The sequence below is a fragment of the Zeugodacus cucurbitae genome, chromosome 4, assembly GCF_028554725.1.
Source record: "Zeugodacus cucurbitae isolate PBARC_wt_2022May chromosome 4, idZeuCucr1.2, whole genome shotgun sequence".
In the NCBI taxonomy this organism is placed as follows: domain Eukaryota; kingdom Metazoa; phylum Arthropoda; class Insecta; order Diptera; family Tephritidae; genus Zeugodacus; species Zeugodacus cucurbitae.
The window spans coordinates 22,046,228-22,190,406 of NC_071669.1; the positions used below are offsets into that span (position 1 = coordinate 22,046,228).

A 144,179-nucleotide genomic window follows, 5' to 3' on the forward strand; every position below is an offset into this window, starting at 1 on the left:
CAAAAAAGTGTAGAGACCTTAGAAGTTTTTTCCTGTTTCACTAGCATTTTGCACAGCATATGGAAAACTACATAATTTCAGTTAACATATTTTTCGGCTGTATGATACCGAGAATTAATAAAAAAATGCTAAATTCGCCAAAAAGTATGCAATCATAACGAACGTGGATATAACTTTGCATTTAATTGTTTAAAGGTCTCGGCGATTTAGCAAAAATAATAAAAAAAATAAATCGCTACTTCTAAAAATATTAGATTTTCTATAATTCTTTTGTTAGTTAAAAAATATTTATTTTCTTTCAAGGCAACTCGTAAGAGTTCATTAAAAGCTAAGTACATTGCTGAAAATAAAATACTGTTGCAAATTACAGAAAACTTAATCCTGAATGCTTATAAAACTGCGATATTTCATAAATACCAACAATCGCTTCAGAGCGGTCATCATCGCAACAACCATCAAAGCGTTATAAATTTTAATATATTGAAAATCATGTTTAATAAAAATAGCAGCAGATCTCTATGTGGATATCGAAAGCGACTTTGCATTTCATATGAACCAGGATATGGATATCGATTTTTATGAGGACATGATATGCGATGAAGAAACGACATATGAAAAAGAGCTTGCGAAAACGCACAGATAGACAGGCCTCGGAAGGCTTCTTCTGTAATATAACTTGTTTGTTTATCGCTAGGAGTTAAGACGGAGTAAAAGGAACTATTGCAACTTATGAAGACAAAAATCCATCTTACCGGGGACTCATTTTGAATTGCCAGAACAGGATATGCGATTTTTCGCTTCAAAATATTGAGCCGTTTACGCGGCAGGTGGATTTTAAAAATAAATTAGTGAGACAACATTAATCAAGTATGACGATATAGACGAGGAAGTGGAGGAGGATCTGGGCGGTAAAATGGTTGCTAAATGTAACCTAACAAGAGAGTTAGCAACTGAGATCCCTGATTTTTTTGTTATGTTATGTACCATATTGTAGGTATCTTTTATGTAAGAAACTTCTGTTTTAAACCAGAAAATTGGTGATGATTTTCTGAATATCTAATTCCGATCATCAATCTGTTGAACATTTCGTACACATCTAATGTTATTGTCGAACTAACAGCGCGAGCAATAGCTCTAGCAATTGAGGGCTTTAGGAGAAGAGAAATAAGTAGTAGATTGCGGCATTATTCCTTTTTCGCGTAGAACTTTTCCAGGCTTCGCCTACTTTTAGGAGCGCTACACAAAATTGTTTATGAATAAATAGAATTTAATAAAAATGAAGTGGTTTCTTAAAGCAAATTCAAATAAAACTAATATAAAATGAATACCTTATGTAGAAACAATGTAGTGTGGGTTTATGTTCGAAAAGTACGCAGAATAAGTGCAAAATTCATTATAAATTACGAGTAATTACAGATTACAAATTGTTAATTTTTAAACTTTAAATTAAATTATTTTTATTTAAAGTTTTTTTTTTTAATTTCAATTTTTTATGGCTTCAATTAGTTTAAGAAACGCATTCTTATGTTTATTTGCAATATTTTCCTTTCAAATGTACTCTGCTACCATGTCTGCGAAATTTTCTGGGTTATTTTAATTGTCTTTACAAAAAAACGTTTTATTACTCGCCACTGGGCCTCATTCGGGTATCTACTATCCTTTGCCACAAATGGGTTGTCTGGATCACTATGATTTATTCGATGGTGCTCATACCCGTGACTCGATAGCAATCGTATGCTTTCCAAGTATATGGCATCTCAAGTTACCTTACATTATCAAGGCACACTTCCAACCACAGGTCGTCGCTCCTGTCCTCGATCATTCCCAACACCCAGTGGTCTTCCGTTCTTGTGCGTGAAATAACTTATTTATTTTTATTATTTCCTTTATTAAATCTCCTCTTGTCAAATTTGTTCTCATCACTTTGATCATTTTTACCTGGATTAAAAATTTAACAAACCGCCTCCACAGCTTTACCGCAGTAGTTGAACCAATCACAAATGGTTGCGCTGGATAACATTTGTTTCCTGACAACGCTGTTCCTTTGCATCTTCGAATGCGACAAATGAGATGCGTAAAGAAATTTTAAGTATTTGCGTCTGCGGAATCTTGGCGTTTTCAAACCCAGTTCCCGTGGTCCTTGATCTCGTCGTTCGGACATCAAAGCGCTGCTATTGTACTATGGTATACAAAATTTTAAATAAGTGTGGCTCCGCCTACTTATGGGTTAAAAACTATATCTCTGAAACTACTCGACCAATTTCAATGAAATATCGAATATGAAGACCTCAGTGCTTATAATAAATTTTTTACCGAAAATATAAGTAAGCCTCTCAGATATTTTAAAGATAATCAGAGGGAATATGTATCCTTACCAAAAATGAGTGAAATCGGGTCATAACTTCACTCTCATTTACATAATATTAGGGTTACCAACTCTCAATGGATTTTATACCATATACATACTAATATGTTGGTCAAATTGTATGTTATATAATATAATTAAATTAAATAAATAAATTGCGAGAGTATGAAATGTTCGGTTACACTTTCTTACTTGTTTTTTGTAACGTTTGACAAAACGGTTACAAATGTGTAAGATTTAATTCGTTTTTTTCTTTTTGTATAACATGTATGTATATTAGACTGGTCTTTTTTTGTATGGGAAAAATTTTTTTTGCAAAAAGAGTGTACCGCCCCCGCAAATTTTTCCTTTTTATGCCAATAACGAAATTCCAAAATCTTAAACTGATTGCCCTAGGTTTAGGCGTGGCCATGCCCACTAAAGTGGCTAAAATCGGTTTATATGGACTTTTCAAGAGACAAGGCACGAAAATATAAGTAAAATGTTTCATATATGTTAATGATTAATATTCTTTATAATCATTTAAACTTAAGCGCAACGGTCTGATTTATTAATGCTACCGTATTTTTTCCTATATTCAGTTACTGTTTGCAAGATATATTGTTTCTCTTCTTCGTTTTTTGTTAGAGCTGCATTATATTCTTCCATTAGTTTTACAAAACGCTCTGCGGTATCATTAACAACATGTAAGTTTTTCACAATATTCATTCCTTTTTGAAATTCGGATTAATTGTGCCACTTGGATGGGTCAAGTTTTGGAAAATTAGTTTGAATATTAAATCTTCCGAAAAAGCTGTTTTTTGTTAACAAAATCAGAAATATTGTTTTGGTTTAATTCATTCATGTTTGTTACTATTCTTTTATTCTCATTATTTTGTTCTTTTTTGAGATTTTCAACCATTTTTCTCTTTTCTCCAAGGTCTACAGCATTATCAAAAAATGAAAGACCTGCTGCTTCTGGTGTCAAATTTAATAATCCATATTAATATTATAAATGCGAAAGTAACTCTGTCTGTCTGTTACTCTTTCACGCCTAAACGGCTGAACAGATTTTGATGAAATTTGGTGTGGTGATAGATGATAAACTAGAAATGGTCATAGGCTATAAATAATCACGCCATCGTTCTTAAGGGGTAGGCAGTAGGCAGATAACTAAATTGAGTTTGTTAATTTTAGTCGTTTTGTTGGTACTTTTCCTCTTTCACGTCTAAACGGCTGAACGGATTTTGATGAAATTTAGTAAGGTAATAGATGGTTACCTAAAAACGGATATAAGATCAACATGATCACGTCATCGTACTTAGGTGGTAGGAAGTAGGCAGAAAACTGAATTGAGTTCTTGATTTTTTATGGTTTTTGCTGAGAGTTTTGCTCTATCATGTTCCGGACGAAGTCGCGGGTAAAAGCTAGTATTTTTAATAAAATTTAAATCATTTAAGGGTGCTTTCGCGGCAATAGGCACTTCAATCCACGGTGTCAAATAAATTATCAAAATGAACACACTAATATCTTGTGTAGCGTTTGCCTCATCTGACGACATTAAGAATTGGTGGCGGAAAAGAAAAATCTTTATTGTATATATCGCCTCACACATCCATCGGGCATGAATAACTCCTTGTAGTCTGCCCTGGGATATGGTTTAGTGATATAGTTATGAGCAAATCGAGCTAATTGGTCTTGTTCAGCTTTGTTTAGCGCTAGATTTATTTTTTATCCACCATTCCACTTGCAAATTTCTGCTGATTGATTTTGGGCCAATTTTTTTAAAACGCTGGAAAATATCTAATGATGGACCACTTAATTTGAAATCATATTTCGCGAAAGCACTTTTCAGCAAGAGCTCATATATGTGATGACGGCAAGGGAGATATAACACTTCTCTATTGAGGTGTTGTTCTAATAAAATGCAAGTACCTTGTAATCTACCTGTATTTGTCGCGGTAGTATCAAAACATAAAACTTCTACCTTGTTTGGAAAGAATGTTGTTAATATTTACTATTTAATTAAAATTACTTTTAAATACCTTTTCTGTTAGATTCCATTCCTTTAATAGTTCGAGTATGGCGTCTGTCTGTTCTTTGCCAGTACCAGCTGACAGGGCAGGTACTCCAAGTAGATGTTCAATGCCATCTGTTGTTATCACAACTGGTAATCTGTCAAATTTTGCGTTTCCTGTGATTGAAATTTTTCAATCCCAATGTACCGTAATTTGATTTATATTGCTGTTTTTAAAATCCGTCATCAGTTTTGCAGCAGTTTCCGAACGAATTTGTTTACGGCAAAGCCGAATCGATGTCTTGCTGATTACCAATGTACTGATATCATGTTCCAATGCTTCAGCCGCAGCTATCAGAATACGTACTGCGTCCCAATCACTGACTTTGCATTTGTCTAAGGTCTCAACAAGCTTTGAAGTGATAAAATGTTTCATTCCTCGTTTTCTGTTTTTTTGTTGAAAGCTACAGTTAGCAGTTAGATCAGTATTATCATCACTACTTGGAATTGTTCTTCACTCTGCTTTCCTTTCCTTTACCTTTCCTTACCTCTTTCTCAATACGAGTATTTCTTCGCTTTTCTTTTTCAAATAATGAACGCTCGCATCCCACCATTGCACCAGGTCTACCTTCTTTACGTTGATTCTTCAAAAACTCTTTATCTTCTTCTATTTTAATTAAATCTAACGCATTTCCGTGCGCAATGTCAAATAAGTTATTCATATTTTCAATAAACTGATCTTCCCGCATTTTTTGAAGTGGTGTGCTGCGTTTGCAAGTTTTTTGCAGATTTTTCCATTCTTTATATAAAGCTTCAACTTTTTGAACACTTCTATCAATTTTGCGCGCTGGAATACGGGCTTTATTCTAAAGAATTTCGGCCTCTTTGATAACCAGATACGCACTTGAACGAAGATCCAATTTCACTTTACGCATGTTATAAAACAATACTTTCAAAACTTGCTCATTGGAACGCAGCTTAGATCGAACAATTTGGCTTTCGTCATATTCTAATAAATAAATTTTTTCACCAGCTCTTGTGTCCATTTCGCAAATACAATCAATATCAATTCTCTTTAAAGCAATAATGTTTCTATGATTCAAAGTTCAAAACAAACACACTTCACTTTTTACACACTTTTAATTGCCACGTGGCTCAAAACTAACGGTATTGACCAGATGTTGACTTTTCTCTGTTGTTGCCAAAATTTTATTTTACGATTTAAATATATGTTTACAGAGTTGCCTTTTGCGACTTTTTTAAAGGCTTATGTTTTAAAACTTTTATGCAAACAGTAACTGAGTATAGGAAAAAATACGGTAGCATTAATAAATTAGACCTTTGCGCTTAAGTTTAAATGATTATAAAGAATATTGATCATTAAACGTATGTTAATTTCAATATAATAATATACTAAAGACATATATGAAACATTTTACTTATATTTTCGTGCCCTGTCTCTTGGAAAGTCCATATAAACCGGTTTTAGCCACTTTAGTGGGCATGTGCCACGCCTTATCCTAGGGCAGTTTAAGATTTTGGAATTTCGTTATTGGCATAAAAAGGAAAAATTTGCGGGGGCGGTACACTCTTTTTGCAAAAAAAAAAAATTAAGTCCGGTCTAATGAATATACTTTATATTTCTTTTGTTTGACTAGAACTTTAGATTTTCTTTTATGAGACTCACGCGACTTTTTTTATACATATTTCTTTATTTATTGAATCTGCTTTGTTTAAAGCCTAACAATAAGTAATAAAATCTTAATTTATGGTAAACGTGTTTATTTGCAAAAATGTACCAAGGCATTAGCCAATGGGTTTGGATGTTCACGAAGTTTAGAAATATTTTTCTTTCTGCTGTCCTTTATCTCCTTCTTTACCACAGGAATATCAAGATCTTTATGGATATTTTCGTTACGCATGTAGCATGGTGAACCAGTGATTGATCTAAGCATTTTAGATTGGAATCTCTGAATTATATCAATGTTGGTTGCACAGGTCGTACCCTACAGTTGAATACCATATATCCAAATCGGTTTTATGATTGCATTTTATAACAGGACTTTATTGTCTAGGCTAAGTTTAGAATTTTTGTTTAAAAACCAATTTAAATTTGCTGCTTTAACTTCATGCATGTTATTTTACTCGCTATATGTTTCCGCCACGTGAACCTTCGATCCAGGTGAATCCAATGATAAGTTACTTTATTCGCTTGGGGTACTAGCACATTGTTTATTTTAACTTTTCGGCATGTTTCCGATCTTAGCGAGAATATAACATGCTTGCATTTTTGATCATTAATATTTATACGCCAGATGGCTAGCCATTCTCTGATAAGGCATTTGTTACGGCTTACTAGAGCTGTGTCATCGGCAAAAGGGGATGTCAATACGTTATTAGCAGTTGGATTGTCTGCAGTATATATTATGTGCAGAGTTGGGCCTGCCCTGAGGTACACCAGCCCTTATTGCTCGTTCATCTGATACGAAATCTGCTACTTTAACTGTAAATTTCCTGTTTCTTAAATATGATTCCAAAGTTTTATGCAATTCTTACCTTACGATTGATTTTCCATAAGAGGCCTTCATGCCAGATCTTATCGAACGCCTGAGCTACATCTAGAAAAATAGTTGAACAGTACTCTCTGTGCTCGAATGCCTTCCTGATTTCGTTAGTAATTCTATTTACTTGCTCTCTAGTGCCATGCTTAGTACGAAACCCGAATTGGTGGATTGTTATTATATTATTTTCGTGGAGGAAAGTAGTCATTTTTGATAGTAAAACTTTTTCGAATATTTTGGAAATACAGGGTAAGCAACTTATTGGTCTGTAGGAATACGGCTGTGTTAAGTCTCTCCCAGGTTTACCTATCATAATGACCTGCAACTTTTTCAACGAAATTGGATAGTACCTGAAACCAAGAATTGCATTAAAGAGCAAGGAGAGCACTGCTATAGCAATATTAGGTAACTCAATTAAAATTTTTGGAGGCGAGTGCATATCTTTGTTGCTACTAGATAATGGTCCGAGTCAATATTTGGTCCTCGGAGCGTACGCACGTCTAAAACACAGGAGACATGTCTTCCGTCTATCATCCGTGATCGATTTGATTGCGCGTGTTTCGATCAGGGGACAGCCACGTTGCTTGATGCATTTTCTTGTGCTGGAATCTGGTACTACAGACAACCATATTTCGGGTCCCAGCAAAGTCGATCAGCCTCAGGCCGTTTGGCGATGTTTCGTCATGGAGGCTGAATTTTTCGACTGTTGTACCAAAGACACCTTCTTTACCCACCCTTTCGTTAAAATCGCCAAACACGATTTTGACATCGTGGCGGGGGCAGCGCTCATAGGTGCGTTCTAGGCGCTCATATAAGGTATCTTTGGTCACATCGTCCTTCTCTTCCATTGGGGCGTGTGCGCAAATCAGCGATATGTTGAAGAACCTCGCTCTTATGCGGATTGTGGCTAGACGTTCATCCACCAGGGTGAATGCCAGGACTCGTCGACGGGGTCTCTCTCCCACCACAAATCCAACACCAAATTTGCGCTCCTTTATATGGCCGCTGTAGTAGATGTCACAAGGACCCACCTTCGTCCGTCCTTGTCCCGTCCATCGCACTTCTTGGACGGCGGTGATGTCAGCCTTTAGTTGTATGAGGACATCAACCAGCTGGGCAGAGGCACCTTCCCAATTAAGTGTCCGGACATTCCAGGTGCATGCCCTCAAATCGTGATCCTTAAAACGTTTGCAGGGGTCGTCATCAAAAGTGAAGTTTCTCTTCCAAGGCTCTGATTATTTTTTCATTGGGGAGGATTTTTTTATGTGGTAGGTCCCAAACCCTACGCACAACCGCAGAAGCGAAATTCGCCTTCTCACTTAGCACGCCTCCAAACGGATGTCTGTTAGCTACCCAGGGGATACTTGGTCTAAAACCGGAAGTCGTGAGCTGCATATGCAAAAGAATCGTTCCTGGCCACTCCCAAGTGAATGGCAATCAGAGACTTTCCTCACTTGCGTAAACTTCTATATATGACCCCCTTTGGGTTTAAGCGCTTTTTTTAACTTACGTACAGCAGATTTCAGTTGAAGCTGAGTAGAAGGAGAGCGATGTATCTGCCATTCGCGTCTAGCTCGCCTTTTTTCGTTCACAAGCTTTTCTATATTCTTGACTTTTCTAAAAACCTTAGTATTGCCAAGACAGCTGCATTAGTTACTACGCGACTGCGATGCGTATTCTCTTCTACTTGCAAGACGATTTTTAGTTTCTGATAATGTTTCTTCAACACGTTTGACACTCTCGCCTGTTGACTATTTCTAAAAAGTTGAGATCTAGATCTTTTGGGCATTTTAAATGAAAATAAATTCAACCGCTGTATTAATTTTGTACTAAATTAATTTCTATAAAAATGTAATTGAAAAATTGTTGTTTTGGTAGTTGAAAATTATAATGTATTAATTATTGAATGGAAATTATTTTAGTTTTGAAAAGAACTTTTTTATTTTGAAAAAAAAAAAATTCATTTTGGGTGAATTGCCCGTTCAATATATTTGATCATACATGTTTAAGAGAAGTGGAATGTATATACATATTTCTTCAAATAACTTCAAAATTAAATGAGATACGTCGTGTATTCATAATCGTTAGTCATTTCGCACATGGCACTTTGCCTAGCGGTACACACTTCTTCAGTTTTGCGTGTGACTTTACTTAAGCGACTTAAGTCATTCGAATGTACTCTTCGCGTTGTTTGTTTGTGTGAGTCATTTCGGTTTAACATGAATTACATTCATGAGCCCGTCTCACAATTCATACTAAATGTGTTTTAGCGGATATTAGTGGTTGATGTTTGTTTTACTTATGTATATCAATAAATACTCTTTCTTATTTTACTCAAGTAATAACTTATAAAGCACAATATTCGCAGATCTCTGAACAGTACGGTCAACTTCGTAACAATAACCAAATCGTTATAAATTTTATTATATTGTAATTAATATTAAAAAAATGGCAGCTCTCTATATGGATTGTGAAACTATGGCATACAAAGATTTTGATAGAGATTTAGCGTTCCACATGAAACAGAACATAGATATGGACATAAATTTTGATGTGGACCTTTATGAGCAACTGCTAGGTGAGGCAGAAACGACAACGGAAAGAGAGCGTGCGCAGAACACACAAATGGACATGAGACACAGTTCATCAAGACATCTGCTTCAATACAACTTGTTTATTTATCACAAGCAGCTAAGGCGACGTAAGAAGAATCGCTGTCTACTTATGAAGACGAAGATCGGTCTCACGGGTGGGCTACTTTTGAATTGCGAGGACAGGATTTGCGATTTTTCGCTTCAAGATATTGAGGCGTTTACGCGGCAAGTGGAGCTAAAGGATCGCTTAGTGAGACAGCATGAATCACTATACGGCGATATAGACGAGGAAGTGGATTGGGATCTGGACGGTAAAATTATCGTCAAATGTAACCTATAATGAGAGTTAACAACTTAGAGGCTTGATTTATTTTGTTATGTTATGTATTATATAATAAATATTTTTTTATATAAAAATAAAGAAAAAACTCAAATTAAAATTTCCGACTGACAAACTCTTCAACGTCTTTCTTTTTCAACGTTACTGTGTAAACAGTTCTGGTAGCTGACAACAAAATATGAACTAACCGCTTCACATATTGTAGCGAAACTCGATCTCTCCATTAAATAGCGTCAGCTCAGAAAATTTAAACGCAACACTAAACGTTGTTTGTAGAAAACAAGCAAAGAGATGCCTGTGATGAAAGGCAAAATTCACAAAAACACATCTGAAGTGGAATTCAGAATAGAGGAATGGAATTTTTTCCGACGAGAAAATGTTTAATCTAGACGAAAAACTCTTGAGCCTTCTGGCTAGAGATGTTTACAAAAATAGACGCCAGTATAGTAATGTATTGAGCTCAAGAAGGCAACTAAAGAGAGCTGCGTAAAAATCAGAGAAGACGTCTTAAAAATACCAACAGGAACTATGCCAAATGGTATTTTACATTTTAATTTTTTAATTTGAAATCAAATTAGCTTAAAAATTTTCGCGATGAATTTGTTGATTTTGTTGTCCCTTATCTGATGCGAAACTGAGTTCGGTGTTTTTTGCGCTTTTCCTTCGTTTCTTGATTGTTTTTCTTCTTTCTTCCTTCTTATAGTTCTTATAAAATTCGGATATTCGCCAGCACTAGTGGCGCTGTTGAGAATTTTGCAATGTGCTCTAATTCATATTTAGACGAGTTTCAATTGGTATTAACATCCCCGTCGTTATGCAGGGTCTGCGAATAAAATTGTTATTAGGGAGTGTTCGATATATCTGGGTAATGAATTTTACTAAAGATGTGTTCAGTTTATGTTTTTTTGTTGCCACATTTTGGAATCAATCGAGGATCAGAGTTAGTTATTTATATACACATCTTATTTATTAAAATATTTCAATCAATGTTCTCAAATGTTCTCTTACATTCCAAAAAATTGTTAAAATTTGGCCCACTTGTCTCCTATTCGTCAATAATATAATTTATTGCTGTTTCACATCAGTGATCCATCCAAATATTCCATCGTCTGTTGTTGAACTACGAGTTTTTATTTGTTTGTGGGTATATTATTTTCTGATTTTTATTTTTATTGATTCTTTTAAAGATTGCAGAAAACCCACCAAACGATTTATTAAGGTATAGCCCTATAGTGGGATATTGTCATGTTTTCGTTATACCACATGAGTTTACCTATAAACACTATTTCTCCTTTAATTTAGGTAATTCCACTTACTTCATATACCTGGACGGTAGAAACAACAACTTTTTAAGGTTTCGGAAATGCCCAAATTGACCTTAACCATTACAAATTATCACGGCATAACTCAGTAATTAACAGGTAGGTATAAATTCTACCTGAAAATCTTCTCGGATCTACTATTATATAAAGACCTCATTGCGAAACGAAGAAACACTTACATTTTCCTCGAACATTAATAAAGTTATTCTGTACCACTACCACTAGCAAAAAAAAAAAAATATGGAGTGGAATTCTAACCAATCTCATCTACTTTATCATTTGTACACATTTCGTGAGGAACTTAGACGTCGTCGCCGACATGAAAGTGTCTTGAAAGCGACGAAGACTGCCATAACCGATAATATTATTATGAATAATATTGAATTCTTCAAATTCGAACAAGTGGAGCCCGTTCAAATCGCTGAAATGGATGCAACCATGGAGCTGGAGGACAACACTGAAGACAATAGTGAAAAGATTTGTGCCAATTTGGATTGCATTCTAAACGACAACGAATATTATGGAAAGACGAATGTTGCCAATAGGTTCAGTAATATTGCAAATATAAATTGGGGGAATGGAGAGGTGATGAAAGAAAATAGTGATGAAGATACGAATGGTTATTATTAGTATTTTATTATTATTTAATAATAATATGAAGAATAATGATCACATTATCCATTATAATTATACATACGCAATTTGTAACGATGTCCATATTAATCTGGAAGAATTTAATTATTGTAATAACTTATAAGCTTGTATAGATTGTATTTGTATGTAAATGTTTTCATATTACATTTGTAGATTAAGAAGTGGTATATTAGGGGGATGGGGTCATATGTAGAAGTTCACGCAAGTGAGGAAAGTTTCTGATTGCCATTCACTTGGGAGTGGCCAGGAACGATTCTTTTGCATATGACTCAAGCAGCTCACGACTTCCGGTTTTAGACCAAGTATCCTCTGGGTAGCTAACAGACATCCGTTTGGAGGCGAGCTAAAGTGAGAAGGCGAAGCCCGCTTCTGCGGTTGTGCGTAGGGCTTGGGACCCACCACATAAAAAAATCTCCCCAATGAAAACAAACACCGAGCCTCGGATGAGAAACCCTCCTTTTGATGACGACCCCTGCAAACGTTTTAAGGATAATGATTTGAGGGCATGCACCTGGAATGTCCGGACTCTTAATTGGGAAGGTGCCTCTGCCCAGCTGGTTGATGTCCTCATACAACTCAAGGCTGACATCACCGCCGTTCAAGAAGTGCGATGGACGGGACAAGGACGGAAGAAGGTGGGTCCTTGTGACATCTACTACAGCGGCCATATAAAGGAGCGCAAATTTGGTGTTGGATTTGTGGTGGGAGAGAGACTACGTCGCCGAGTCCTGGCATTCACCCCGGTGGATGAACGTCTTGCCACAATCCGCATCAAAGCGAGGTTCTTCAACATATCGCTGATTTGCGCCCACGCCCCAACGGAAGAGAAGGACGATGTGACCAAATATGCTTTCTATGAGCGCCTAGAATGCACCTATGAGCGCTGCCCCCGCCACGATGTCAAAATCGTGCTTGGCGATTTTAACGCCAGGGTGGGTAAAGAAGGTGTCTTTGTCACAACAGTCGGAAAATTCAGCCTCCATGACGAAACACCGCCAAACGGCCTCAGGCTGATCGACTTCGCTGGGGCCCGAAATATGATTGTCTGTAGTACCAGATTCCAGCATAAAAAAATTCATCAAGCAACGTGGCTGTCCCCTGATCGAAACACGCGCAATCAAATCGAACACGTTGTGATAGACGGAAGACATGTCTCCAGTGTTTTAGACATGCGTACGCTCCGAGGACAAAACATTGACTCGGGCCATTATCTAGTAGCAGCAAAGATACGCACTCGCCTCTGTGCAGCAAAGAACGCCCGTCAACAAACACAAGGAAGGTTCGACGTCGAAAAGCTGCAATCACAACCGACAGCCGAACGATTTTCTACTCGACTTGTACTCCTGCTCTCTGAGAGCACTCATCAGCATCTCGATATAAGAGAGCTGTGGAACGGCATCTCAAACTCATTGCATACCGCTGCAGCCGAAACAATTGGTCTCCGGCAACGCCAAAAAAACAGTTGGTACGATGAGAATTGTCGTTCCGCAGTGGAGAGAAAACAGACTGCCTACCTCGCAACGTTGCGATCGACCACAACACGTTCGGGGTGGGATAAATATCGAGAACTGAAGAGGGAAGCGAGATGCATTTGCAGACGTAAAAAGAAAGAGGCCGAAATGCGTGAGTATGAAAAGCTTGAAAAGCTGGCCAACATGGGTAATGCTCGAAAATTTTATGAAAAGATGAGCCGATTTACAGAAGGTTTCAAGACCGGAGCATTATCATGTAGGAACCGAGGAGGTAATCTGGGATTATGGAGGGAACACTTCTCTGACCTGCTGAATGGCAGTGAAAGTACAACACCAGGAGTTGGCGAACCCGATTCCCCAATCGATGACAATGGAATAGATGTTACCGCTTGAAGAACAACAAAGCAGCGGGGGCCGATGGATTACCGGCCGAACTATTCAAATACGGCGGTGAAGAACTGATAAGGTGCATGCATCAGCTTCTTTGTAGAATATGGTCGGAAGAAAGCATACCTGACAATTGGAATCTTAGTGTGTTCTGCCCAATCCATAAGAAGGGAGACTCCACCATCTGCGGCAACTACCGTGGTATAAGTCTCCTCAATATCGCATATAAGGTTTTGTCGAGCGTATAGTGTGAAAGACTAAAGCCCACCGTCAACGAACTGATTGGACCTTATCAGTGTGGCTTTAGACCTGGAAAATTTACAATGGACCAGATATTCACCATGCGCCAAATCTTGGAAAAGACCCGAGAGAGAAGAATCGATACTCACCATCTTTTCATCGATTTCAAAGCTGCCTCCGATAGCACGAAAAGGAGCTGCCTTTATGCCGCGATGTCTGAATTTGGTATCCCCAAAACTAATACGGCTATGTAAGCTGACGTTGAGCAACACCAAAAGCTCCGTCAGGATCGGGAAGGACCTCAGGGTGATTCACTATCGTGCGACTTCTTCAATCTATTGCTGGAAAAAATAATACGAGCTGCAGAACTAAATAGAGAGGGTACAATCTTCTACAATAGTGTACAGCTCCTGGCGTATGCCGATGATATTGATATCATCGGAAGCAACAACCGCGCCGTTTGTTCTGCGTTTTCCAGACTAGATAAAGAAGCGAAGCGTATGGGTCTGGTGGTGAATGAGGACAAGACGAAATATCTCCTGTCATCAAACAAACAGTCAGCGCACTCGCGTCTTGGCTCCCACGTCACTGTTGACAGTCATAACTTTGAAGTTGTAGATAATTTCGTTTATCTGGGAACCAGCATTAACAACACCAACAATGTCAGCCTTGAAATCCAACGCAGAATCACTCTTGCCAACAGGTGCTACTTTGGACTGAGTAGGCAATTGAAAAGTAAAGTCCTCTCTCGACGAACCAAAATCAAACTCTATAAGTCGCTCATTATTCCCGTCCTGATGTATGGCGCTGAAGCGTGGACGATGACAACATCCGATGAGACGACTCTTGGGGTTTTCGAGAGAAAGGTTTTGCGCAAGATTTATGGTCCTCTAAACATTGGCAACGGCGAATACCGCAGACGATGGAACGATGAGCTGTACGATTTATACGACGACATTGACATAGTTCAGCGAATAAAAAGACAGAGGCTACGCTGGCTAGGCAAACTCTTACTTGCAATATGTTCTCTTCAGATATCGTGAGAAAATCAACAGACGTCGACGCCACACAAAAGCCACATACAGAACGAAGATAGCTATAACGCAAATACTCATAGAAGACTATAGCGACAAGATGTTTAGTTGCAGTGAGAAAGATTTCAAAGCATTTCGAAAACTCAGTCAGAATCAACCGAGTTCAAATAAAAGCTCGAGCATGAAATAAAAGCGGTATCTGGAGACTGTGGACCTACAAGGATTGTATAGATTGTATATAATTGTAAATTATTTGTTATTTAATTTATATAAATTCTAGTTTTAAACAATAACATATTATTTTTTGTGGCACAAACCACAATCTCTTACAATATTAAATTGTTATAAATCTTTATATTATATTTATCGATTTGGCAACATCATTCCAGTAAGTCAGCAATTCATGCGCACTTCCAGGAATGCTGACACGAACATAGCATAAAAGGAAATAACTAATAAATAAGTAACAGTTAGGTATGCAAGCACCTGCTGGTATAAAACTTAGTGCATAAGCCTAATTATGTCCCCTAAGCGACTACGTGCGCATCGGCGCTTAAAATATATTATTAAACTAATTCTAGTTAACGCGTTTTATTTCGGGAACCACAATAATCACCACATTGGTGACCCCGACGTGATTTACGGTATAAAAGTTATTCCGCGTTTTTAAGTAAAATTTAAAATTCGAAAACTCGTCCGTAAATTTCTTAACTAAAGTGCTTTTTCAATTCGTGCACTTGGTGACGTGATTTTTGTGGTTAACCGCGCACGTGGTCGCTCGCCCTACAAATTGGAGCCTTTTTGGTGTTTTCTTGCACGGTGACTATCTCGAAGTGGGAGTAAAGCACACAAATTTTGCAAAAAATTTGATATCATCCATTCGACATGCCAGACAACGCTAGTGTTCAAGCCGCCGACAGCATCACGCCGCTTCAACGTGTGTCTATACGATGTCCGCTTTTCAATTCGGAAAGGCCAGCCTTATGGTTCGCTCAGCTAGAAGGACAATTCCACCTGGCCGGGATCTCAGACGAAATCACACAGTACCATTACGCTTCTTCGCACCTTGACCCGAAGGTTGCCGCAGAGGTGGAAGATCTCCTCTTGAAGATTCCAACAGAAGCACCATACACTCGTCTCAAAGGTACACTTGTCGAACGTCTCACGCTCTCTCGAGACGCTCGATTACAACAACTTCTCGAACGAGAAACTTTAAGGGACAGAAAGCCGTCGCAATTTCTGCGCCATCTTAGAAGCCTCGACAATACCGTTCCTGACAATATTCTACGCACAAAGTGGCTGAGCAGACTTCCGATGACAACGCAATCCATACTTGCATCCCATGCAGACATTAACCTCGACAAGCTCGCATCTTTGGCAGATAAAATACATGACATCGCATTGCCCACAGCACAAAACAATTCCGTTCAAGAGCCAACAACAACACCAACATTCGAATCACGCATTTCTCGTCTCGAAGCTTCAATCAACGAGCTAACCTCGATGTTTAAAGGCAGAGGTACTACCCGCTCTCGCCAGCGCTCTCGTTCACGTCGGTTTTCACCAGCACCCAACAACAATATGTGCTGGTACCATCAAACTTTCGGCAATAAAGCAAACCGTTGCAAATCACCATGCACGTACCAGGGAAACTTTCCGTCGGACCGTTAGTGGCGGTTAACGGCTCGTCACTCGATTCCAAACGCCTTTTCGTAACAGATCGCGCCACCAAAATCCAATTTTTAGTAGATACTGGAGCTGATCTCTGCACTTTTCCCAAATCTCTCGCATGTTGGTCAACGGAACGAGCAAATTATAATCTCACAGCGGCAAACGGATCTACAATCAACACTTACGGCTGCATAACTTTATCATTAAATTTAGGACTTAGACGAAATTTCACATGGCGCTTCGTAGTGGCGGACATATCCAAAGCTATTATTGGCGCAGACTTTTTGGCACATTTCGGCATCTTACCCGATCTTAAGAACAGCTGTCTTATTGATTCGATAACCGGATTAAAAGTAGCATGTAAGTTATCAGTATCCAATATCATTTCAGAAGTCAAAGTACTGCCTGTCGATTCTACATGCTATCTACGCTGCTTTACGAAAATTTCGCTATATTTTCGAAGCACGACATGTCACAATCTTCACGGATCATAAGCCTTTACTTCACGCTTTTTCCCAGGATCCCGATCGAGCGACACCTTGGCAATTTCATCGCTTAGATTTTATCAGCCAGTTTACCACAGATATTCAATACATATCTGGTAAGGACAACATCGTCGCAGATGCCCTTTCACGTATCGAAGAAATATCCATCGCAGTATCTACAAACGAACTTGGACAAGCACAAAGCGAAGACGAGGAACTTCAGCAACGTTTACGGAGAGAACACGACGATTAATTAAATTTGCGACCAGTCAACATTCCAGGCTGCGATAAACCAATTTATTGCGACATAACTGGCGACCTTATTCGCCCATATGTCCCCGCATCGTTAAGAAAGCGAATATTCGACTCTCTCCATAGTATTAGTCATCCTGGATCACGAGCTTCTGCTAAATTATTAACACAACGTTACATCTGGCCTAGCATCAACCGAGACTGCCGCTTATGGGCCCGTACTTGTCTAGCTTGCCAACGAAACAAAGTATCTCGCCACGTTTTATCACCAATTCAAAATTTTTCAGGCCGCACAAGACGTTTTGAACACATCCACGTAGACATTATTGGACCATACGTACCATCAAGAGGGTACCGCAACTGCTTGGCTATCATCGATCGGTTTACAAGATTTCCAGAAGCATTTCCTATTGAGAGTATTGGTGCCGATTGCGTCGCACGCACGCTTTTTGCAGGGTGGATATGCCGCTATGGCGTTCCCCTACGTATTACGACCAACCAGGGAACTCAATTCGAGAGTCAACTTTTTAACGCTCTCGTCCGTCTCATCGGCAGCAAACATATACATACTACCACTTTCCATCCGCAATCGAACGGAATGGTAGAACATCGTCATTTGAAGGATGCGATCCGCTGTCATGAAAACAGCTCGTGGGTAGACATGCTACCTATTGTGTTACTCGGAATTCGTGCCGCCTGGAAGGAGGATCTTGGTGCCACTCCAGCCGATCTCGTATACGGAGAACCGATTCGTTTGCCAGGCGAATTCCTCGCACCTTCACCACGACATTCGTTGCCGCCGTCTAATGTTGCAGAAAGCTTAAGGAAATACTTCGACGAGCTCGCACCGCAACCCGTAGCCCGACATGGTCAAAAGAAAACATTCATCTTTAAAGAACTAGCGACTTGTTCTCATGTTTTTGTTCGTCGTGACGCTCCACATCACTCATTTACTTCTCCGTACGAAGGACCGCATCGAGTGATTTCAAGGCATGATAAATATTTCATCGTAGACGTCAGAGGCGAAAATTCTACTATTTCAATCGACCGACTTAAGCCGGTATATTTACTTCCCGACGATACTGAACAGAACAACTATAACGACAACAACACAACGTTCATTTCATCAAATTCACCAGAGTCATCCGAACCTGGGACATCACGACTTTCATCGTCATATCGTCCAGACACGGACTTAAGCTTTTCTACGCCGTCTCCTAAAAGACGCGTCAAATTTCGCTAAACATTGTTACATTTCTTTTCTATTTAGTTATTGCTAACTTTCTCCAACAATGGGAGTATTTGTGGCACAAACCACAATCTCTTACAATATTAAATTGTTATAAATCTTTATATTATATTTATCGATTTGGTAACATCATTCCAGTAAGTCAGCAATTCATGCGCACTTCCAGGAATGCTGACACGAACATAGCATAAAAGGAAATAACTAATAAATAAGTAACAGTAAGGTATGCAAGCACCTGCTGGTATAAAACTTAGTGCATAAGCCTAATTATGTCCCCTTTTTAATCTAGCAGCGACTACGTGCGCATCGGCGCTTAAAATATATTATTAAACTAATTCTAGTTAACGCGTTTTATTTCGGGAACCACAATAATCACCACATTTTTTCATAAATAAATATATAAGAAACAGTAAATCTATACTAATATTATAAAGAGGAAATGTTTGTTTTTTTGTTTGTTTGTCTCGAATAGGCTCCGAAACTACTGAACCGATTTGAAAAATTTTTTCACCGTTGGAAAGCTTTACTATCACTGAGTGACATAGGCTATATTTACTTAAAAAACAAATAGGGTTCCTTACCAAAAATCCGATAATGTAAAAAACATACCAAAAAACTTTCTGTGCAGCTTTCATCTGCCATTTCTTATGTGAAATTTAGTGTTTCTGACATTTTTCATTAATGAGTTAACGCACTTTTAGTAATTTTCAACCTAACTTTTGTATGGGATGTGGGAGTGGTTATGATCCGATTTCTTTCATTTTTGGACTGTATTAGGAAGTGGCTAAGAAAAGCGACTGCAGAAAGTTTGGTTTATATAGCTCTATTGGTTTGAGGGATATGTACAAAAAACTTAGTGGGGAGCGGGGCCACGCCCACTTCCCCAAAAAAATTACATCCAAATATGCCCCTTCATAGTGCGATTATTCATGCCAAATTTTATTTCCATAGCTTTATTTATGGCTTAGTTATGGCACTTTATGTGTTTTCGGTTTTCGCCAATTTGTGGGCGTGGCAGTGGTCCGATTTTGCATTTTCGAAAGCAACCTTCCAATGGTGCCAAGAAATAAGTATGCCAAGTTTCATCAAGATATCTTAATTTTTACTCAAGTTACAGCTTGCACAGACGGACGGACGGACAGACAGACATTCGGATTTGAACTCCACTCTTCACCCTGATCACTTTGGTATATATAACCCTATATCTAACTCGTTTAGTTTTGGGTGTTACAAACAACCGTTATGTGAACAAAACTATAATACTCTCCTTAGCAACATTTGTTGCGAAAGTATAAAAATGAAACCCGTTTTCCATTGTCACGACATAGCACTAAAACGGCTTGACCGATTTGGCTGATTCTTTTTGTGTGTATTCCAGGGGGTTTGAGAATGGTTCTTACGGAGAGAAAATTTTAGAAAAATTGCCTGAAAATGTCTAAAATTCACACTTTTCTAATCTCCCATACAAACAATTTGTTATAGGTATTCATTTTTATATGGAGGATATTATAGATTCCAGTTCAAATTGAATAGATACGCATACATAAAATAGGTCAGCTATACAAAATAAAGTAGTGCATCAAATTTACACTAAGGCGGTACGAAGTTCGCCAGGCCTGCTAGTCACAAATACTTTTAAATTCATAAAATTTCTGTAAAATTTAATATACTACTACTCGTATGTCGAATTGCTGCAAATCATTATTTGAAATTTAAATACTGGAACAGATCTGCACCAACATTTATCATATACTCACATATTGCTTGGGAATCGATATCAATAATATAAGTTCAGTAAATTCCGAAATATATAATATCAAGTTTGGTGTATGCAAAACTCAATTATTAGACATGCTACTAGACCAGGCTATCTTGTGCTTTCAATAAATGTTCAAAAGGAAGGCATTAGGTATTTGGGTTACTTTGGATCGCGTTCGGTCTATTTAGTGTTTGTTTGGAATTAACTCTTTGTTTCAAATATGCACGAAAACATTCACGTTTAATAAAATTCCAAATCTATAAACAAGTCGTCTAACAATTGAATTAACAATTCAATTGACGCAGAACACTCTCAGAATTCGCTCAGAACAGAGTTTTAGAAATATGGTAAGGATTAATGTAATTAATTTTCCTAATTAAAAAGTGATTCTTATCCCAGTAAAAAACAAAAACTCATTTCACCATGGAGGCATCCTCAAGACATATTCTGTTTATTCTAAATTTTCTTACAAAATGTTGAGCAATCAAGCAGGTACTTGTCATGAGTTATCCATCCCATCCTTTCGCTAAATATTGTTTCTCATCAAAGCTTGATCTGACCGTTGGATTGATTTTAGATTAGTTTATAAAACAAGTGAAGTTCAAAATATTATAAGATATATAGCGTTAATGATTACGCGTTTGCCTAAAGTAAGCGACAATTTGGTCATGATATTTGTCAGAAAGTTCTCTAAAAGAACGGAAATCATTGTAGTTAATAGTTTGGTGCTAAGAAAATTCACGGATGAATTATACATATTGAACGATACATACGGTATAAATTAACCAATTTATTATGCTTTCCAGAAATACTACCTGCAAATCACTCCTTTTTGTTGGCATAGCTTAAAAACTGTGTATTTCCTTTCAAGGTAACTGTTACTTGTTCAATAAAAGGTAATTAAATATCTGTAATGAAATATTACCTAACTACCTGTTTATGACCAGAAACTTAATCCTGAATGCGTATAAAACTGCGATATTTTTCATAAATATCAACATTCACTTCTTTGCGGTCACCAACGACACAACAACAAAATCGTTAAACATTTGAAGATATTAAAGTCAGAATGACAGAAATAGCAGAAGATCTATATCTGGATTTCGAAAACGATTATGCATTCCATATGAATCAAGATATGGATATGCTTATGGATATTAACTTATTGGACTCATACGATGAAGAAACGACAACGGAAAGAGAGCGTGCGGAGAACACACAGATGGATAGGCAGCACAGTTCTGGAAGGACTCTTATGCAATATAATTTATTTGTTTATCGAAAGGAGCTAAGGCGTCGTAAGATGAATCGCTGTCTTCTTATGAATACTAAGATCAGTCTCACGGGGGGACTACTTTTGAACTGCGAGGGTAGGATAACAGATTTTTCGCCTCAAGATATTGAGGCGTTTACACGGCAGGTGGAGCTTAAGGATCGCTTAGTGCGGCAACATTCCGCAATATACGGCGATATTGATGAGGAAATCGATAAAGATGTAGACGGTAAAGTGGTGGTCAATTGTAACCTGACTTAGCAACTTAGAGGCTGGTTTTGTTATGTTATGTTATAAGTAATTTTTTTTTGTAAGAATAAAATAGAAAAAATAAAATTTAATTAATCTTATGTTTTAAAAGAAAAAAATGGTGATGCTTGTTTCGTTCGCTTCATTTAAAATTTTCAAAATATCTGTTTGTGTAAGTAAATGCGTTCGGTGTCTGCTTGACCGGTCATTTGTAGTTATTGTAAGGCAAAGAACACAAAAGAAGGAGCTTAGCCGCATATTTAGCAACAGTGTAATCATCAATTCTGTGTTAAGGTATCCAGCTTGCTCATGTGAGAAAATTACTTCTCTTTAAAATGAACTCCAATAAAATGTCTATTTTACTTCGAGTAATGAATGCGGTTGCGCTACATACGAATTTTTAATTACGTCCGAATAACCCTGCAGCAATGTAAACACATTTAATTGCTCATCTCTTACTGCATTTAATTTCCATATCTACGCTTCGTATTTGTGTTTGTCTTAAAAACTCATTTCGTAGCAGTTCCTGACACAAGCACACGCATACACGGACACAACGAAGCGGTCAAATGGACTGCTTTTGTACAAGTGTTTGTGTGTGTGTTACACATGGTTACCATCATGGTGGTATTGAAAACAATTTGTGCTAAATTGCGATAAATGTGAAGGAAATTATAATTTAAAAGCGAGTTTGATAGTGTAATCCCTTCTTTCTCCACTCGTTGCTGCATTTGTAACGAGTGCTTGGTTACACGAAGTTTCCTCATTCTCACTCTCTCACGCTCCTCCCGATTTGAGTCGAAAGTCAACTGCAATAATTTTAAAGTCCGATGCAGTACGAGGTAAAGGTCACACTCGCACACACATACACTTGTTAAACTAACACATATTACTGTGCAACCACACACACACATGGAAAGTTCTCCCTTCTCTTGACTGCACTGTTGCAAATGGTGCTAGCTTGCAGCTGTGCTGTTGAAAACACTTGACTTTTATGCGCAAATACTTTCGGAGATTTGAAAAGATTAGTGAATTTAATTTTGAAAATTTTATGAGTCAGTGCTTTTTGTTGGAACTAAGAATGTGTGATAAGGCCGGCAAAGTATGTGGCGAGAGTTCCAAAATGTATATGAAAAAAAAATATAAATATGTAAAATTTTAAAGTATAAATTTAAAAATGTACTTTTTGTTAATTTTGGGTTACTATTTTTAACATGGATATTCTCCAATCACATCAACTAGTTAACTCGTCAATGAACAAGCGGAATATACATAGATATGTTCTGAGAGATGACAATAAAGTCCATATTTTTCAATTAGTATGACATTTGACAATTATCATTATACTTTATTTTACTTAAAAAATATTATACTTTATTTTACTTAATTTAATTTAATTTAATTTAATTTAATTTATTATTATTTTATTTTATTTATTTATTTTTTTTTTTTCTCAAACTGCGGAACCTCTATCGATCGATTATCATTTTTTCTTCCATATGGAGATCTTCTATAACTGTTTTAAACCCATTGTAAAAATTGGGTTTCCTTGCTATGAGTCCGATGGTTTCTGCTTTTCCTATGAATCGAAGATGATTAACTTCCTTGCTCAGCGAAATCGGACCATTGCCACGCCCACAAAATGGCGAAAACCAAAAACACATAAAGTGTCATAACTAAGCCATACATGAAGTTATAGAAGTAAAATTTGGAACAAGGGATCGCACTAGGAAGGGCATATTTGGGTGTAGTTTTTTTGGGGAAGTGGGTGTGGCCCCGCCCACAAATCGGTTATTTATATATAACTCGCAAACCAATAAAGAAATAATAGTTGAAGGAAGCTGTACTGAGATTCTTTTACAAAATGAAAAATGGGCGTGGCATCACCCACTTAAGGGTCAAAAACCATATCTCAGGAACTACTCGACAGATTTAAATAAAATTTGATATATAACACTTTCTTGACACCCTGATGACACGGGTGGAATATGGGCGAAATCGGTTCACAAGCACGACTACTTCCCATATAACTCAATTTTTAATTCCATCTGAATCCTTCACTTTATCATGTATATGTACATAAGGAACCAATGAAGATAGCGGAATAAAACTTTACACAAATAGTACATATCATCTCTGACTTCACCTTTGAAAAATTGTCGAAAACGGACTATAACTTTTCAAGGCCCCAGATATCGAATATGTTTAACTCAGCGCCTAAGCGTAAATTTTAACCGAAAATTTGATTAAATCTCTCAGATAATTTAATGTAATTCAGAGGAAATTGTTTTCTTTTAATAGTTTTCTGTTAAAAAAATTATTAAAATCCTAGCTCCCATATAGCTAATTATAGATTTTTCAAAAATACGGTGGGTTTTATTCCGCATATATGTATTGGTGTATATGTGAGATATCTTAGCCAAATTAAGTGAGCGTATAGTCTTGGATATAGTGTACCCTGCTGGTGAAAATGATTAATTATATTCTATATATTACGATTTTCGTTTAATAGAATAAACTTTATGTTGAAAATTTACCCATTTGTATGTTTGTAAGTTTCTTCAATAAATTGCGAGAGTATAAAATGTTCGGTTGCACCCGAACTTAGCCTTTCCTTACTTGTTTTAAACAACTATTATACAGAAACTGCGCAAACAGAACACAAAAATGTCAAATTTCGTTGACTTTCTACTTTTGTCTTCATTATTTATTTTGCATCTTTTCTGCTAAAAAAATACAAACATTCAGTTAATAAAGCCTTATGTCACTAAGAAAGTGCTATTATTTCAATGTCAACCGAAAACAAGTGAAGTAACAGCTTAAGTGCGGCGACGTTTACTTTATTTCTTCGGTTAAATTTATTTCTACCCGCTTCTCATTAAATATGAATAAGCGTTTTAGCTTGAGTATTCCTTTGCCATACAAATGCGTCAAGATGCCTCTCCCTTCCTCCCTCGCTCTTAATTATGGCACTCTTCGCCTATTTAATCAGTCGTTTAGCTAGGTAAATATTCTTAGCATTTTTCTACGAATTCGGGCTGAATCCTAATTAGCGTATTTGATTTTGCATAATTAAGGCAACACCCTGGAGGCTTAACAAGTTACTTTAAATGTCAAGAACGCGAATATTCTTCAAGTTAACTAGAAAAGGCCGGAATAATTTGTTGAAGGTAAGCTTGCTAGTATTTTGGGTTTTACAGTGGCTTAAAGCAATTTGGGCGTTTGTAACACAAATTAGAATTATTGGAGTGCTCTTTTGAGGTAAAACTATCATATCATAGACAAGGAATTATCACTAGTTTCATTAAAGTACAACCACTACATTTGAATCGGTAGTGTAAACGGAATATATTTTGTTGAACAATTCCTGACACAAATAGGTGGAGATAATTTTCATGGAATGGGTGAAGATTTAGATCATTATCAAATCTTCAAATTATTTGATGGTTCTTTCATTTATTGCAGAACTTTAGCATGCTAATCAAAATTAGTAATCATTGGGATGCCTCAACCTCATTGTAGTAATCATTGAGAACCTCAAATGTGGACTTCTGAAGCTCATATACATTAACTTTCTAGTATTCTGAAAGAAAAATTAATATACTGAAAGGAAGAGTCCACCTTCCGGAGTTTTCTAATTGTTATCTTCGAATTCGATAATAACAATTTAACAAAGTTATCTGTTTTGACGGTGTTTGGAGAATAGAGTGGATAAGTTTATGTACACAGAAGACATTTTTCAGGAGTAGAAGGGGAGTGTATCCGTAGAGTAGGTAGTCTGTAAAAATAAGATTTTACCTAGAACAATATCTTTGAAGTTGGTTGGTGAATAAAGTTATTGAAACCGGATATCGAAGAGACTTGACTGCAAAGGATCATGCTAATTATACTCCCAAGGCAAACCCAACTAAATAGAATACAACAACTTAATAGATTTGAGTATACGTATATGACTGGGTACCCAAATGACGGATTTTCCCACTCGTGGTATATTACAATGGGCGATTAGGTATTACCATGCACAGGAAAATTAATGAGTTTTGTTTTTATATGCTAAAATCTGTTATGATGCCTGGTCCGTAGTAGCACTGCCCTTGATAGTATTTCTAGGATTGATGTACTATGATATGATATTGCATTCAATGGAAGCTGTGTACGAAGTCGTATCGAAAACTCCTCTAATGGTTCCAAATAGTCAGTTTTAAGTATTATAACAACAAAAATTGCTACGAGAGTATTATAGTTTTGTTCACATAACGGTTGTTTGTAAGTCATAAAACTAAAAGAGTTAGATATAAGGTTATGTACGTATGTATATCAAAATGATCGGGGTGACGAGAATTGTGATATCTTGATGAAATCCGAATGTCTGTCTGTCCGCCCGTCCTATATCCTAATGAAACATATGTTCCTTGGGACCGTGAGAGGGTTGCTTTCGAAAATGGGCAAAATCTGGCCAATGCCACGCCCACAAAATGGTGTAAACCGAGTACACATAAAGAGTCATAACTAAGCCATAAATAAAGTTATAAAAGTAAAATTTGATACAAAGGATAGTAAGGGCCATATTTGGATGTATTTTTTTGGGAATGTGGGCGTGGCCCCGCCCCCAAATAAGTTTATTATATATATTGCGCAAACCAATAAAGCTATATAAACCAAACTTTCTGCAGTCAGTTCTCTTAAGTACCTCACCATACGCCATGAAAATAGTTAAAATCGAATAATAACCACGCCCACCTCCCATACAAACGTTAGGTTGAAAATTACTAAAAGTGTGTTAACTCACTAATGAAAAACGTTAGAAACAAGAAATTTTACAGAAGAAATAGCAGAAAGCTGCACTCAGATTTTTTTACAAAATGAAAGATGGGCGTGACATCGCCCACTTATGGGTCAAAAACCATATCTCGGGAAGTACTCGACAGATTTCAATGAAATTCGGTATATAAGATTTTTTAACACCCTGCTGACACGTGTGAATGGATGGAATCGGTTCACAACCACGACAACTTCCCATATAACTCAATTTTGAATTCCATCTTATTCGTTCACTTTATAAGATATACATAAAGAAGATAGCGGAATAAACTTTACACAAATACTGTATTTGAGCTGTGACATCACTTGTGGAAAAATTGTCGAAATCGGACTGTAACTTTTCAATGCCCCGGATATCGAATATGAAGAACTCAGTGCCCCATGGTAATTTTAACCGAAAATACGGGTAAATCTTTCAGATAATTTAATGTAATTCAGAGGAAATATTTTTCTTCTAATAGGGTGTCTCTGTACCAGAAATGGTACGATGGGCGTAATAGCTTATAAATCGGTTAATATGTGAAATATCTTAGCCAAATTAAATGAACATATAATCTTAGATATAATTTATGTTGGTGACGAAAATGAGAGAAATCGCTTCAGGAATCACTTCAGCAAGATAATTGCAAGAATTGTACAAAATCTTCCAACTAATGTTATAAAAGCGCTTCAAATGCTAAATTGCATGCAACTTCACTCTTACGCTCGCTCAACGCACATAAAATACGAAGTGCCTATTCCGACTTCCGCTGCACCTTTGTCGTATGCATACGTGTCCTAACATGTCATCGCTGTAGCATGGGGTGAAAAAAAACTAATTTGCATAAAAAATCAGCGCGCCTTCTACTTTCTAAATATATTGCCTACTTTGGAGCGCGCATACAGGCATTTACGCTGAAGAGTCGCATAAACGCTGCATAATTGACAATCGCGTGTGCTGAGGCGGCTTTCCGACGGGCGCATTATTTTCTTTTTTACCGTTCCACTGGAATATGCAGAGTGCACTTAACCCATTGATTGCCATTCGCACAGTGCGCTTTAATGTTCTACTTACGTCTAATTATGTTAATTACTTTTGTAGTGCGAGTAAACAGCATGCAAGGGCATGCTAATACCAAAACAAAAACAACTAAATGACATTGATATTTCCTTTAAACTGCACGTTTTTATTGTTCAATAGTAACCCCTTTTCTACGCATATTTGCATTTAAGCGTTTTATTAAACTAACGGCATTTCAAATTTGCAAATTTATTCGTGAAAATAATAAATAAATCCGCATAAATTGTCGCGTGTTGTTTAAATTTGAGCTCAATACTATTTATTTAAATAATCCTGCGAAATTATTATTTGTTTTTCAATGAAATTTTAAAGCATTTTTGACATTGTAACAATAATTTTTTTTTCAGAAATCAGGCTTATATTGTAAATTGAAAATCGCATTAGCAATTATACCGTTTAGCAATTTTTTTGTTCCAAATTGCTTATGTGGATTTGGATTAAAAAATAAATAAAATATTCGCGTGTGGGCGGTCCGATAAGCACTTGGCCTGCAAAAGAAGAACGAAAAATTCTGAAAAATTTCGATTTATTTCTCAACATAGTCCTCTAACTATCTAACTCCATGTACTTGATGATGTCCTACATTCTTTAACCAGTCTGACAGATACATTTTATTGAAATCTACAAAGTATGTACGAGGTCAAATCTGTCATAGTAGAAAAGTAATTTTGTCTTCGCCAAATGGTGTGTTTTTTCTTTTACTCGGCATCAGATTGGACTAAAATACGGCATAGAGAATCACTATGACCGTCTCGGCTATCTGCAGATAGTGGCTACGGAGACAATGCCTTTGCCTTTTTTGCTGAAGGTACGCCATTAGAGAGTCGCTTGTCGCGCCAACAGCTTTCTTACGCCCAATATGGCATCTCAGCTATCTCACGAACCTTCAACCGACTGTCGAAGTTATGTTAATTTAGCTTCCACTTGCTTTCGGATCTCCCGTCTTCTACGGCTCTTTGGCCATCAGCAGCTTCTTCCTGTCTTCAGATTGCCAGATAATGCTCACTAGAAAGAAATTTAACGACCATAAATAAGATTGAAAGCATTATTGAATAAAAAAAAATTGTTCCAAGATATTGAAAAACAATTAAGGAAGGGCTATGTTCGGGTGTCACCGAACATTTTATACTCTCGCAATTTATTTAATTAATTTTATTAATCGTCATATATATGATAAAGAGTCCATTGAAAGTTGGAAACCCTAATATTAGTTATATGGGAGATAGGGAAATTATGTCCCGATTTCACTAATTTTTGGCACGGAGACATATTATTAGAAGAAACACATTCCCTCTGAATTTCTTCAAAATATCTGAGAGACTTATCTATATTTTCGGTAAAAATTTGTTAGAAGCACTGGAGTCCTCATATTCGATTTATAGGGACGTATTCCAGTCCATTCATTTCGACGATTTTTAGAATAGCGATGCCACTCTTGAAATGCAGAATTTTTGGAAAGTTCTGTTTCGATATCTTCACTAGTGCTTACTTTATATTGTAAAGTAAACGATTCAGATCGACTTCAAAGTTCTGGTATATAGGAAGTAAGCGTATCCCAAAAAATTTGCATAGACATATGGCCGTCATAGTGCGATCCTTCATACCAAATTTTAGTTGAATAGCTCAATTTAACTAAAACTGTTATAGTTCTTTATATGTTTTCGGTTATTGCCACTTTGTTAGCGTGGCAGTGGTCCGACCATCTTCGAACTTAGTCTTCTTATGGTGCCAAGAAATACGTCGTCCAAGTTTCATCAAATTATCTCAATTTTTACTCAAGCTACAACTTTGCACGGACGGACGGACAGGCAGACATTCGGATTTTGACTCGTCTCGTCACCCTGATAATGTGGATATATATAACCCTATATCTAACTCGTTTAGTTTTATGACTTACAAACAACCGTTATGTGAACAAAACTATAATACTCTCTTAGCAACTTTGTTGCAAGAGTATAAAAATATTGATAGGATATGACAAGAAAGTATCGGTTGAACTTTCGATAGGGTCATATGTAGACTTTGGTCACATGCGCACAGTACCTTTTCTGAAGAAATAATCCTTACGACAATTTATAGAAAGGAGAAACTGAGAAAAGTGAGTTAGATTAAGAATTAAAGAAAAATCCAAAAAATAAAATAAAACTATTAGAATTCATGCAAATACATCTGTCTGTTATAGCACAAATTTTAACTGTTAGCATTGGTCTAATATTGCTTTCTTAAATAAAATTAATATTCTAGCCTCAAATCAAACAAATCTCGACAGCATTTTTTCCGGGCAAGCAATTAAAACATAGTTTGCTCTTACGTATATTTAAAGTACAATTTCTGAAAGGTTTAGCAACAAAAAATGTTGCGCAACTTTGTTGACCTTAAGCTTTTCATTTTAAAGTTTTGAGAAACAACTTTTTTCAAACACACTGCTCTACCAGCTTTTACTAACATGTTATTCTACAGTTTTAACTAAAATTGTGGTGTCTTCACTATGCAACTGACAACACTCATACGCCACGGTGCACCACGCGCGCTATACACATACAACAAAGCAAGTCAGCAAGTTAAACTGCAAAATGCGTGTGCAAAAAGCTGCTAAATAGATAGTCATAAGACGTTGTATGAGTATGGCGCACATTTGTTGTTGTTGTTGCTTTTGCTGTCATGTTTTTTGTTGTAAGAAAGCGTGTTTTGCAGCTTTACTGTAATGTTGGGCGAGTTGTTTATAAATTAAGCCAGCTGCCAATAAGGCGTGCCTCAACCAGCATTCCAGCCAATTTGTTAGCGTCCAAAAAAGCACGAAATTGAGCAGCAAGCGAGAGCGAGGGCAAGGAGCGTGGCAATATGCTATGGCAGCAGCTATCAATTTTAATTAAAATTATATTTTGAAAGCAACCGACAAGGCGTGCAGCGAGCGGATAGTAAAATACGAGCGATTTTATAGAAAAAGCAAAGCGAAAATTTTTGTTTCACTTTTCAATTTCATTTTTTGTTGTTGTATTGAAGTTGAAAAAATAATCTAAAAAAAAACGAACACGTCATGTGCAGCAACATGCGCGCTTACTTGGTTTCAATGCGGAAAATGTGCTTTGCGCGTCATGCCGTTGAAGAAAAGTGACTTGTAATCAACGAACATGCAAGGATAACGAAGGACACGCCATTTATACAAACACACAGGCGGGTAAGAAAAACGAAGAAAAACGCGCCGAAATTGCCAATGAAACGCATGAAACTATGATATTTATTACATTTGCGAGCATTTCAAATAGATAGTGGCCAATAGAATGTTCACATTTCATGGCAGGCGTGTGAAAGGACATGCGTTGAAATAATATTAATGTTCGGCATACCGCTGCTGGCATGACGCTGCAAATCGTATCGCAACGAGTCGCTTTAATCAGTCGAAATAAATTTAAGATTGGAATGTGCACACACAGAATCACATATATTACACACACAAACCCATACATAGCGGCAAGTCCTTCGCAGCAGCGTGCGAAACGAAAAGTTCGCATTCGTTTCGTGCAGCCTTAGAAATGTGTGTCATAATCATTATGTCCAAGTTGGCTCAGCAAAGCAGAAATACAGAAGATTTTTATGAAATCAGCAATTTGTACAAGAAAAATACTTGCATTTACTCAGTGACAGGATATTAGAATTGCGCTCGGCGTGTTAGCAGCGTGAAATGCTTGGACAAATAGCGGGAAATTGCATGCGCCAGCAAATTGCATGTGCTACCGAAAAATCGTTTGTGCAGAATAAGAAGTTTTCGAACAAAAAAAATTAAAATAAAAGTGCCTGTGAAAGAATAGCTTGCAGAATTAGTTATAAAAGGAGGACGTATAATAAAAATTGTGAAGTAAAATATTTCTGGCCTTTTTTGCTAACACTTCATATTAAATACATGTCAGGAAGAACGATTTTAAACTTTTTAAATATATTAGTAATTTTTATAACATTTCGAAAACCCTAATCTGGTAGTTGCTGATATCTTAATCCAAAAGTGTTAGAGTTCTCTCTACTAATTGGTTCGAGTAAGTTGAGAAGAGAAAACAGACTGCCTACCTTGCAACGTTGCAAACGACCACAAAACGTGCGGGATGGGATAGATACCGAGAGCTGAAGAGGGACGAGAGGCGCATTTGCAGACAAAAAAGAAAGAGGCCGAAATGCGTGAGTATGAAGAGGTTAAGAATCTTGCCGACAGAGGTAATGCTCGAAAATTTTATGAAAACATGAAGCGACTTAGCGAAGGTTTTAAGTCTGGAGCATCCTCATGTAGATACCAAGGTAGTAATCTCGTAACCGATGTCCTGGGCATACTGGGACTATGGAGGGAATACTTCTCCGACCTGCTGAATGGCAGTGAAAGTATAACACCAGGAGATGGCGAACCCGATTCCCCAATCGATGACGATGGAGCAAATGTTCCAATGCCCGACCCTGAAGAAATTCGAATAGCAATTACCCGCTTGAAGAACAATAAGGCGGCGGGGGCCGATGGATTACCGGCCGAGCTATTCAAATACGGCGGCGAAGAGCTGATAAGGTGCATGCATCAGCTTCTTTGCAGAATATGGTCGGAAGAAAGCATGCCTGACGATTGGAATCTCAGTGTACTCTGCCCAATACACAAAAAGGGAGACTCCACAATTTGCGCCAATTACCGTGGGATAAGCCTCCTCAACATCGCGTATAAGGTTCTGTCGAGCGTATTGTGTAAAAGACTAAAGCCCACCGTCAACAAACTGATTGGACCTTATCAGTATGGCTTTAGACCTGGAAAATCTACAATGGACCAGATATTCACCATGCGCCGAATCTTGGAAAAGACCCGTGATAATAGGATCGACATACATCACCTTTTTGTCGATTTTAAAGCTGCTTTCGACAGCACGAAAAGGAGTTGCCTTTATGCCGCGATGTCTGAATTTGGTATCCCCGCAAAAGTAATACGGCTGTGTAAGCTGACGTTGAGCAACACCAAAAGCTCCGTCAGGATCGGGAAGGACCTCTCCGAGCCGTTCGATACCAAACGAGGTTTCAGACAAAGTGACTAACTATCGTGCTACTTCTTTAACCTGATGCTGGAAAAAATTATACGAGCTGCAAAGCTAAATAGAGAAGGTACAATATTCTACAAGAGTGTACAGCTCTTGGCGTACGCCGATGATATTGATATCATCGGAAGCAACAACCGCGCCGTTTGTTCTGCTATTTCCCGCATGAATAAGGAGGCGAAGCGAATGGGTCTGGAGGTGAATGAGGACAAGACGAAATATCTCCTGTCATCAAGCAAACAGTCGGCGCATTCGCGTCTTGGCGACGTAACTGTTGACACTCATAACTTTGAAGTTGTAGATAATTTCGTATACCTGGGAACCAGCATCAACAACACCAACAATGTCAGCCTCGAAATCCAGCGCAGAATAACTCTTGCCAACAGGTGCTACTTTGGACTGAGTAGGCAATTGAACAGTAAAGTCCTCTCTCGACGAACCAAAATCAAACTCTACAAGTCGCTTATCATTCCCGTCCTGCTTTACGGTGCAGAAGCTTGGACGATGTCAACATCAGATGAGACGACACTAGGAGTATTCGGGAGGAAAATTTTGCGCAAGATTTATGGTCCTCAGAACATTGGCAACGGCGAATACCGCAGACGATGGAACGATGAGCTGTACGAGTTATACGACGACATTGACATAGTTCAGTGAATAAAAAGACAGCGGCTACGCTGGCTAGGTCATGTTGTCCGAATGGACGAAAACACTCCAACCCTGAAAGTGTTCGATGCAGTACCCGCCGGAGGAAGCCGGGGAAGCGGAAGGCCTCCACTCCGTTGAAGGGACCAGGTGGAGAGCGACCTGGTTACACTCGGGATCTCCAACGGGCGCCGAACTGCGAAGGAAAGAGGGAAGTTTCACCGCCAATCAAATACATACATACATACTTTATTTTTGGCAAAGGTCTTAGTCCTGCCATGGTTTATCTCCATAACTACAACTTAAAGCCGCTAAAAGTTGATTTAGTAGCGTATATTCACATTACTGCGAGGTTTTAGTTATGTTATAAAATTATATGTTATGTGTTGCGTTAATGTTACTTAAAAACCAACAGTGCTTGCCTTTTCATCCGTTCATCTTTTATAAACTTCCTTTTAGATGTGTCTTTCAGCTGTCTAACTGTATTTCACCGGCAACACAAAATCCACTACATGTTCTCCCTCTACTCTCTCTCTCTCTCGTTCGCATTCAAGTAATAATTTTTCGCCTTTCTTTGCATTTGGCATTTCCATTTTGTTAATTTAACGAAATGACCACTGTCACTAGATACCATCGTGTCATTGCTAACGGTGCACTTTCCTCCATTACACTATTACTCCGCAGTCATCGCCTCAGTTGTATTCTGCTGTAGCCTTTGTGGGTTGCCGAAATTTGTTGCTGCAATATGTTTTTCCTCTGCTGAACCTTGGAGTCATGCCACAGCTCGTTTACTTTGAAATTTATTTGCTCAAACATACTCGCTTGTAACTTTCCGCTGCTTTAAAAATATTTTTCCTTTTCAATCAGAGAGTTGCGAGGAGCATTTCGGTATGAATTTTTCAATTTCACATTAGAGTTTTGTTTGTCAAATAGTACTTTTTGTTAAGGAAAATGTTAAAATATTGCAATACTTGTCAACAAAAGTTTTTTCATTAAATAATCATTTGAAAAGGATGTTACTCATACGCCATGTAGCACGAATGGTCAGTTGAGCGGTAAGGAGTCTAGGAAGGCAAACAAAGTTGTGTGAATAGATATAGATATAGATATAGATATAGATATAGATATAGATATAGATATAGATATAGATATAGATATAAATATAGATATAGATATAGATATAGATATAGATATAGATATAGATATAGATATAGATATAGATATAGATATAGATATAGATATAGATATAGATATAGATATAGATATAGATATAGATATAGATATAGATATAGATATAGATATAGATATAGATATAGATATAGATATAGATATAGATATAGATATAGATATAGATATAGATATAGATATAGATATAGATATAGATATAGATATAGATATAGATATAGATATAGATATAGATATAGATATAGATATAGATATAGATATAGATATAGATATAGATATAGATATAGATATAGATATAGATATAGATATAGATATAGATATAGATATAGATATAGATATAGATATAGATATAGATATAGATATAGATATAGATATAGATATAGATATAGATATAGATATAGATATAGATATAGATATAGATATAGATATAGATATAGATATAGATATAGATATAGATATAGATATAGATATAGATATAGATATAGATATAGATATAGATATAGATATAGATATAGATATAGATATAGATATAGATATAGATATAGATATAGATATAGATATAGATATAGATATAGATATAGATATATATATAGATATAGATATAGATATAGATCATACGCCATGTAGCACGAATGGTCAGTTGAGCGGTAAGGAGTCTAGGAAGGCAAACAAAGTTGTGTGAATAGATATAGATATAGATATAGATATAGATATAGATATAGATATAAATATAGATATAGATATATATATAGATATAGATATAGATATAGATATAGATATAGATATAGATATAGATATAGATATAGATATAGATATAGATATAGATATAGATATAGATATAGATATAGATATAGATATAGATATAGATATAGATATAGATATAGATATAGATATAGATATAGATATAGATATAGATATAGATATAGATATAGATATAGATATAGATATAGATATAGATATAGATATAGATATAGATATAGATATAGATATAGATATAGATATAGATATAGATATAGATATAGATATAGATATAGATATAGATATAGATATAGATATAGATATAGATATAGATATAGATATAGATATAGATATAGATATAGATATAGATATAGATATAGATATAGATATAGATATAGATATAGATATAGATATAGATATAGATATAGATATGATAGATAGTAGTATCACTTTAAAGTTCAATATGTATATGTGGAATTGAAAGAAGTTCCTTTTAACAGTTCCACTCTCTCATGAGATCATGTTAAATCACTATTTTAAAAACCAAGTACTCCATAGAAACCGATACTCTTTCAAACTGTAATATTGTGTGCAGACTCAAGCCATATATAATTTCGTTGCACAGCTTGCTTGCCATATTAGCTGTGTTTACAGCTACTCAAGCACAATTTCGCTGAAACAAATGTTTTTTGGCGTTTCACCATTTATCAAGGCCCCACAAATCAGTGACACAAATGGCAAATTGAAATGTTTAATTGTATTTCGGCTTAAATCAAATCCTGGCCAGTAATATGATTGTGCATTCATCAATCGCCTACACAACAAAAACAGTTAACGGCAGAAAAAATGCAATAAAATGATGCGATACAGTATGGTCTATGTATCATCTTTAATGCCTATCATGAAAAAATGTGATTTCCATGCACAATTGGTGTATGTGAAATTGAACCAGTAAACCAAATATGAGTTGTTTCGAACAAAAGTATGTGAATGATATAATATAGCTTAAATGAACATGTGTTTTTTAAATTTCATTTTATAACATTAATTATTACTAATACTCATTTTTTGAGCTTTTAAAAATGAAAGCTCATAATTAAAAGTTTGGAGTATTATCCCTTGAGCTTTTTCAGATGAAAGCTCGTCATTAAAATTTTGTATGAATTAGCATATGAGCTTATTATGATGAAAGCTTCTTATTCATTAATGAACCTTTTCAGATGAAAGCTCTTTATTGTGCAACCCATCTCTTGAATTTTTTCGGATGAAATCTCGTCATAAAAGGCTTGAAAGTTGCTCAATCCCTTGACCTTTTATGGACGAAAGCTCTAAGCTCTAACCTACGACTACTTCTCCTCTCTTGGTCTATAAAAGCTTTTCATGTAAAGCTAGATACTTTGCAGAAAATTCCAGAGAAATATCAGAAAATCTTTAAGCTCAGCAGAAATTGGTTTTATGGGTTATCGCCTCTACATACATATATGCGCGTATATCCGAAGACCAAAAAACTGTATGTACGCCAAAAAAGTGAACGGCAATAAAAACACGCATGCACGGGGTCACTATAGGCAGGTCTATAAGCCGCTTATGTGCTATAATTCGACAAAAAATCATATGAACCTTAAATAAACGCAAAGGATCGTCGCGTAAATAGCTCCGAGTATATCCACATACATTTACACATCAGCATGGCGACGATAAAGTGCGCTCAACAGACATTACCACACATCATGATCCACACTATACGTTCCATGCGCACACACGCGCCCCCGGCCACACGGTCAGGTCGTTGTAATAAAAATAAATCTTTGCGCTGTGATAATTCAGTGCCTGAAAAAGTGGCCAAGAGGCTGTAATAATAATGCATAGGCCGACGCGTACTCACTTGGAACACTAACAGCTACAAAAACAACAACAACAGCGTACACGCACTAACATACGCGCGAACAGCAAAGACAAGCGTGCGAGCATTTTACAAAATGCCACCGAAAGGCAGCCGACCTCATGTGTGCGTTGCAATAAATAATGTTTTACGCGCTTTACCGTTGTGTGGGTTGCCGAATAGGGTGTATGTGTGTGCAGGAGACTAACTAAATTATAGCTCTATGGACGTATGTGTGGGTAGCGAGAGCGGCTACGAATGACAGATGATCGCTGAGTTCAATACAGCAACAATAAAAATACATAAAATAACAAAAAAATATTTTACAAAAAAAAGTTCCGCATTCTTGTAACAAACGAAACCATTAAGGCAGAGCATATTCAGGTGTTGTTATCAGCCCAAAATATTTTATTTTAAATAGGCTCTTATTCTATAAGATATCTACGAAAGCAGCTCGAAAACATTTGCGCCTAGAATTATTTTTCAACTGTTAAGGTGGTTTAGTCCAAGCAGAGAATGTATATATTATCTATACGTGCTCTGGTAGTGGTGACAGAGGCAAAACTCGAACTACTTTAATGCTGTTAGATTTTAGGAAATATTATCTATAGCGTTGTACTGCAATAATGTATTAAACAAGCTTGAGTGCAAATGAAAACATTATGAGAGAGAGAGAGAGAGAGAGAGGGGAGAGTGTAAATAATGAATGTGTTGAGTAATTAGAATTCAAGTTCGCTCTCAATTGTGAGTGATCAAGCGACCGACAAAAGTCCCTCGTTTGAGGGACTATACCAGTGTGATATTTAAAAAAAATCGGATTTTTTTTATTTTTTGCTTATTCGATAGTTTATACTTTCAAAAATTTCCTGTGAAAGCGGTAAGACCGTATCTTGAATAGTTTTTGAATAGCAGCGCACTAAAGAGCGACCGCTCGTAGCTGCTATAGTCGAAATTTGAAACGCCTTTTTTTGATGATTATTTTTGATTAGATGGAAATTGTGAATTTCGCATTAAAAACAATAATTTTTTTACTCAAAAATACGAAATTTTTCAGAACTACTCCATTTTATTAATTTTTGATATTTTTAAAAAGTCGTAAGCAATATCTTCAGGAAATATCTTCAACTTTAATAACATTTTTGAATTCTTTTGTAGCCCATAACTTTGTTATATTTAAATATTAGGAAAAAAATTCTTAAATTTCTAGTTCGACAAACAATTTGCGAATAATACGGAGAACAACCTCACATTCAAAACTAAAGAACATAAGGAGGCAGTTCAATATAATAAATACACAATACTGCACTGAATTTAAATTAATAAAAATAAAAATACATACAAATAAATATAATATACAGACGTGTTCGAAATAATAAGAACCAAATCAAGTAGGCGGTTTATCTCGACATTGGATTCTTGGAATTTGGTTACACAAATTTTAATAACTATCTAATAAACTTATCAAAGTGCGAATTTGACCATGTTTACAGTTAAAATTTTTATTAAACCTTTAAAAATGGAAAGAGTTCGCCATTTTTCTATTGAGCTAAGGGAAGTTATAAAAATTTATTGTGGAAATGAAGAAGATTGGCTATATAACATAGCTTATAAAAATTTCATACAGAATAATATTAAACTACAAAAATTAGTTGCCGAGAGTTTAATAAAGGGAAACGCACAAAAAACTTATCCGAAGAAGAAAAGATGAACTCATCGCAAGAATCATTAAAATGTGCTGGTCTAGGGCACTTTAACGAAATAGTATGCACATAACGGCGGCTTGAATTTGCTAGAAATTTTTATAAAGGAACCTGTGTTAATTTAACGTAATATTCTATGGACCGATGAGAAAAATGTTGTCTACTTCGACTATAGTGAGGAAAAAATAATACTACAACAATATTATACGATCCTATAATCAGAAATTAAATTCTAAATATACACTGAATACTATAAAACATGGAGACCTTAAGCTGATGTTATGAAGATGCTCTAATGGAGTGGCCTACAACTCTGGTAAGTATCATAGGGAATATGACCACCACTTATTGTGTTAGTAACAATCTGGAAACTATTGCCTTACCTTTTGCCGAAGAAAATGTGCCGTTGTTGTGAGTCTATCATCAAGATAATAACCAAAAACATGCCTCGAATAGATTTAAGAAGGGTTTTCGTAGCAAGAATACTGTCGTTGCAGTACCAGGATTTTATTGCAATTTGATGGATGTGACAAAAAATGTAAAAAAAGTCGAAACCAAAAAATTTCCAAGAATTATAGAGAGTACCAAAAAAATACCATGGAAAAAAATACTTCTCTCAACATGCCGCGCTTTTGTGGATTCTATTCACTCCAGATGTGCCGAAGCAATTAAAAATCGTGAAAGAACAACTTAATATTAAATGCAAAGGCATCCGTGAACATTTTAACACAGTAAAAATATCGTAATGCAACTTTAATGTATTACTCTTATTTTTTCGAACCACCTATTTCGTGCTCAAAGCAACAAAAAAAATTAAATGTGTATATTAACCAAGTTTTGCATTTTATAAAAACACCATCCTTATACAAATGTTTGTCAAAAACAAGTAAAGAACGGCTAAGTTCAGGTGTCACCGAAAATTTTATACTCTCGCAATTTATTTATTTAATTTTATTAATATAAGAAACAATTTGATCCACATATTGGGCATATAAGTATATGGTATAAACTCCATTGAAAGTTGAAAACCCTAATATTAGTTATATGGGAGATAGGGAAGTTGTGACCCGATTTCACTCATTGCACGTATACATATTATTAGGGAAACATATTCCCTCTGAATTTCTTCAAAATATATGTGAGAATTACCTATATTTTCGGTAAAATATTTGTTAGAAGTGCTGAGATCCTAATATTCGATTTATAGGATCTTGAAAACTCATGGACCGATATCGACGACTTTAGAATTGCGATGCCACTCTTTAAATGCAGTATTTATGCAAAGTTCTGTTCCGATATCTTCACTAGTGCTTACTTTATATATTTGTAAAGTAAACGATTCAGACCGACTTTAAAGTTATGGTATTATGGGAAATAGACGTTGTTGTGAACCGATTTGAACTATTTTCACAACATATCATTGGGAAGCTAGGAAGAAATTATGAACCGAATTTCATTAAAATTGGTCGAGTAGTTTCGGAGATATGGTGGTACCACACCCATTTAAAATTTTGTGTACCATTTTGAGTGCAGCACTTGTGTACCACCTTTATAATTCAACTTAAGTCTTACGGTGGTTTTCCTTGAACTGAATTAAATAATTTTAAGGAGTTTTTAACATAAGCTTTGTATGGGAGGTGGGTGTGGTTATAATCCGATTTCCTAAACTTGTGGACTGTATAAGCGAATGTCTAAAATAAACGACTTTAGTGAGTTTGGTTGATACAGCTTTGGTAGTTGACGAGATATGTACAATAAATTTGGTAGGGGGCGGGGTCACGCCCAAATAATATGCAAATATGCCCCTTCTTATTGTGATCCTTTGTATCAAATTTTACCTTCAAAGCTTTATTTATGGCTTAGTTATTGCACATTAAGTGTTTTTGGATTCTCCATTTTGTGGGCGTCCGATTTCGCCCGTTTTTAGTGTCAACCGTCTCATGTTGCCAAGGAACATGTGTACCAAAACGAAACCCTAAATTTCTCTAATTATTTTTTACAAAACCACAATACAAAATAATATAAAAAACAACCTTGGAAGAACCCGGTCGTTAAACCAGCGTTTTTCTAAGTGAGCAAGTAAAATCAACAGGGAAAAAATTAAATGAAATCTAACGCAGTACTCAGTTGATGCAGGAAAATAAATCACAAAAACACACAAACTTGTTACATTAGAAGTAGAAACAGTGAGAACAATAAATTGGCCAATAATACGGAGGACTTTTTCCACAATCACAATATTCAACAATAAATAACTTAAGAAGTAGAAATCACACGCGGAACAGTTCAATATAATAAATACACTGAAAACACTAAACACTGAATTTAAATTAATTGTATATAAACCCATTAACGACTATTGTTCACACACATCCATAAAAATAAATTTAATGTACTTTTACAATACACATTGTTTAATATATATATTGAATTATTATCACGTTACAATCAAAACCACTAACCACATCATTTAAACAGAATCGGCCACATTCGTCGTTACATCCCGAAAATAGTTTTTTTTACTTTTTCGCAAGTAAATCCACACTGCGATCACTTCGAGGTCACCAGCTGTTGAGTTACCGAGCTGTTTTTTGCCAGCTGTGAGTAGAAAAAATCAAACGACTTATATATTTAATGAAAGTGTATATATGTATAACAACAAATGTATGTATATTGCTGCGACTAGACACGTCTGCAAATAATGAATGTTAAAAACGATCTAATTTGGAATTTCATGTTTAAGCACAGCTAAAGCCAAATTATTCCCATATTTCAGTATATACATATGTATATATGTATATATGTATATATATCAACGAACTTAAGTATATTCACGATGCGTGAATAATAAACGCCTGTTATGAACCACCTTGTGTATAAGTATAAGTAAATATATAAACAATACAATTTTATATGAACTAATGTTATATCCGGTGCAAACTAAGAAGTTGAAAAATTTTAAATCAGAAAATAATAATAAGGCAACGTTTATGCAAAATTATACAAATTTTTATCGCGAAAAAATTTACCGCAATAATAACAAAGTATGCGTTTTGCTTTCGCCGCTGAGAGCTTATCTCTACTCGCTAAAACGTTCGGAGTTTCGTATGTGGGAAATTATCAGAATTTTTCGGTAGTGCTTTGACTGCTTCGCCTTGTTGTTGTGCTTAGTTTAACGTTTTAAATACTAGTGTCAGAGAGCGTATATAATTTTAATACAATATGATAAATATATAATATTATATATATATATATAAATAATTATTTTTATTTTAAATTTAATTATTCCGAACATTTTTTTATTATCCGCATAAACCAAAATTGAGTGCTCAATTTTAGATATTACATTATACATTACTAATTTAAATAGAGTCCAGTGCTCACTTTTTAACTCTTCTTCTGTATATCAAGCGCACCTCTAGGTACTCACATAAAAGTAGCTCACGCAAATACCACTTTAAGTTAAGCATATCAATGCAAAATGCTTTGTTAAATATTCAATTGTCACACATACAAGCACACAGACACACACACACATAGTGAGTTCAATAAGGAGCAGGTTCAGTTTAAAGTGCTTATTGTCCTTAATGTCGCACAACTTCCAATGAAAGCTTTCGAAACCTACTCGATTAAACTGGTTTCTATTATGCGCCAGCATTTACATACTCATACACACGACGGTGTTTGTGTTGAGACGAGCATTGCATTTGATTGCATTGCACACGCACTTGTATATGACAGTTTTATTCCACTCTTCTACTCTTTACATCTTTCACAAACGTTTAACGACACGTTTCATTGCATTTATTTCAATCACTTTGCAGTGATTTGCATAAATGCGCATTTGCATGTGTGTGCGTATGGGTGTGTTTATATAGCGTGCCTTGCACTATAATAAATGCAAATGATAAAGTGCGCCACTTCATCACAACGTTTTACCTGCACATAAGCCACATTCGTCCCTGTACTTATAGACAAAGCAACGAAGTAATGCGAAATGAAGTGAATGGGGAGCATGAGCATGGCTTAATGCCAGCGGCGCATAACAAGCAACACTTGATGCACTTGGCTGATATGTGAAGGAGAAATAATGGTTCACTTTAGGTGAATGGCAAAAGAATATGCGTACATACATATATAAAGTATAAAATATAATGTATATACCTTGTATAAAAAATAGAAGATAACTATATACATATAAAGTGTGTTTTTTAGACTTGTGGTTTGTAAGACAAAATAAAACGCATATAATCGGAAGACGACGGTATCTTCGACTAAACATCTCAACACTAACGTTGATTTCTCACAGCAAACTTGGTAAACAGGAACTCGAGCATATAGGCTCAAAACCTTTAAGTTTCACCAAGTATGGCTTTAAACAATGGACATTAGAGGAGAATCACAAATCTTGGAAGACCTGCTACAAATAATAAATATTATTTTTGTGGTAATGTTTATAGAGAATAGACCAAATAGATCAAGAGACTTCAACTTTTAGCAGAGGAAGAATTATGTGATATTATAGGTGTCAATACATGACACTTACCTTTAAGATCACAACTTCAGAAACTTGGCGGAGTTGAGTCGGCAGAATGTAGATCATGTGCGATGTTTTAAGGGAGCTACAGCATTATACAGTCTTCAGCGGATGAGTAAGTACACTTGTAACAACACTTAGTATTTCAATCCAGAAATATCATCAAATCAGTCATACCTTATGATGATATATTGATATGCTCTTCTTAGATCGAATCGAATTCCAATTGTATATAGTTTTAGATCACAAATATTATATTATGAGTCTTCAATTTGCCAAGTGTTAGAGTGTAGAGAAACGATGAAACTAATTCAGTCGTTTGTTTCAGGCTTAAGTCAAGTGAATGAGAACAAGACGTCATCAAACAAACAGTCAGAGTTTTCGCGTCTTGGCGCCCATGTCGACGATGTCAACATCCGATGAGACAACACTAGGAGCTTTCGGGTGAACATGACATACACTTGGGATTTCCAATTGGCGCCGAATTTCGAGGAAAGATAGGTATGGCGCGCTATTATCTATTCGGCTACAATCGGATAAACGGTTCCTAAGGAATAGTAAGCCGGTGAAACTAATTCAGTAATTTCACTCAAAACTTTAGTTTTTAGAAGCAATAATTATTGCCTATAATGATATCAAATCTGGTAAAACGCGATTGTAGTGCAGTCGATGGCAACACCAATTAAGGGACAGTTGAGAACTTTGAGGGTATAGCGAGAGATTTATGTACCTTCATATATTAGGTAACGTGTATAGGGATGTAATATTGGTAACCTTGGTAATGCGTTCATATGGGGTTCGAGAAGAATCACTTAAACGTTTGCGGAGCTTCTGGAGAAATTTATCAAAAATATGAATTATCTTGTATTACTATCTACTGGGAGTTATATCGGCTTCAAAACAAAAAATTTAAATATTAAAATAATATTGGGTGACTTTGTTAAAACTCATTGATTGCTTATGACAGCTAAAAGAAAAGTTGAAACAAAATAAAATAAACTATGCAACAAGTTTATATCAATAAGAGAATGCATTTAAATTTAACAACAAGAAAATAAGAGTGTGAAAATTCGAAACAATGTAAACCATATACACTGCCTTATATCATTATGCATGCGCTGAAGTATTTCTCTATATATTCTCTATGTATTTGTAAATATATATGTGTGTTGAGGTTTCCAGCAGCTTTACTAAAACACCTGTGATCCGACGCTTGTGCTAGTCTAATCCGCTTAGCATAGTAACAGTCATTGATACCACGGCACCCTCACCAGGCTTTCAAATGCTTTCGGTTATTGCTACCATTGTTGCGGGTAAATACACATAAATATTATATATACATGTAGTACATACTCATGTACGCAAATGTAGGTATGTGTGCGTGTTCACAAATTCCTGCTAGAATTGTTCTGGATCTCAGACTTTTTTCCATTGGCGAATTACTATTGATATGAGCATATGCAACTACACACACATACTTTGACAGCTTCTAAAATATTCTCATGAAATATTTAACCATAAAAAATATTCTCAGTATAATAAATAAGTTACAACTCGAAAATATCTCTGTCAGATACACAATTTCTCAGAAGAGACTTGAGCAGTGTTCTGCGACGTTTCACCTAATATCTTTAAATTTCCATATTTTGGATTAAAATTTTGCTATACCCCAATTCTGTGAAATGGGAGTTAAAAAAAAAAATATTTAGAAACAAAAACGATTACACCAAATTTGCTATAAAACGTGGATAACTGTAAGTTAGTAATTGTTTGAATCACATCACTGAGGTCGGGTTGTGGTGCAATCTGAGAGCAAATTTTCGAGCAGACCCGGCCACACGTTGTTGTGGCTAAGGTATACATTAAATTAAGTTGGCCCAATCTTGGTAGTGCAGGCAATTTTAAATAGTGTAAATAGTAGTAAATAATTTAATATTTGGGATAATTGACTACGTCATCCTGGTTTGTAGCTGTGTCAACTCTCCTGAAGCGAAATTCTAAATTGTTGCATTAAGATCATCGATATCTTTGTTTTTTTACCACCAATATAGGTCATTCAATCAATCATTTATGGTTATCATATTGAGGTTTCATGTCAGGAAAACTTCTCTTTCGAGTCAATGAAGTGACAGAAATCTGTTGGAAATGCTATTAATCCATCGAGGTGTCAACTGCGACCCTACCATTTCCAACTGCTTCTACAATCGCAATTTAATATTGTTGCAAAAACACTCATATGTTAGTTGTTAATTGGCGATACTTTATGTGTCGCCACAAATTAAGTGGCTTTAGGCATGCGATTAGCCCGTCAGTAACAGTTGATCCAGGAATAATTGGAAGAGTCTGGCGTAAATCACAGAATCCTGGCTCCACCAAAAACGTTTATCGACAATCAAGATCTTTTAAAGTCCTGTGTAGTACCTCCAACGACTTCTTGAATATTTGGAAAATCTTCGTTATAGCGCTATTTTTGGCGATTTTGCCGACTGGTGTTTCGTTCATTTGCAATTTAGGAGTAATTTCAAGGCCGAATGTGCCGTTTGTTTGCCTACTAACAGGTGCCAAGTTACCCCTATTCCCGTTAACCTTGGTGGTGAAAATGAGTGAAATTGGTTCTGGAATCACATCAGCCCTTATATACTATATGTTATGATTTTCTATGGGACTTTATGCCGAATATATAGGTCATATTGTGTGTTATCTTAATAAAATTACATCAATAAATTGCGAGAGTGTAAAATGTTCGGTTGGACGTGAACTCAGCGTTTCCTTATTTTTTACAAATTGTTTGTCGATAGCCCAAGACAACCTTATACAATTGAACAATAATAAAAATATTTTAACAAAGCAACAATGATAACCTTCAAAATATTACTTTTTTGTTTTCTCTTTTTATATTTTTCTTGTCAACTCGAATAAAATTCTCTTATTGATATCTTCCTAGCAATTTTTCCATAATTACTCACTTTCTAATCCTTTTCTGGCCTTCCACGAATATTTCAAGACTAAAATTAGCCAGATCGGTTTGAACTTCAACAACCAATAACTTCCCGATTTTAGAAAATTTTTAATTTTCTTCGCGGAAAGTTAAAAAAATTTAGGGGTGGACCACCCTTAACATTTAGGAGGATGAAAAATAAATGTTGTCCGATTCTCCACCCTAGCCGATATGCACGCTAAGATTCACGAAAATCGGTCGAGCGGTTTCAGAGGAGTTCAATAACGTACACCGTGACACGAGAATTTTATATATTAGATATATATATACATATATATTCACACATGTAAATTAAATAAATCACGCGGCGAAACACTAATTACGTATTAATGTCAACACTAAGGCATAGATAACAAAAACATATCCGCTTGTATTTATAATGTTAAACTAAGAACAACAACAGTCTTAGTGAATATGTACAACTTTTGCTTTTTGTATCGTTGTTGTTGTTCTTTTTTTTAGTGAGTGTACCGGAAGTTAATTAGTTAAAATGTTAAAATAGCAGCAAAGGAATGCATGAAATAAATAGAAAGCAAAGAAGAAGGAGGCGAAGAAGGCGAAGCATAACCGAAATGTCTGATATTTGGCAACAGACGAAACTCTAAACGTTTTAACACGAAGAGATAAGCTCACATCTGCGAAAGCAAAGCGAATATTGTTGTTGCGGAAACATTTTTGGTGATACGAAAGCGAAATGCTAAAACATGTCTTTATTTTCTTGTTTACTTTTTCTACAACTTAAGGGTATTTTGAATCTAGTGAAAGTGAAAGATTTATATTCGTAGTGTAGGCTTTCATTAGAGGTCTGAAATGTTTCTAAAGTTAAATATGTTTATGTTACAGGTTTTCAGTTAGCGCAGCATATTGTTCGCTGTCTGTAGGTACACTTGTGAGGCCGGCAACGTTCTGGACGTCCTGTCCACTGCCAAATGTTTCAAACCATGAGAGCTGTTTTCAACCAATACCGTCATTTCCTTCGACTTTTCCTTGGATTAATAATTGCTGTAACCCGTATTTGGTGTTCCTTAGTATATGCCCCAGATGAGCTACTTTCCCTCTCTTTATGGTCTTTCGCAACTCGACATCGCTGTTCATTCTTATCAAAGCTTCACTGTGTCTTGTGTTCATGAAATTTTTAAATAAATTTATTTTTAAGTCTTAAAAATATAAAGAATCTTTTATCACGCCTAATGATTGCCGAAAGCTTTCTTATTGTCGATAAAGCATAAACATCTATATTATATTTTTGGACATCTTTCCAGTTTATAGCAGAACTTGTATACAGAACAATGCTTCGCGTATTCCAAGACGTTCTCACCGTTGCCTTATTTGTTGATAGGAGCTGGTTTCACAGGCTCGACATAGCTAAATTAGGTATTCAGAGCTGATCATGGACTCTCTCAACAAGCAAATGAGAAGAGTTTCATATCATGCTATCCATGTTCATTGAGTTTGGCGTCACTTTTTACATACATAAATACTTCTAAAACGAATAAAAGAAAAATCCTTAAGATTGATTCACTATATTCCTTCATATTCATTCATAAAATAAATCTTTGTTAATAAATATTTGTTTACAAAAATATTAAAAAGCTTAAAAAGAAACTTGTTCATCTTAGTTCTATAAGCCCAAAATTCCGGAAGTGTGTAATTTTTCCGCTGGCAAATCTCTTGCAACCGCCAAGAAATCGGGCACTGAACAGGCATAACAGTAACCCTTCTGTATATTATCTCTATCCCAGTTAATCCAAGTAATATGGTCCGATATATCTTTTGCGACCACATACGCACCGGTTCTCACATCTTTAATTGTTAGGTAAGGATTAATAACGCCAACAATTACGATTCCTTTACGCGACTTTGAATCGATAAGAATACGAAAGAAGATTTTTGGCACTGGTATCGAATTATTGTTGTTCTTATCAATATGTAGATATAACTTTCGTTTTACACCATTAACGTCTGGCAAAGTGCATATACCCCTGGTACAGGTCCAACAAAGCAGAATCGTCTCATTATTATTCGCAAACTCACGAACAGCATCCTCCAATGCGAAATCAATTCCCTGTGTTAAATGACTTCCATTGCGGCGCCACATTTATGTAATGAAATGTGGATTTTTATTGTCCCCAGAATATTTGATCGGCTTTGGGCACCAAGTGTCCACGTTGCAAGTAGTTTCTTGTTTTTACGTAATTCGCCGCATCTATGCCAACTATTCGGCTGAGTTTTTCAATTTGAGTCTGCCGTTGATAACAATGATGAAGGTTTACGTCAGGAAAGAAATTTCCCTGAATGAACTAATCGCGTGGCACACCACGTTTACTGTGCTTAGTGCCAGGATAAATAGTATGCTCGGCATAAAAAGTTTTTTGATTAATTTCTTCGAAACACACTTTCAATGTAGGCAGTACTCCACTTCAGTGCCACCGCACTGACCTTGATGTGCTGCTGCAGCTCATGTCGTCGTATTTCACCACCTTATCGTTTTTGCGAAAATTTCGGCCGCCTCGCCACGCGATCACTTGCAATTGGGAGCGAACATGTATGCTTATTACTCAACATGAACATTACTCTCTTAGTATCTCATTCAATTTCTCTGTTTTTTTTTTAGAATATTTGTATTTCAATATTGCATACATGTCACATTATATAATGGAGGAATCAGGGAGGTTATTATGATGTAAATTTAATGCATTTAATAATGTATAGAGTTTCTTCTCTTTTGCATCAATATTATGCCACCCGGGGTAAATCTTATGGCTATTGGTATATACATTCCGAAAATATAAATATCATAAAACTAACGTGTAGTACGTTGCCCATAGTAAAAACCAAGAAGGTACCAAATATGCAATATCTTGTAATAGAGTTATATGGGGAGTGTCATCAGGGTGTTAAGAAAATATTATATACCGAATTTCATTGAAACCTGTCGAGTAGTTCCTGAGATATGGTTTTTGACCCATAAGTGGTCCATTTGGTAAAAAAATCTGAGTGCAGCTGCTTTCTGCTATTTCTTCTGTAAAATTTAGTGTTGCTGACGTTTTTCGTTAGTGAGTTTACGCACTTTTAGTAATTTTCAACCTAACATTTGTATGGGAGGTGGTTATAATCCTATTTCAATTATTTACATGGTGTGTGGTGGGGTACGTAAGAGAACCGACTGCAGAAAGTTGGGTATATATAGCTTTATTAGTTTGCGAGATATATACAAAAAACCTATTTGGGGGCGGGGCCACGCTTACTCCTTAAAAAAATTTCATACAAATATCCCTTTCCTAAAATGATCCTTTGTACCAAATTTCACTTTCATAGCTTAATTTATGGCATAGTTATGACACTTTATGTTTTTTTGGTTTTCGCCATTTGGTGGGCGTGGCAGTGGTCCGATTTCGCCCATAGTACCAATATGTGTACCAAGTTTCATTAGGATATCTCCATTTTTACACAAGTTATCGCTTGCACAGACGTGAATATTTGCATGGCGCCATTTGTTACTGACAGTGGGCACCTTACTGTGGGGACTTTCTTGCCTTCTTTTATATGTTGTGCTCAAATATTTGGTAAAGATTTGAAGGGATCACAATTGTAAATATTCAAAATTATTTTTTCAACTCTCTCCATATTGCGATCTGGCTTTTATTAAAACTTTCGGCAATTCATCACTGCGTGAACCTTTTTTAAGTGAATATGTCCGAACGCATCTAATTCGTTAATTGCTTAAACTTTACCATTTTTAATAATTATTTTTTGATTTACCGTAAAAAATCCCCTTCCCTTGAGAACTTCGAGAGTATAGCGAGAGGTTTATGTACCTTCACATATTAGCTAACGCGTAAAATGATGGAATATTGGTAAACAATGAAGTAATGCGTTTATATAGTCATTAAGGCACAATATGATCGGTTAAAAACCCAGGTGTTTTCGAGAAGAATCACTTAAACGGTTGAGGAGCTTGTGAAGAATAAAGGGAAAAAATATGAATTGTCTTGAATTATTACAGGAAGTTACTTCGGATTAAGCTTCGAAACAAAAAAATCAAAATATTCAAATTGTGCTACATTGTTAAAACTCATTGATTGCTTAAGTCAACTTAAAACAAAAAGTAGAAACAAAATAAAAGACACTTGTGGCATGTTTATATCAATAAAATAATGCATTTAAGCCTAACAATAAAAAGTAAGAGTATGAAAATTCGAAACAATGCAAACCATATACACTGCCTTATATCATTATGCATGCGCTGAAGTATTTCTCTATATATTCTCTATGTATTTGTAAATATATATGCGTGTTGAGGTTTCCAGCAGCTTTACTAAAACACCTGTGATCCGACACTTGTGCTAGTCTAATCGGCTTAGCATAGTAACAGTCATTGATACCACGACACACTCACCGGGCTTTATTGCTGCCATTGTTGCGGGTAAATACATATAAATATCATATATAGTACATATATACTTGTGTATGTAAATGTGGGTATGTGTGCGTGTTCACAAATGTCTGCTGAAATTGTTCTGGATCTCAGACTTTTTTCCACGGGTAAATCAATAAACGTGTTTTTATGGTTAAATAATGCATGAGAATTCTTTAGAAGCTGTCTATGTATGTGTGTGTAGTTGCACATGCTCATATGGTTGATATACCAATATATATGTGTACGCGTGTGCCTATGTGTTAGTTCTCACCTCCTATGATAGCCATTCAATGAAAGTGGATACAATTCGTATTGCAAGCAACATTTTGCTGTAAAGCATTGTCTGCTTACATATGTACATAAGGACCCAACCACGGATAAATGTAAATTGAGCGTCGTATAACGGTACCTGTAACACACGATTATGCGCGACAGACTATAAGTTGGCACTAAATTATCGAAGATATGTGCTCAAATGCTTACATTTATATAAACCTATGTACGTACATTAATGATGGCGTCCGCCTTACGTGCAACGGTTTTTAAAAACCACGCCGTTATATTTACAACTGCTGGCGCATATATTCGAATGCACAAATGAAGTAAAAAACAAGTAAGGAAGAGCTAAGTTTGGGTGTAACCGAACATTTTATACTCTCACAATTTATTTATTTAACTTTATTTATATTATATAATACACAATTTGACCCGCATATTCGTCATATATAGTGTATAAAGTCCATTGAAAGTTGGAAACCATAATATTAGGATAGAAGCACCGAAGTCCTCATGTTCGATACATGGGGCCTTGAAAACCTATGGTCCGATTTTGGCGATTTTTAGAATGGGGCTGCCACACTATTAACATAGTATTTGTGCATAGTATTTCTGCACCGATACCTCACTAGTGCTTACTTTATATATTGTAAAGTAAACGATTCAGATCGTCTTCAAAGTTCTGGTATATGGGAAGTAGGCGTGGTTGTGAAGCGATTTGGCCTATTTTCACAACATATCATTGGGATGTAAGAAAACTATTACTAACCAAGTTTCATTGAAATCGGTCCAGTAGTTCCTGAGATATGGTTTTTTACCCATAAGTGGGCGACGCCACGCCATTTTCTATTTTGTAAAAAAACCTGAGTGCATCTTCCATCTGTCATTACTTATGTGAAATTTAGTGTTTCTGACGTTTTTCGTTAGTGAGTTAACCCAATTTTAGTAATTTTCAACCTAACCTTTGTATGGGAAGTGGGCGTGGTTATTATCCGATTTCTTTAATTTTTGGACTGTATAAGGAAATGGGAAAAAGAAACGACTGCAGAAGGTTTGGTTTATATAGCTTTATTGGTTTGCGAGTTATATGCATAAAACCTATTTGGGGGCGGGGTCACGCCCACTTAAAAAAAAATTACATCCAAATGTGCTCCTCCCTATTGCGATCCTATGTTTCAAATTTTATTTTCATAACTTTATTTATGGCTTAGTTATGACGCTGTATAGGTTTTCGGTTTTCGCCATTTCGTGGGCGTGGCAGTGGACCGATTTTGCCCATTTTCGAAGGCAACCTCCTCAGGGTGCCAAGGAATATGTGTTCCAAGTTTCATTAAGATATCTTCATTTTTACTCAAGTTATCGCTTGCACGGACAGACGGACAGACAGACAGACGGACAGACATCCGGATTTCTAATCCACTCGTCATCCTGATCATTTATATATATATAACCCCATATCTAACTCTTTTATTTCTTGGTGACACAAACAACCGTTATGTGAACAAAACTATAATACTCTGTGCAACATGTGGCGGGAGTATACCATTTCAAGTGATATTTGTATAAAATGATTCGTCAAATTCCCTACAGAAATTTTAAGAGTCTCAAGTATTAAGAGTATTAAACTTAATTTGGATAAGCTGGCAACACAATGTACCACCTTACACAATCAAGGCAAAAGCTTGAAAAGAGGAAAAAGCTTATCCGCAAACGGAAAATGAGAGAACAAATATTGTACATGTCGCTCAACATTGTAGAGTTTTCAACATTTAATTTGGTCTCAATTGTGAGTTATGGTGCGGCTAATCAAAGAGAGGCTAAAGATCGGGGAATCCCCATTGTTAGTGATAAAGGTGTATCCTACGTGTGTCAGTGTGAGAGCGACTCAAAGTTACCATTTTTATAATAATTCACATTGTTACCAGATCATACAAAAAGCAGGTTATGAATTTCAACTAAGACACACGACATCATTGATAAATAAAGTGAACTAGTACAAATAATAATTGGTTTTATAATTTTCCTTGAAAAATGAAGATAAGTTCTTCACATTCATTGAAATTTTTTATTGTTTTCAATTTTTATTTGTTTGAATGGCGGTTTCAAATGTTTCTGCTATAATATTGTTTGCCTCTTAATAGGCGATCTTCGAATCCAATCCTATCAACTTGTATATTACTTTAAATGATATTTAAAAGAATATACAATAAACCCCTGTTTGAGCTTTTCATTCAATACTTACAATTTACCGAAAGTTTTAATTCGGATTTCCATTGAATTTACTAAGGTATCAAAATAACATCCCTGACTACTCAATAATGTAATATGACACACTAGTATGGCACTTCAATTAGTAACCAACCTATATGAACACAGAAATATAATGAGAGAACTATGTGCAATGTAAGTAATCAGCTTTTAAGCACGCCCTCAATTGTGGGTGATCGTGCCGGTAACAAAAGGCTATATAAGGAACAACACTTCAAAACAAGCTAACAGAGGAGGAGAGTTAGTGAAAGAAAATGGATGGAAGAAAAAAAATTACTAATAGTGGCGATTCACGAGGCCAAAATACAATCAAGGACGAACTAGGGTGTTCATCTTGTAATATCAACATAAATAAGGACATGAAGATGACTTCACCGATAGTTACACCACTCGACAAAATGGAGTACATAGAGCCTACTGCAAGCGGTAACATTGTAATACCTCATGGGCGCGAGGTGTATCTGCGCTGTGCCGAAAAGTTTGCCAAACCATTCGACGGACAAACACTGAAGGCGAAATGTGTCGGCGACAAAAATTTTATTATAGACGGCAAAGTGGTGAAATACGAAAATATCAAATGCAACAGCATGCAAAGACCATTCCCAATGCGCACAGGAATGCTCTGTAGCGGTGGTACTGAATTGCTGAAGGTCGCCCATCAATTTCCTGATGGAGTTTTGCCCACAATTAATGTATGTTTCGACGAAAATTACCAAAAAACTTCTTATGCCGAGCATACTATTTACCCTGGAACCAAGAACTGTAAACATAATGTACCACGCGAAAATTACATTACTGGAGAATTCTTTCGTGGCGTAAACGTTGATGAGTGTTATATATATATATATTTGGCGTAGGAACCGCTTTAAGCGATTATAGCCGAATCCACCAGAGCGCGCCACTCATTCCTCCCTTTTGCTTTTTGGCGCCAACTGGAAACACCAAGTGAAGCCAGGTCACTTTGCACTTGGTCTTTCCACCGGTGTGGAGGTCGTCCTCTTCCGCGGCTTCCTCCAGCGGGTACTGCATCGAATACTTTCAGAGCTGGAGTGTTTTCTTCCATCCGTACAACATGACCTAGCCAGCGTAGCCGCTGTCTTTTTATTCGCTGAACTATGTCAATGTCGTCGTATAAATTGTACAGCTCATCGTTCCATCGTCTGCGGTATTCGCCGTTGCCAATGTTTAGAGGACCATTAATCTTGCACAAAACCTTTCTTTCGAAAACCCCAAGAGTCGTCTCATCGGATGTTGTCATCGTCCACGCTTCAGCGCCATACATCAGGACGGGAATAATGAGCGACTTATAGAGTTTGATTTTGGTTCGTCGAGAGAGGATTTTACTTTTCAATTGCCTACTCAGTCCAAAGTAGCCCCTGTTGGCAAGAGTGATTCTGCGTTGGATTTCAAGGCTGACATTGTTGGTGTTGTTAATGCTGGTTCCCAGATAAACGAAATTATCTACAACTTCAAAGTTATGACTGTCAACAGTGACGTGGGAGCCAAGACGCAAGTGCGCTGACTGTTTGTTTGATGACAGGAGATATTTCGTCTTGTCCTCATTCACCACCAGACCCATACGCTTCGCTTCTTTATCTAGTCTGGAAAACGCAGAACAAACGGCGCGGTTGTTGCTTCCGATGATATCAATATCATCGGCATACGCCAGGAGCTGTACACTCTTGTAGAAGATTGTACCCTCTCTATTTAGCTCTGCAGCTCGTATTATTTTTTCCAGCTATAGATTGAAGAAGTCGCACGATAGTGAGTCACCCTGTCTGAAGCCTCATTTGGTATCGAACGGCTCGGAGAGGTCCTTCCCGATCCTGACGGAGCTTTTGGTATTGCTCAACGTCAGCTTACATAGCCGTATTAGTTTTGCAGGGATACCAAATTCAGACATCGCGGCATAAAGGCAGCTCCTTTTCGTGCTATCGAAGCCAGCTTTAAAATCGATAAAAAGATGGTGAGTATCGATTCTTCTCTCTCGGGTCTTTTCCAAGATTTGGCGCTTGGTGAATATCTGGTCCATTGTAGATTTTCCAGGTCTAAAGCCACACTGATAAGGTCCAATCAGTTCGTTGACGGTGGGCTTTAGTCTTTCACACTATACGCTCGACAAAACCTTATATGCGATATTGAGGAGACTTATACCACGGTAGTTGCCGCAGATGGTGGGGTCTCCCTTCTTATGGATTGGGCAGAGCACACTAAGATTCCAATTGTCAGGTATGCCGACCATATTCTACAAAGAAGCTGATGCATGCACCTTATCAGTTCTTCGCCGCCGTATGTGAATAGCTCGGCCGGTAATCCATCGGCCCCCGCTGCTTTGTTGTTCTTCAAGCGGTAACATCTATTCCATTGTCATCGATTGGGGAATCGGGTTCGCCAACTCCTGGTGTTGTACTTTCACTGCCATTCAGCAGGTCAGAGAAGTGTTCCCTCCATAATCCCAGTATGCTCTGGACATCCTTTACCAGATTACCTCCTCGGTCCCTACATGATAATGCTCCGGTCTTGAAACCTTCTGTAAATCGCCTCATCTTTTCATAAAATTTTCGAGCATTACCCATGTCGGCCAGCTTTTCAAGCTTTTCATACTCACGCATTTTGGCCTCTTTCTTTTTACGTCTGCAAATGCGTCTCGCTTCCCTCTTCAGTTCTCGATATCTATCCCACCCCGAACGTGTTGTGTGCAACGTTGCGATGTAGGCAGTCTGTTTTCTCTCCACTGCGGAACGACAATTCTCATCGTACCAACTGGTTTTTTGGCGTTGCCGGTTGATGAGTGTTACACACAGAAAAAACAAATTCAAACTTTCACCCGAATACTTGGCATGAATGCGTCGGATTACGTAACAACAAAAAAGTACTTGCAACGTGGACATTTGGTCGACCAAAGTCGACCAAATATATTGGGATCAACAAATAGGCACCTGCCATTTCGTGAATGTGGCGCCACAATGGAATTCATTTAAGCATGGGAACTGGTTCCTTCTTGCGAATTGTATACGCGAGTTTGCGAACAACTATGAAACGACACTGCTTTGCTGGACCGGTGTCTGTGGCATATGCACTTTGCCAGACATTAATGGTGTACAACGAGAATTATATCTAAACCTTGATGAGCAAAACAATCGTACGATACCAGTGCCGAAACTTTTCTTTCGTATTCTTATCGATTCAAAGTCGCGTGAAGGAATCGTAATTGTTGGTGTTAATAATCCTTATTTAACAATTGAAAAAGTGAGGACCGGTGGGTATGTTGTCGCAAAAGATATATCGAACGACATTAATTGTATAAACTGGGACAAAGCAAATATTGAAAAAGGTTACTGTTATGCCTGTTCAGTGCCTGACTTCATAGCGGTTGTGAAAGATTTGTCATTGGAAAAACTAGAGACTACAGGAGTTTTGAACTTGAAGAAATGAAGAGATGAAGAGCTAATAACTAATAATAATAATTCTTTCTTTGAATCATTACTCTTTTATATTTTTAATGCTTTTGTAACCCAAACATTTATAAATAAATATCAATTTTATATTACACTTTGTAATGGAGGGGAACAAGCTCACTATTTTTTTTAATAAATTTAGAAAAATGTGAAAACCGATGACGAACCAAAGAGGAATGTTGCACCGGACATAAAAAATGTCAATGTTGGAATATATCAAGGACTCAGATATCGAATATGACCTTAACGCCAAGGGCTAATTATTTTAGTTATTTTAGTTAAAGGTTACCCTTTTCTTATAATAATATGCGGTCTAATCTTGTGTTATCTTTTCTTTAAAATTCCGTCGAAACCGGATTTAAGCATACACCCTCCCCTAACCCTTCGTTAAACTGGTTAACCTCGCTCTTGTGGCTCCATCCCTCTGACTGGCTGTATATAACACATATTTGTTTCAAAGTAATCGTCATATTTTTAACTGATAATGTTGTGATTATTATGATGGCTATCGGTATTGGTATATACAGTGCTAGCATGAAGAATATATTGATTTGTATTCCTCAGCTTTATTTTGCTATATCTGTTATCGTTCGATTAAGACAACTATATTAATTTTTTTTTATAATTTCGCAACGTGTTGTAACACTCATGTTTCTACAACTGCCAAAACAGTCAAGCTAAGCGGTATTTTTATAACAAATGTAAGTTCTTATCTTTTCAAATACATATGCAATTATAAACTCAATGCACATACTATGTATCTAACGTACATTCGAATAATTTATGGGTCATGAGTCATGGCTGAGTGCAATCATGGTCTCTGGCCGATAACTGCCGTATACAAACAGCGCAGCCGTCTTGAACAATCAGAAAGCAGCAAACCTGCCGTCGTCGTCGTCGCCAGAATTGTTTTATTTTTTTCGCATATTTCGTTATCGCTTAAATACAATGTAGTGTAGAAATAACAAAAAGTATTTGCACTCGCATATTTACAGCAATGTAGAAAAATAATTTGCTTAACTTTTTATTATATTATTTATTGTATATATACGTTTTGTATATTTGTACATTTATTACATGTACTTATACACTTTTTATAGTTCTTATCGCTTCAAAATAATTATACACCGGACGCACATTTGGGCACGTATATCGAATATAAATATATATATTCAAACAAATATTACTGCACATTAAAGGTTTGCTGCACCTTCCTTTGGAATTCCCAAAATTTCTAAAAGTAATACTAACAAGTAAGGAAGGGCTAAGTTCGGGTGTCACCGAACATTTTATACTATTTTTTTATTTATTTAATTTTATTAATATAACACACAATTAGGAGGATTGGATCATGTGTAGAAGTTCACGTAAATGAGGAAAGTTTTTGATTGTCATTCACTTGGGAGTGACCAGAAACGATTCTTCTCCACATGGTTCAAGCAGCTCACGACTTCCGGTTTTAGACCAAGTATCCTCTGGGTAGCCAACAGACATCCGTTTGAAGGCGAGCTAAAGTGAGAAGGCGAAACCCGCTTATGCGGTTGTACGTAGAGTTTGGGACCCACCACATAAAAACACCCCCCAATGAAAAGAACAAAACAGCCTCGGATTAGAGACCCCAATTTTGATGACGACCACTGCAAACGTTTAACGGACTACGATTTAAGGGCATGCACCTGGAATGTCCGGACCCTTAATTGGGAAGGTGCCTCTGCCCAGCTGGTTGATGTCCTCGTAAGAGTAAAGGCTGACATCACCGCTATCCAAGAAATGCGATGGACGGTACAAGGACGGAAGAAGGTGGGTCCTTGTGACATCTACTACAGGGGCCATATAAAGGAGCGCTAATTCGGTGTGGGATTCGTGGTGGGAGAGAGACTCCGTCGTCGAGTCCTGGCATTCACTCCGGTGGATGAACGTCTAGCCACAATCCGCATCAAAGCGAGGTTCTTCAACATATCGCTGATTTGCGCCCACGCCCCAACGGAAGAGAAGGACGATGTGACCAACGATGCTTTCTATGAGCGCCTAGAACGCACCTATGAGCGCTGCCCCCGCCACGATGTCAAAATCGTGCTTGGCGATTTTAACGCCAGGGTGGGTAAAGAAGGTGTCTTTGGTGCGAACCCGATCCCCCAATCCATGACGATGGAACAGATTTCCATTACCCGACCATGAAGAAATTCGAATAGCAATTACCCGCTTGAAGAACAACAAAGCAGCGGGGGCCGATAGATTACCGGCAGAACTATTCAAATACGGCGGCGAAGAACTGATAAGGTGCATGCATCAGCTTCTTTGCAGAATATGGTCGGAAGAAAGCATGCCTGACGATTGGAATCTCAGTGTGCTCTGCCCAATCCATAAAAAGGGAGGTCCCACAATCTGCGCCAATTACCATGGGATCAGCCTCCTAAATATCGCATACAAGGTTCTATCGAGCGTACTGTGTGAAAGACTAAAGCCCACCGTCAACAAACTGATTGGACCTTATCAGTGTGGCTTTAGACCTGGAAAATCGACAACTGACCAGATATTCACCATGCGCCAAATCTTGGAGAAGACCCGTGAAAAGAGGAGCGACACACACCACCCTTTTGTCGATTTTAAAGCTGCTTTCGACAGCACGAAAAGGAGCTGCCTTTACGCCGCGATGTCTGAATTTGGTATCCCCGCAAAACTAATACGGCTGTGTAAGCTGACGTTGAGCAAGACCAAAAGCTCCGTCAGGATTGGGAAGGACCTCTCCGAGCCGTTCGATACCAGACGAGGTTTCAGACAAGGTGACTCACTATCGTGCGACTTCTTTAACTTGATGCTAGAGAAAATTATAAGATGATATCGATATCATTGGCAACAACACCCGCGCCGTTTGTTCTGCTTTTTCTCGCCTGGATAAGGAGGCGAAGCGAATGGGTCTGGAGGTGAATGAGGACAAGACGAAATATCTCCTGTCATCAAGCAAACAGTCGGCGCATTCGCGTCTTGGCTCCCACGTCACTGTTGACAGTCACAACTTCGAGGTCGTAGATAATTTCGTATACCTGGGAACCAGCGTTAACAGCAATAACAATGTCAGCCTTGAAATCCAAAGCAGAATCACTCTTGCCAACAGGTGCTACTATGGACTAAGTAGCAAATTGAAAAGTAAAGTCCTCTCTCGGCGAACAAAAACCAAACTCTACAAGTCGCTTATCATTCCCGTCCTGCTTTACGGTGCAGAAGCTTGGACGATGTCAACATCCGATGAGACGGCACTAGGAGGGTAGTTTTCGAGAGAAAGGTTTTGCGGAAGATTTATGGTCTCTTAAACATTGGCAACGGCGAATACCGCAGACGATGGAACGATGAGCTGTACGAGTTATACGACGACATTGACATAGTTCAGCGAATAAAAAGACAGCGGCTACGCTGGCTAGGTCATGTTGTCCGAATGGACGAAAACACTCCAGCCCTGAAAGTGTTCGATGCAGTACCCGCCGGAGGAAGCCGAGGAAGGGGAAGGCCTCCACTCCGTTGGAGGGACCAGGTAGAGAGCGACCTGGTTACACTTGGGATCTCCAACTGGCTTCGAACTGCGAAGGAGAGAGAGAGGTGGCGCACTATCGTCGATTCGGCTATAACCGGCTAAACGGTTGCAACGCCAATCACATACATATTGAGTATATTGAGGTTAGCGCAAGCTCTATACTCCAAAACCTGCTTCCACATAATTTTATCAAGAAAACTCAGGATTTGACCATAAATAACGCATAGAGTGGCTAGAATATTATGTAGCTTGGTGGCGAAAATTAGTATGTATAATCGGTCCAGCCCCATTTAATAAATATAATGATTTGTGTTATTCTAGAAAATTTAATGCCGAATATATGGAGCTAATTGTCTATTGTCGCAATATATTCCCTTAATTGTGGAAGTTGACTAGAAGTTTAATACGCTTTTAGTAGCTTCACTTCATCCTAAGTATGTATGCAAGTGGCGACTGAAACTTGGAATATTTGAGTGACATACTCAATCAAGACATTTCTATTTCAAAACATCTCGTATGACAATATTTTTTGGCTACTGCCAAGGATCGTATGCAAAATTTTCATTATTGAAATGCTTTTCACATTACTATAAGTACTTACGAAAACGAAATGTGAAGCTCATAACTGTGCTAATAAAAGTTTAACAGTTGCGGCCACACTGCATGCAGGTGGCAAACATAATCGCTAATGTGCCGCATTACGTGCGCTGCGTTCTCATTGTGGTGCGTCATGGCGTATACGTGCCCGCAGAATGTTAACATTTGAATTTGTATTTTGCCATTTCTTTAATATGAAATTTGATTATTTTTTAACGGTTTTATTATTATGCGTATTTAGAGATTTTGCTATGCCTCAACCTTTGGCCATTGCAAACTTCGTTTGTGTTGCATATTTCATTGTTATTACAGTTTAATATTTTTATGCGCATTGCAGGCGTTATAAAATTTAATTTCCACGCACTTATTGCACGCATTGCTGCAATTATTATTCTACAATTTTTTTGGTGAATATTAGTCGCTTGCTTTTGTGTTATCTTTATATATGTTTTTCGGGTTGTGTTTTGTCTTGTCGCTGCCTTGTGCACCATTTTTATTAATTTTAACAATTTCTTTAAACTTATTATAGAAAAAGACGCTCAGTGAATTTCATGAAGATAGCTCAGAGATATCTTATGTAAAGACATAGACACTGAGGTAAACGAATCATAGAATAATGTAGTGAATGGCTTGCTAGCTAACTGACATTATGAATGAGTAGAAAAGATCAATTAAGTACTAAGCTGTAAGTTGAGAAGCTTTAAAAATTCAATGATTGCTAATAAGCGATCTCGAAGAAAGTTTTTGATAAAATTTTCTAATATTCATTATCAACCTAAAAATAATCTAGAATTATTTATTTTCTCTTAAGGGTTTAGGTAGGTTTCAGAGGTTGAAAACAAGAGACGTTTTACAATTGTTTTTAAAGGTATGCAATCATATATTTCATTTAAACATCAAAGATACATACATATTTAAGGGGTTAGAGGTAGTCAGAGACACAAAAAAATGAAAATTTTCAGTATTTTTTTTTTGCTATTATTAATTTTAATGTTATTTTACAAAAACAATAATATGGCATTATTATACAATGTTTTGAGTTAAAGTCACGAAAATTTGAAAAAAAATTATAATTTCCAAAGTTATAGCTGTCGGTGTTGACCCAGTTTCAAAATAAGTTCCTTGCGGTGACAATCATAGTCCTTGGAGATTCATCTAAAATCAATCTGATAAAAAAAATTAGTTTTATAAATACAATAGTTTTCCGAAATAACGAACACATTAATTGTCAGGTCTATTCGTTAAATCGAATTTTTCGTTAATTCGAGTACTCACTTGAGGTATGTTTTCAATAAAAATTAGTTAAATATCCGTACATTGCAGTTTAATAAATTGTTTTATATATTATTTGTTAAAAAATTAAAAAACCATAATAGAATAATTCAAATCAGCTAAATTCTTCCAAAATGGACCAATTCTGACTCTTATTCTACTATTTGGTACTGATCAATAATTTTAAGTTTTTTTATCAAATTCAAGATTTTTTCAAATCACACATTTCTTTTGATTTTTTCAAGTTATATTTTTAATTCTGGTTCGATATTATTCGATTTTTTCTCTTTCTTCATATGTCTTCATCATGTTGTTCGTTAAACCGAGTACTTACAAATCCCCGATATTCACTATTTAAGGTACTCAATGTAACAAATTTGCTTGTTCGTTATAAGCGGTATACGGTAAAACGAATATTCGTTATATCGGAAAATTACTGTAGATAATCATGGGCCTGGAAAAAATCAACAGTTAATTTGTCTTAAAAAATTGAAATTTTTAAAAACCAAAAAAAAAAATCAGGACCAGGATTATTATGTATTATAAAATCTGTATAAATTTCATTAAAATCTACTAAACGGTTTTCGAGTTACAGTTGTCACCAGTTCAAAAAACATAGTTTCGAGAAAAACGCATTTAAAGTTTCACACTAGCGTGTTGGAGTGGAGGGCTCTACTTCAAATTTCAGAGAATATTTTTAAGATTACACTTAACGCAAATGCAAAAAAAAGACTACTACCCCTAATCCCTTAAGGGGTTATATACAGTTAGACGGCCGAAAAAAAGTGAATTTTCCAGAATTTTTTCCGAGAAAACTTTTTAATTCATTGATCCAAAAATTTATACACATATTATGGTATCTTTTAACTGTATTTTAAGACTTAGTACTAGTAAAAATATTTATTTGAAACAGACTTACAGCTGATCTCCAGGAGCTCCTCTCAAAAAAGACGTTTTGTGGTGACCACTATATCTCGGAACTGGATCATCCGAAATTAAAAAACCAAACAGATTTCGTTAAAATAATTTCAAATCTAGTAATTAATCGAAGGAATAAGCAAAATAAAATATTGGGACAAAATGGTGGTTTCTCAAAAAAAAAAACATCGATTCTACACCGAAATTTCGGCCTTAAATTGTTTATAAAAAAAAAAATATTTATCGGAGAGAAAAAATCTACGATTAATTACTAAAAAATATATATAAGAAGGTCGTGTTAAAATTTGAGACTAATCGGTCTAGCCGTTTTCGAGTAATGTTGGTCACCGACTTTGAAAACACCATTTTGAGAAAAACGCGTTTAAAGTTTGGACCTTGTACTTATAAGCACTCTGAAACGTCTTTTCCAATTTTTCATTTGCTTGTAACTTTGAAAATATTCACCGGAACGATATGAAATTTTCTGTGTGTATTCTTAAATATATGTACATTAAGAAAATGAAATAAAAAAAAATCGATTTTTTGAAAATTCTAACTGTATATAACCCATTAATAAAATTTGCGTACTCTTGCAACATGTTGCACAGAGTATTATAGTTTTTTCACCTAATGGTTGTTTGTTTAACGGATTACAGTTCCGCATTCCGGCTTTCGATGCTTCCCCATACAATTAAAAAAAAGAAGGAGAAGGTTGGTATTGGGTGAAATCGGACCACTTCCACGCCCACAAAATTGCGAAAATCAAAAACACATAAGGTGCTATAACTAAGCCATAAATTAAGATATAAAAGAAAAAAGTATATAGTCTTAGATTTCATTGGTGGTGAAAATAAGTGAAATCGGTTCAGGAATTATCACAGCCCATATATACTATATTCACGATATTTTAGTGGACTTTATGCCAAATATATGGGTCGAATTATGTGTTATTTTAATAATAAATTGCGAAAGTATAAAATGTTCGTTTATATCCTTTCTTACTTATATTTTACAAATTCCGAAAACTCAGCCGTTGGTACCTCATCTCCCATGACGTGTCCTAAAAAAGCTCTTGTCGTGGACAGCATGACTCATTATTGGTTCATCCAAAATTATTAGTTCATCCAAAATATATAAACCAAAAATATTTCGATAGTACATGGATAAATCTAGTTAATGACCGAAGAAAAAATGAAAATATTAAAATTTTTGTTTTTGACAAAAATTAACAATAAAAAATTACTTTTTTGGTCAGATTTTCGCTATTTATTGTCGTGGTTAAATTTTGAATTTTAAAATCCACCTTAACCTCTTTCAATATCATTTTATTACATTCTCTCTCTCTCTTATAACATAATTAATATGTATATTTGATAAGGGTGTCTGCTTACGAGCTTTTCGCTTTTTAGCTGTCACTTCGTCAGCATTTTGTGTGCTGACTTTTGTCACCTACTGCGTAGTTATAGTGGTCAGTATGCCTGTGCTCGACACATAATACACTGCTAAAAATTATATTAACATTGAAAATGGGAATGACGTTTATGCTGAGTGTCGAGCGGAGACGGCATTAAAGCCGCGCTACTGTGTGGAAATTAAAAAAAAAAAAACTGCGGCTTAAAGCTTATTCGCTCGTAAATTCCGCGTATAATCGTCACTAACACGCACTCAGAAGTGTTCATTATAAACTGCTTAGTCGGCTTTAAATGAATTAGGGGCGGCGCATAGCATAGAGCACGACAGCAAAAACCACAGGCAACTACGGCGGCTTTTTTTGTATCTTTGCATTCGCCATGTGAAAAAAAAAAACAAAAACAGGTAAGGAAGGGCTAAGTTCGGGTGTAACCGAACATTTTATACTCTCAAAATATATTAATATAACACACAATTTTACTCACATACTCGGCATATATATAGTATAAAATCCATTGAAAGTTTCAAACTCCTAACATTAGGTATATGGGAGCTAGGGGAAGTTATGACCCGATTTCACTCATTACACGGATACATATTATTAGAAGAAAAATATTCCCTCTGAATTTATTCAAAATATCTGAGAGACTTACCTATATTTCGGCAAAAAGACGTTTTGTGGTGACCACTATATCTCGGAACTGGATCATCCGAAATTAAAAAACCAAACAGATTTCGTTAAAATAATTTCAAATCTAGTAATTAATCGAAGGAATAAGCAAAATAAAATATTGGGACAAAATGGTGGTTTCTCAAAAAAAAAAACATCGATTCTACACCGAAATTTCGGCCTTAAATTGTTTATAAAAAAAAATATTTATCGGAGAGAAAAAATCTACGATTAATTACTAAAAAATATATATAAGAAGGTCGTGTTAAAATTTGAGACTAATCGGTCTAGCCGTTTTCGAGTAATGTTGGTCACCGACTTTGAAAACACCATTTTGAGAAAAACGCGTTTAAAGTTTGGACCTTGTACTTATAAGCACTCTGAAACGTCTTTTCCAATTTTTCATTTGCTTGTAACTTTGAAAATATTCACCGGAACGATATGAAATTTTCTGTGTGTATTCTTAAATATATGTACATTAAGAAAATGAAATAAAAAAAAAATCGATTTTTTGAAAATTCTAACTGTATATAACCCATTAATAAAATTTGCGTACTCTTGCAACATGTTGCACAGAGTATTATAGTTTTTTCACCTAATGGTTGTTTGTTTAACGGATTACAGTTCCGCATTCCGGCTTTCGATGCTTCCCCATACAATTAAAAAAAAGAAGGAGAAGGTTGGTATTGGGTGAAATCGGACCACTTCCACGCCCACAAAATTGCGAAAATCAAAAACACATAAGGTGCTATAACTAAGCCATAAATTAAGATATAAAAGAAAAAAGTATATAGTCTTAGATTTCATTGGTGGTGAAAATAAGTGAAATCGGTTCAGGAATTATCACAGCCCATATATACTATATTCACGATATTTTAGTGGACTTTATGCCAAATATATGGGTCGAATTATGTGTTATTTTAATAATAAATTGCGAAAGTATAAAATGTTCGTTTATATCCTTTCTTACTTATATTTTACAAATTCCGAAAACTCAGCCGTTGGTACCTCATCTCCCATGACGTGTCCTAAAAAAGCTCTTGTCGTGGACAGCATGACTCATTATTGGTTCATCCAAAATTATTAGTTCATCCAAAATATATAAACCAAAAATATTTCGATAGTACATGGATAAATCTAGTTAATGACCGAAGAAAAAATGAAAATATTAAAATTTTTGTTTTTGACAAAAATTAACAATAAAAAATTACTTTTTTGGTCAGATTTTCGCTATTTATTGTCGTGGTTAAATTTTGAATTTTAAAATCCACCTTAACCTCTTTCAATATCATTTTATTACATTCTCTCTCTCTCTTATAACATAATTAATATGTATATTTGATAAGGGTGTCTGCTTACGAGCTTTTCGCTTTTTAGCTGTCACTTCGTCAGCATTTTGTGTGCTGACTTTTGTCACCTACTGCGTAGTTATAGTGGTCAGTATGCCTGTGCTCGACACATAATACACTGCTAAAAATTATATTAACATTGAAAATGGGAATGACGTTTATGCTGAGTGTCGAGCGGAGACGGCATTAAAGCCGCGCTACTGTGTGGAAATTAAAAAAAAAAAAACTGCGGCTTAAAGCTTATTCGCTCGTAAATTCCGCGTATAATCGTCACTAACACGCACTCAGAAGTGTTCATTATAAACTGCTTAGTCGGCTTTAAATGAATTAGGGGCGGCGCATAGCATAGAGCACGACAGCAAAAACCACAGGCAACTACGGCGGCTTTTTTTGTATCTTTGCATTCGCCATGTGAAAAAAAAAAACAAAAACAGGTAAGGAAGGGCTAAGTTCGGGTGTAACCGAACATTTTATACTCTCAAAATATATTAATATAACACACAATTTTACTCACATACTCGGCATATATATAGTATAAAATCCATTGAAAGTTTCAAACTCCTAACATTAGGTATATGGGAGCTAGGGGAAGTTATGACCCGATTTCACTCATTACACGGATACATATTATTAGAAGAAAAATATTCCCTCTGAATTTATTCAAAATATCTGAGAGACTTACCTATATTTTCGGCAAAATATTTGTTAGAAGCGCTGAGGTCCTCATATTCGCTTTATAGGGTCTTGAAAACACATAGACCGATATCCGACGATTTTTAGAATTGCGATGCCACTCTTTAAATGCATTATTTTTGCAAAGTTCTGTTCCGATATCTTCACTAGTGTTTACTTTATATATTCTAAAGAAAACGATTCAGATCGACTTCCAAGACCTTATATATAGGAAATAGGCGTTGTTGTGAACCGATTTGGACTATTTTCACAGCATATTATTGGGATGAAAGGAAAATATTACAAACCGAATTTCATTGAAATTGGTCGAGTAGTTTCGAAGATATGGTTTTTGACCCATTAGTGGGCGGAACCACCATTTTGAGTGCAGCTCGTCTGTACCTTCTTTATTATGAAATCTTGGTTTTCCTTACTGAATTAAAGCAGTAGTCTTCAACGTAATCTTTTTACGGAACGTGGGCGTAGTTATAAACCGTTATCCTCCATTTTTGGACTGTATAAGGTAGTACCTAAAAGAAAGTTTGGTTGATATAGCACGTGTACTAAGTTTTATTAAGGTATCTCAACTTTTGCTCAAGTTACAGCTTGCGCGGACGGACAGACGGACGGACAGACAGACATCCGGATTTGAACTTTACTCGTCACCCTGATCACTTTGGTATATATAACTCTATATCTAACTCGTTTAGTTTTATGACTCACAAACAACCGTTATGTGAACAAAACTCTCTTTAGCTACTTTGTTGCGAGAGTATAAAAATCAAAACATAAATGCGGCGGCTTGCACCCTACTTATTTTTCAGGCAACTGGCCACACGCTCTTAATTGTACGCATAAAAAGAACTGCCAACAAATGTGAGTATACTCTCATCTCAATGTCAACATATACAATCACAACTCAATTGCTTAGTCCCATTGATAGTCGCTCACTCCACTAGTTTCAAGCATAATTTGCCTCTTTGTTGTACAGTGGTGGACATAAACGTAGGGACATAATATGAATACATATATGTTTGGCGAAAATAGCTGTTCACAAAAAGGGTGGAAAGTGTCCAAACGAAGAAACAAACTATTAGTCTAAATAGATCATACTAACATATAAAAGAAGAAGGGCGTAAGCAAAACAATATAATGAGGTAGAGAGACATAAAGAGTTTTTCAAAAGGGACGCTACAAAAGTAGATAGGGAATCAAACGACGCCATATCTTTTTCCCGTTCTTTTGACATTTCTCTTCAGTGAGGTTTGTCATTTCATACTCTTGGGTCACTATTGCATCCCGTTAAAATTAGGTTTGTTGCGGTTTATTGGCCGGCGACGTCATTGGGCCGTACTTCTTTCGTGATGATCAAGACCGGCACGTTACTGTGAATGAGAATCGCTGCCGCTCAATGATAACCGAATATTGGATAATATGGCCTTGAACAATAGGATGGCGTCACAAGCCAAACAGCGAATGTCACAATCGATATGTTGAAAATCAAGTTGGTTAACGTATTATCTCACGAAATGGCTCAGTCAATTGGCCGTGCTTTTTGCGCCGTTAGACTATTTCCTGTGGGACTACGTCAAGCGAAGATTGATGAACTTCGTACGAATATCTAATGTGAATTTGCAGCAGTATCAGCCAATTTGTGCTTTTAAAGTTTCGAAAAATGGGTTCAGCGTCTGGACATGAAAAAGAAATCGAGTTTCATACATAATGACATCGAATGTATTTTCACAGGAATAATGACATTCATTGATATCCAGTTTTTTTTTATAAAACATGGAGTCCCTACACGCGGAAGAAGTTATACTTCTTAGTGATATTCCAAGAAATGCATATCATTTTGTATAAAAGAAAACTAGCGAGAGGGAGAGGATAAAAATATGGTGGAGTGACCAACACTTTCTTAAATTCACATTTTATAAATTTATTATGCACATTTTATAAAGCAAAGTCCAAATCAATTATCATTTCTGGGTTCTTACGGATTAATATCTATAATATTTACAATTGGATTATTATAACTAAAATACGATATGAAATGTCTTACATCTATTTTATCTATATTTCTCGCGAATACAGCATCAATAGTCGTACCTCCTTTTGTCGTAGGATCATTTCATCCATTGATCATTTCTCTCTGAGGAATGCCAGTAATGGCTCAGCTTCTGGCAATGAGAAATTTACTTTAAAATCTCCCGCAAGTAGTACCGGTTGTTCGCTATACTCCACTGGTTCTCCGATAATATCTGCAAAAGCTTGCGAACCAGCATTTGACAACGGTAATAAAGCTTTATCGATGAACAATTTTATATCTCCCATCGATGAATTTGGTGATATAGTATAAATGGCAATTAAATTCAATTTTTTATACTCTCGCAACAAAGTTGCTAAGAGAGTATTATAGTTTTGTTCACATAACGGTTGTTTGTAACACCCAAAACTAAACGAGTTAGACACAGGGTTATATATACCAAAGTGATCAGGGTGAAGAGTGGAGTTCAAATCCGAATGTCTGTCTGTCCGTCCGTCCATCCGTACGTCCGTCCATCCGTCCGTCTGTGCAAGCTGTAACTTGAGTAAAAATTAAGATATCTTGATGAAACTTGGCATACTTATTTCTTGGCACCATAGGAAGGTTGCTTTCGAATGAGCAAAATCGGACCACTGCCACGCCCACAAAATGGCGAAAACCGAAAACACATAAAGTGCCATAACTAAGCCATAAATAAAGCTATGTAAATAAAATTTGTTATGAAGGATCGCACTATGAAGGGGCATATTTGGATGTAATTTTTTTGGGGAAGTGGGCGTGGCCCCGCCCCCTACTTAGTTTTTTGTACATATCTCGCAAACCAATAGAGCTATATAAACCAAATTTTCTGCAGTCATTTTGTTTAGCCACTTCTTAGTACAGTACAAAAATGAAAGAAATCGGATAATAACCACGCCCACCTCCCAAAAGTTTGGTTGAAAATTACTAAAAGTGGGTTAACTCACTAACGAAAAACGTCAGAAACACTAAATTTCACATAAGAAATGGCAGATGGAAGCTGCACTCAGATTTTTTTACAAAATGGAAAATGGGCGTGGCGTCGCCCACTTATGGGTGAAAAACCATATCTCAGGAACTACTTGACCGATTTCAATGAAACTTGGTTTGTAATAGTTTCCTTACATCCAAATGATATGTTGTGAAAATAGGCCAAATCGCTTCACAACCACGCCTACTTCCCATATACCAGAATCTGAATCGTTTACTTTACAATATATAAAGTAAGTACTAGTGAGGTATCGGTGCAGAACTTTGCACAAATACTATGTTTATAGTGTGGCAGCCCCATTTTAAAAATCGCCGAAATCGGACCATAGGTTTTTAAGGCCCATATATCGAACACGAGGACCTCGGTGCTTCTAACCTAATATTATGGTTTCCAACTTTCAATAGATTTTATACAATATATATGACGAATATGTGGGTCAAATTGTGTATTATATAATATAAATAAAGTTAAATAAATAAATTGCGAGAGTATAAAATGTTCGGTTACACCCGAACTTAGCCCTCCTTACTTGTTACTATTAAGATTATCGCTAGGGTTCATTTTGCATTCTATCGCACACAAATCGCCAATTCTTGTTGACATTGATATCGTCACATCAGCATCACTCGCGTACGGAGCCTTTATATCTAAATGAGGAGTGAGAATATGACATTTGTCTTGCTCATTGTGATAAATAGCAACGTCTGAATTTCTTGTTTCATTTCGATGAAATCGAATTTGCAATTGCAAATATGCAAGACCATTTGCACCAGATTGTGAATTGCCCTACTGTACTTATGGACTGCGTTATCCGTTGTAACCGAGCGGTCATCGACAAGACAAAATTAGAAATGAAGTTCACAAACTTCACGCTGCTAGATAAAATGATATATCTCCTCATCGCGTTTGCTAATACTTTCGATTTGCAAAGAAAGTAATTGAAGATGACTACAGAAATGATCCTGTGATGTATAGTCTTAACTTTTCAACGGCCAACGCAGAGTATTTCAACCAAAAGTCACACAAAATAGTTGAGAATTCGCAGAAATGAAACAGAAACGAAAGAAAAATAATGCGCAAGCATACAATCATACATATGCGTACACATGTGAATATGTCACCAACCAAAAATTTAAACATTGTTCTACAAAAACAAGAATTGCTCAAATAGCATAAGCATGGCAAGTGCTTTAAGTTCTCTGCTTTACTCTCATTCACTCTCTCTCTCGCGTTAATTGTACAAATGCTTCCCTCTCCACTGAAGCGTTAAACAATTATCGCAACCTTTTCCGAAGTCGTATAAGAAGTATAACTTCAAAAACGTTTGTAGGGCTTTATTGACAAATATTTTTGTTCGAGAACACATGATTTGTGACGTTTGCGATTTTCGTTTTAAATTTTTTATTGAAAATCTTTTAATGCATGCCGCTGTAATCGTTTGCCCTTGGCATTGCCTGTACTTTTGTCATACGCGAGAATAGTCTCACTTAGTACTTATCTCATTTGCATATAATGTAAAATGTTTGCGTTGGAGTAATAAAATCAGCTCTCTCATATTATATATGTACGCAGGACTTAAATAATTCACGAGGGGAAATGCTTTGCGCCTAATTGTATAAAAATGTCAACACTAAGGCATAGACAACAAAAAATATCCGCTTGTATTTATAATGTTAAACAAAGAACAACAACAGTCTTAGTGAATATGCACAACTTTTGCTCTATGTTTTGTTGTTGATGTTCTGTTTTTTTAGTGGTTGTGCCGGAAGTTAATTAGTTAAAAGGTTAAAATAGCAGCAAACGAATGAATGAAACAAACAGAAAACAGAGAGGAAGAAGAAGGCGCAGCTTAGCCGACAAATATGATATTTGGCAACAGACGAAACCCTCAACATTTTAACACGAAAAAATAAGCTCACAGCTGCGACAGCAAAGCGAATATTGTTGTAGCGGAAACATTTTTGGTGATACGAAAGCGACATGCTAAAACAAAATACTTTTGTACGGACCCAACCTTATCATTATTTTCTTGTTTACTTTTTCTACAACTTCTTAGTTTGCACCCAGTGAAGCATTATTTCATAGCGGTATTTTGAATCTGGTGGTCAGAGCTTTATCGACTTTTTATACATCTCTGTTTCGACTCTTCATTGAAGGTTTTTTTCATGATCTGTTTGATCGTCGGGGTTCAGTGCTATTAAAATCCAATACCCTGTCGACGACGATTTAAAACATGTTGCACTCTATTTCAAAAGTCCCCAGCAGATTTAAAAGCGAGATCTCCTGAAAGGAGGAATGAAGGAGTCCTCCTATTGACCTTTTTTAGGAACAGCGGATTATTGACATATTTCCACCGATGAAGATTGAATTAATGATATTTCCTATTAAAAACATGAATGATTTAGCATCTACAGAATCCTTGCTTTTGAATAAGCCTGAGGCAGAAATGGTGAGTATGATAAAATACATTTGATAAGAAGTTACTAAACAGTTTGAGTTTGTTATAGGTGGCGTATCTGAAGCAAAAAATTTCAAAGAGACCCCTATCAAAAATTTTGGATGAAGTGATTGCGGAGACCCAGCTCTTAAAAATGAATTGGGATGGAGCCAAAAAAAAAAGTTGCATTGAAGAATTATGCACTTTTCAATAAATTTCTTTACGGTAATATATCATTTCAATTCATGTCATCTATTTTTTTAATAAGTTTAATTTTTTGAGGCCTTAAAAGATGATTACTCATACCCTGATTTTGAGGCAATGATCAAAAAGGCGTTTTTCAAATGTTAGGCTCAGTTCTACAGAAACACTTATAATATAAAAAAATAATAGATTTCATGTACATTTATTTAATTAAAAAACTTTAATAAAAAGTAAAATTATAAAAATTTGTTTTTGTTAAAATAATTGCAGGTTGAAAATAATATAGGATTTATCATAGAGATCTCCTATAGTAGTAATCATAGAGATCTCCTTTAAGATTAATCATAGAGATAGCCTATAGTAGTAATCATAGAGATCTCCTATATCAGTAATCATAGAGATCTCCTATATCAGCAATCATAGAGATCTCCTTTAGGAGTAATCATAGAGATCTCCTATAGCAGTAATCATAGAGATCTCCATTAGGAGGTTAAAAGGAGTACTCGCGTTCCAATGACATGCAATGTTAAAAACGAGTATACAATTTTACGTGTATTTACACACGAGTATTAGGAGTAATAGGGAGTATAGGATATCTCCTAAAGGATTAATCCAGGAGGTCTCAAACGATCATCCTAAAATCTGCTGTGTCAGTCGTTCTTGAAACAAAAAATTGAATCTGAATTCATGTAAAGCACTATTTAAGACGAATTTATTAAAAACATATATTTTTCAATCACGCATACTTTCCACCCTATGCTTTCAGTCACATGGGAGCATTTAATGACTAAGCAGCTATGTAATACATAATGCACTTAAAAGAAGGCGTTGTGCTGTGTTGGCGTTAATTTGGCTAAATTTTTCATGCTGTCATACAGTGGAGAATTTACTTTTTTTCTGTAATAAATAAAACGAAAGAAGTCACACTTTGCGATGTGTAATTAAAGTAATGCGTTTAGGTGTCAACGGTAATCGCATATAATTACATAAAATACCATGTCGTTGTGGGTCGAAATGAATCATCAAGTTGAGAACATTGTACGACAAGCATATTTCAGAATAACGCCTACATAGTTTCCATATAATAGATTATGTTCTTGTTCTTCTTTATTTGCCAATTCTTATTCGAATTAAATACTATTACATTTTTCCATAAATTTTTAATTATAAATAAAAATCTGATAATAAAATGTTTCTAAAGCTAAATATCTTCATATTACAGGCTTTTATAATTAACGCAGCATATTGTCCTCTGTCTGTAGCCACATTTGTTAGATTTCGAAACCATGAGAGCGGCTTTAAACCAATATTTCCATTTCCTTCGATTTTTCCTTGGATTAGTAATTGCTGAAGCCCATATCTGAGGTTCCTTAGTATATGTCCTAGGTAGGTCCTCTTCATTGCGGTTCATTCTTATTAAAACTTTATAGTGTCTTGTGTTCATGAAATTTTATTAATTTTGAGATCTCCTTCTTCTTAACTGGTGATTCTTCCCGCCATTCATTCCTCCATTTGGTAGTTTGGCGCCAATTGGAAATTCCAAGTGTTGCCAGGTCCTTCTCCACCTAGTATTTCCAACGGAGTGGAGGCCTTCCTCTTCCGTGGCTTCCACCAGCGGGTACTGTATCGAACACTTTCAAAGCTTGATCGCAATGAAACAACATGGCCTAGTCAGCGTATCCGCTGTCTATTCGCTGAACTATGTCAATATCGTCGTATAAATCGTACAGCTCATCGTTACATCGTCTGCGGTATTCGCCGTTGCCAATGTTTAAGGGACTGTAAATCTTTCGCAAAACCTTTATCTCGAAAACTCCTGATGCCGTCTCATCGGATGTTGAGCTCGTCCAATGCAGGACGGGAATGATGAGGGACTTGTAGAGCTCGGTTTTCGTTCGTCGAAAAAAGACTTTACTTTCCAATTGCCTACTCAGTCCAAAGTAGCGTCTGCGTTGTTTTAATGCTGGTTTCAAGATAAATTCAATTCACTACAACTTCAAAGTTATGACTGTCAACAGTGACGTGGGACCCAAGACGCGAATGCGTGTTTGATGAAAAGAGATATTTTTTCATGTCCTCGTTTTTCGCCAGACCCACACGCTTCGCTTCCTTATCCAGTCTGGAAAAATACGGGTGTTGTTGCCATTGATAGTGAGATCAATACAATTTTATAGAAAATTGTACCTTCCCTATTTAGTACCTTTTTTCAATTGAAGATATTTACAATAATTTTAATAGAAAATCCACATTCTTTAAGAGCTCCTTTTACTTCACTAGAGTCTTAGGAAGACTTAATTTATGACAACAACTAGGCCTTAAATTTCCTTTTTTCATTAATGTAGGCCAATGTCGTATTTTGCACCTACAAATTTGTTGGATGATTGCTGTGCTCTGCTGCTTCTGTTGATCGTTAGCCCTGCTTGGGGTGCGGTTGAGCTGGTCACTGTAATGACTCATCGTTATCACCATTGCCTTGTTTGTTGGCGTCGCAACAAGTTGCACAGAGTATTATTATAAAGTGTCATAACTAAGCCATAAATAAAGTTATGAAAGTAAAATCTGGAATAAAGGATCGCATTAGGGCACATTTGAATGTAATTTTATTTTTTAAATGGGCGTGGCCCCGCGCCTAAGTCGGTTTTTTGTATATATCTTGCAAACCAACAAAGCTATATAAACCAAACTTTCTGCAGTCGTTTCTTTTAGCCATTTCCTTATACAGTCCAAAAACGAAAAAAATCGGATAATAACCACCCCCACCTCCCATACAAAGGTTCGGTTGAAAATTACGAAAAGTGGGTTAACTCACTAACGAAAAACGCCAGAAACGTTAAATTTTACATGAGAAATGGCAGATGGAAGCTGCACTCAGATTTTTTCGCAAAATGGAAAATGGGCGTGGCGTCGTCCACTTATGGGTTAAAAAACATATCTCAGGAACTACTTGACCGGATTCAATGAAATTCGGTATATATTTTCTTGACACCCTGACAACACAGATGAAAAATAGGCGAAATCGGTTCACAACCAGGCCTACTTCCCATATAACTCAATTTTGAATTCCATCTGATTCGTTCACTGTATAATATATACATAAGGAACCGATGAAGATAGCGGGATAAAACTTAACTTTACACAAATACTGTATATCATCTGTGGCTTCACTTATGGTAAAATTTTCGAAATTGGACTATAACTTTTCAAGGCCTAAGGACATGTTTTCACCGAGAATATCGGCAAATCTTTCAGATATTTTAATTTAATTCAGAGGAGATTTTTTTTTCTCCTAATTGTGTGTGTCGGTTCCAAAAATTATTAAAATCGGATCAGAACTTCCCCTAGCTCCCATATACCTAATTATGTGCGGGCTTTATTCCGCATATATTGGTTAATATGTTAGATGTCTTAGCAAAATTAAGTGAACATATAGTCTTGTATATAGTGTAGCTTGGTGGGAAAAATTAGTGAAATCGGCTTAGGAATTACATCAGCCCTCATATACTATATATGATGATTTTCGTTATTCTATTGGACTTTATGCCGAATATATGGGTCAAATTGTGTGTTATATTAATAAAATTAAATAAATAAATTGCGAGAGTATAAATTGTTCGGTCGTACCCGAACTTAGCTTTTTCTTAAATGTTTGAAGTTAATTTTTATTCATATCTAATTAAAAATACTGTCTTATTTTTTAATTATTTAAATAAACTATATAATAACACAGCCCGACAAAATTAAAAAAAAAATAGTTTCTTTTTTATTCCTTTTAAGCTTTTTAATACCCACTACTTATTTTTTCATATCATAAGTTAAGTGGAGGGTATAAAAAAGCTATATCATGAACTAGAGCTGATAGAGACAAACTGATTACAGATTTGAATTCAACGCGCCCAAATTAACAAGAATCAGTTGATAAATTCAAACAACAGTTATCAAGACTTAATGGTATTAGCTTAAATCATCTAGAAAAAATTTTGAAAGTATTAGAGGTTTTCGAAAAATCTTCCAAAGAGCTAGAAGGAGAAAATTATTCAACTCTGCATTTGATACTTCCCCACGTATACAGGTTGAAAGAAACTTGTTCAAGAAGTGAAAGTTTGACTTTTATAAGTAAGTTTAAAGAAAAACTGAGTGAGTTGTTGGACACCGTTGTCTTGGAAAATCTTACGATATATCATAAACTTGCTGTATTTTTGCTTCCACCAATGAACATGCTAATATCATTTAACAAATTCTCTAATGTCAAGTTTCATCTGCGAGGCGGACGGTCACGATCAGCCAAGCACATCAGTTAATCCTCCACCCACTCGCAAATCGCAGCTTTTTACAGCATTTCTATATCAATCTGAAGTTTTAAATGAGGAAAATAATATCAATACCGAGGTTATTAAATACGAAGCGACTAATGTCCTATATTATGAGGAATTCAGTGTCTTTCAGTGGTGGCATCTACATCAATTTGAATTTCCTATGCTTTAAAGGTAGCCAGTAGTCTGTTAGTAATTCCAGCTAGTAGTGCTATAAAATACTTTGAATTATTTGTACTAGAAGCTATTCAAGTTATGAGTGAAATGAACTGAAAGACCAAACTTACACTTCTCTCCAGTGCAGTGCAGTGTGCGTATTCTCGCTCTTTGTTTACAAGCTCTTCAACTCAGATGCTGAGTTAACGTTATGCCGATCAAGTCGTATGGTTTTTTACGAGTGGCTTGAAATGCCAAATGAGTGAATCATTGCAGGAGTTTAATACGTACGATTGATACATATGAACATATACCGACTAAGCTTATGTGTATATGTTTGTATTTTTATTTTTCTATGCTACGTGTAAGCAAAATGGTGTGGAAGAAAATTGAAAAATTGCATACTATTATAACTTCAAATATGCTGAATATGAAGGACAGTTTTATTTTTTTTATTACTTTTCATTTATTTATTTATTATTAAATTTTTAATATATTTATCATAGGAATAAAAAAATATAAATATAAATATAAATAGAAAATATTAAAAGTAAAATTAAAATAAACATATTTATTGTTATTTCATATTTCAATTAGAAAAACTTAAAAATAGCAAATATTTTTAATTGCACAAGATTTACAAGATTTTGACAATTAATGTGTTCGTTATTTCGGAAAACTACTACATGTGGAGATCACCACTCTACACTAATTATAATAATTTATCATAACCATTTACGATATTCATTTATTTGTACTGTACATAATTATTTATTCGTACTCTACTTCTTAAGTTTCACATTACATGTATTTTCTCCTAAAACTTAACGAAAGTAACAATGTAAGGATGTAAAAGCATAAGCATTGAAATAAAGCCCAGTTCGTCAAAGATTAGCAAACCAAACGCACGCGTTCTTTAATTCGCTATCGCCAACGACAACTACAACAACCACTAGCACCGCATCACCACCAAATATATATATACATATATTTATTTAATTTATATTTATATAAGTTTCAGAGTAAAGAAATTATTGTGGCAATGATCATGGTAATAAAAATACACACCGCACTGAAATGTCTTGAATTCTCGCTTCATCAGAATGTGAAATATCTTCGTTTTATGCCAGCAGCTGAGACAGGTGCAAAAGTCGACCTAAATAATGTATATCTCTTTAACATCTGGAAAGAGAATGATATATATAACACTGAAAGCGGCACAAAGATTCCTTAAAGAAACTTGGTCAAGTGGAATTAACATTAAGCAAGTAACAAAAAATTTCAATCTGGTTGTCGATTGATAGCCTCACAGAAAGAATTCCTCAAAAAAGTTATACGGTACATTAGTATGGCAATATCGAATATAATAATATTCTAAAAAGTTCAAATGATTAAAAGAAGCAAATTCCAACACTCTACGCTCCTTTCTGAAGTGTGAGTTCATTACTCGGAACGTAACTCACTCACTCACACATGAGCGTCACACAGATGCTTCAAAAATTAGTAGAAGAAGCATATCCCAGCAAGCTACGCGCCATTCTGCAATACAACTCACATTACTCGGAATGTCACTCACACACGCACTCACACGTAGTCATGAGCGACACACAGATACTCCGATTAATACTGTCACTTCAGTGTTGCCAGTGTTTGTCAATGCAACAATCCGAATATGATCGTTTTAGGGACTACCTTCTATAGCGTTCTGCTGAAATAATATATTAAAATTTTCAATAAACTAATCTTTGGACTTACGCAAGTGATATTAAACAATTTTTTATTATTAACCTTAAACAATTTTAAGTTAGTCATAAGTGTGTTCAATCATTTTTATTCCTTATAGTAATCCCCCACTTAAAGCTTAAATGAGTTTATTAAAAAAAAGGAAATCCGGCATAAAATCTTGCGGAGCGTATATAGTTAACTAACAGTGTAAACAAACACAATGCCAATCGAAATTGAAATATTGAAATACAGAACCTTCTATAAGTCGAAGATCTCCATAACTCGAACACTTGAATTAGCAATAGAAGGCAACTTTCATACAAATCTCCTTCCATAAATCGAACTTTTTGGTCAGGGCATAATACAAAATTTAAAATTTTTCTATCGAGGAGGAATTTAAAAGAGTCCCTCTATATTGTACAGAGGCGAACAAAAACTATGATATTACACTTTTGGATTGCATAAATCATGTAACAAAGGCATGGGATACAGACGTCAAGAGCCAAACAATAGCAAACTGCAACCAACAAAATGACAAAATAGATGTTTTAACGTATGTACTTAAAACTTTATGCGAAATAATTAAATAAAATTGTATTAAAATCTATATTTTCCAGTCTTTTGAAAAATTTTATGTTTTAATGAAAATTCTATAACTCGAAGTTTTATTGTGCATTATGGTGATTCGAGTTAGAGAAGTTCCACTGTAGTTTCGTTTAAGTTTCACGAACAAAATTAGTCTTATTAGATTTATACCAAAATTAAGCACAACCGTGTGAAAATCCATTGACTCTGAGTTTGGTCATTTATTCACTTTAGAAGATTTCTTAGTTTTATATATCTATTTGACTTTCCACACAAACTTTTGTTCACCCAATTTTAATAAGCTGGCAACACTGCTTTGCACACTTGGAGTATGTATTCAAAAGCCACTACAAGCTTGACAACGTACGAAGTATACGAGTATAATGAGAGCAAGAGAAAGAAATTTAGATGCTAAGTAATTAACACTCAAGTTCGCTCTCTATTGTAAGTGATCATACCCGTAAAAATTGCTATATAAGGGACAAACACTTCTGCACAATTCGAAGCAAATTCGGAGCAAACCAAGTGATCGGTGATTATGAGTGATTGTGAAATTAATCAGAGAAAACATTTTAAACAATAAAGTCAAATTAATTAGATGAAAAGATACCAAATATAATAGGTTGCATTGTAATTCTTTTGCTTGTGCTTAAGGCGGATGCACAAAGTGTTAACAACAGTTTTAAAAATGGACCGGACAGATTGTGTCATATCCTTAGCGTCTTTGACGGTCAAATCACCGCTGCTGACACAACCAAATAAACAGGAGCCCATACAGCCCGATAAAAATGGTAAAATTGTGATACCACATGGCGAATTGGTTGACCTGCGTTGTCGTGATGCGTTTATAAATACATGTGAATACATACTGAAAAGGAGATGAAAAAAAGGATGAGGTGATGAAATACGAAGATATCAACTGTACCAGCGAGTCAATACCCACTCCAACGAGAACAGGGCGTCACTGTGGTGACGGTGTATTGCTGCCTTTCGTCAATCAGTTTGAGGATGGAGAAATAACTACAATGGAAGTATGTTTCGACGAAGATGACCTAAAAACTTATTATGTTGAACATATCATTTATCCTGGAACCAAACATGGTAAACGTGGTGTGCCACGCCCGAACTTCATTCAGCAAGATTTCTTTCGTGGCGTAAAAGTTGATAATTGTTACAAGACGCAATTTGAGACTATCAGCCGAATACTTGGCAAGAATGCTTCGGAATACATAACAACACAAAACAGATTGACACGTGGACACTTGGCAGCCAAAGCCGACCTAGCATACAGTGGTCAACAAATAGCCACCTGTAAATATTTAAATTCGGCGCCACAATGGCCAATAACAATGACACGACTTTGCTTTGTTGGACCGGTACCTGGGGCATATGCACCTTGCCAAATGATAAGGGTGTACAAAAAGACCCTATATATTGATGAGCAAAATAATAATACGATACCAGTACCAAAACTTTTCTTTCGTATTGTCATCGATTCTGTTACGCTGAAAGGGATCGTGCTTGTTGGCGTTAATAATCCTTATTTAACCGATAAAGAAGTGAAGGCCGGTGGGTTTGTGGTTGCCAAAAATATATCGAACGACATTGAGTGTATAAACTGGGCCAAAAAAATAATTGAAAAAGGTTACTGTTATGCCTGTTCAGTGCCCGACTTCATAGCGGTTGTGAAAGATTTGCCACACAATGATTTATCGACCACCGGTATTTTAGACATGAAATTACCATCAAAATAATTTAAAAGAAAAACAAAAAATAGAAAAAAAAAAACAAGAAAAAACTTTAACTTCGGCAGTACCGAAGCTAATATACCCTTCACAGGTGCATTTCATTTAGTAACTATGTGTTTAAGCAAATCTAAAGACGTAAGAAAAAGTAAGTAAAAAAAAGAAAACATTTTACTAATTCTTTTTAGTCGGGTTGTTTGCTAGAAACATTAAGTTTATATAGTTAACCGATCTGAACAATTTCTTCGGAGATTATATTATTACCTTAAGCAGTAATCCATATCATATTTCGTGAAGATAACACGTCAAATGCAAAAATTTTCCATACAAGCCATTGATTCCGATCTTTGGGTTTGTATGGCAGCTATATGCTACAGTGAACCGATCTAAACAATTTTTCGGAGATTAAATTATTTCTATGAGCAATAACTCACACCAAATTTCGTGAAGATATGTAGTAAAATGCGGAAATTTCCCATACAAGCCCTTGATTCCGATCGTTCAGTTTTTATGATAGCTATATGATATAGTAGTCCGATATCGACAGTTCCGACAAATGAGCAGCTTCTTGAAGAGAAAATAACATTTCAAAACGATATCTTAAAAACTGAAGGACTAGTTCGTATATATACAGACTGACAGACATGGCTAAATCGAGTTCAACATACTGATCATTTATATATATACTTTATAGGGCCTCCGACGCTTCCTTCTGGGTGTTACAAACTTCGTGACAAACTTAATATACCCTGTTCAGGGTATAAAAATATTAAATTTGGGTGAAAATAGGCCTCTAGGTAACGCGCCTTGTTGCATACCTCATGGTGGTGTGGAAAATGCTACAAACACGAAAACGAAAAATAAATACAAACTATTCAAATAAATTAATAATTGTGTTTTTATATGTATGTATATTTATATGCATAGGCTATTTATCTCCACGTTTGATAAAGAATATGATGAGCTTTGGTATTCACTTCATTTTAAAAAAGTATTATTAGGCTTAAACTTTGAACAAATCAGGCAGCTTTTCCGTCAATATTTTATGAACCACAAGTTAACATATAGTGTCTAAGTAAAATGTATTGAAATGGCAGATCAGAGCTTAATAAGTCTGCCATAATATGTCTATGCTTTATCAAATAAAATATGTTAAAAATATATGTAGATATACAGTGGAACTTCTCTAACTCGAATCACCATAATCCACAAAAAAACTTCGGGTTAGAGAGACTTCGAGTTATAGAATTTTCATTAAAAAATATAATTTTCAAAAAAGCAGTAAAATATAGAATAATAACCAGTTTTATTTATTTAATTCGCAAAAGGTTTTTGCACATACATTAAAACAGGCATTCTGAATTTTTTTTGTTACATTTTGCAATTGTTTGGCTATTGACGTTTGTATTCCATGCCTTTGTTACATGATTTATGCAATTCATAAGTGTAATATCATACTTTTTGTTCGACTCCATAAGATATAGAGGGAGTCTTCTAAATTCTACCTCGATAGAAAAATTTTGAATTTTGTATTATGCCCCCACCAAAAAGTTCGATTTATGGAAGGAAATTTGTATGAAATTTGGCTTCTAAATGCTATTGCCAATTCAAGTGTTCGAGTTATAGAAATTCGAGTTGGGAAGTTCCTCTGTATTTACGAAGATAAAAATATTTCCTAAAGATATATAGCTATAAATATCAGCTCGTAAGTATATGAATATAATATATGAAAGTATTGAACTAACGGTGCAGTAGAGTTTCTTGTACGGTTTTTAGGAATAGTGAGATCTGCCGCTGTTAAAGCAGCTTTTTATTAAATTTTCCCTAACAATACTAGGCACGGTGTGATAACCTGCCAGAGCCTCAGAGAATCTCAAAAGTAAAAGTTAATTGCATTCTTTTCATGAACATTTCAGATTACAGAACCAATATAAAAAAACTGTTGCCCGAACAGCTCAGTCCGCTTGCGATATATTTCTTAAACCTCTGCGAATGTTTTCAAGTGCTATGTTGGGGTTCGTTTCACCAAATTTATAACGATTTTGGATATCGTATGGAATTTTGTAACAACTTTGAAATCTTGAGTATGCATAATGAGGGCAGAAAAGCCTAATTTAAGCGTTTTCGACGGTGTCTCTAAATTTATAGGCTCTTAAATTCATTTTTACACGATTCCGACACCTTTACACATATATTTGGTGCTGATAAATAATTTAAAGATTTCCCATCAAATTCGATGTTTTTCTTTCTACATATGGGCATTTCCGCCAGAAGGTCCACCACAGACAAAATATTAAACATTATTAGAATTACAAAGTTTTTGCATATTTCCATAGTAAAATATTTAAATTTATTTATATTAAAATAATTTTAAATTAATTCATAACCAATTACGAAATATATGAAAGCCAAGTCACATAGGAGCTACTTTCCTCATTTCGATTTTTGCTTGTGTAAAACCTTTATAAGGGTACAAAGAGCAAAATAAAATGCAAAAGAAAGAATGCGATTGCAAATAACTGTTAGTTTCTGTTCTCTTATTATCTAATATTTCAATGTCCCGTGCGACATCAAAAAGTAACACTTGCTACACCTGCATCGGAAATATAAGCAGAAAGCTCGCCAAATCTTGGGTATAAACAGTAAATTTGTGTACAATTAAAATAAAAACAAGTAAGGAAGGGCTAAGTTCGGGTGTAACCGAACATTTTATACTCTCGCAATTTATTTATTTAACTTAATTAATATTATATAATACACAATTTGACCCACATATTCATCATATATATTGTATAAGGTCCATTGAAAGTTGGAAACCATAATCTTAGGTTAGAAGCACCGAGGTCCTCGTGTTCGATATATTGGGCCTTAAAAACCTATGGTACGATTTCGGGATTTTTAGAATTGGGCTGCCACACTATTAACGTAGTATTTGTGCAAAGTTCTGCACCGATATCTGCACTAGTGCTTACTTTTTATATAGTAATGTAAACGATTCAGATTGTCTTCAAAGTTCTGGTATATAGGAAGTAGGCGTGGTTGTGAAGCGATTTGGCCTATTTTTACAACATATCATTGGGATGTAAGGAAACTATTACAAACCAAGTTTCATTGAAATCGGTCGAGTAGTTCCTGAGATATGGTTTTTGACCCATAAGTGGGCGACGCCAAGCCCATTTTCCATTTTGTAAAATAATCTGAGTGCAGCTTTCATCTGCCATTTCTTATGTGAAATTTAGTGTTTCTGACGTTTTTCGTTAGTGAGTCAACCCACTTTTAGTAATTATACTCTCGCAACCTGTTGCACAGAGTATACTAGTTTTGTTCACCTAACGGTTGTTTGTGTCACCAAGAAATATAAGAGTTAGATAATGATCAGGATGACGAGTGGATTTGAAATCCGGATGTCTGTCCGTCCGTCTGTCCGTGCTTATCTTAATGAAACTTGGAACATATGTTCCTTTGCACCCTGAGGAGGTTGCTTGGACAAAATCGGTCCACTGCCACGCCCACAAAATGGCGGAAACCGAAAACCTATACAGTGTCATAACTAAGCCATAAATAAAGTTATGAAAATGAAATTTTGGAACATATGATCCCATTAGGGAGGGGCACATTTGGCTGTATTTTTTTGGAAAAGTGGGGGTGATCCCACCCCCAAATAGGTTTTTTGTATATAACTCGCAAACCAATAAAGCTATATAAACCAAACTTTCTGCAGTCGTTTATTTTGGCCATTTCCTTATACAGTCCAAAAATGAAAGAAATCGGGTAATAACCACGCATACCTCCCATACAAAGGTTAGGTTGAAAATTACTAAAAGTGCGTTAACTCACTAACGAAAAACGTCAGAAACATCAAATTTTACATAAGAAATGGCAGAAGGAAGCTGCACTGAGATTTTTTACAAAATGGAAAATGGGCGTGGCGTCGCCCACTTATGGGTCAAAAACCATATCTCAGGAACTACTAGACAGATTTCAATGAAATTCAGTATATAATATTTTCTTGACACCCTGATGGCACGTGTGAAAAATGGACGAAATTGGTTCACAACCACGACAACTTCCCATATAACTCATTTTTGAATTTTAAAACTTTACACAAATACTGTATTTGAGCTGTGACATCACTTGTGGAAAAATTGTCAAAATCGGACCATGACTTTTCAAGGCTCCTGATATCGAACATGAAGAACCTAGTGCCTAAGGGTAATTTTTCCCCGAAAATATACTTAGGTAAATCCCTCAGATATTTTAATGTAATTCATTCCCTCTGAATTTTTTTCTTATAACAGTTTCTCTCTGTACCTGGAATGGTAAAAATCGGGTCATAACTTCCCCCAGATCCCATATACCTAATTATAAGTAATATTAAATTAAGTGAGCGTATAGTCTTCGATACATTGTATCTTGGTGGTGAAAACGAGTGAAATCGGTTTAGGAATTACCTCAGTCCCCATATACTATTTATGATGATTTTCGTTATTCTATTGAACTTTATACCCAATATATGGGACGAATTGTGTTATCTTTATAAAATTACATCAAGAAAGTTGAAAATTATTTTTTTTCTTTTAAAATTGACTTAAGTATGTAAATAGATACATTTACATTAATTATTTACATATGAGCAAAAACAGCACTTTAAATTCCACTGAAATAGCTATTCAAATAGATTTTGGCGAAAATTATAGGGTTACAAATCAAAATAACAGTGCTCATTTTAACACGCTTGTCAGGATAAAATCGTCCGCTTTTATAAATGAAAAGTTACCGCATGACATATTATTTTCTTGAAAAATATCTTAACTAAAATTTAGAAATCCTTTAGTTGCTTTTCTAAAATAGTTTACTCTCAGTTTAAAAACAAATTTATATTATCAAGCCTGGTTGATTTTAGAAAATAATTAAAATACTCTTTATTAGAATAGAATTTTTTTGCAAGGAGCCGTCGAGGGAGTGGGAGCAGTTATCCAAAGGAAAGTCTGGCAGATAACGAAATCCAAAAATTTGTATACCCGAGGACAGCATTTTCTGAAAAAAAAGCTGTATTTCACATTCATAATACTATTTTCATTTCATACTATAGAATTTTTGTTGTGTTTCTCGTTGGATATTAGTTAAAATAAATAAATAAATAGACTTACTACTTTTTTAAGTCATTTTATTGGACTTGTTGTTAAATAATTCCGTATTATAACAACAAAATCAACATAAATATTATGATAAAAAAAATGTCCCGTGCAACATGTCCCGTGCGAATGTGGTAAATATTTAATTTAAAAAAACTATAAATAATTTTTGGGTGAAATTCATGCCAATTTTAAAGACATCCATTCACAACGCTCTACAATCAAAAATATTGCCTCATAATTCGCTGAAATCGCCGTTTGAATCGTTGTCCCCAAAAACGACTTTCATTTTTTGTCCCGTGCGAATGCCTTGGTTTTTTGCAATTATCTTGAAAACGAAAACCGTTCCAAAATCAACCTTAACACTAAATGTAGAGCGAATAAAGGGCTATTAAAAAATCCTATTGTCAAAATTAAAAAACATTTTAGTTCATACTTTTTTTTTTAGTTGGAAGGTGTACGATTGTCACGTTCGACATGGCGGAAATGCCCATATGTATGTTTTTTATGTTCACCGATGTTCTTTATTTAAGATACTCAATGTAACAAATATTATTATTACCGTTATAAGCGGTTTTCGTTAAAGCGAATATTCGTTATTTCGGTAAAGTAGCGTATTTATATTCGCATCTCTGGTAATATACGGATTCTTATTAAATGAAGTGAAAATAAATGAAAGACTAAAGAGCATATGTCAAATAAAAGAAAAGTCAACACATATCAGTCAATACTAGTTTAGCCATCATAATAACGGTTGGAAAGCATTGCCAAACCGACCCACAAATTTGACTTAATTCAAATTACAAAAGCTAAGGAAAATGAGAACAAACTGTAAACTAACAAAGAAGAAAACGAATAATGCTAAAAAAATAATAACAGTAAAACTGAGCAACAATGCATGCCTGACCATTGGAATCTCAGTGTGCTCTGTCCAATCCATAAAAAGGGGGACCCCACAATCTGCGCTAATTACCGTGGTATAAGTCTGCTCAATATCGCATATAAAGTCCTATCGAACGTATTGTGTGAAAGACTAAAGCCCACCGTCAACAGACTGATTGGACTTTATCACTATGGCCTTAGACATGGAAAATCCATAATTGATCAGATATTCACCATGGGCCAAATGGAGAAGACCCGTGAAAATAGGATCGACACACACCACCTTTTTGTCGATTTTAAAGCTGCTTTCGACAGAACGAAAAGGAGCTGCCTTTATGCCGCGATGTCTGAATTTGGTATCCCCGCAAAGCTAATGCGGGTGTGTAAGTTAACGTTGAGCAACACCAAAAGCTCCGTTATGATTGGGAAGGACCTCTCCGTGACGTTCGATATCAAACGAGGTTTCAGACAAGGTGACTTACTATCGTGTGACTTCTTTAACTAGATGTTGGAAAAAATAATAGAAGCTGCAGAGCTAAATAGAGGTACACTCTTCTATAAGAGTGTGCAGCTGCTGGCGCACGCCGATGATATTGATATCATCGGAAGCAACAACCGCGCCGTTTGTTCCGCTTTTTCTAGACTGGATAAGGAAGCGAAGCGAATGGGTCTGGAAGTGAACGAGGACTAGATGATTACGTCTTCTGTCATCAAACAAACAGTCAGCGCATTCGCGGCTTGGCTCCCATGTCACTGTTGACAGTCACTTCGTCACTCGCTCTTTTACACTCGTATCTCTAACAGCACTTCTTATTTGTGTTTCATTTTCGAGTAATCGATTTTTCACAAAAGCCAATGTTAATTTGTCTTCAGATAACGTTTCAACTGTTTGCGCTGTTATAACACCATCATAAGACGATGGTAAAGTAAGTTTATCCATTTCGTCGATTATAGATCTCGAAGCTAACAGTACAGTTTGATAACTGATCATCAAAAAAATCAAAATGATGTACATATGTTTAACGATAATAACTTCTTTCGTACAGCCAACTGCGTTGCTAAACTTTTTCTTTCAATATTTCTGAAAACTTGTTTAATTGTACTTTCGTTGCTTGCAAAGCCAAGCAAATAGTCGTTTAGTAATTCAATTCTTAAACTTTTCGCATTTCTTTCGGTTTTTTGCCAGGAGCCATCAAGATCTCGGCGTCATTTCGTCTATAACCTTTAAGGCGTCTATCTCAGCCAAAAGTGCTCTCATTCGAAACTTTCAGAAGGATTACTTTTCTTTTACTTTTTTTCTAGATTTTCGGGAAAAAATCTACAGTTGAAAAAAAAATATCTTTGGTTTAGGCCTGAGTTTATTATGCATTATAAAAGCTGTAGAAATTTCATTGAAATCTACCGAGCGGTTTTCGGGTTACAGTTGTCATCAGTTCAAAAAACATAGTTTTGAGAAAAAAGCATTTAAAGTTTCACACTAGCGTGTTGGAGTGCCCGAGCGCTCATTGCTATTTGTCGAACAACTCTAAAAGCAATTACCGGATAAACTTCAAATTTGCAGAGTATATTTTTAAGATATTACACTTAACGAAAATGCAAAAAAATATCGTTTTAATTTGAATGTATACAATTTTCTATCTGATCTGCTAACAATGATTTTTTTATAAAAATATACTTCGAGGTGTGTTGTTGGATATCCCTTCATCACGGGCAATACAAGGGCATTCCCCGAACTCTAAATATTTTAGTTAGACGCATACAATTGAGGGCAATTTTAATGTTGAGTAACATGTACAATATTTGCTTTCTCATTCTCTTATTGTATTTTCATGTGTGGAGAAGCTTATTGCTCTCTTCAAGCACTTACCAGAGAACATACATAATTTTATATTCTCTAGATATACGCGGAGTATCTGTGTGTCGCTCATGAGCCATGACTCATGACCAGGCATGGGCAAAGTCTTAGCAGGTGCTAAAAGAGCGTAAGTTATCGTATACGTACACACTGCAAACAGACTGAATATTTTTGATCGCTGATTCGCTTGGTACCACAGTAAGCGCACTAACACAATTTCAGTTTGCGATGCTCGTTTGATTGTGGTGGTGCCCATTAGTGATGAGCGATATTTCACTACCGGTGATTTTTTCACTGTGATTGAAAAATCACATATAGCAACTGTGAACAATTTTTGTAAATATCAGTGATTTATAATCGCAGTTCAGTAATTTGAGTTCGATCACAGTAGCTATAGAGAAGTTCAGTGTTTTTGTTCGATCACAGTACATATACGAGTTCAGTAATTCTAATTCGATTACTGTAACAGTACCAGCTCAGTGATTCTAATTCGATCACTGTAGCAATAGCAGTTCAGTGATTCTAATTCGATCACTGTAGCAATAGCAGTTCGAAAAGTAACAATCACAGTTCAGTAACAATATCAGTTTGAAAGTAGCAATCACTGTTTAGTAACAATATCAGTTCGAAAGTAGCAATCACTGTTCAGTGATCACATTAGAAATTTTAGTTGTGATTTTGATAATTTTGGGTACGATGATTACAAAAGCAGTTAAATGTACCTAAAATGTATTAATTAATTAATTGTGATTACAAAAGCAGGTAAATTTTGGATATTGTTTAAATTAATAAAAATGTAAATGTAAAAAATTAAAAAAAAAAAATGTGGAGTATAAATTCTCATAAATTGGTTTTTTTTTTGTTGTGATCACAATAGTAATATAAAATCACAGTGAATTAAAAATAGCAATCACTGAAATCACAGTGATTAAAAAATAGCAATATCGCTCATCACTAGTGCCCATCCCTGCTCATGACTATGTGTTTATGAGATCGGATCGGAGCGGAACGAACTTTGAGTAGTTATTTTACTCATTATTGAAAAGCAGCAGCTATTTGTATTTCGATATTGCCATACTGATGCACAATATTACATTATTGAGGAATCAACGACGGTTTATAATTCGAGGTTTATTCTCCACTGATATTGCGACTACATATGATAAATTCCAAATCATTCACTGCATGTATGAAAAGACAAACGAACTAACAAACAATTCAATTCGGATAAATGCATATATTAAGAGATTTGCTGCTGTTGTTTTGCTAGGTCGGTAGGCTTCACGGGTTTCAACCGGTTTTCTTGCCACTAAATTTCGTGAATTTTATTTATACTTATATTTATTTTAGATGCGCTGAAGCTTTCTATTGTTTTTCATATTTTTTGCAGCTTTCCAGAGCAAATAACCATAAGACTTATCTGCAATAAGTTTTAACAGATACATTTTAATTACAATATAACCTCCCTGATTCCTCAATAATGTAAAATTGTACACCAGTATGGCAATATCGTAATAGATTCTAGAAAGTTCAATGTTTGACAATTCCTTTGACGCCACTGCCCACACATTCCAAAAATGAGTAAAAGAAACATCTCCCATCACGCTACGCTCCATTCTGAAGTGTGAGCTCATTACTCCGAATGGAAGTCACTCACACTCACACGCAGCCATGCGGCTTATATCCCAGCAAGTCATGGGCATGGATAATATGATACGAAACTCTTCTCTTTTGCTTGTTGAGAGAGCCCATGAACTCATTTTTGATGTTGGCAACAAAGCCAGATCATGGGCTACTGAACAGCTGACAGTCAAAATGACGAGCTACCACTAAGAATCCCGCAACAATAAATGATTAAATGGTTCGTTTTTGTACGATAAGTTTTTTGTGATTTTTGAATTACTATTAACTTCTATTTAAATGGAGTTAATATGTGTACATTATTTAAGAAACGGTGGCTATTTGTACGAAAGTAATATATGTACGTTCTTTAACAGTGTTAAATGACATTTACGTAAATACATATCTGGGTACAAATTTTCTCTTAAACTTTTAGAGAATATATTAAGATGTTTATTTGTTTATAAAATATAAATAAATATATGTTAATAAATTACATTACATTTTAATTACAATATAACCTCCCTGATTCCTCAATAATGTAAAATTGTACACCAGTATGGCAATATCGTAATAGATTCTAGAAAGTTCAATGTTTGACAATTCCTTTGACGCCACTGCCCACACATTCCAAAAATGAGTAAAAGAAACATCTCCCATCACGCTACGCTCCATTCTGAAGTGTGAGCTCATTACTCCGAATGGAAGTCACTCACACTCACACGCAGCCATGCGGCTTATATCCCAGCAAGTCATGGGCATGGATAATATGATACGAAACTCTTCTCTTTTGCTTGTTGAGAGAGCCCATGAACTCATTTTTGATGTTGGCAACAAAGCCAGATCATGGGCTACTGAACAGCTGACAGTCAAAATGACGAGCTACCACTAAGAATCCCGCAACAATAAATGATTAAATGGTTCGTTTTTGTACGATAAGTTTTTTGTGATTTTTGAATTACTATTAACTTCTATTTAAATGGAGTTAATATGTGTACATTATTTAAGAAACGGTGGCTATTTGTACGAAAGTAATATATGTACGTTCTTTAACAGTGTTAAATGACATTTACGTAAATACATATCTGGGTACAAATTTTCTCTTAAACTTTTAGAGAATATATTAAGATGTTTATTTGTTTATAAAATATAAATAAATATATGTTAATAAATTAAACTAAGCTAAATTTTTGTTTATGTTGATTTATAATATGTACGATTTTTAATTATTATAATATTTTATTATTTTTATGTGTAGATGTCTATTGTTTATCTTAAAATATATATTTATAAGTGTATGTGTTGGTGTAATATTGGTTAAGAAGTCTTTATTAAGCGTAAACTGCAAACCAATAAATACCCAAGAAATCGAATAAAAATCTCCTAACTTATGTTTTCCCGCAGTGGCACCACTGCTAAATGTTATAAAAAATGCGGACTTTGACAGCTCTCTCACGAATGAAAGAGTTTCGTATCATGTTATCTTTGGTCATGGGTACTGAAACTCCAACACATTTAAAGAAATTTTAATATCACCGCTACATACACACATATGCGACAAAGGACAAAATGTGCATAAACATTTACCTCAACTCTTCTCTCGTACAGCACCCTGAATGATAGAAAAAAACAACCAAAGTTCTCGTGTGTTTGAACAAGTTTTGTTTTGAGCTATATCATGGTTGCTTGTGAAGTATTATTTTGCGTGGTTTATTTAAATCAGTGATCTGAAGCACGCATTTTTATATAAGTAAAACGTAAAACTAAAGTTTTATAAAGCCAAAATATGGAATTGAAGAGGGTGATACAGTAATACTTCATTGCACTGTCAATTCGAAGCACGCAATAAAAGTTACGCCAACAATGGTCAACATCAAGAGCGAAACCATTGAATATGTAAATAATTGTTGAATATAATAATATTATCTTGCCTTAAATTCTAATTACTTTTCCATACAGATATTTCAAACCTCACACAGCGCGTTAAAGATACGCAACCTAATTGGTGTTACTTATGGTAGCAACGTAAAACTTTCGAATCAATAGAATATATACTGCAAGCAAATCCAGAACTATGGATGCTAACGCTGCTACATCGAACACAAATCATTTACACACCAGATATTAGGTTTAATGTCACTTTATTAAACCTTTTGGTCAACACAAGCACGTGAAGAATTGGAACGACATGGTTTGGGTACTTTTGTAACCGTTTATCATAGCGTGTGTCAACTGGGTTTTGCCAATGAGCTAGAGGGCAAAGCAGTTGCAGTACTTTTGGACTTACCGGCACCTCAGTTGGCCGTGCCATTAGCAGCTAAAACACAGAAATTAAAGGGTAAATTTAAGTTAATTTTTGTAATCATAAAAATTTAAAAACTTCTTGTATGTTCAATTAGGAGGACTTTATTGATTCATTTTCACCTTGTATTGAGGAATCATAACGTTGTTGTGTCGCTTTACATGGATTCACCGAAATTAGTTCAATGGAAATTCTAAAGCAAGAGCATGGATGTTAAGACTAGAACGTTGGCCGTGCTAGATTTAGCATTCCTGAAACATAAGGTAATTATTACCAACTTTTATGTGGTCAAAATTCATATTTTACTTTATATTTTATAGAAACTGGCTTTTCACCGAAGAATTCGCCTGTTTTGCAGGTTGGTAATACAAGGGAATTCCCCGAGCATTAGTTAGCCGCACGATAACAACTGAGACCAACTTAGGTGGCGAACACTCAACATATGCATTCTTTGCGCTCCCATTCTCTCAATGTTTTGCACAAGCTCAGAGAGCACTCTCTGATCACCAACACTGACTGTGCAAATTTTGGTATTATTTGCCCAGGTGTTGCCAGATCACTCAAATTAGCTAAATAAATTTACATTTTATTATCAGAAATTTGTGACATAAGTAAATGGTTCATATACATATTTATTTTATTTATTTTTGTATAAGTTTTAGAGTAAAGAAATTATTGTGGCAATTATCATGGTAATAAAAATACACACCGCACTGAAATGTCTTGAATTCTCGCTTGATCAGAATGTGAAATATCTTCGTTTTATGCAAGCAGCTGAGACAGGGGCAAAAGTCGACCTACATAATTTATATCTCTTTAACATCTGGAAAGAGAATGATACATATAACACTGAAAGCGGCACAAAGAATCCTTTAAAAAACTTGGTCAAGTGGAATTAACATTAAGCAAGGAACAAAAAATTTCAATCTGATTGTCGATTGCATTTAATAATGAATTCCTCAAAAAAGTTATATGGTACATTAGTATGGCAATATCGAAGTATATTCTAGAAAGTTCAATTGATTATCGTAGCAAATGCCGTTTCTCGCAAATATCAAAAATGAGTAAAATAAGTAAATTCCAGCACGCTACGCTCCATTCTGAAATGTGAGTTCATTACTCGGAATGTAACTCACTCACACACATGAGCGGCACATAGATACATAGATATCCCAGCAAGCTACGCGTCATTCTGCAATACAACTCACATTACTCGGAATTTCACTCACTCACACACACACGTAGTCATGAGCGACACACAGATACTTGAATTTTTCTTCAGTGTTGCCAGTGTTTGTCAATGCAAAAATCCGAATATGATCGTTTTAGGGACTACCTTCTATAGCGTTCTGCTCAAATAATATATTAAAATTTTCAACCAACTAATCTTTGGACTTACGCAAGTGATATTAAACAATTTTAAGTTAGTCATAAGTGTGTTCAATCATTTTATTCATATTCTATAAATATATTATTCCTTATGGTGATCCCCAAGCTTAAATGAGTTTGTTAAATCAAAAAAGGAAATCCGGCATCGAATCTTGCGGAGCGTATAGAGTTAACTAACGGTGTAAACAAACACAATGCCAATCGAAATTGAAATATTGAAATTGTTTCGTCTAAGTTCCACGAACAAAATTAGTCTTATTAGATTTATACCAAAATTAAACGCAACCGTGTGAAAATTCATTGACTCTGAGTTTGGTCATTTATTCATTTTTTAAGATTTCTTAGTTTTATATATGTATTTGATATTTCACACAAACTTTTAGAAAGAAAATGCAAATTTTCACCCTAATAATCTGGCAACACTGCTAACGACAACTTGCACACTTGGAGTATGTATTCAAAAGCCACTACAAGCTTGACAACGTACGAAGTATACGAGTATAATGAGAGAAAGAGAAAGAAATTTAGATGCTAAGTAATTAACACTCAAGTTCGCTCTTCGTTGTGAGCATACCCGTATAATTGCTATATAAGGGACAAACACTTCAGCACAATTCAAAAGCGGAGCAGACCAAGTGATCAGTGATTATAAGTGATTGTGAAATTAATCAGAGAAAAAATTTGAATCAATAAAGTGAATAGTTTGAGATTGTGAAATTACTCAGAGCACAGATAGTAATCAATAAAGTCAAATAAATAAGAACAAAAAATGGGTTCGAATTCAATATTCACGATACTAATTTGGATAGTGATATACATTGTAATTATTTTGCTTGTACATCAGCCGGATGCACAAAATGTTAACATCAAACCTAACAATTTACAAATCAACAATATTATAAATGGTCCGGAACAAAGTGGCGTTGCAGTAAACCTTAAGTTACCGGAGGAAACGATAATCAATAGCTTCAACAAATATGATAAAAATGAATGTGCACCTTGTGTCATCAAAGTCAATGGCCATATGACGGACAAATCACCGCTGCTGACACAACCAAATAAACTGGCGTACATGCAGCCCAATAAAAGTGGTGAAATTGTGATACCTTATGGCGGATGGGTTGACCTCCGTTGTGGTGATGCGTTTGTAAATACATGTGTACAAATACTGAAGGCACAATGTGACGGCGACCAAAATTTTCGCATAAACCAGGAAGTTGTGAAATACGAAAAAATTAACTGTACCAGCGTGTCAAGACCAATTCCAACGCGAACAGGCCGTGGTGACGGTGAATTGCTGACGTTCGCCAATCACTTTGAAGATGGAGAAATATGTACAATGCAAGTATGTTTCGACAAAATTAACCTAAAAACTTATTATGTTGCACATACCATTTATGCTGGAACCAAACATCGTAAACTTAAAGTACCACGCACGAATTTCAGTCAGGAAGATTTCTTTCCTGGCGTAAACGTTGATCATTGCTACAAACAGAAGACACAAATTGAGACTCTCAGTCGAATACTTGGCGTAGATGCGTCGATTTACATAACAACAAAAAACTACTTGTCACGTGGACACTTGGCGGCTAAAGCCGATCAAATATTCAGTGGTCAACAAAAATCCACCTTTCATTTTCTAAATGCGGCGCCACAATGGCAGTCGTTCAATGGCGGAAACTGGTCGACCATCGAGGATGACGTGCGTGAATATGCCAATAACAATGGCACAACTTTGCTTTGTTGGACCGGTATCTTGGGCATATGCACTTTACCAGACGTTGATGGTGTACAACAACCGCTACACCTACATATTGATGAACAAAACAATCATACGATACCAGTACCAAAACTTTTCTTTCGTATTGTCATCGATTCTGAGTCACGTAAAGGGATCGTACTTGTGGGCGTTAATAATCCTTATTTAACCCTTGAAGAAGTGCGGACCGGTGCCTATATGGTTGCCGAAGATCTATCAGACCAAGTTACTTGGATTCAGTGGGACAGACAAAATGTCAATAAGGGTTATTGTTATGCCTGTTCAGTACCGAACTTCACAGCTATTGTGAAGAATTTGCCACACGATGATCTAAAGACCACCGGTGTTTTAGGCCTGAAAGAATTATCGAAATAGACCATTTCTGTATACAAGAACACATAATCAAAAAATTAAAAAATAATAATAAAAAAAGAAAAATAAAACGAGTAAGGAAAGGCTAACTTCGGATGCAACCGAACATTTTATACTCTCGCAATTTGTGGCTATATTTTTATTAAGATCGCACACAATTTGACCCATATATTCGGTATAAAGTCTAATAGAAAAACGAAAATCATCATATATAGTATATACAGTGGAACTTCCATAACTCGAACTTCTATAACTCAAAGTTCTCCATAGCTCGAACTTTCGAATTGGCAATAGCGTTTAGAAGCCAAATTTCATACAAATTTCCTTCCCTAACTCGAATTTCTATAACTCGAACTCTTGAAGTGGCAATAGAAGGCAAATTTCATACAAATTTCCTTCCATAAATCGACCTTTTGCGAAGTAAATAAATAAAACAGTGTATAAATCTATATTTTACAGCTATTTGACAAAATGATGTTTTAATGAAAATTCTATAACTCGAAGTGACAGCTATTTGACAAAATGATGTTTTAATGAAAATTCTATAACTCGAAGTGCCTCTAACTCGAAGTTTTTTTTTGTGGATTATGGTGATTCGAGTTAGAGAAGTTCCACTGTATATTATAGGAGGTAATTCCTGAACCGATTTCCCTCATTTTCATCACCAACCTACATTATATCTGAGAGTATACGCTCACTTAATTTCATAGATAACCCGATTTATAAGCCCATCGTATTTTTGAAAATCCTGTAATTAGGTATATAAGAACTAGGAGAAGTTATGACCTGATTTTAATCATTTCTGGTACAGAAAACAATTTTCTCTGAATTACATTGAGATATCTGAAGATTTACCGATATTTTCGGTGAAAATTACCATAAAGCACTGAGTTCTTCATATTCGATATCCGGGGCATTGAAAAGTTATAGTCCGATTTCGATTTTTTCACAAATGATGCTACGGATCATATACAGTATTTGTGTAAAATTTTATTTCGCCATCTTCATTGGTTCCTTATGTATATCTTATAAAGTGAAGGAATCAGATGGACTTTATACTTAAGTTATATGGAAAGTTTTCGTGGCTGTGAACCGATTTATAAACCAACCTTACAATCAAATATGCCCCTTACTAGAGCGATCCTTTATGGCACTTTATGTGTTTTCGGTTTTCGCCATTTTCTGGGCGTGGCAGTGGTCCGATTTTGCCCATTTTCGAAAGCAACCTTCCTATGGTGCCAAGAAATAAGTGTGCCAAGTTTCGTCAAGATATCTCAAGTTACTCAAGATATCCGTTGCACGATTTCAAAATAAAAATGTTACAAGAAGAGTAAATATTAAATTTGGGTGAAAATAGGCCTCTCGGGGAACCGAACACCAAAAAAATCGGTAACGCGCCTTGTTGCATACCTCATGGTGGTGTGGAAAATGCTACAAACACGAAAACGAAAAATAAATACAAACTATTCAAATTAATTACTAATTGTGTTTTTATATGTATGTATGCATAGGCTATTTATCTCCATGTTTGATAAATAATAATAGAGAAAAGCAGCGTTGCGTTAACACTCGTCGTATCTTGGTATACGTCGCTCTTATCGGTGTGTAGCTGAGTGAGCGGCATGCCGAGTGACTCACTGTTCGGAATGGAGCATAACGTGCTGAGAGATACTTGTTTTACTTATTTTTGAAATTTGCGAAAAGTGGCGCCAAACTATGTGTCAAAAACTGAACTTTCTGGAATAATTGTAGTCCGGCATTGCCACATTGAGATAAAATCTAAAATTATTGAGGAATTCGCGATGCTTTATAATATTCGAGATGTTTTATTAAACCCATTGGACAACCGCATGGAAACCTTTTTCACTCCAATTGACTTGAATTGTGTAATTTGAAATATGTATGTATGATAAATACGATTTCTTTTTCAGCGTTCTAACAGCTTTAATAAGTTCGAATTTTGCTTCGATCATTTCCAACTGTCTTATGTCTTATGCTAGATGAATACAAACAACACAAGCCTATATAAATATATAAATGTGATTTCGCTTTGTAGCAAAGCAATTAAAGCCGTAATAAAGCTAAGCTTTTTAGACAACAAATTAAAGCTTTATGTGTTATCTAACTTGATCAATATGCTTACTAAAAGCATGTCGCATAAGCTCGAATATGCAGTTGATGAGCTTTGGCATTCACTTCGTTTTAATAACGTATGATCACTACTAGTGCTATAAAAAGCTCGCGTGAGCTTTCTACCACTTCTTAATTAAACTTAAACTTTGAACAAATCAGGCAGCTTTCCGTCAATATTTTATAAACCATAAGTTAACATAAGTAAAATGTATTGAAATTGCAGATCATAGTTTGATAAGTCTGCCACATAATATTTCTATGCTTCATCAAATAAAATATGTTCAAAATACATATGTATATGTAGACATATTTACGAAGATAATAATATTTCCTTAAGATATATAGCATTAAATATCAGCTCGTCTTTTAGTGAAAGTGATCTTTTGTTAACTTTACGGTAGTGTAAAACGGTTAAGTACATGAAGATAATACATAAAAGTATTGAACTAACGGTGCAGTAGAGTTTCTTGGTTTTTAGGAATAGTGGGATCTGCCGCTGTTCTAAAGCTGCTGTAGCTTTTTATTAAAGTTTCCGTAACAATGCCAGGCAAGGTGTGGTAACCTACCAGAGTCTCAGAGAATCTTAAAGCAAAGCAGGTTAATTGCATTCTTTTCATGGACATTTCAGATTACAGAACCAAGATAAAACTATTAAACACCCATAATACTTCACACTCGCTTCAGCATTACTGCTGATCTGGCTGCATTGATTGTGTATAACAGCGGCATGGGCTGGCCCGAACAGCTCAGTCCGCTTGCGATTACCGACAACAGAAGAGCGATATTTCAGCCAGTTGCGTATATATGTATGTAAATAAATATGTACGCACATGCCACAACAACGGTGAAAACGCCATCAACAAGCAGAGAACGTATTACAAAAACAACAAAACAGCCGATGCGTTCAGCGCTCAATATTTATATCTTGTTCGGTGTTTTCGTTTGTGTTGTTGGTAGAGAAGCGGTGAAACCAGCTGATGACGTCGCACTTATACTGAAGCGTGTTGAAGCAGGTGATACGACGGAGGAGAATGCGCCAGTACACAACAACAACGGTAAGTCACAAATAGCTTATCAGTGGTAAAGATATTGTGATACATTAGGGTGGTGCTGCAATGTAAAAAGAAAGGTTTTACAATAGATTTTTTAAACCTCTGCGACGGTTTTCAAGTGCTATGTTGGGGTTCGTTTCACCAAATTAATAACGATTTTGGATATCCCATGGAATATTGTAACAATTTTGAATTCTTGAGTATGCATAATGAAGTCAGAAAAGCGATACTTCAACCGTCTTCGGCGGTGTCTATACATTTTTTGGGTGAGATCTGTGTTGTTGTTATATATCCAGAAAAACTTAACCTTAGAAAATTAAAAAAAAAAGGTTTTACAATAGATTTTTTAAACCTCTCCGACGGTTTTCAAGTGCTATGTTGGGGTTCGTTTCACCAAATTAATAACAATTTTGGATATCCCATGGAATATTGTAACAATTTTGATTTCTTGAGTATACATAATGAAGTCAGAAAAGCGATACTTCAACCGTCTTCAGCGGTGTCTATAAATTTTTTGGGTGAGATCTATGTTGTTGTTCTATGTCCAGAAAAACTTAGCCTTAGAAAATTAAAAAAAAAAAATATAAAATTGTTTGTTAGATTTTTTTAAGGTACACCCTAATGTTAATATGTTTGGAATGATAAACAGAGAAGTGTTTAGTTGAATGTGAAAGCACAATTTTCGATTGTTTACATGACTTTCGCTGCTGGCCTTAATGGCATATAAAATGCAGATACTGACTAATACGTAAACTTATACATACATATGTAGTAAGAAAACGTGTATGGCTATTTGAATATACTTATGTATGTAAGTACATTTGTGAAAAAGTGAAGGCAAATCTAATCCGCAGTACAGATGTTCATTAACTCAGATGGAATTGCTAATAAGCGAAGATTTTCATAAAACAACAACAATAAGGTTGTTAAGGTCGAGGTTCCCAACTTTTTTTTAGAAAAAAACATGGAAAATTCAAATTTAAAGGGGTATGCTTATATATTATATGCTTGGAGGATGGGATGATGTGTAGAAGTTCACGCAAGTGAGGAAAGTTTTTGATTGTCACTCACTTGGGAGTGGCCAGGAACGATTCTTTTGCATATGACTCAAGCAGCTCACGACTTCCGGTTTTAGACCAAGTATCCTCTGGGTAGCCAACAGACATCCGTTTGAAGGCGAGCTAAAGTGAGAAGGCGAAGCCCGCTTATGCGGTTGTGCGTAGGGTTTGGGACCCACCACATAAAAATCACCCCCAATGAAAAATCTACGAAAGCCTCGGATGAGACACCCCCCTTTTGATGACGACCCCTGCAAACGTTTTAAGGATAATGATATAAGGGCATGCACCTGGAATGTCCGGACCCTTAATTGGGAAGGTGCCTCTGCCCAGCTGGTTGATGTCCTCATACGACTTAAGGCTGACATCACCGCCATCCAAGAAGTGCGATGGACGCGACAAGGACGGAAGAAGGTGGGTCCTTGTGACATCTACTACAGCGGCCATATAAAGGAGCGCAAATTTGGTGTTGGATTTGTGGTGGGAGAGAGACTCCGTCGCAGAGTCCTGGCATTCACCCCTGTGGATGAACGTCTAGCCACAAACCGCATCAAAGCGAGGTTCTTCAACATATCACTGATTTGCGCCCACGCCCCAACGGAAGAAAAGGACGATGTGACCAAAGATGCTTTCTATGAGCGCCTAGAACGCACCTATGAGCGCTGCCCCCGCCACATGTAAAAGTCGTGCTTGGTGATTTTAACGCCAGGGTGGGTAAAGAAGGTGTCTTTGGCACAACAGTCGGAAAATTCAGCCTCCATGACGAAACATCGCCAAACGGCCTGAGGCTGATCGACTTCGCTGGGGCCCGAAATATGGTCGTCTGTAGTACCAGATTCCAGCATAAGAAAATACATCAAGCTACTTGGCTGTCTCCTGATCGAAACACGCGGAACCAAATCGATCACGTTGTGATAGACGGAAGACATGTCTCCTGTGTTTTAGACGTGCGTACGCTCCGAGGACCAAATATAGACTCGGACCATTATCTGGTCGCAGCGAAGATACGCACCCGCCTCTGTGCAGCAAAGAACGCCCGTCTACAAACACAAGGAAGGTTCGACGTCGAAAAGCTGCAATCGCAACCGACAGCCGAACGATTTTCTACTCGACTTGCACTCCTGCTCTCTGAGAGCACTCATCAGCATCTCGGTATAAGGGAACTGTGGAACGGCATCTCAAACTCACTGCGTACCGCTGCAGCCGAAACAATTGGTTTTCGGCAACGACAAAAAACAAGCTGGTACGATGAGAAGTGCCGTCTCGCAGCGGAGAGAAAACAGACTGCCTACCTCGCAACGTTGCAAACGACCACAACACGTGCGGGATGGGATAGATACCGAGAGCTGAAGAGGGAAGCGAGACGCATCTGCAGACAAAAAAAGAAAGAGGCCGAAATGCGTGAGTACGAAGAGCTTGAGAAGCTGGCAGACAGAGGGAATGCTCGAAAATTTTATGAAAAAATGAAGCGACTTAACGAAGGTTTCAAGACCGGAGCATCCTCATGTAGAGACCAAGGTGGTAATCTGGTAACCGATGTCCAGGGCATACTGGGATTATGGAGGGAACACTTCTCCGAATGGCAGTGAGAGTACAACACCAGGAGATGGCGAACCCGATCCCCCAATCGATGACGATGGAACAGATGTTCCATTACCCGACCATGAAGAAATTCGAATAGCAATTACCCGCTTGAAGAACAACAAAGCAGCGGGGACCGATAGATCACCGGCAGAACTATTCAAATACGGCGGCGAAGAACTGATAAGGTGCATGCATCAGCTTCTTTGCAGAATATGGTCGGAAGAAAGCATGCCTGACGATTGGAATCTCAGTGTGCTCTGCCCAATCCATAAAAAGGGAGATCCCACAATCTGCGCCAATTACCGTGGGATCAGCCTCCTAAATATCGCATACAAGGTTCTATCGAGCGTACTGTGTGAAAGACTAAAGCCCACCGTCAACAAACTGATTGGACCTTATCAGTGTGGCTTTAGACCTGGAAAATCGACAACTGACCAGATATTCACCATGCGCCAAATCTTGGAGAAGACCCGTGAAAAGAGGATCGACACACACCACCTTTTTGTCGATTTTAAAGCTGCTTTCGACAGCACGAAAAGGAACTGCCTTTATGCCGCGATGTCTGAATTTGGTATCCCCCGCAAAACAAATACGGCTGTGTAAGTTGTCGTTGAGCAACACCAAAAGCTCCGTCATGATTGGGAAGGACCTCTCCGAGCCGTTCGATACCAAACGAGGTTTCAGACAAGGTGACTCACTATCGTGCGAGTTCTTTAACCTGATGCTGGAAAAAATTATAAGAGCTGCAGAGCTAAACCGAGAAGGTACAATCTTCTACAAGAGTGTACAGCTCCTGGCGTACGCCGATGATATTGATATCATCGGAAGCAACAACCGCGCCGTTTGTTCTGCTTTTTTCCCGCATGGATAAGGAGGCGAAGCGAATGGGTCTGGAGGTGAATGAGGACAAGACGAAATATCTCCTGTCATCAAACAAACAGTCGGCGCATTCGCGTCTTGGCTCCCACGTCACTGTTGACAGTCATAACTTCGAGGTCGTATATAATTTCGTATACCTGGGAACCAGCATCAACAACACGAACAATGTCAGCCTCGAAATCCAGCGCAGAATAACTCTTGCCAACAGGTGCTACTTTGGACTGAGTAGGCAATTGAACAGTAAAGTCCTCTCTCGACGAACCAAAATCAAGCTCTACAAGTCGCTTATCATTCCCGTCCTGCTTTACGGTGCAGAAGCTTGGACGATGTCAACATCAGATGAGACGACACTAGGAGTTTTCGAGAGGAAAATTTTGCGCAAGATTTATGGTCCTCAGAACAATGGCAACGGCGAATACCGCAGACGATGGAACGATGAGCTGTACGAGTTATACGACGACATTGACATAGTTCAGCGAATAAAAAGACAGCGGCTACGCTGGCTAGGTCATGTTGTCCGAATGGACGAAAACACTCCAGCCCTGAAAGTGTTCGATGCAGTACCCGCCGGAGGAAGCCGAGGAAGGGGAAGGCCTCCACTCCGTTGGAGGGACCAGGTGGAGAGCGACCTGGTTACACTTGGGATCTCCAACTGGCGCCGAACTGCGAAGGAGAGAGAGAGGTGGCGCACTATCGTCGATTCGGCTATAACCGGCTAAACGGTTGCAACGCCGATCACATACATACATGCTTATAATCATTCGAAAGAACATTCTTTGCTTTTTACTTTTTAAAGATTATCTCTTTCAAATGTTGGCCGCGGTCTTAGAGAGTCCATCCGTTGAGCCCAATTCTCGATGACTCGCTAATGCATTTCGACTGATAACTGACGAATGAAACGCGTGATGTTTTACTCCAAGGCCTCAATCGATGCGGGATTGTCCGCATAGACTTTAGATTTTACATATCCTCATAGGAAAAAGTCTATCATTCGATCTTGGTGGGCAATCGACCGGCTTAAAACGAGAAATTATCTGCTCACCGAAGAGTTCACTCAATAAATCATTAGATTTATGCGAGGTGTGGGAAGTGGCGCCGTCTTATTGAAACCAAATGTCGACGAGATCACGAGCTCGTCCGAATTGCAGAAATTTTGCTTGTTTACATACCCATTGAGCCAGAAATGGGCCTCTTTGCTGAATAGGGTCATTTGACTCGAAAATGTCGGATCTTCTTGGAACTTTTCAGGAGTCCATATAGCGAGGTGACGTCGCTTGGGATGGTCGTGCGACTTCAGTTCTTGCACAAGCTGTATTTTGTACGTTTTCAATTTCTTCGTGTACACCCCAGCTATGGCTGCTATGTTTTCTGCTCTGCGTGCTGGACGTAGTCTATTCGGTCTATTCTATAATGAATGAGACTCAGCTCAAGATGGGTGATGGGCCGATTATGTTGACTTAAGTTGAGCGAAGCGCACGAAACACATTCTTTACAGACCGTGATTTTTTGTAATAAAGTTGAACAATCTGTAAACGTTGTTCAGGCGTAAATGTTTTCATGATGAAATCCCAAACAATACTGAACCAAAATAACATTACAACTTGACACGACTCACACGTGATCTGTCAAAAAAAGGCTATAGGAAAAAGTACCTCTACTTCGATCACCCGGTAGTTTAAAGCTATGCACTGAAAGAGGCCTGAGAAAGTATCGTCGGACAACGAAGCATTTCGTAATGGGCTAAAGAGCAATTAATGAACAAAACTTAACTGGATTTGAAGGCTTTTACTAATACGGTTAAAAATAATAATATTGACTGAGAAATTCCATTTAACTGATGATAATCGTTCAATAACAAATAATCAAATAACTATCCACTTTATTATGATTTCAGCACGGCCATGCACCATTGATACGCAATATGATTTGCCAAAGCCGAACCTACCGCAGCCGCTGTACATACGTCCGAACTCAACGGAATATTGGCTGCCGAACGACGACGGTTTCATTGAGGTACCACAGGGCAGTAGTATAGAATTGATCTGCACCGCATCTTTCGCGAATGCCACTGCAAAAGCGACGGGTATATCGCGCAAGACGCGTGTCATCCGTCCGCGTTGCCACCAAGGCACCACTTTCACGCTGAACGGTGAAAAATATGAGTTTCGACAATTTCTCTGCACACAGCCTGTGAAATACACCGTGGAGCGCACAGCACAAGCTTGCGCCAACAACACAGCACAGCTGTATCGCGTCGGCTACAATTTGACACGGACACGTTTCCTTGAAACCATGCAGATCTGTCATGACGATGACGAACTGCGTACCCACTATGTGCGCTATACTCTCCAACCCGCCAATCAGTATTATCAGCCGGGCGTGAAGCGTTTGAGCTTCTCAAAAGCTAAGCATTTCACACAATACGACATGAATTACTTCTACTCGCAAAATAATCAACAACTACAGGCCGCACAGTTGTTGGGCAGCGAGGACCAAGCGCAAACATGTTTCGATAAGAAATCGCTCTTTCTATCTCGCGGTCATTTGGCTGCCAAAGCCGATATGATCTATGCCACACAACAGCGCACCACATATACTTTCTTCAATGCCGCACCGCAATGGCAATCGTTCAATGGCGGACAGTGGGCGACACTGGAGGAGCGTGTGCGCGCATTTGTCAAGCAATCGAAGCAAACGGTCACCTGCTACACCGGCACTGTGGGCACCATGCAACTGAGAAACACCAGCGGCGACAAACGGCAGCCCTACTATTTGGCTTACGACAAGAATAATAACGGTTTGTTGCCAGTACCAGCACTGTATTTTCGCATAATTGTGACTGCGACTGGACGTGCTGGCATCGTATTGCTGGGCAGTAATGATCCGTTCGCAACGTTGCGCGAAATACACGAGGAATATGTGATCTGTACGGATGTGCGCGAGCATGTGCCATGGCTCAAGTGGATGAAGAATAGAGTTGATGACTCGAAGGGCGGATACATGTATGCGTGCAGAGTGGATGAGTTCTCAAAAGTGGTGCCTACATTGACGGCGGAACTCGCAAATGTGTCCGAGTTGTTGGTATAAAGAAAATGGAGTTTGCGACGCTAAGCTCGTTTCGAACTCGAGTCTTTTCTAGAGCTTTGCTGCAATTTACCTAGTGGTGCGCACCCGCTCTTGAACCTCTGTGACATAATGGATATCGCAATAAGTAGTGCAATGAAAATAGTTTAATTGTTTAAATTCCCCTTAATTAAAAATTTATTAATTTATTTACTCAGAAATTAAATAATATTGACAGATTACCTCAGGCAGGTAATAGTAAAATAATCTTTTTTTAATTTTGTGGAATAGTTAAATGCCTCGGAATTTTATCTGACCAAAGATGGTGAACTGAACAGCTTCCACCCTTGGGAAACCGCTCCAACGGATCAATCCAGTTCCTTTAAAGTAAGGCACTGAGTATGTATGTATGTTATTGGCGTAGAAACCCCTTACGCGATTATAGCCGAATCAATAATAACTCGTCATTCGTCTCATTTTCTCGCAATTGCGCGCCAATTGCAAATACCAAGTGAAACCATGTCATTCAAAACCTGATCTTTCCAATGGAGTGGAGGTCTTTCTCTATCTCTGCTTCCACGGGCGAGTATTACATCGAACACTTTCAAAGCTGGAATGTTTGCATCCGTTCGGACAACATGACCTAGCCAGCGTAGCCGCTGCCTTAACTATGTCTATTTTCGCGTATAACTCATACAGCTCATCGTTCCATCATCGTCTGCGATATTCGTTAAATCTTCCACAAAACCTTTCTCTCGAAAACTCCTAGTGTCGCCTTATTGGATGCTGATATCATCCACACTTCTCACGATTGGAATAATGAAAGACTTGTATAGTTAATTTTAGTTCTACTTCTCAATTACCTAGAAAGATACAGAAGATATTTCGTATTGTCGTCATTCACTACCAGACCCATTCGCTTCGCTTTCTTAGACAGTCTAGAAAAAGCAGAACTTGTTGTGTCCAATGATATCGATATCATCGGCGTTGCTTCAATCAAACGCTATTTCCTATCAGCGTGATTTCCTTTCTCTTCATAATTCCGTCTGGTCAATAAAAATATAGTTATACCTTCCAAACGAAGGAAGTCATTTTACGGTTGTCCGTTCGCTGTCTTGAAAAAATATGGTGATAAGATTTAATTAGCTTCCAAATGGAGGATTTCCTTAATTAATAGTCGAATGGTCTTTAACTAAATATGTACTCGCATCTCCATTAGAGATACGGATTCTTATTAAATGAAGTCAAAGGAAATGAAAGACCAAAAAGCATACAGTATGTCAAGAAACAGTTTACACATAGAAAATAAATACACTTTTTCACCTTCCGCAGCCAATTTTTTTACTTTTTACTTCAGTTCAGTATGTCAAATAAGAGAAAAGTCAACACAATTCAGTCGAGAAAAATCATCGGCAAAGAATTGGGAAAATAATGCTAATTTGCACATACTACTTGAGCCAGCATAATAACGGGGTGGGAGCATTGCCAAACCGACCCACAAATTTGACTTAATCCAAATTACAAAAGCTAAGGAAGATGAGAACAAACTGTAAACTAACAAAGAAGAAAACGAATAAAGCTAAAAAATAATAACCCTAAAACTGAGCAACTACTAAACAAAAAAGATGTACGGAGAGGCGTACATTTCAAAGAAATCGACTAAACGATTTATGAACTGGACATGCGGAGAATATAGTTTTTGCTTTTTGATTTTCTTTGACTTGGACAAACAAGCATACAATCTAAGTTGTAGTTGTAAATATGGTGTACTCGAAGAAACGGCAGCCGTTACACATCTTATGAGCAGCAGGGTTCCATTAGACAACTATTAAGGACATGAAAACTGTTTATTTTTTTGCAAAATGTTAAAAATGTTATATAAAGTTTTTTATAAGTAAATACGCATTTATTAAGTGCTCACGCTCCATAAGCCAAAAACTCGGTCCAATCAATTAATCCTTTAAAACTCTCTAGATCTTTTCATTGCCTTAATAAATTTTCAATCTCTATCATAAAGCGTGAACGGCTCAGCTCACGGATACCATATTCCGAAGATTAAGTAACCGTACTAATAAAAACACAACCTTTATCGATTTTCACGAAATAAAAGAAATCCGTAAAGAGTAAGTCGAAGTATTCAACAGTTGGATTGAAAATGGATGCATTTCCTTGAATAATAAGGCTAAAAGAGACTTGTCTCTTACTAGATTTATGTACTTTTCTTCTTTATTCGTTACAGAAGCTTCTTTAGATTGAGTGTTAACAGCGTCGAACACTGCTACTAAGTGGTCTTTCGGTTACGCTTGTTTTTCTGGTAGAGGAAACGCGGCAACCATCGCGCTGACAGATTTCTAATATTCAACAATTCAGAAAGGATGTGTGCCCGATCTTTTGATATTCACTGACTTTGCTAACTACCACATCATCAAACTGGCAAGTCGGCGATGTGATATGATATTGTGTGCTTTCGGAAGACCTGGGCATGACTAATCTGAAAAACTACTTTGGATAGATGCTATTGAAAGAAGAGAGCAACCGTAAGGTTATTTATTTGATTAGAAAGAATGGCCTACTAATACAGACTCATTGAGATACATACATATGCATTTCTTAATAAGATAAATAATGAAAGAAATAATTGGCAACTCTGTTAGCCAACACAATGTTTACAGTATTACAGCTTATACGCAGTTTGGCATAAAGGGATGTCGGTTATGAATAAATGTTTGCCGGTATATAACCAGATATATCGTTTATTGTCCATATATACATTATATATATCGCGTTTATGTACTAATACAGGGCAGTATTTATTTTTCAGTAGCATGAATTGCATATTTATATGACTTTTTAAGAAATTTTTCTCTCCGCTAACCACGAAGTACATAAAATATTATGATTACATAGCAAAATTTTTAAAATACACATACCAACATATTTTCTGCAAAGTAGCGAGAAAGTATATTTTTAAACACACTTGCGCGGGTAGTAATATACTAGAAGACTTGGGTTCTTCTCAGGCGATGCTTGGTTAAGTGGAAAGTCAATTGGGCGTGGTGTGGAAATTTAAGTGAAAAGTGCTGATGTAAAGAATCAAATTGGCGGTTGGTTAAGAATGCGTTAAATTTAATGGAAAAAATCTAAAGTATTGTAACTTAGGTGTTGGAAAAGAGTTGAAATATGTTTTGAAGAATTCTAAAATTAAATATAAATTAAATATGTAAAAATGTTTATTCGTTAAATAAGCTCAAAATATTTTTTTTAGTATTTTTCATACCTGACAATCGGGAAGGGCTCGGCGACTACTTCATTATTAACGTTAAATTTATTTTCATCTTCGTTGATGATATTTTGATATATGTATACACAAGAACAACTGAAAGTCACTGTAGGTCAGATGTTAATGGTCTAAAAATGGCCAGATGTAAATAGTCTAAAGATATTGTAAATATGAAGGCAATTTTAAGCCAAATGCATGCAATTTGACCTCGTCGTAATTTTTTCGTTTTTGATCTACTACAAAGTGGACTGTTTGTTTATAAACATAACCGTATCGATTCTCAAAATCTCGAAAATAGAGAATCGAACAACAACTGGTATAAGTAGTAAAGTTATTTAGCATAATGGAATAGAAGGAGATTAACAAGTAGTTAAAAAGAGACATTATACTCTCTGTTAAGCAGAATAATTTTGCTGCCGCTGCTATAAAAATGGTTCTGAGTCAAAACACTGCGAGCAGAGATGTGGCGAATAGAAGAGGCTTGATATGGTAAAACTAAGGCTGATGGATTAGTACATGTTTGCGTCAGACAGTTGGATAAAATAGGAACTGTATATTGCCTATTGCTACGTTTCCCTCCTTTTGGCAGTTTGGCGCCAATTGGTTATACCAAGCGAAGCCAGGTCCCTCTCCACCTGGTCCTTCCATCGGAGTGGAGGTCTCCCTCTTCCTCGGCTTCCACCAGCGGGTACTGCATCGAATACTTTCAGAGCTGGATCACTTTCATCTATTCGAACAACATGATCTAGCCAGCGTAGTCGCTGTTTTGTACCTTCTTTATTTAGCTCTGCAGCTCGTATTATTTTCTCCAGCATCAGGTTAAAGAAATCACACGAGAGTGAGTCACCTTGTCTGAAACCTCGTCTGGTATCGAACGGCTCGGAGAGGTCCTTCCGACGGGCCTTCTCCAAAATTTGGCGCATAGTGAATATCTGGTCGTTTGTTGATTTTCCAGGTCTAAAGCCACACTGATAAGGTCCAATCAGTTTGTTGCCGGTGGACTTTAGTCTTTCACACAGTACGCTCGACAGAACCTTACATGCGAATACTTGGTATAAGACCGGAAGTCGTGAGCTGCTTGAGCCACATGTAAAATAATCGTTCCTAGCCACTTCCAAGTGAATGACAGTCAGAAACTTTCCTCACTTACGTGAACTTCTACATATGACTCCATCCTCCAATATGCCTTACATTAAGAATATGTGACACACAAAATGGATATTGCCAAAATACAAACAAAAGGGTCCAAATACTAAAAGTAAAACTCTCATTTTCTCGCCACTCGCTTTCGCTTCAATCATGCCTATTCATTATGAATTCCACTATAATTTGCATATAAGAAAATGTAATGCTTGTGTGTATGTAACGCAGTGGAAAGCAATAAAAGTTGAAAAGAAATTTAAATAGAAAACCCATAACGCATACACCCGGTGGCGTATAATTGAAGAAGTTACCTGTTTATTTACATAAGACTTATGTGAGCTCGTAAGGTTTACATTTTATTTTGCGTTCTGTTGTACTAAAATTTGTTTTAGACATTTATGAATAAAATTTTTTCCGATTACCGTTTTTTCGCTAGCAAAATAAATATATTTCGCTGTGTTCTCTTACACTGATAGATACACTTTTTATTGCTATAGGAACGGTAAGGTTGTTTGGTCCGGCGATAACGTCGCGGTGCCAATTAGCTTCACGCTCATATTTATTTATTTATTTTAGCTGCTTAGTATAGAGGAACACTCTCTGAAATCTTTCAAGAGTACATGAAAGACATTTCCCAAGTTTGATTGGGTTGGATGTAGCTAAAATTCAAGATTTATGGATGGTTCGACGATTTTGTTTCAGTTTCCGAAAGGAATTGCGGTGTATTTAAGATGGGATCTTGAGAAATGGTGTGAGTTAATTGGTCTTGAATATTAAGGTATTAAATATTATACCACTACTGCAATTGGTATTCCAGCATCTATAATTTCTTACTCTTCATCCCTCTTATCAAATAACAAATTTTAATTTTAATGTCATTAAAACTGAAACCACGAATAAACACAACAAAAACATTACCAATGCAATGTTTCTATGACTACGTAAATATGTATATTATTGTACATTATGTTCATTGAAGAAGACTCAATGAAGAAAAATGAGCTGTCAGTTGTGGTTGCGGCATTACGCCACCAGCGCGGGTCAAGCCTATGTTGTCTATCTTCCTGTGGTATGGAATGCAGATTGCTAGGGGTCAGCAGCTTTGCGCTGGTCATATTTCGATTTTCCCCTCACGTTAACGGCACATTCTCGCTTTATTTTGGTCGTTTGTGTTGTGCTGTGCACATTTTCGCAGGCAGGAAATTAGACTTCCGGTTATAATATTCTTACGCCTCTGCTAGCTCCCTGCTCGTTTTTGCACACAAAGCCAAGTTGAATAAGATAAATTATATAAATGATTTAATAATTGAATGGAAATAATATTGAAAAATTACCTTTTTTGATGAGCAAATATAAAGGAATTTTTCGATTAAGAAAATGAAAGTTGGCTATGCTTTTAGATTATTAACTGTGTTTGACGGTGGTCGGAATAGTGTAGAGCGATGCTGATATTGTAACACAAATATAATTCGAAAAACTAAAAATAAATAAATTTTTAATCACGTGTTCGTTGGAGACAGTGTTCCTTGATATCATTCCATTAGCCCTAGTCGAATTTGAATATTCCTCTTGAACTAATCTATACAGCTTTCTAGCTGGAGCATATGAAACCTCACCACTAGGTGATTAGTTCTCCTAGAGTGCTTTACAACAGAAATTAGTTTTTATAACTTGAGGAGTTGCTTCTTTGAAAAGGCCGGTATAGGGCCTGGGTCTTGTAAAGTTGTATTATAACACTTTTAAGATGATTGTATTCGGTTGAAACGTCTATTCGATATTCTTAATGTCATGACATTATAACAACAAGTTGCTATGACAGTATAACAGTTTTGTTCACATAACGGTTGTTTGCAAGTCATAAAACTAAACGAGTTAGATATAGGGTTATATATTTTCAAAACGATCAGAGTGACGAGTAAAGTTGAATTCGATTCACGACCCCGCCTACTTCCCATATACCACAATTTTAAAGTCCAACTAGTTCGTTCACTTTACAATATATGTATATGTTAAGCACTTAGTTTCAAGCGCGGCATAGTCCGTATAAAAATCACCGAAATCAGACTATAACTTTTCAAGGCCGCAGATATCGAACATGAGGGCCTCGAAGTCTCATATATCCTAAATAAATTCAAAGCAGACGTGTTCCTTCTAACAATGTGAGTCTGTGCAAAAAATAGGCAAGATCAGACCAATATTTCTTCTAGTCCCCATATATCTCATATTCGAATTTTTAAATATATAGAATATGTGAGATATCTTAGCCAAATTAAATAAACGTATAATCTGGGATCATGTGTAGAAGTTCACGTAAGTGAGGAAAGTTTTTGATTGTCATTCACTTGGGAGTGCCAGAAACGATTTTTCTCCGCATGTTTCAAGCAGCTCACGACTTCCCGTTTCAGACCAAGTATCCTCTGGGTAGCTAACAAACATCCGTTTGAAAGCAAGCTAAAGTGAGAAGGCGAACCCGCTTCTGCTGTTGTGCGTAGGGATTTTGACCCACCACATAAAAACGAAGTACCAATGAAAAATCGACGAAAGCCTCGGATGAGACACTTCCCTTTGACGACGACCCATGCAAGCGTTTTAAGGATAATGATTTGAGGGCTGACATAACCGCAATCTAAGAAGTGCGATGGACGGGACAAGGATGGAAGAAACCTTCTTGTCCTTGTGACATCTACTACAGCGGCCATATAAAGAAGCGCAAATTTGGTGTTGGATTTGTGGTGGGAGAGAGACTCCGTCGAGGTTCTTCAACATATCGCCTATTTGCGCCCACGCCCCCACGGGAGTGAAGGACTATGTGACCAAAGATACATTATATGAGTGCCTAGAACGCACCTACGAGCGCTGCCCCTGCCACTATATCAAAATCTTGCTTTGCGATTTCAACGCTAGGGTTGGTTAAGAAGGTGTCTTTGGTACAATAGTCGGACTGATGCGCTTAATGTGATCCTGCATCAACTACCCATAGACATTCATATTCACAAACTAGCAGCATGTTCTGCAATAAGAATAAAGGAATTAGGAGGTTGGAGCCAGAAGAACTATGGACATAGTGATATTCTAAACCAACTCATAACACAAGTCTATAAATCAGACTATATTGAGAATGGAGAAGGGGAAGAATAGTGAAGGAAGATACCATCTCAGTATATACCGACGGGTCCAAAATAGACTGCGGTATAGGCACGGGAGTATTCTCCGATGATCTAGACATTTCTCTCTCTATCCGTTTACCAAACTCGGTTAGTATCTTCCAAGCGGAAGTACTAGGCATTGAGAAGGCTTGTGAAGCTCTATTGGAAAACTATGAGAGGATACATAAAGCAACAATATATACGGATAGCCAAGCGGCTCTCCTGGCATTGTCGTCGCCCATGACTAATTCAATAACTGTCCTAAATTGCAAGAAGGCGCTGAAGTCGCTAGAAGACAAGCTCATCCTAGACTTGGTATGGGTTCCCGGCCACAGGAACATTTTCGGCAACGAAAAAGCAGACGAGCTGGCTTGTCTGAACGAATCGGAGCCCGAATTAATACCAAGCCCGCTAGGCTCGATCAGAAGAGAGCTTAATTTACAATTTCAACAATTAGTAAATAACAGATGGAAAAATACAACTAAATGCAAAATAACCAAACAGATATGGCCAAAATATGACATGAAGAGAACTAATGACTTATTAAATAAGTCAAGAAACAATATTTTCAGACTAACTGCTACCATTACAGGCCACTAGCCATTTGGGGAACATGCGTCGAAAATGGGTATGCCCTACAATAACATATGCCGAAGCTGCGAACTAACAGGGAATAAAGAAACAATTTTCCACTTCCTCTGTGAATGCCCAGTCCTATCGCAGATCCGTCACAGAACACTGGGATTCCATCAAGCATCAAACCTCGAATGGATGTCTACAAAAAGCATAATGGATATAAGTAGCTTCATCGAAACCACAAAATGGTTTGAACGAGAAGCTTTTAAGTCATCTTTAGATGACAGCAAATAAAATAAAAAAAGGTCAACGACTAGTGCATCAAAATGGCACAGATAGTGCTAATTGAGCCCGAACTAAAACAGGGCAGCACTCCTACCTACAACAGTCGGAAAATTCTGGTAACCATGTCCAGGGCTTACTGGGATTATGGAGGGAACACTTCTACAACCTGCTGAATGGCAGTGAAAGTACAACACCAGGAGATGGCGAACCCGATTCTCCAACCGATGACGATGGAAGAAATTCGAATAGCAATTACCGACATGAAGAACAACAAAGCGGCGGAGAACTGATAAGGTGCATGCATCAGCTTCTTTGCAGAATATGGTCGGAAGAAAGGATGCCTGACGGTCAACAAACTGATTGGACCTTATCAGTGTGGCTTTAGATCTGGAAAATCATCAACTGACCAGATATTCACCATGCTCCAAATCGTGGAGAAGACCCTTGAAAAGAGAATCGCCACACACCAACTTTTTGTCGATTTTAAAGCTGCTTTCGACAGCACGAAAATGAGTTGCCTTTATGCCGAGATGTCTGAATTTGGTATCCCAGCAAAACTAATACGGCTATGTAAGCTGACGTTGAACAACACCAAAAGCTCCATCATGATTGGGAAGGACCCCTCCGACTGACTCACTATCGTGTGACGTCTTTAACTTGATACTGGAAAAAAAGTATACGAGCTAAACAGAGGAGTGTACAGCTACTGGCGTACGCCGATGATATCGATATCATTGGAAGCAAAAACCGCGCCGTTAGTTCTGGTTTTTCCCCCCTGGATAATGAAGCGAAGCGAATGGAGATGAATGTGGACAAGATGAAATATCTCCTGTCATCAAGCAAACAGTCAGCGCATTCGCGTCTTGGTTCCCACGTCACTGTTCACAATTATAACTTTGGAGTTGTATATAATGGAGGTACCAGGTAGAGAGCGACCTGGTTATACTTGGGATCTCCAACTGGCGCCCAACTGCGAGCGAAAGTGGCGCGCTATCATCGATGAAGATATAAAGACTAAACGGTTTCAATTCCAATTACATACATACATAGTCTTACAATGTAGCTCGGTGGGAAAAATAGTTGAAATCGGTCTAATTCCTCGGTCTAAAAGCAGGCTTTACCGAGCGCACAGGTGGAACCAGTTACATATCGTTCTTACCACACTGCGGAACAAGGGGAAGAAGACGTCACTACGTCACCAGGACCGTACCGGACGTTTAACGGTAGAAGACAGTAACATGATGCTCTCGTCATAGATCGGCAGAATCTTTGATATATGTATAAAAATATGAGTTTATAGACATTGAAGTTCCTGAAATATTTCTGTTATTTACGACTGATGTTTATTAAGAACGCTTACGAAATCTCGAAGATTGATTTCTCTAGTATATATCTACTTTTATTTATAAATCTCTAGTGAACCAATTTAAAGCTTTAAGAATCTATTTTTTTTATAAACGCAAGATACTTTCCACGTTAAGCACTTTAAAACGTATAAACTTAAATCGGATCGTATGTTTTCGGATTACATCCTTTTCAGTACCCTCCGAAAGTATCATCTTATTCACCTTATCCTACTAAATTCTGTAAGGGAAGATATGCCGCATCTCAGCTCAGACTTAGATGAGAAACTTTTCACTCACTTAACGAATGCAAATATTAAATTTTTTCTCAATTATCGATGCCACTACAAAATTTCACCGTTACGCCAGCGGGCATAAGTCATAAACTTGAGCAACTTAACATGCCTTTGTTAATTAAATAACTGAGCGTTATTTAAACGGTATGCAAAAACGATGCATGGAAACATGCAAGAAAATATGAATGTCTGCGAAAATATTCAAATAAATTTACCTACACATGTGTGGCGGGCGAGTGTGCCTGTTTGTGTTTATAGTCACGCATGATGCTGCCACAACAGCATAAGCTCGTAAATGCGCAGGCACTTACACATAGGCGACGTGCCGACATGCAACCCAGCTAGCAGAATTCCAGTTGTGCGGGTCGTTTGGGGTCACCAGCAAGCAACCTTACAGTCGCACGGTGCACATGCATGTAAGGCTGCTGCTGTGCTAGTACCAACATAACGGAGCGTCACAGCGAGTACACGGGATAGATGCGATGCTTAAGAATGCGTTTCGACGTGGACTGAAAATGTGCTGTTGCATATGTGTATAAATATATATGTATTTAATAAGTAAACAAGAACTACGTTCGGGATCAGCCGAAGGTTATATCCTTATTATGAGAGAGACATATAAATTTTGAAATTTTAGCAGATATTTCCAATATAGTGTCTGATATAGGAACCAAGGTACTCGTATTCTGTAAATGGGGACTTGAGAAAGTATAATCCGATCTATCTTCAGATAAGACTTTCCACACTTTGGAGGCACTATTTGTGCAAAATTTGATTTCGGTGCTTTATTTATATATTCTAAAGTTATGAACTGAATTGATGGAATTAAATAAAATCGAATATTGTGTTCAGTAGAAAGTGGGCGTGGTTGTAGTCCGATAGCCAATTTTAAAACCATATCATAGGTAATGTAGGTAGGTAAATTGGATGTCGCACGATAAACTTAGGCCCGTTGAAGGCCCATTGTGACTCCACCGGAACTATAATGCCCTCACAATACCATGTCCTCTCTGAACCATTCTGTGGTCTTGATAAAGTTGTTCAATTCAACAAGTTTTCTAAATGCAACCTCGGAGATGTCGTCAAGAAAATCATGCCCGTTCGTTGCTTTTCTTTGCCTGAGCAAGGCCTTGTAGCCGGATAGCAGATATTCTACTGTCTCCTCCTCTGCTACAGCTTCTGCAATAGTCATTGTATAGTGTCCGCAGTCTACTGGCATGCCTACCAATCAGACAGTGACCTGTAAACATTCATACTTGAGTTCTTAATTCGTTTCTTTTAAATTTCAATAAGCGACATGTTCGTCTCTTATTCCATTCAGCCCACGTTTGTCTGCTTTTTGAGCAAGTCTAAGATTGTTTCCATCGAGACTCGGTTATGTCTTCGACGTATTTGTCGATTAAATATCTACAAGTGGCCAGTGGTATGTACATTCCCTCTGTATCGGAATTTATTTATAAGGTGATACCTAGTCTGGCTATTTCATCCGCTTCACAGTTTCCTGGAATGTCTGGAATGTCACAGTGTCCTGGAACCCATTGGAGGTTTATCGTGAAATAGTCAGATAGTCCCATTAATAGCTCAGGGCATTATTTTACTAACTTCGATGAGACTCTAAGAGATTTTATTGATTTCAAGGCCGCCTGGATGTCTGTAGAAATAAATATGTATATTTCTTGTTGTTAGCACACTCTTTATTAGAAAAAGTAGACCATCTTGAATTGCAGTAATCTCTGTTTGAAAAACACTGCAGTGATCCAGAAGGTGCTAAGATAAGAATATGAAACCAAATTTCATTAAAATGTATCCATTTGTTGCTCGGACTTGATCTATTGTACAGGTGGTTGGCGTGGTTATTAACTGACTGAGCCATGCCTACTTTTCAAATAATTTTAAATAACAGATTTTCTAAATCAATTTTTTGCCTTAATTTTAATGCATACATATTTAGTTAGAACCCGATATTTTCCTGATTTAAGGCGTACGGACAAAACGATTTCCGATATTATAATCGTCTTGTCATCTTGATCTTTTATATATATAAATCTATATCTGTCCTGATTAGTTTTAAGTGCTACAAACAACATTTAGGTGAACGAAACTACTATACACAGTACAACATGTTGCGAGAGTATAAAAATGTCTATATCAACTTTGTTGCACACTTATCCTTATGAACGCCACATCTCGTTCGACGCCATTGTTTACGTGCATCCTTGCATTTTTGTGCGTTCGTCATTGCTTGGCACCCCGCCGCACCGCCCTGCCAAGCGCCAGCACGTTTGTTGCACGGCATGCCTATTGTGTACCCGCCAGCTAGTCAGACCAACTCAGCCCAACAGTTTTGGCTTTGTTTATCATCACATTCGCATTTGTACAAGTATTTGTATTTATATTTGCCGTCGCATTTGTCGTGGTAAACGTTGTCTTCATCATTGTCGACGTCCTCCGCAGCCTACTCTGCCTTCTTAGTGCATACAGTGTTTTTGTTATTGTGTGTCTTACCACCTTCCAGTCCGGTGTTCGTGTCTGTGACTACTTCGACTCATACCGAGGAGTGCAATGTAATGCAAACGTGCCGCTTACCCCGCAGTGGCTCAGCTACCTAGCTGTTTCCGCTTGGCGTTATGGCGCATCCTTTTCTTCATTGCTCGGCGCTGTATGCGGTTGCACTCATTTACAATGCCGCAAATGCCTAGATGCACGTTTGTGTGTGTGTGTGTGTATGTGTCTCTTATGCCACAAAGGCATGGGCTTACCGCGCTGGCTTCGCTTTTGTTTATGTGTATGCATATTTACTTACCATTGCGTCAGCATTTGCACAAGGACAATTCAGCTTCTAAGTGAATGTGTCACTCCTGCGCACATTGAAGTGCAAATATTTTCACAGACACACGCATAAAAAGGTATACATACATATGTATGTATGCGTGTGTACATAAATGAATATAAATATTTTTGAAAACTCATGGGCTCTGTATTTGTGCCTCCTTTGCTGTCTTCATTTCCTCTACTTTGCATTCTGCACAGCTCCGACTTTAATGTTTTATTTCCCTCGCTCTTAAATATCCGTTTGCGCCTCTCCTTCGCTTCTTATTGCGCTCGTTATTTATTCAGCAGTTGCAAAGTAAAAAACTTAAAATTTTAATTTCATTTGTTCAACATTTTCACTCAGACAAAGCGTGTAAAGTAGGTGCTTTCCTGCGAAAACCTGGTGTGGTAGCGAATGAGCGCATGTTTGCCATTGGTTGTGCTCTCTTCTGTGAAATTTAATAAAAGTTCCGGAATTTATATGTTATTAAGTGAAATGAAGACCTCCAAAGACCGATTTTCTCAAAGCAAACTATTTTTGGCATAACTCCATCAATGGGTTGAATCATCGGTCCATATTTCTTCGAAAGTGATGCCAGTGAGAACGGAATCGCCAATGGCAATCTTTATCGCTCCATGATAACCGACTAGTTGATGCCTGAAATTATAGCTCGTGATCTCAGCGACATTTGGTTTCAAAACGACGGCGCCACTTCCCATACATCGCATTAATCAATGAATTTATTGAGATAACTCTCCGGTGAGCAGATAATTTCACGTTTTGGGCCGTTTGATAGGCCACCAAGATCGTGTGATATCACACCGTTAGACTTTTTCTATGCGGACAATCCTGCTTCGATTCAGGCCTTGGATCAAATTATGACGCGTGGTCATTCGTCAGTTACCAGTCAAAATAATCGAACGAGTAATCAAAAAGTGGACACAACGGATGGACCATCGGAGACATAGCCGCAGCCAACATTTGAAAAAGATAATTTAAAAAAAATAAATGCTAAAGAATGTTATTTCGAATAATAATAAACATGTCCCATAAAATTTGAATTCGCTGTGTTTTTTATATTAGGCAACCTCGAAATGGATCACATTTTATAGTAAATTTCAAATGTGTTGAAGTTTAAGCATGTTAAGTTCTACGTATGTTGAATTCAAGGTGTGTTGGATTTAATTTAATTTTTTTTATTTCATAAGTTCCTAACAAGATAATATATATAATGGAGTCTTAAGAATTATAATTCTTTCCTGCAGTCTTCGACAAGAATCATTCATTAGAAAACTAGAAATTTAAGATCGACCAAATGTTTAATGTAATCTGCAAACTAGGGCTTTCGTGAATTGTGATGCTTGAATATCGAAGAATAAAGGTAGTAGGGAACACTGCAGAAACAAGCCTTTACAATGTTAGTGTTCCTAGGAGAGATTGATGATATTGTGGAACTGATAAGTCATAATTACTACAGAAAGATTTGGCGTATTCGGTTTTGACCGAAAATTATATACTCTCGCAATATATTTATTTAATTTTATTCATATAACACACAATTTGACCCACATATTCGTCATATATATGGTATAAAGTCCATTGAAAGTTGGAAACCCTAATATTAGATATATGGGAGATAGGTGAAGTTATGACCCGATTTCACCCATTTTTGGCACGGAGACATATTATTATAAGAAATATACTCCCTAAACATTTCTTCAAAATATCTGAGGGACTCACCTATATTTTCGGTAAAACAAAGATTAGAAGCACTGGGGCCCTCATGTTCGATATATGAGGCATTGAAAACCTATGGTCCGATTGCGAAGATCTATAGAATGGGGGTGCCACACTATAAATCCAGTATTTATACAAAGTTTTGTTCCGATATCTTCACTAGTATGTATGTAATTGGCGTTGAACCGTTTAGCTGGTTATAGCCGAATCGATGATAGCGCGCCACTCCTCTCTTTCCTTCGCTGTTCGGCGCCAGTTGGAGATTCCAAGAGTAGCCTTCCACCTTCCTCGGCTTCCTTCGGCGGGTACTGCATCGAAAACTTTCAGAGCTGGAATGTTTTCATCCATTCGGACAACATGACCTAGCCAGCGTAGCCGCTGTCTTTTTATTCGCTGAACTATGTCAATGTCGTCATATAACTTGTACAGCTCATCGTTCCATCGTCTGCGGTATTCGCCGTTGCCAATGTTTAAGGGACAATAAATCTTCCTCAAAACCTTTCTCTCGAAAACTCCTAGTGCCGTCTCATTGGATGTTGACACCATCCACGCTTCTCCACCATAAAGTAGGACGGGAATGATAAGCGACTCGTGAGTTTGATTTTGGTTCGTCGAGAGAGGACTTTACTTTTCAATTGCCTACTCAGTCCAAAGTAGCACCTGTTGGCAAGAGTGATTGGGCGCTGGATTTTGAGGCTGATCGTTCGTGTTGTTGATGCTGGTTCCCAGGTATACGAAATTATCTACAACTTCGAAGTTATGACTGTCAACAGTGACGTGGGAGCCAAGACGCGAATGCGCTGACTATTTGTTTGATGACAGGAGATATTTCGTCTTGTCCTCATTCACCTCCAGACCAATACGCTTCGCCTCTTTATCCATGCGGGAAAAAGCAGAACAAACGGCGCGGTTGCTGCTTCCGATGCTATCAATATCATTGGCGTACGCCAGCAGCTGTACACTCTTATAAAAGATTGTACCTTCTCTGCAGCTCGTATAATTTTTTCCAGCATCAAGTTAAAGAAGTCACACGATAGTAAGTTACCTTGTCTGAAACCTCGTTTGGCATCGAACGGCTCGGAGAGGTCCTTCCCAATCGTGACGGAGCATTTGGTGTTGCTCAACGTCAACTTACACAGCCGTATTAGTTTTGGTGGGATACCAAATTCAGACATCGCGGCGTAAACCGATGGTGTGTGTCGATCCTCTTTTCATGGGTCTTATCCAAGATTTGGCGCATGGTGAATATCTGGTCAGTTGTGGATTTTCCAGGTCTTAAGCCACACCAAGGCCCAATCAGTTTGTTGACGGTGGGCTTTAGTCTTTCACACAGTACGCTCGATAGAACCTTGTATGCGATATTTAGGAGGCTGATCCCACGGTAATTGGCGCAGATTGTGGGATCTCCCTTTTTATGGATTGAGCAGAGCACACTGAGATTCCAATCGTCAGGCATGCTTTCTTCCGACCATATTTTGCAAAGAAGCTGATGCATGCACCTTATCAGTTCTTTCTTCGCCGTATTTGAATAGCTCAGCCGGTAATCTATCGGCCTTCGCCGCTTTGTTGTTCTTTAGGCGGGTAATAATCTTCACTAGTACTTACTGTATATATTGTAAAGTAATCGATGCATATCGACTTCAAAGTTCTGGTATATAGGAAGTAGGCGTGGTTGTGAACCGATTTGGAGTATTTTCACAACATATCATTGAGATGCAAGGAAAATATTACGAACCGAATTTCACTGAAATTGGTCGAGTAGTTTCGGAGATATGGTTTGTGACCCATAAGTGGGCGGAGCCACGCCCATATAAGATTTTATATACCAATTTGAATGCAGCCTTCTTTATGAAGAAATTTAAGGTTTCTGGAGTTTTTCCTTGCAGCATTAAAGCATTTTTAGTGGTGTATAATCCAATTTTCTCCATTTTTGGACTATATAAGGTAGTACCTAAAATAAATGACTGTAGAAAGTTTGGTTGATATAGCTTTAGTAGTTTACAAGATATGTACAAAAAACCTATTTTCACTTTCATAGCTTAATTTATGGCTTAGTTACGGCACTTTAAATGTTTTCGGTTTTCGCCATTTTGTGGGTATGGCAATGGACCCATTTTTAAAACCAACTCAGAGTGCTAAGAAATATGTGTTCCAAGTTTCATTAAGATATCTCAATTTTTACTTAAGTTATCGCTTGCACGAACAGACGGACATACATCCGGATTTCAACTCAACTCGTCATACTGATCATTTATATATATAACCCTATGTCTAACTCTTTTATTTCTGTATGACACAAACAACCGTTATGTGAACAAAACTGTAATGATCTGTGCAACATGTTGCGAGAGTATAAAAAGAAATAGTTTTGTTGCCTAAGCCCTTTAACATGCACTGATATCAGATTCAAAGTTACAATATAACAACCGCACTTAGTACACTTTTCTTAATATCGAGCTACTGTTTGTTGCAACTTTCTGAAACCCATCTTAATTTTAATTATCGGATTCTTTAGACCAGACCAACTATTTTAATAGTCATAGCAGATAAACTATATTTACAGCATACAGCCGTCTGTCAAAATCCCAATAATGTTAATTACGATAACGGTAATATAAATAAGTTTCCAACATTTTAAATTTAAACTCTTCAGGTATGTGCTTAAATTTCTGGTCTTTCATTTTTCGTTTTGAGTCCATTAAATTTGTTTGGCCCCACTCATTCTTAAACTCCTCAGTTATGCTTTAACTAAATACTTCAACCCTCTTATAATTTGGCTTGCAAATTCAATTCATGGAAGGCCAAAGCCAACAACAAAACTGTGCCACCAACAACTCAATCACTTACAGCTTCGAACGTTTAACCACCTGCCGCGTTGGCCATTTCGCAATGACACAGTCGGCGGCGGCTGCTGCTGCTGCTGCTCCACGAGCTTTCAATAATTTAGTCGCCGTTTCAGTTATTCAAAAACTCATTCATCGCTGCTAAGCCATGCGCAACCCGCTGAGTGTCATCGAAATTATTTCTGTCTGTATGTGCGTGTATGAATTTTCGAAAATTTCATAAATGTAATTTAGTTCGCGACCCCCGCGCTCTCGCTTCAATGAGATGGCGCCTGGATTGCTGATTTGAAATTTATTTGCATTGCTTTGCTTTATGTGTGTGTGTGACTGTGTAGGTGAAATAATTTTCACCTGGTGCGAGAATTTTAAATTGGTCTTGCTGTTCAAAGCTGTAAATATTTGATAAATAAATGTGTCGAAAATTTGGCGATAAATTCTGATTACACCGTTAGATCAAAGAAATAGACTTTTTGATGTAAATTCAATTACTATAATGTAGTTAGATTAATAATATTATCAAAATTATCAAAAAAAAATATCTTAATTTCCGGTTTTAGTTTTATAAAAGTGAGGCACGTACTGACATGATGAAAACTTCGTCAATAAGAGAGACTTCATAGCTGATCCATGAGAGAGAGAACATACTTGGACAGCTATTAGCTCCCGATAAAACCCTGACAGGCGAAGAGTTCAACAGGCTTCTTTCAGTATACCTGGTTCCTACGACTACACCAATGTATGTATTTCAATTTTGACCTCACAAAGTCGGGCCAGTTGCGAAGAAAATGTTGAGATCAATTTTTGTAATTGTCATTCAGTAAGATTTGTGGTCTGATTTTACCATTTAAAACCTTTACTACAAGGGATAGTCGAAACTACTAATGGCGAGAAGCTCACTCTTGGGAGAAGAAGGATATTTGAAAGAGACTTTTGCTAGAAACAGCAGCCATCAAGTGGTGTTAACTCTGTCGAAACCACTACTGCCAGAGCAAGAATGTAAAAGCAGCTTAAGTTCTTCTGTAATTCAAGGCGAGCCAAAGCGACTTTATGCAGGTTTTTCAGTTCTCGCTGTGTTTTATAAGACCTTAATGTCTAACAGTGGACTTCAAGTTTACGATCCTGTTATAATGATACGATACAGAGTTAGTCAGAGTAAATTTATCTAACAATTTTCTATTGACTCCTTGCTCGGTTGGAAGTCTGGATCCAACCGATTCGTTCTAATCACATACTCTTAGGAAGTAGGGTGTGTAAGTGTGAATAGGTGATGCAGTGATTTTAAAAATCGAGAAATTCAAAAATTATAAATATTTTCGAACGGTATTTTATTAGGGCGACAATCCCATTTTGATAAGATGTTGACGTTTAAAGAGGATTTCCTTTCGAAATCTCTTCGTCCCAACTCTTTCTTTCCAGTCTGCTTAAGGAATCAATTAAAGGAACCCGCTATATTTTAAGTTTTTGTTTAAATTTTTAGGTACTTTCGAATCTTTAGATATAGTGATTCAATTCTTAATAAATATGCCTTCAACAATCTTTCCTACACCGCTTCTCAAGCGACTCTTTCCCACATCAGAAAAAAGCACTCGCAGACTCTATCGACTACTCTGAAGCATTTTCATTATACGTCTGTAGGACAGAGCCGAAAGGCTCTTTTTGGTGTGAGATTACATCTTTTACTATAGCTCCTCTATAATTCAGCCGGTGCCCAGTCATTGATGAAAAATACCGGAAAAATTTTAAAACGAAAGCTTTAGCTTTTGAAAGAAGATAACGCATCTATGCTGCGTCTTCAGTCACACTCTTCTAAGGAACATTTTATAATTGTTATATTAGTGTTACCAACAACAGTTTTTTTTATTTTGAAAGGTGAGCCCCCCATCTCAATGTAGAAAATAAGTAAGACATTGAGTACGGAAAAAAAAATAAAACCAAACCAAATTAAAATTTGAGCGAAGAAGCTTCCTTACAAACTCGTCACGCCTGTCAGCAACACATTATCCTTTCATATAATTTTATTTTCTGCTCAAATTTCGTTTTCCGCTTTTAAGTTAAGCGCTTCCTTCTTGTTTTGCCATTCTTTATGGCGCCCCATGCAAGAGGGATTCCTTTGATGCGCAGCATAATTTTTATGCTTTGCTTTCGCTTTCTTTCGGCTGTGCGGTGTTTTTTATTGTTAATTTATGCTAAGGGTTCCCCATGTCAAGTTGTGTTGTGTGGAGGGTTCTTTGCGATTTTCCACGATTTTTATGCAACAGCACTTAAATGAGTTTATCCTGCTCGCAGACTTGCATGCAATATATGCCCTGCATATGTAGATCCCGTTGTTCCGTAAATGCGTTGCATGTTTATGGTGTTCTTAAGTATGTAAGTTGCAAATATTAGGTGGGGTCGCTACTTGTTGTTGGAAAATTATGCAAACTTTTAAACTAAAACGAAGTTCCATATTTAAAATATTGATAGATAGGGAAAAGTAGATATGTATTTTGGGACCTCTGGTTTATTTAACCCTATTCACTTCAAATCTCATAATTCAGTCCATGGTAATGTAGTAATGTGCTAACTTTCCAATTAAATCAATTCGAAGTCTCCTCTCCTTGTCACTGCTACTAAGCTTTCAGCATCAGAAGATCGCAACACTGACAGTTTTCCGTCGATCGCTACCATTATGCGACTGTATCCTTCCAGCCGATCTATATGAATCTTTTCAGCTAGTATTATCTCAGAAATGTTTATAATTGGCGAAGTCTAGTCACTTGTCGTTTCCCTTTTTATTAATTTCCTCTTCCAGACCTCTTCGCTGGAGATCTGTGGACCAATATTGACTATTTCTAAAGATTTAGACACCGCCGATTCGATCAAACAACTCCTGGTCCTTGTATTAAGAGATCCATTTGAGATGTAAGGTAATTCTCGCTAAACTCTTTAGCTTTCAATGCCCTTTAGTATCAATGTAGATTTGATTTTGTATGTTGGTACTTACAGTGTTCGTGTTTCATTTTCACAACAACAAGAAACTTCAATTAAGATAATTAGATCAATAAATTCAAGTGATATGAGCTGCTACCGAGTCGAAAACTAAGAGATGTAGAATAGTGCGATATAAGAAGATTGTAAAGACTATTATAGAGCTGTTCTCTGGTAATCGACTGGTAAAAAACATACACCCAATCAACGAAATATCTGGAAAGCGAAGTGTTGCAAGGTAAAAAATGATCTATATCTGAATAAATTAATGAAAAATAATAGAAATTATTGGTTGAAACAATCGCAGCCAACTTGTATAGTGTGTCTTCGGATGACCTGCAATATTGTGCAAGAAGTTGCTCTTCGGCCATTGATTTCAGTAAATGAAAAATGAAGTTGATCGAGATACCTGTGAATCTAATGGTGTTAAAGCAATGTTTTGATATGCTGTTCATGGTTCTTGGGCTTCGAACTTTACCCTGCTTTTTGAACACGAGAGAACGGTAACTGACATGAGATCGCCGAGATCAACAAATAATTCCACGAATATGAAATAGAAAAGTTGTAAGAACGCTCTCCATAGAATCTATGTCGAATAATAAAATCGAGTTGGGCCAAAAAATATGTTTTTCTAGATGAAAATCGAACTTTTCAGCCGCATGTATCCTCAGCGTCCTGAAATTTTCGAGTTATTGTTAACTGCAGCGTATCAGTAATATGATATTCTGATCTCTAATTATCCTTATGCTTACATATGCTCATATTTACAACTGCATACTTGCATACAATGTATATACTTATGTATATAATATGTGTAGTACGTCAGTAAGTAAAAAAAGTAAAAACAGAACAGTTTTTTAATCTCTCCACATTGTTGTTTGCTGCTCGTTGGCAACGTCGGTGACACAATTCCCGGCCACAACTAATAATTACGTACTTACAGCTACATAGTCACAAACATACATATGTACATTTATATATATACAATATATGTATATATGCATGCATTGCCGCTCCTGCACTTATTCGGTTGTTAACGCTTTTTTTCGAGTTTTCGCCATTTTGCGCGCCCGCGCGGAAGCTGCCAAGTATTTGCCGCCTTTACGCGCCGCTGTTGTTTACACACACACACAGGCACACAAACCTACATCAAATTTAACAATTGTAAACGCTCACACCGCCAAACCGCACTGTTGGCTCATGCACTCAACCGACATGCGTCGCCGTTAAGCTGAGCGTGAAGAAGCTTTGATGGAAATCTACAAGTTGTCAACGCTGCGGTGAGATTGTTATGCCGCAGATAGTGCAGAGTGTCAGTGAGGCAGGAAAATTAAAAATCCTATCTTGCTGGCTATAATCGTAAACTATGCGCCGCCACAACCGCCAACACTGTGGCAAGTACTTGTACTCCATCTTCGTATCTTCGTGGTGTTCGGCTATATAAATTGCTGCACTCCATCAACGCTGATAATTTCTCGTTGATTGCTGCTGCCACACTGCTCCACATCGCCACTTTTACTTGTGTGTGTGTGTATGTGAATGTGTTAAGAACAAGCCGCCATTATGTGAGTGAAGTGCAGCAAGCAGCGCGTATAAGTCGCTCCGTTTAACTGCTGCTCGCCTTCTAAGTTATTCATAATGACATGGCGCTCGCTGCAGTTTAGCTGCATGTCGTTAGCAGCCAAACTTTATGTTGATAGCAATCTTTGTACTTTCATTTCATTTCATCTTGATTTTCTGCCATTTAACTGTCATTTCGTGATGGTAGTAATTTTCTCGGCTGCAATTTCGCCAGCACTATTGTGGGTTATTAGTTATGCCAGTGCATTGCAAATGCGTATTTTGTAGTTTATGGTGAAATTTTAGCTATCATAAATATAACGGATTATGATTTTTTGAGTGCGATCCATAAAGTACAGTGCTTGTGAAACATTTGTCGACTTGCGACGTAAGTGGTGTGTTGGTGTGAGGTGATGTTGTTGCGTAGTAAATGTGGTCAAATAACGTTTGGGAAAACTGTCGGCAGTTACAAAATATTTAACTTTGAACATTCGTTTTTGTTGTATGCCGTGATTATTATTGCTAAATAAATGAATTTAATGTCGCATAAAAATATTAGTCATTCTTGTATACAAATTATCAATCATAAAAAGCAATGCATAACAGTCCAAGCCGAGTTAGAAAAAGGGAGGATATTATTAGAAATTTGCTTAAAAAATAATAATTAAGATGTCTTTCTCTTAATTTGCGTCTTTGTCATATTCGTATTTTAAAAAGCTGTGTAGATCACTTCGGATGACACAGTTGGTGATCAGCTCCCTAATACCAATATTATTGTTGTGCTCAACTGCGATCCATCAGAACCGTTGGTAAATGTATCAAAATAATTTAATTTTCCGTCTACATTATCGACTTTCGAAGACTTCAAAAATTGAAATATCGAGTTCGGGTTTATGAGGAATTTCCAATTCTGGAAACAATATAGAGAAGTTGCATCAGTAGAACCTTTATAAATATGTGATGTTGATGGAAATCCAAGACATAATTCTAATAAATCCAACACAGGATTACTCTTACCAATAGGTGCTATTTTGGACTAAGTTAACAATTGATAAATAAAGTCCTCTCACGACGAACCAAAATCAACCTCTCCAAACCGCTCTTTATTTCCGTCCTGCTTTATGGTGCAGGACTCTAGGAGTTTTCGAGGGAAAGGTTTTGCGGAAAATGTATGATCCTTTGAACATTGCCAACGGCGAATACCGCAAACGATGGAATGATGAGCTGTAGGAGTTTTACGACGAAATATACATATATATGTAGTTCAGCGAATAAAAAGTCACGGCTGCGCTGGCTAGGACAGGTTGTTTGCATAGACGAAATCTGCCTCCCTCTTGCAGGGGCGATTTTACAGACTTAACACCTTTGTATATTCTCAGCTCAGAGATTATTAGTTACTAATTATTTAATACAGCTGGAACTGCCGTGCCCATCTAAGTATACCGGTCGTTGTTTACTATCGCAAGCTGGTTCCAAGTTCGATCTATCTATTGCGGGGTCCTCATTATTCCGTTAATAGCAAGTACTGTGATTATGTACCTCACCTCTTCTGATTTGTAAGCCCCAAGGGACTGTTATTTTTATTACTATAATGATGAAAAATATCCTGAACCAATCGCATGTTCACCCAGTGCAAAATCAAATTTTGTATACCCCCATATATGCCCAACGGAAAAAAGTATACATTTCCAACATAATCCGTTAGTGTACGCTTGCGATAAGTCAATAGCGATTGGCCTTGGTCAATTCTTCGCACAACGACGTGAAATTAATGGAGCAACATTTTTTAAATATTTAACTTCGGGCCAGAAGTAATATTTCTGTCGCCGTGCTGTGCTTTATCTTAGTTTGGTTTGTGGGCCGTTACGGGTTTTTCTTCTGCTTTCATTTGTATATGTATGTGTGTGTGTACATAAGAGTAAGTAAGTGCTTCCGTTTCCTTCCTGTCACGTTTCCTGGCCAGACACTTTATCTCCAGTGAAATATCTAAGACACGCGTCTCTCACGCTGCCTAGTTTGCTTACGCCCTTGCCGACGCCACGCTCACACGCTGATTGATTTATTGCAATCGATTTCGTCGACGACTGGCGCATCGATTTCCATACAAATAACGGGTGATTTTTTTGAGGTTAGGATTTTCATGCATTAGTATTTGACAGATCACGTGGGATTTCAGACATGGTGTCAAAGAGAAAGATGCTCAGTATGCTTTGACATTTCATCATGAATAGACTTACTAACGAGCAACGCTTGCAAATCATTGAATTTTATTACCAAAATCAGTGTTCGGTTCGAAATGTTTTTATCGACAAATTTTGTTCAGCGATGAGGCTCATTTCTGGTTGAATGGCTACGTAAATAAGCAAAATTGCCGCATTTGGGGTGAAGAGCAACCAGAAGCCGTTCAAGAACTGCCCATGCATCCCGAAAAATGCACTGTTTGGTGTGGTTTGTACGCTGGTGGAATCATTGGACCGTATTTTTTCAAAGATGCTGTTGGACGCAACGTTACGGTGAATGGCGATCGCTATCGTTCGATGCTAACAAACTTTTTGTTGCCAAAAATGGAAGAACTGAACTTGGTTGACATGTGGTTTCAACAAGATGGCGCTACATGCCACACAGCTCGCGATTCTATGGCCATTTTGAGGGAAAACTTCGGAGAACAATTCATCTCAAGAAATGGACCCGTAAGTTGGCCACCAAGATCATGCGATTTAACGCCTTTAGACTATTTTTTGTGGGGCTACGTCAAGTCTAAAGTCTACAGAAATAAGCCAGCAACTATTCCAGCTTTGGAAGACAACATTTCCGAAGAAATTCGGGCTATTCCGGCCGAAATGCTCGAAAAAGTTGCCCAAAATTGGACTTTCCGAATGGACCACCTAAGACGCAGCCGCGGTCAACATTTAAATGAAATTATCTTCAAAAAGTAAATGTCATGAACCAATCTAACGTTTCAAATAAAGAACCGATGAGATTTTGCAAATTTTATGCGTTTTTTTTTTTAAAAAAGTTATCAAGCTCTTAAAAAATCACCCTTTATAACGTTAACCGACCGTTAGGCGAGCGTTGTTTGACTGCCCTATCTGCACTTGCATACTCGCATTCTTTTTTTTTATTTTCATCCTTCGCTTTTCTTATCGTGGTTTAGGCAAAAGCAATGTATTTTTAGTAGTTACGCGGCTGGAGGTAAAATTATATATTTTATTTAAGTCAACGAGTAACGCGAACAAGCAGAGAGAGAGAGGAAGAGAGTGAGTGCCCAACGTGTGTGCTTCCCTTCTTCTCATTGTCAGTGATCTTATCATAAACTATTTTGGGTACCACAAATGACTACAGCAATAAAATACTGCTGAGGAAACAAAATAACGGTCGAAAAGTAACAGTTACATTTTGAGTGTGTGAGTGTATCAAATATTAAGCAAATATATTGATACATATTGCATTACTTTTATGCGGGAAATCTTAAAGTAACCAGGCAACGCGCTGAAGTGCCTTGGCAACGCGTCACAGAAAGTCCAACGCGTCATTCCTCATTTGTTTTGACCTAGGGGAAGCAACAAAAATAGCAATAACTAAAACAAATATAAATATAAGACTATATACATATGTATTAGGACCCAAAATAGTACTACAGCTGCTGGTGGGCGATATCGGCGCACACATATCTTACGTAAATGAATGTTGACTTGTCGACGTCGCCATCAAACACCCTTGTCACCGCCATTTTGTCCAGCATTTCCTACTGTCGTTATTAATAAGCGTCAATTTGTTGTGCGGGATTATGTTGCGTGCCGGTTCGTGTGGCAAGAATTTTGATAATAAATTTCGCATGCCCACACATTTGATTATCAGATTTACAGGGTGCACCTTCATTTGTAAGGAAACACAACAGAAATATCTCGTATAACTGTGTGCGTCTGAGGTTTCTTTTCATTTTGTGGCATAAATCTTGATACTATTCAGTCAAACTCTGTATCAATCTATCTATCTATCTTATATGATCTTCTAACTGAGATTTAATAAGACGGCTTTAAACTATTCTGCAATCATATCTCTTTCTGAATATGTGATTCGACAGCTTACGATATACGAGAATTTAATTTAGAAACTACTTCGGATATACATATATTTTAAATTAGATGTCCGAAGAAAACTTGTCAAATCGTTGGTGATAATACTTGGTGTTTTTAAAATTTTAGTGCCATTTTTACTAACAAGTTGCACAATTGCATATTTTCTGGCCGTCTTTAAAATTCCACTTACGAGTATGGGTTATTCATTGCCTGCACTGCTATTTCGGGATCCTTTTAGCGGTGCTATGTGGTTGAGTACTCTTCCATCGTAAGTGCTTGACACAGCTACCCATTTCAATATTAACAGACTTTTGTACCCTGTATATTTTGGCTTTATGTATTATCTTTATTTTATATATCAAAGCAAGTTATATATATATATATATATATATATGTATTAATACTTATCCAGAATTGTATTGTATAAGTATAAGTATAAGTATAAGTATAAGAATAAGTTTAACTTTAAGAATAATAATTTCACTGAAAAAGAAAAACCAATCAAAGTACGAAATTAAAGCTTGAAATCTTGGAAGAAATCAACGATTGCAATGTACCAAACTTCACTCAAAGCTCAAAATCAGCGCATAGAACAATATAAAGAAGTCTTTACAGAACTACTTCGAAAAAAGATATTTTCGAAAAAAAAAATAAAAATAAGAAATTAACTTAACCTTAGAGACCTAACCTTATTCCATTCGAGAAGTTTATTGAAAATTTGCTGTCACTTTTCTAAAAGCGTGTTGATCAACACAAAGATGATTGTCGACTTAGTGTTCGCTTAGCTCGTTTGGAAAGCAGACATGTGCGGCTGGCTCTTAGACATTTGTTTTTTGTTTCGACGAATGGTTAGATTTTATGCTAGAATTTTTAACTATCATGTTTTTTTTTTAATTTTTGTAGTTCTTATCATGACCCCTAGTACATCAGAGGAACTATCAGCTAAAGACCCGACGCCTTGAATAAATAACGTTTTGATCACCTGGCCCACTAGTACTAAATCGAGAAAATGGTGCAAGTATTCTGCCATTTCCAAGTAGTACCATACGCAGTAGATTCCGTCATATTTGGGCTAAAAGCAGGAATCAATATTTTTATACTCTCGCAACAAAAGTTGCTGAGAGAGTATTATAGTTTTGTTCACATAACGGTTGTTTGTAAGTCATAAAACTAAACGAGTTAGATATAGGGTTATATATACCAAAGTGATCAGGGTGAAGAGTGGAGTTCAAATCCGAATGCCTGTCTGTCCGTCCGTCCGTCCGTCCGTCCGTCCGTCCGTCCGTCTGTGTAAGCTGTAACTTGAGGAAAAATTAAGATATCTTGATGAAACTTGGCACACTTATTTTTTGGCACCATAGGAAGGTTGCTTTCGAATGAGCAAAATCGGACCATTGCCACGCCCACAAAATGGCGAAAACCAAAAACTTATAAAGTGTCATAACTAAGCCATAAATAAAGTTATGAAAATAAAATTTGGAACATAGGATCGTATTAGGGAGGGGCACATTTGGATGTAATTTTTTTTGAAAAATGGGCGTGACCCCGCCCTCAAATAAGTTTTTTGTATATAACTCGCAAACCAATAAAGCTCTATAAACCAAGCTTTCTGCAGGCGTTTCTTTTAGCCACTTCTTAATGCAGTCCAAAAATGAAAGAAATCGGATAATAACCACGTTCACCTCCCGTACAAAGGTTAGGTTGAACATGACTAAAAGTGCGTTAACTCACTAACGAGAAACCTCAGAAACACTAAATTTTGCAGAAGAAATAGCAGAAGGAAGCTGCACTCAGATCTTTTTACAAAATGGAAAATGGGCGTGGCATCGCCCATTTATGGGTCAAAAACCATATCTCAGGAACTACTTGACAGATTTCAATGAAATTCGGTACATAATACCTTCTTGGCACCCTGATGACACATGTGAAAAATGGATGAAATCGGTTCATAACCACGACAACTTCCCATATAACTCAATTTTGAATTCCATCTGATTCCTTCACTTTATAATGTATACATAAGGAACCAATGAAGATAGCGGAATAAAACTTTACACAAATAGTGCATATCATCTCTGGCTTCACTTGAGAAAAAATTGTCGAAAACGGACTATAACTTTTCAAGGCCCCTGTTATCGAACATGTTGAACTCCGCGTCTAAGGGTAAATTTTAACCGAAAATATGATAAATCTCCCTGATAATTTAATGTCATTCAGAGGAAATTGTTTACTTCTAATAGTGTGTCTCTGTTATACAAATTATTAAAATCGGATAATAACATCTCCTAGCTCCCATATACCTAATTATAGGTTTTCATAAATTCGTTGGGCTTTAATCTACATATATGTATGAGTTAATATGTGAGATATCTTTACGAAATTAAGTGAGTGTATAGTGTACCTAGCTGGTGAAAATGAATGAAATCGGTTCAGGAATTACCTCAGCCCTCATACACTATATAGGACAATTTTCGTTATTCTATTAAACTTTATGCCGAATTTATAGGTAAATTTATGTGTTATCTTAATAAAATTTCTTCAATAAATTGCGAGAGTATAAAATGTTCGGTTGCACCCGAACTTAGCCTTTCCTTACTTGTTTTTTTAACATTTTTTACCGACCAGATAATTGAAGAGATTGTAAAATGGAAAAACTCAGAGATTGTGGTAAAAAGATAAAACTATGACCAAATTATCGTTAGGTACGATGATACTAGTCTAGAGGAATCAGAGCACTTTTGCACTTGATGAATAGCTCAACACTGAGTATTTTGGCACATGATGTCATGTATGAGTTAGGAGAGACGCGATATTCTTCTGCCTTATTTACGTTTCAGTAACTCCAGGAACTAGTTGCTATTGATGAACAGCTAGGTGCATTCCGAGGAAGCTGTAAATACGGGATGTACATATATACCAAATAAACCTGTGGCATAAGATCTATGGTCGACTGTGTACCATATCTTGTAAAGGACACTAATCAGGGAGATACATCTTTAAGAGAGTATTTGGTAAAAATACATACTCGAAATATTTACGCCACGAACAGAAATGGTTATGATTCTGGTTTACATCAGTATCTTTGGCAAAGCAGTTACTTGATCAACCTTACAAACTAACGATTGTTGGAACATTGCAATCTAATACGCCTAAGATCTTCAAAAAAGGTAGTATATAAGATTACTTTAGGAAACAAGTAAAAGAACTAATTCGTCTTTCAACATAATACATTTTTGTATTGAACTAATATTTTTTAGTAACTTCTAATTGTTAATACAACTAGTCTTAACAAATTCGCTTGCGCCAGCATTGAATAATATACATTTAATTTTTATTATTCATGTAGTTGCGGATTTACTTGCTGCTCACTAACACTTTATGTTTGCCCACCCCCAAAAACATCCAGTCAAGCGAAAACTGGCAATCATATCGATTTAAATCGAATTATGCGACCAATATCCGTTACGATGTTTAACCAGCTGACCTGGTTTTGCACAATCAAACACTGCGACAGCCAGCGAGCCAGCAAACGACCAACTAATCGAGTCATCGCATGGCAATGAGCGAGTTAAAAAGTGCCGAAAATACCGAAAAAAGGACGAAAAAGTGCGCTTTCCATTTGAACGGCACACACAAATGTCGTAAACGCTCATAAATGATTTAAAATGTGAAGAATGTGCACCCGCCGTGGACGTCGTAAATGCGTCAGGCAGGGCAGAGTGGTGCGGGAGCGAGTGGTGCCAAGTGCGAAAAGGCGCTCGAGGCGCTCCAATCAACCAACCAACAGATTGGCAGTGTTCGCCGTCACTGCTGTCACTACTGCTGCGGCCATTGTTACGCCAGCTGCTGCCGCAGTGTGGAAGAAGTTTGCGCGGTCGAGAAATTGGTGGAGCGTTGTGCTGTTTGATGCCTGTTGGTGACTGCGGCTGGCTGGCTAGTTGCCTGCATACGAATGCTGCGCATTTCATTTCATTACTGACCATTTCCGGTGGCAATTTTTGTGGCGGCAAAGTTGCCAGCTGCTGCTGCTGCCTGTACTCAATGTGGCTAGTTGTAATAACTGGTGTCCGCATTTGGCAGCAGGTCAAGTTTAATGAAATTTTTATTATCGCAAACACCAAATGGTCAACATATATTGTATGAAAAGACCCACATGTGTGCATAGCGGTTGAGTGTGTTACATTGATAGCAGCAAGCAGGCGTAAGTGTAATGTAGTGGTGTGTGTGTTGAGCGTAGCATAAAGTCAGGCGCTTACAACCAATCACTTAAGTGTATGGCGTAGAGCTGTGTAAATAACTTGTGGGTTATAAAAAAATGCCACTAACGCATATTCAGACTGCTTGGCACGCACATAAGTTAATATAAATGTTTATATGTGCATATATGTAAATGATAGGGTGGTACGAAATAAATACAGAATAAAAATTTTTTCAATGAAAATTACAAAAAAATTAATGGTATGGTGATATTTGTTCTTAATTTTGAAAACAAGTAAGAAAGGGCTAAGTTCGGGTGTAACCGAACATTTTATACTCTCGCAATTTATTGATGTAATTTTATAAAGATAACACAATTCGATTATGGTATTCGGTATAAAGTTCAATAGAATAACGAAAATCATCATAAATAGTATATGGGGACTGAGGTAATTCCCAAACCGATTTCACCCGTTTTCACCACCAAGATACAATGTATCGAAGACTATACGCTCACTTAATTTAATATTACTTATAATTAGGTATATGGGATCTGGGGGAAGTTATGAACCGATTTTTACCATTTCAGGTACAGAGAGAAACTGTTATAAGAAAAAAATTCAGAGGGAATGAATTTCATAAAAATATCTGAGGGATTTACCTATATTTTCGAGGAAAAATTACCCTTAGGCACAAGTCATGGTTCGGTTTTGACAATTTTTCCACAAGTGATGTCACAGCTCAATTACAGTATTTGTGTAACGTTTTATTCCGCTATCTTCATTTGTTCCTAATGTATATATGTATTATAAAGTGAACGAATCAAAAGAATTCAAAATTGAGTTATATGGGAAGTAGACGTAGTTAAGAACCGATTTCGCCCATATCCAGCCGTGTTATCAGGGTGTCAAGAAAGTGTTATATACCGAATTTCATTGAAATCGGTCGAACAGTTCTTGAGATATGGTTTTTGACCCATAAGTCACCACGCCCATTTTCCATTTTGTAAAAAAATCTCAGTGCAGCTTCCTTCTGCCATTTCTTATGTAAAATTTTGTGTTTCTGACGTTTCTCGTTAGTGAAACGCAGTTTTAGTAATTTTCAACATAACCTTTGTATGGGAGGTGAGCGTGGTTATTATCCGATTTCTTTCATTTTTGGACTGTATAAGGAAATGGCTAAAATAAACGACTGTAGAAACTTTGGCTTTATTGCTTTATAGCTTTATTGGTTCAAGAGTTATATACAAAAAACCTATTTGGGGGTGGGGTCACGTCCACTTTTCCAAAAAAAAAAATAACATCCAAATCTGCCCCTCCCTAATGGGATCCTATGTTCCAAATTTCATTTTCATAACTTTATTTATGGCTTAGTTATGATACTGTATAGGTTTTCGGTTTCCGCCATTTTGTGGGCGTGGCAGTGGATCGATGCCCATTTTCCCATTTTCGAAAGCAACCTCCTCAGGGTGCCATGGAACATATGTTCCAAGTTTCATTAAGATATCTTAATTTTTACTCAAGTTATCGCTTGCACAGACGGACGGACAGACATCCGGATTTCAAATCCACTCGTCATCCTGATCATTTATGTATATATAACCCCATATCTAACTCTTATATTTCTTGGTGACACAAACAACCGTTATGTGAACAAAACTATTATACTCTGTGCAACAGGTTGCGAGAGTATAAAAAAATAGAGTTGCCACCTGTCAATTTTTTAATAAAATGGACAAACCGTTGAATATGCATGTTAAACACCAGAGCGTCAAAAATTTAAAAATTGTATAAATTAGTATTAAATTAGTAATAATATTTTTTTAATAGAGTTGCCAACTCGTTAAAAAAAATTATACCAAGAAATTGATTTAGGAAATTATATTTTTATCAGAACAATAACACATTCTTCACTTGATATTGATTCGGAAAAACATATGTGTAAAAATGTTAATTGATTGCAACGAAATTGTGTTACGCAACAAAATTCCGTCACGTTCGCAATTTACTGAAAGCGTGCTTACCAAACACTAAACAGCATTTAAATATTTGATTTTTTGGCTATGTAATAATGTAATGTAAGATCAGGACCAAAAGATTCCAGAGCGTTGCCACCTGTTTACAAAATTAATTCAGTAATTGAAAAACTAAATTTATTACCAAAACTTTCGCTAAGAGATTTAACTTATACCACGGTCTATGTCTTCGTGCGGAATTAAGTACCACCCTAATCCACATATAATATGTTTCTGAAGAAAGTGAAATTATTATAAGCTCTGGCTCCAAATTTTGGGCGCTCTTGGACTTCTTTCTGTGTAGCGCCTGTGATTGATGTTGTTGTCGCTGATTTTTTATACCAATTATTTTTACTAACACCGCTGTTTGTTGCTGGCTCGTGATATTGCGGGCGTTGATGATGATGAAAAATCTGCGAATAATGAAAACATAAAAAAACTTTATTGAAGTGTCGCAATCAAATTGACAAATCTGACATAACGACATACCATACATGCCCGACATATGAGCGGCATAAGCAGGCACTCGCTCGCATGAGTACGCACTTACAAATGTGTGACGTTGCGTGGCTGCTTGACAGGCCACTTTATTGCGTTTATGCTGGCCCATAAAATGCTGCGAAAATGTGGAACTTTTTCTGTCGATACCGGAAACACGCGTTGACAGAATTGAGCTAATAAAAGTGACACAAGACCCCACGAAATGTTCCGGCCAGCTGGCGTTGACCGAAAAATACGTTCGAGTATGGCAAACTTTTATCGATGACAAAGTCAAGGTGGCACTCCCGAAATGCGTTGCAGAGCAAACAAGGTGCTAACGGTTGCGGAAGAGCTAAAATCAATTAACTGCAAAAAAAGTGATGGAAGTGTGAAGTGTATGAGGCAACATGATTATGGCATAAATAAAAAGTAAATAAAAAGTGTTTTTAGGTGTTGTTGGCCTGAGATGGTTATTAAAAAAGACTACCTTAACCGAAAACTGATACTTAGGTCGGCTTAAGTGGCGTTGCTTGGCGCTCTGCAGCGGCCATAAAAATGTGGCACTAAGTTACACACACTGTAATACAATTTCACGAGGCTTATGGGCAAACACATTTGAGTTGTGAAAGTGATTTCGGCATGGGTTCTTGTAGAAATTGTATGTCTGTTAGGGAAAACAAACTTGAAATTCTTTACTTTGTGGCGATGAACTTAAACAACCCATATAGAGTGTACCCATACCAATAGTATACCTTAATATGACCTATTAATAAAACATTTCCAATGATGGCCGTCATCGATTCGTTGTAGTATCGTTGGAGAATTTTTGAGTGCTGTTGGCTATCAAAATCGGGAGTGGGTTCTTCACGTGTGTTTGTCAATCTTGTGCTGCAAATACAAGTAACTGGTTACTTCGTAAATTGGATTTTTAAGGAAAACCAAGCATAATATTCAGAAATTCCTTCAGCACCAGTTTCCGCAGCAAATTAAAGATTTGGGATAGAATGATAAAAAACGGACGCTACCTATTCTCCTGAAAATACATATTCCCCGTCCAAGGATAAAGCCGAGCAAGGATAAAGCCGAGCTAGTGAGTTCATGCACTACAGCACTGGCATCATAAACGTAAGTAATAATTTTTAGAACCCGTCATCATGATGTACAAATTAGTTTCCAAAGCTGGAGAACATGATCAAAATTCGAACCAGGAAGTCAAATTCATCCGAAGCCGGATCTGTCTTCATTTAAAAATTTCCTCTGTACACAGAAACTCTTACCATATTACGTAGGTAGTTAGGTAAAGAAGTCGTACGACGCACTTAGGCCATTAGGAGGCCCATTTTGACTCCACGAGAACAATAATCTCCTCACACTACCATGTCCTTTGAACCATCCTGTGGTCTTGATAAAGTCGTTAAATTCAACAAGTTTTATAAATGCAACTTCGGACACATCATCAAGAAAATCGTAACCGATCATTGTCTTGCTTTTCCTGTGCAAATCCTTGCATCCTCATAGAAGATGTTCTCTTCTACTTCTTGGCAGCTTTTACAATAGTCATTGTATGGTGTTCGTAGTCTACTAGGATGCCTACCAATCAGAAAGAGACCTGTTAAGACTCCTACTAGAGTTCTCAAATCGTATCTCTTAAATTTCAATAAACGGCATGTCCGGCCCTTAGTCAGAGATTGTTTCCATCGAGACTTGGCTATGTCTGTGACGTATTTATTGACTAAATATCTACAAGTGGCCAGCGGCATGTATGTTCCCTCTTTATTGGAATTTATTTGTAAGGTGATACCTAGTCTGGCTATTTCATCCGCTTGACAGTTTCTTGGAATGTCACTGTGTCTTGGAACTCATTGTAGGTTTATCGTGAAATAGTCATATAGTCCATTATTAGCTTAAGACATTCATTCACTATATTCGATCATCAAACAATAATCTTCAAAATAATCTCTCTCTATATTTCTTCTTCCAATCGAGTATTATAGTTGCCAGGGGCGAATAAATGAATACATTAGTCACTAACAGCGTTGCCGTTTTGATACATTTGAATCTTTTTTGATACTTTTCTTTCTAAATTTTGTGATTTGATAATTTTTTTTGTTCACAAACGGCCTATTTTGATACTTTTCTGCTGATAGAATTTAATTTTTTGAAACTATGAAAATGTTAAACTAGAACAAGCCTATTGTACCTGGATAGTATTAAAAAGTTGTGGGAATGTAGGCCAATTAAAAAACCCAGAAAAATATAAACTGGACAGAGACATTTTTTTAATTTGATTCAAAGTAATGAGTTTGCCTTATAACTCTGTAGCTGCAGAACTAGATTTTTTTAGATTTAAGGGGAATTGTGAGTCGAAAATGGACTTCTTTTGAAAAGTAGTTCTGAACTAAAAAGTCACCAATAAGGTTTCTATTATTTTTTTAGAGTTTATTGTTAATCATAATACAGGAAATATAAAAACTCATTTATTATGACTTTCAGTTTTCGTTCCATGAGCAAACTGTTGTGAAATAAATTTAAATTAAAAAAAATTATGCTATTTGCGAAAAAATACTTGAGTGCCTTAACTAAAATGTCTATATTTTTAATAAAAACAACCAAAAAAAACTGGTCTGAATTAGATACACAACTTTACTTATTATTTGTTTTTCAAATGAAAATTTTCAAAACAGTGCATCGTTTTTTAAAGATTGGAGCAACAATCCCTATATCTGTCGCTTCAAGTGAACGCTCGTTTTCCTCACTTCGCAGGCTTAAAACATATTTAAGAAATAAAACTGGAGAAACACGTCTGAACGGAATGGCTCTCTTGAATATCCATAGAGATATAGATGTGACGGAGGAAGAGATTTAAAATGTTATGGCCCAAAATAAAAGACTTCAATTTGTAAATAAAATAATGAAACATTGTCTTTTTACCTAAAACCAAACTTGGTTATCAATAAATCGATTGTGACATTCGTTGTGATGCTTGTGGCACCATCCTGTTGGAAACACATATTGTTCAAGTCCATATGAACTAATTCGGGACAAAAATATTAGGTGATTATTAAGCGGTCAGACATGACGATTATGACGACCATAACTTGAACGTAGCGCTCTTAAAGTTGAGGCCACTGACTCCGTCATTTTCTGTCCATATTGGTCTACTTTTGTAGCGTCCCTTTTGAAAAACCCATTATATCTGTTTAACTCTAGGTTATATTTCTTGGAAAATAGGGTTCGAACACTTGCTTTGACAAATTTCTCACACACCACTTTTGTTTTGTATGAAAATCCAAATGCACGATTACTTATATACATACATATTACAAGAATGAAAATGGAACTTTAAAGTTTAAAGAGTTCAGTTAGGATTTAGCATATCAAAAAAGTGTAGCATATGCTAAAATAAAGAAAAATCATTCTTTTTTTTTTGTAAAAAACTCCAATTTCAATTTCATTCTTTTAATTGTAATAAAAAGTAATAATAAAGCACGTAAGCTTATTTATTTGTTTGCCTAACTCACAGCAACACACTCTCATAGGGATAAGTATGAAAGGAAAACATAGTATTTGTGCCATGCAACCATGAAACAGCTATCAAGTTCAAGAGGTATACTCGAGACAAACAATAGCAACCAAAGAGCCACTCTCAAATGAATCTGTGTGCGCTGTCATTATGAAACGACAAATAACAATAATATTACCGAAATGAATGAGTTACTGAATGCTCATGGACTACTGCGCAACAAAAACAACAACGACAACGACAACTACAGTAATAATAACAACATGCCAGAATCGCTCGTGCAGCAAAGAGAAGAGCAACACACAATACACACGTAGAATAAAACTAAGCTAACAAAACAAGACAAGCTCATCAAGCCGTAGAATGTGTAACAGAACAAGCGAAGCATGACTGAAGGAAAGCGAAATGGTGTACTTTCGACGGAAGGTATGAATTTCATTAGAAATGATCAATGGAAGAAATGATCCTACGACAAAAGGAGGTACGACTGTTGATGCGGTATTCGTAAATATAGATAAAATAGATGTAAGACATTTCATATCGTATTTTAGTTATCATAATCCATTTGTAAATATTATAGATATCAATCCGTCAGAACCCAGAAATGGTAATTGATTTGGACTTTGCTTTATAAAATGTGCATAATAAATTTATAAAATGTGAATTTAAGAAAGTGTTGGTCACTTCACTTCCCTCCCGCTAGTTTTCTTTCATATAAAATGATATGCATTTCTTGGAATATCACTAAGAAGTATAACTTCTTTTTTTAGATATTCGTAGACAAAAGGTAAAGGCCGGTTACGAAAAGATGAAAACATGTCGAATTAAATACGAGTACATGTAGGCAATGTATCATATTAAGCTAGATCCTCGCGTGTGTTCCATTTTATACTTGGCTCACTTACTAGGCTCAGTTCAAAGCCTTCCATCCCACATCACTTTGACCTTTGTAATTTTTTTCCTACGGGTCACTTGTTAACACATAAGGTTCATACAGATTTGTATATATTTTTATTCGGTGAGCAAAATCAATGCGGACGGGGTGGCTATATGGTTACAGACATGCTTTTCTCATCATGACTTTGTTATCTCATGGCAGCATATAATTGAAATGTCAAATGGCTTGAGTTACTTTATTGAGATTTTTTATTTAGTGTAATGAAACACGTCGCCTTAAATAAAGGAACCCTTACAAAGACGAAGGTTTTAATAAATTTCACTATAAAATTATGTGT

The 144,179-nt window shown here is 36.6% G+C and overlaps 4 protein-coding genes, 2 long non-coding RNA genes and 1 pseudogene across 6 annotated transcripts; 4 read left to right on the plus strand and 3 right to left on the minus strand.

Annotated features, from left to right (window-relative positions):
• Positions 1-17,971: 17,971 nt before the first annotated feature.
• LOC128921426 (uncharacterized) lies at positions 17,972-18,616 on the plus strand. The gene has a single exon (XM_054229107.1). It carries the CDS (start codon positions 17,972-17,974, stop codon positions 18,614-18,616), a length of 645 nt encoding a protein of 214 aa, XP_054085082.1.
• A 15,741-nt stretch (positions 18,617-34,357) lies between these two features.
• LOC128921511 (uncharacterized) lies at positions 34,358-42,076 on the minus strand. Its single transcript, XR_008470947.1, has 2 exons — positions 41,454-42,076; positions 34,358-34,550 (listed from the first exon to the last, which is right to left on the minus strand). It is a non-coding gene; the product is annotated as an uncharacterized LOC128921511 (long non-coding RNA).
• Positions 42,077-47,567: 5,491 nt separating this feature from the next.
• Positions 47,568-49,023, minus strand: LOC105214608 (uncharacterized). Its single transcript, XM_011188131.3, has one exon. It carries the CDS (start codon positions 48,622-48,624, stop codon positions 48,148-48,150), a length of 477 nt encoding a protein of 158 aa, XP_011186433.1. The 5' UTR covers positions 48,625-49,023; the 3' UTR covers positions 47,568-48,147.
• A 4,538-nt stretch (positions 49,024-53,561) lies between these two features.
• Positions 53,562-57,593, plus strand: LOC114804266 (uncharacterized). The gene is made up of 2 exons (XM_054229116.1): positions 53,562-54,341; positions 56,362-57,593. Exons 1-2 carry the CDS (start codon positions 53,745-53,747, stop codon positions 56,923-56,925), a joined length of 1,161 nt encoding a protein of 386 aa, XP_054085091.1. The 5' UTR covers positions 53,562-53,744; the 3' UTR covers positions 56,926-57,593.
• Positions 57,594-71,211: 13,618 nt separating this feature from the next.
• On the minus strand, positions 71,212-71,397 carry LOC128921847 (small nucleolar RNA U3; annotated as a pseudogene).
• An 8,953-nt stretch (positions 71,398-80,350) lies between these two features.
• LOC105214607 (uncharacterized) lies at positions 80,351-106,926 on the plus strand. Its single transcript, XM_054229118.1, is given in 6 exon segments — positions 80,351-81,198; positions 81,201-81,261; positions 81,263-81,586; positions 95,524-96,894; positions 99,848-100,082; positions 105,495-106,926. Coding segments are annotated over 6 exon segments (3,648 nt in total). The 5' UTR covers positions 80,351-80,734; the 3' UTR covers positions 106,688-106,926.
• On the plus strand, positions 92,829-94,102 carry LOC128921379 (uncharacterized). Its single transcript, XR_008470836.1, has 4 exons — positions 92,829-92,968; positions 93,032-93,410; positions 93,472-93,637; positions 93,695-94,102. It is a non-coding gene; the product is annotated as an uncharacterized LOC128921379 (long non-coding RNA).
• Positions 106,927-144,179: the final 37,253 nt, after the last annotated feature.

What these genes read in the sequence shown, in the direction of transcription:
- LOC128921426 (XM_054229107.1), top strand. Translation starts at nt 17,972, where the DNA reads ATGGTAGAACATCGTCATTTGAAGGATGCGATCCGCTGTCATGAAAAC.
- LOC114804266 (XM_054229116.1), top strand. Translation starts at nt 53,745, where the DNA reads ATGGATGGAAGAAAAAAAATTACTAATAGTGGCGATTCACGAGGCCAA. An exon ending in GTTATATATATATATATTTG is followed by an intron (nt 54,342 to 56,361) that starts GCGTAGGAACCG and finishes TAACAACAAAAA; the next exon opens with AGTACTTGCAACGTGGACAT.
- LOC105214608 (XM_011188131.3), bottom strand. Translation starts at nt 48,624, where the DNA reads ATGTGGCGCCGCAATGGAAGTCATTTAACACAGGGAATTGATTTCGCA.